Raw genomic sequence first — 144,179 nt, 5'->3', positions numbered from 1 at the left:
GGGGAATTGCAAAGAAGAACACCAAAGTGTGGCACCTAAATTATGGATATCTTTTGAGATTTTGTGTCACCGATGTGAAAGGAACTAGAGAAAAACCCCCACCAGGAGAGATGGATGGACTTATCACACAATACATGAGGTGGGCTTTGGTTCTCTGAGACAAAGCTAAGGAAAGGAAAAAAAAAAAAATTAAGGTGAAGATATTTTCCAAGCTTTTATCTTGTCCCCTTTCATTACTTTTTTTTTCTTTTTTTTTTTGTGAGATCATGCATGCTTTAAACCTCTCTTGGGTCTACAAAAAGAGCTCTTGTTGGTGGGGTTTTGGTTGTTAATTCATGGAACTTGTTATTTGTCCCTTCATTTTTCAACGCCTTTATGCACCACAAGTCCTCCGGGCATGAGAGCAATTTCCAATGTGGGATATGGTGGTTGAGCTCATCTCTTCCTCCAACTTCAGTCACAATGATCCTGCAATTACTCTCATCCTTGGACTCAGCACCCATGTTGTGCACAAATTGGCACAAGGCCCTCACTAGCTTCCCTGAAAATGGCCCTTCATGGTGCACCCCATACATGAAATAGAACCCAAATGGGTTGAAGAAATCAGGTATGGTTGGCAATTTCAAACATGGGAAGATCTTATGAATCAACCACCAACTCTTAGTGCATACCAAGCAAGAAAAAGGTGCTTTCCCTAGCCTTAACTTGAATATCTCCCCACTATTCCATACACTAAGCATAGCCCAACTATTTGGTACTTGTCCATCTGACCCAAAATCACCCCAAGCAATATCTCCTTTGAAATATGCCACCCATGTCCCCAAACTTAGCTTGTTCCTAAGTATATTCCCTATGTCATTAGGGAAGAACTCTGTGGACCCCATGAATCTTCTATAGAGGTACTCAGCTTGGTCAATCTTCAACCTTGCTATCTCAATGTTGGGTGATATTTGAAAGCAATGATGGTTCACAGGGTTGACAAGAATAGCTGGAGTCCTGAACTTGGTGTAGCCAAACTTGTCCATGAAGAGACTCACTGAGGCATGGTTGTCTTTCTCTGTTGCCATGTATGCATAGTCCACATCTTTTGAAGTGAACCATTCTTCTAGTGTTCTCACAAGGCTTGAGCCAATCCCTTTTCTCCTGTGCTGAGGTGATACCCTTAGGCCAAGGACGTACCCCACCTTTGCCAAATCCTTTGGAGGGTGACCATGAACTGTGACCACTTTTATAGACCCTTGAATGACACCAACCAATTCATTGTCCAACTCTGCCACCTACCACCAAATTAGTGGTGGGCATGATGATCAAACAAAAAGAATAAGAAGCATAAGAAGAAGAGAAAGAAAGACATAGAAGATTATGATTAACTTGTGGTGCATGTACTACAAGGTTTTAAATAACGTTTCAAGACCGTGATTTGGGCAACATCAAGATTTTTTTAATTGTCCGGGTTCGCAATTGAGACCGAATTGATCGCATTTGTCCGCGACCAAATACTTAAAACCTTGAAATACATAATGAGAAGAAAAAAACCATGAAGTTAGTGCCTTATAGTGGCATATAGTAATTGTGTGTGAATCACTTACCAGCATCATGTACATGGGACTGTTCCGGATCCTACAAATGGGGTCACCCATAGTGTCTGTGAAGAGAAACACGCTTTCTGATGGCCCTACCTCGCATCTTCTCTCAAGATCTTCCACTTGAGCCCTATCAGATTGCCCCTCATAGCTTCTGATTCTGAACTTGTTGAATTCCATACCCCAAAAGAGAGAGATTTAGTTAGAAGGAATGACACTTATACAAGGAGCTAGTAGTAGTGTTTGATGTGTGAGTGATGATCATGGAGTGAAATAAAAGTAAGAGGGAATTGCTCAAAGCTTAAGAAGGTACACAAGATGATACAAATAGCAAGACATGGTGCAACCAAGGAGAAGTAACACAAGTACTACAACAAGAATGGTTTGGCATAGACTTCATTATGATAATGATTTTATATGCAGGGGATAGAAAGAAAAACAAAAATACAAAAAAAAAAAAAAAAAGGAGGTGGGAAGAGAGAGAAAGAGGTGGTAGAAATAGAAAGAGAGAGATTGGAACTTGGTTGGGAGAATGTTCTTTATCAGAATCATCAAATAACCTAGGCTTCAATAATAATAGTAGACAAAAGTTAGATTAATAATGGAATGTGTTTTTTGTCTCTAGCTTTTTGTGTCCACTCCTCGTATATATATAGGTTAAGGTAATGTTATTCTTATATATATATAGATAGATATATATATAATGAAATTTTTTCACATAACCTTGTTTTTATTATTGACACTTTTTTTCATCCCTCTTCGTTATACTTGTATTTGTAATTATTTACTATCCCTTAAATTGAGTTTGCGTGAGGCTTGAATTATGTCAAACAATCATTTTCCAATTTCCATATAGGTTAGTTAATGAATACTACATTATATGTTCATATCTCTACGTATCTACTAGTATGTTTTTTGTGTGTATCCACGTTAGGTTAACCTCAGGCTCACGCACGCCCCACGGTGCACGCCTATGGATTTGTGATTTCGTACTACGCTGACGCTGATTCGTTAGTCAACATAATTGATTACGAAACTATACAACAAATCTGGTCTATCCTATTAGAAAGATAAACTAATTTTTTGTTTAAGAAATATTTAATTTATCTTACAAAAATTACGTTTTTAAAGATTAATAGAGTTATATTTTAATTTAATGTGTATAAGCCTTTTAATGATTTTTTTGTGATTAATATCTTCAGATTTTAGCTTAAAAACTTTTATACCGATTAGGAATTACAAAAAATAACAAGATATGAAGTTTCAAAATAAGTATAACTAAAATTTTATTTTATGTATGGAAAAAATATTTGTTAAGAAAATTAACTCTACTATATTGTAAATGTTATTGACATGAACAAAATTATCTCATAAAATATACCTCTACCCTAGACAAAAATAAATAGCAGGATGTTTAATATTAGTTATAAAATAAATGACATTAATATAGGAAGGAACATAAATAAAATTATAAAATAATGTAATTTTTCTATTTCTTAAGGAATAAAATATAATTTATTCCCTAAAAAAAATCAATTGAATACGAGCTTGCTGAATATTTTGCAGAGGGCATTGCAACATATGCTAGATAAATAAAAAGACAACGAATCTTCTTCTAGTTATTGAGATTGTAAGTGTTGGTTATTTTAATTCTAATTTTACATAATATATTCTTTAGTCACTATTTTTACAAAAAAAACAATTATTATATTTTTATGTTCTACTTTTATTTTACATAAAAAAAGTTAACATTAATACTTTTTTATATCAAATTAAAGATAAAATATATAACAACCGATCAAATGTTAGAATAAAAGTTTACCATGATCAAAGACTACACAATGATAATGATGTGAAGTTATTTTAGTTTAATCAATAATTTAATTTTTTATATATCAATAATTTTAAGTTTGAGTCTAATTATGTTAAATATGTTAAAAAAAATAGTTTATATTAGTCTTTATGATTCCAACATGATCATTGAGAAAATATATGTAATTTATAAATTAAAAAAAAAAAAGAGACTGTATATAAACTATAAAACGCCTGACAGCAAATCTGGAATTTTAAACTTGATCCGTACAAGTCGGCAGGTCATTAAAATATCTTTCAAAAATGAGAATCTAATCATGAATTAACCACATTTAACAAGACCTATTCATGAATTATTTAATCATTAATCAATCCTATACAAATGAGAAGAACTAGCTGTTCCATCAAAACCTAATTAAACATTTGAGATCGCATATTGGTGCGTTACGTGTTCACCGTACAAAGCGGTGTGTTAGCTAAAGAAACATAATTAAGTGCAAGGGTTCATTAATTTATTCATTACACATGGTGGATTAATTTAAGGGGATGTTGTTAATTTAATTAATTAATTTAATTAGGCTTTAGTTAGCCTTTTGGGATTGGCGAATGTCCTTGTCGGATTAACAATGCAACACTGGAGGCTTTTTTTCCATTTTGCAGTGTATTTTATTTGAGATATGTTTCTGTCTGTGTTGTGTGGCCGTGGGTGGCCCCTTTGTCTTTAGACATTAGATTCGAAAGTGAAAGTTAAACCCCACTAAACCCATGCTTTGCTTTTGGCTAATTATGAATTTTAAAATTATCGAAAAGGTTGCCCTAAATTCCTAATGAAGTGCATGACTGTCACCATGAACCAAGAGTCACTCCGTAGAACATAAAAAAGTAACTTTAGGAAAAACCTCATCTCGGTTGGGGGCATGGCCAATTTTCAAAATAATAGGTCTCGTGAATATAAATCTTTAGAATGTGAAAACTCGACGAGTTATGCTCAAAACGCTAAAATCCACACTTGATTTAAAAACCACTAAACTTACTTAAATACATAAACTTAAAGATTAAAGGTGTGTTTGAATACATGTTAAAACTTTGTAAATCCAACAAGCTAGTTTTTGCAGTCACATTTGATGTCTAGAAACGTGGGTAGCATATGATAAAATGATTATATAAATGTACACTAAATTGATGATATTGAATAGTAGGATTTAAAAGATTATTTATATAATTTTATTATTTTGGGAACTGTTTAAGAGAATAATATTTGAAAGATGAAATTGCGAGTTTATTATTAGAAAGTCTAATACAATTGAAAATTAAATATGTTTCTTAAATAGTTTGATATGTGATCATGTGTTTGAGGAAAATTTGTTGGGAGAAGCAAAATTTAATTCAATGATCACCCCACTTTGAAAGAACTTTAGCCTCTTATTATCGGTAGATAGATATCTTGGTGGAAGAAATAAATTGGTGGTTTATTGAATAAACGAATTTTTCTTATGTCTAGAAAGAAAAAAAAAATTACCGTTTAAATAGGAGGTTCTTTGTCGTGCGTGATATAGTGTAAACACTGTTACACTGTGATGATTAATTGACCAAACCCTGTGCTACTTTTTCTGACATGTTCTTACTGCTTCAGACTAGTGTGCCGTATTTTTGTTTCTCACAATCTTGCTCCTGAATGAATGAGCTGGTTTCTTTTGTTACAACAGTATCTATTAGTATATAAACTTCGGCATAGTAAATTATTGGTATTTGAACATATAATTAACAAAGTTTTAAAGCCCAAATGGCCAAATCTCATATTTAAAAACAAATAAAATTTATTTTAATTCAAATGGACAATCTAATACCAGTTCAACCCATTTGAGGACCTTGCTTTAAACAGTTTCGCTAGCTTGTAGCCTATTTGACAGTTCTCACCAAGGATTGTGATGTTGAAGATTAAAATTATATTTCCTCCATATCTTATGCTTTGCTTTTTCCATCTAAATATTATAATAATCTTCCACCTTATAATAATAATAATAATAATAATAATAATAATAATAATAATAATAATAATAATAATAGAAAACCAGCGCAGTTAAACAATTCAAATTTGCACGTTGAAAGTATATATCAATTGCTGAAAAAAGTGCGTGTAGCTGTTTTCTATTGCAATGATTAGTAAATTTGGAATATTTATGGCCTCTTGTTTGATGAAATAGTGAAGTGTAATTATAACTTACCATTACTTTTTCTTCCATCTTACTTTTATTTTAGTTCTTTCTTTTATCTCTGATTATCATCATATCAATCTATAGCATCTATCGTTTTCTCTCCACCGCTCTCTCTCTATGTCCATCCACTCCAAAAATAAGTGTACATTGATCATTATTGACAACTAAAACATAATATAACTAGGCTTAATTCTAAAATAATTTCTCTATTTATTCTAACTCATTAAATTCATTTTTTTATAATTTAATTTACTATTAGAATCTTTTTTTTAAAATTAACTATTTAAATCCTCATGACTAAAATTAAACATTGAATGTTAGTAAAAAAAATATTAATTATCATTTGTCATTATATAATTAATGGTTAACTATCACGTATCATTAATTAAATAATGACATATGATAATCAATATTTTTGTGTTAATAATTAACGTTTGATTTTAGTTATAAAGACTCAAATAATCAATTTAAAAAAAAGAATTTTAATAGTGAATTATAATATAAAAAAAGCACTTTAGTAAATTAAAAAAATTAAAAAAGCTATTTTTGCAATTATCAAATAGGCAATTTGGCACCTTCATTATTCCTTCTTCCGGTGACCTCTAATATATCTCATCTTTTTGAGATTGGTCAGAACTAAGAAGGTAAGGAATGTTAATAGTTACCGAACCAAGACCAACTTTGCTCAGGAAAGGACAGTATACCAACCAAAAGCTGGACTATAGTACCTCATTTACTTGATGAATCTGTACTTATAATTATGGTTGAAAAACAGAAAGTATACGTTGAACCCAGGTTATAAAATAATTTTTAGTTTTATCAATGTGGATTATATACTTATATTAGGATAAATAACTTTTTTTTTAGACCGTGAGTATCTAGCATTGGAGACAATTTTGTTCAAACCTAATTATAGGCACCAAATTCTCTCTAACTTTCATTTTAATTCTATTAAAGTTATTAAGTTAAAATAAAATTTTGAGTTTTATAAATTTAATTTGCTTTAAATTTAGTTTTTATTTTATATATATATATATATATATATATATATCTAAAATTGTGGTTACTATATATACAAAATGGCGCCTGAATATTTATTTATTTAAAATGTATTTATAATGCTTATTAAAAAAATCAACATTTGGTTAATCCAAAGTAAAATTACACTAGGATCTCTTAAGATCTTAGATTTGATATTTAAATCTTGTTGAATGAAAAATATTTGGTTAAGAGAAGAAATATTTGGTTGAGAAAAAAATATTTGAAAAATGACCAATCAATTTTTTTAATAGAAATATTATTAATTATCAACAAAATTAATAAAAAATTTCTGCAACATATAAATACAAAAAATGGTATGTTTGGACAATATTTATCGATGTCTAACAAACTGCCATCCATCGTCTTGTACACTCTAGGTTTATAATAAACGAAATGTGGAATAAAAAAGGGGGAAGAAAAGAAAATATGTTCTAGATTCTTACTACAACCAATCTACAAATTCTTATAAAAAAATTGCAAATGACATCAATATTTTCACATCAGTTGTTGTATTTTTTGTCTTCCAATTTATCTCCAGTTTCAGATTTGGTCCTCCAGTAATTTAATTCACGAATTTCGTCCTCCTATTTTGTAAAATCATGAAATGTTCATCCCCCATATTACAATTGGACGTTGACCATTAACAAGTGATGTTGACTGTCACGTATCACGTTTTTATTGGATGATGACTGTCACATATCATGTTCTGATTGGTCAATAAAAATACCAATGCATTTCATCTTTCATGGAGTTGACATCCAATCAGAACATGACACATGACAGTCATCATCCCATAAAAACGTGACATGTGACAATCAACATCACTTGCTAATGGTCAACATCCAATTGTGACCTAGGGAATCAACATTGGACGATTTTATAAAATAGGAGGATAAAATTTGTGAATTAAATTATGTGGCCAAATCTAAAACTGAAGATAAAGCTAGGGGACCAAATTTACAATTTTATCATTTTATTAACACGTACTAGTATTAGTGATGAAAATTTTGTCACTAATTCATTATTATTTTTGTGAGTAAACTTATTTTTAATCCTCTTAAGTCTAAACTTAATTATATAAATGTCATTACTTTCATGTTTTAAAGAAATTTTTTATTATGCAGTTCTTCAATAATAGAAAACAATATAAAATTCAGTTTTCTATTTACAAATTATGGCATTAAATGACCTAGTTGATACTGTTTTCAAAAATCAAAGGAGTAGTTGAATACTTATAGAATTTAAATTAATTGATTGAATAATTGAATAATATTTGTGAGTTATTGTGAAATGCGGTATCTGTCTTTGATTTTTACGTGTATAAAAAAATAGTAGTTGAATAGATATCAATCTCCTACTGTTTAGGAAATGAATTATTGTCAAATGATCAAAAACGAAATCTGTCATTTTATTTTATTAAAATGCTAAACGAATGTCAAAATTCTTTAAAGAATCATGGTAATAATATTTGTATCTTTTGAATGATTGAAATAGTTCACTTATATAACATTATACCTGTCCCATTATACATGTTGGCTGAGTGGTGTAATAACAATAGTTCAAATCCTAAAATGATCATTTTATAGACATTTTTTTTTCTAACTACCACTTCGATTTCAATTTGAATAAGAATTGCTTCTATTAACAAAAAAGAGCGCTGGCTGATTGATACCCTCCGACACTTGTCCTATTTATAAGCAATGGGTGATGTAAGTTATGAAGTGGCGTGTAATTAGGGCTGAAAAATAATTAATTCAATTTGAGAAAAATAGTTTAATCCAAAATTTAATTTAAATTAGCAACACAATGTGACATGGTTCATATATAACTTTGTTCCTTAAGTATATGATTATTGGTTATATTCTTGACTCATATGTATAAAAAAACACTTATTAGGAGAAATTAACTCGTTAAACGAATTTCAATAATTTAAGGATTAGTTATTAGTTTTCGACTGATGGATACTTGGTTAAAAATGTTAAAATTGGACTTTGGAATGAATTATTTTGTAATTAAAATTCAATTAGTTTTAAGATCACGATTTTTCAATTCAATCACTAGTATGAACTAGATGAGTTAAATGTTTGATATATAAATTGATTTTAATTTTTTTAGTCACTTTGATGTATCGAATCGAAATTATAGTTTAAAATACAGTTTATTTCAATTTCTTCTGAAATAAAAATAATTTAAAACCATAATTCTTTTATTTGATTTATGTAATGAATTAGAGCACAAAATTATAATTTTAAGTTGAATTTAAGTTTCCTTTCAATAATATTAATTAGGAGTTATTATGAGTGAGTTACAGGAAATTAATGTGAATAAAGAAAAAAATTATCTGTAGGTGACTGCCATAATGGTTGATAAGAAGTGAAGAAGGGTGTCTAAAAATAGGATTGGTAATGAAGGGAAGGAAGTGGTGACAACAATTATAATAGAGATAATGAGAGTAATGGTGATGTCAATATATATTAGTTATTCATGTGTTGGCATGAGTTACAAATTGTGAGTCAAATTATAAACACTATAAATATGAAATAAAAAATTAATTATATTATAATTTCATCTAATTAAATCTTTAATTTTTATTTCTACATGCAAAAAGAAAAGTTTCAAACGTTATTTTTAAAATTTCAAAGTCTAATTTTAATTTCAAATCTCAACATCTCATTTTCATATTTTGCAAAAAAAAAAAATAACATCTTATTTTCATATCATGTTCATTTTATTCTATTCCATTTCTTTTATTAAAAGTGAATAAATATTGAAGAGTCAATGTCCTGTTGCCCGCATGAGGAATGTTGTCAAGAGATATTAATACTCCTCGCAGCATATTTAACTAAATATTTTAGGATCTTCTTTATTTTTGGAAATTTTGATACACACATGCATATGATTTGCTTGTCGAATATATAATTGCTTTGACCCAAGATTCAGAGTGTACTAGACCTCACAATTAATTCGTGAAACATTTTTTTCTAGAAGATAAAAATAAATAAAAAATTAAGTCATGTGGAATTATGGAAGATTATTTTATTTGTGTAAGCAATATTTTCTTTTTACTAATTGTTTATATATACTCACAATGCACAGGGAAAAATGGATGCAGATAATTGAGAAGCTATTTGGTAGTCTCTTTTCTCTACTGTGTTAATTAATTTCAGCAAAACAGTCGCAGAGTTACATTATCACAAAGACAAAATGGTTCCAGGTGTGCATGATGTTCATTTTGCATGCACCTTGTACAAAATAGATTAGAGTGGACCACAAATTAGAATATGTTTCAAATTCAATGCAATAAAACAATTAATTATGAAACATGATTAATATTTTGACAATGAATAAAGAATAAACAAACTAATAATAATAATAATAAGTTTATAAACCTATAAATTCTGTAGTCATACTTCCAAAAATTTGTCATCAAACCTACATTATATTAGAAGTATAATATCATTTTCTATTTTAAATATAATATATTAAATAATATATGTGAGTATGAAACACGATAAATATTAAAAAAATCCTAAACTCACATGCATTTGCATGATCTTTTTATAAATAAATACCAATATTTAAATCAAATATATTTAATAGATAATTTCCAGTCTTCATCTCAAATGTTTTTTTTACTAGTACATTGGATTTAAATCAAATTATAATTAGTCCTAATTAATTATAAAAAAATGTTGATAAGTTCTTATTTTCGTTTTCTTACCAAAGCTGATCTTCTCCATTTTAATAGTTGGTTTCCCTTCTTCAAGCAACTAATAATAAGAGTAGATTTTACCGCCGCAAATTTGCATGAAAGGTGTCAACACTCGTTTATAACATGCATATATGGAACTAGATAATCCAAAAATGGCACCACCAAATGATCGACATGGCTTCCCTATTCGTAAGGATCTTGGTAACTAATGTGCTAAGGATATTTGTTAATAAATTAAAAGAAATTTTTTAATGTATAAATTAAAAGAGAGTGAAAAACAAAATCATTAGGAGAAAGTAATGACACATCTAACCTATGTTATTACAAATTAGCACTTGTTACCATGTACATTGTTTTTCAGATATAAAATATTTTGTAATTTTATGTATTACATATGTTATTTAATCATTAGATTAAATTTTAGATTAATGAAAGCAGTGACGTGCCTAACAAAAGTGTACATGCGATGCGACTAATGTTAATAGGATTACATCACCATTTTTATTAAATTTCAGAAATAGTTATTAAATGAAAAGTGAGATAAAAAAAAATTATGATTTTTAATAAATTTCAAATAATAATATTGAGTATGTTTAAAAGAATATGTTACTCGCATTCTTTTCTATTCATGTTGTCTGTCTCTAGGGATTAAAAATGATTTTTTTTGAAATTGTAAGGATTAACATTTGGTTTTCAATTTGGGGAAAAATGGTTCTATCCCAAATTTTAGAGATTAAAAATATAATTAAAATTTTTTATGTGTGGAAATTGAATACAAGTATCTAAGATTTTTAATAACCACATACTTAGCTCAACCAATTTAATTAGATCTCCTTAGTAAATATAATTAAACCTTTGCTAAATTCAAACTATCTTAAAGAAAAAAATCCGCAAAGTTAATATGTAAGAATTTGTTCAAATTTTTTTTAATAAGTTTAAAAAATCAAATATAAACAATTATGCTTCATTGATTTTGAACCATAATGTATTAATTTGAAGATATGTTTACTTACACGAAAATTATGAATCTGATAACCGCAAAATATGAACTAATTTAATAGTCAATTTTAGCTAATAAATGGATGTAATTTCTTTATTTTATTATTGATTTTAAGGAACTAATGCATAAATTAATATTTTTGCAATTTTTTATTGACATAATTTAAAAGAAGAAGATTTCAAGTGCTTTTAAGGAAAATTAATACAAAAATTAGACAAAAAGGACTTGAAGAAAAGTTGAAGAATTTAACAGCTCGCTTAGCGCGCAATCCAGACCTAGTGCGCACTCATGCTTAGCGGGCAAGTTGAGGCTTAGCGCACAGTCTCGCTTAGCGTGCAACCTAAGCTTAGCGCGAGAAGACCCACGAGAAAGTCCAGATGCGCACTTAGCACGAGGTCAACGTGAAAATAAGCTACCTTAGGCTTGAGGCCTGTAAAAGGAGGAGGAAGCAGAAGGAAAAACATACCGAATCTTAGAGCTCTCCAGTGAAGAAATCCAAAACCCCCCTCCCTTAGGGGAAACCCTCTTTTCTTGGTCATCCAGCTCTTTCTTTCATCTTTAACCCCTGAAGTGTAAAGTCTCTCATGACTATGAGAGGCTAAACCCCTCTTGTTGGGAGTTTGGAGACCAAACTCTTGTAATGTAATTCTTCCTTATTATATATTTAATGCGATTTTGTTTCTATTATTCTTCTTTGTGCTTTTTTGTTATTATGGTCTAATTATCTATATAATGTTTAGAGAGTAATGCATTGAAAATGATTATTTTCTAAAGAACTAAGGAAGGGTATATGAATAAATTCATTGCTAGAAATAGATTGACATTTATTTTACTCAAGAATTTTTGCATCTCTTATCTTAACACGGTTTGTTATTTTATCTCTGCAAAAAAAATTGGAAAAAAGAATGAATAAACTAGGATAATTCAGTAAATGCGGGTGGAAACAGAGATTTCATTAAATAGAGAAATTTTTTTATATTACATCATAAGCAGTTTTGGCATACTAGACCCCAACATCACCACATTCTGATCTATCTTTTTGCATTAAATTGTTGTTTAAATTTCCCGTTATCTTTTTCTTTGCTTTACTCCAAATTTCACACTTACAATTCTTTGTTTCTATCATCTTCTCTTTCTTTTCATTGCTTAATAATAGGGTTTATATCACTTAAGTACAGTCAAAGTCTTCTATGAATTCGACACTTGAAATTTTATTTTAATATTTACTATTTGTGATAAAATTGATACACTTGTTGTTAACAGAATCATAACTAATGTTTGAATCAAAAAGACTATAAACATGATAAAAATCACATGATATATACTTTCACACGCTCAATTAAAAAAAATTGATATTAGATTTTTTAATTTTCTTGTAAGATTCATTTTTCATATGATTTTCATCTTGTTTATGCAATTTTTTATTTGAGCATCAGTTAGGTTATGTAATTTTCATATAGATGAATATGTAATTTTCATATAGATGAATTTAATAAGATAAATTTATGACTTGAATCAATTAAAAAAATCAAAAATCTTGTTCTAAATTTCTCACAAAAAATATGTTTTAAAAGAGGAATATTCATCCAAGACTAAGATGAATCTATTATAAGGTGAGTGTATTTGGTTGTGTGGAAAAGAAAATAATAGAAGAGAATTAAAATATATATTTAAATTAAATTATAGAAAAAGGTGTGGAATTCACACTATTTTTTGAAAATTTCTTCATAAATAGTACTTACTTTTCCATGATTAAACATACTTTAAAATCAATTTTTTTATAAAAAATAATAAGTGTGTTTTAGTGAAATAAAAAATAATTTGAACTCCAAAACCCTAGGAGTTAACATTTGAACTCCAAACCCATCCAAATTAAAATTAATTTGAGCGGGTTTCGAGTTGGGCTGGGTTCCGTTTGAACGGAAACCCATAACCTTAACTGCGGTATCAGATCAAGTGCAAGAGAAAGAGGGAGTTGACGGCTCAATGTGGAAGTTGGTGGCAAGTGGCTACGCTAGTTAGAGAGGGAGATGGAGATGGAGATGTAGACATTGACGCAGTGGCGCCGCCGATGCGAGAGAGACAAGAGGGAGAAAAGGAAGAAGTGAGGGTGAGCCTTGGGCCTTACTCCTTCTAATCTGTATCAGGGATATTCAGCTTCAATTCACACGCGAAAGTTGGTAGCTATTAGTCTTGGTTGGTTTAGGTTCCAACAGCTGCAAATCCTCACACCCGACTCGACCCTAATAATCCTTGTCAACCCATTTTCTACACTTGACTTAATCCCTAACCCATTTGAACTCACCCGTTTTACAAAATAAAACTCAGATTTTTCTGATAAATCTGCACACCTCTGGTGGAAATAATGTGCCAAATTATTAAAAAATAAAAACTTATAATTTCCCCAACACACCAAGTCTCAGTTGATAGTAAAAATCGCTAGCCCACAGGGGATTTAGAAGTCTCCACCTAGATTCGTGACATGCCATGCGAGTGCTAACCTATTTCTTTCTTGTATAAATATATACGTGGCAACCTGCTTTTCTTATATAAACATGGCGGAGATTGTCCTTCAACGTGGCAATTTTTCTGATGATGTGATAAAAATAGCCTCAGTTTGATAAATTGTTTCAAAATGACCCCTTTAATAAATACATTGTAATTTAAACCTTATTTAATTTGATTAATCAACCTATATATACATGTTTATTAGAAAAGTGAAGAAGAAAGATAATAATTATTATTTCATCAATTATATCCTTTATATGAGACAGATATGAAGAATAATAAATAAAAAATTACTTAATAAGATAAATAAAGGGTATAAGAAAAAATAAATAACAATTTTAACAAAAGTGATAGCATTAATTCTATTTTGTTTTTATTTTTATGCCAATTAAACAACACTTAAAAGAAATGAAAGTAATATTGATTTTCTTATGCAGAAACTTTTGTAGAAAGAGAGAAAAAAAAAGGTTGTTTATACATTTAAGATAAGAACACACAAATAATTAATTAATGAAGATTTATATTCTCCGAAGATGTATTTTTCTATAAAATTAATCATCAAACAAAATGTAACTCTATACATGATTATATATCCTCTTTAGTTTCAGCTGATGCTGCTGGTTGTATTTCCCTTAATGGTGATTAGTAAAGTCTGTCTTTTGGGGCTTTAACCCCATTATTTCAACAGAAAAAATACATGATTATATATTATTATTAATCTTTACAACATTATGAAATCATGATAGTACTATATATTCTAATTAAGGGTAGATTAATCCAATATTTACAAATAAGAAAAGACAAAAGAGAAAGTTGCTAATACATTATTTAATATATTCTTTTAAACATGTCTTATGTTATTGATTAAAATTTATTAAAAAATATTTTATCCATTTCTAGATATATAACTCACGTTTTAACAAAAAATAATCATATTCACTGATGTTTTCAGTTTTCAATTAAATATTAAAAAATTTATTCCAAATTTGTTCCAAATAAATTACTTCAATCTAATGATTTTTTTTCCTTGTCTATCAATTTTTCAACTATCAGCATTCATCATCCAATGGTTACAAGTAATATATTTATGGAGGGTAAAGATATTGAGCTAGTTTGTTTAAGATTATTTTTTCAAATTGGTGTTTTTTTAATAAAACAAATAGGTTTTTACTTTTTTAAGAAGCAAATCTGATCAGTTTCTTAAAAAATACTTATTTTAAAGTTTAAACAAACTCACTCATTATAGTAAAAATGTTTCAATCAATAGCTTATTTTTTATTGTTCTTAATTCGTGTAAACAAATTTAAACATCACTCCTAATTTTGATGAAGGAAGTACAAATTTTGATGAGTGTCACTTTTTATTTAATCATTTTCTCTCTCTTAATTTTGTTATTTTTAATAAATTTCAATTAAAAATAAAGAGTGTATTATGGAGTATATATATTGCTTACATTTCTCAAGACAAAAAATGGCTTATTTTATTATATATAAAACATTACTCCCTCCATTTTTTTTAGTTTTTTTTTTATAAACTAGTGTTAGTCACTTGATGGACAAAAGAATCATTAAAAAGAGATAATAAAGAAAAATCAACGAACAAGATGGGGGACTAGACTTGACCAAAACCCATGCACAAAATCAAGAAAACCTATATAGGTAGGGAGTGTGTGCCTATTACGAAGGTATTTTGTCCTAACAAAAAAAGGAACATTATCCCACCAAAAGAAGCTAATACGCGAATGAGTCCTATGATTGACAAGAAGGTTAGCGCAAGAATTACCTTTCCTATAAATGTGAGAGCAAAGAAAAATGATATCTTTTCACAAAAAGAGGCAATTTTTCCAATGACGCCTAAGTCTCCAAGGGACCAAGCTAGGATTTTTAAAAGCTTCCATTACTAATATGGAGTCACATTCAAACCAGACCTTTCGCCAGTTCCTCTCCAAGGAAGATTCCATGGCCAAGATGACAGGGAAGAGCTCAGCATAGATGAGAGATTGGACACCGATATAGGTGGAGAAACACCCAAGCGACACACTCATGTGGCCTTGAAAGATGGCACCGTTGCTAGCATGCCCCGGAGTGCCCCTCCATTTAAAAATGTCTGATATTTAAAAAAATTTACACAGATTAAGAGCAACAATAAATAAGTTACTTGAGACAAAATTAGAATAAAAGTTTTAATATCTCATTAAAAACTGAAAACATCAATTCATATGAATTTATTTTCAATGTTAAAACAAATGTTTTTATCTATATGTACTAATCTTTTATATATGACTAAACAAACAAATTACTTAATCTTTAATTAATTGTAAATAAACAATCAAAATATATATTGCCCTTAAAATAAATGAGTGTTAAACATGATGCTGCTAGCTTTGTTCAAAAGTGCAACAATGCAAAACTCAACCAAAAACCTAGCATTTTCATCCTTTGTCCTTTTCTTCCTTTTTAATTCCGGCTTTTATATAGCCTTTACATACACTTTGCTTTTAACCATCTTTGTTCCTTCCAACTACCTTCCTTTTCCTCACTAATCATCAGATCCCCCATTACTAATGGAAAAGACACGTGGCACCAATATGTGCTCCCTTGAACCAATGGGAAAGTATACACGTGTACATAAATGGGGTTGGGCCCCACCACTGAATGTGAATGAGAAAAAATGTAGTGGGAGGTTCCCTTAGGCTCATGATTGTATCCTCCACAACAAGTGTACCACCTGTCTTGTTGTGGCCTTTCTTTGCATGCATTATGTTGTCCTCCTCTACAGACCCTTGGATGGACACTTATGGAGTTTGCATTCACAATGTGCCCATGAGTACTTAGACGGGGACCCACTTTTTCTTCCTTCAGTGGGAAAGTGGGTCCCACCCAATTCCAAGAAAATGTTGTTTGTTTTTTTTGGAGTCCTTTCTCATCATCATCTTCATTCAGTTTCTTTTTCTCCAAACTCAAAAAAAAAAAAAAAAAGATTCTGCTTCTGATTCTCATTATCCAATATCTCTCCACTTCCTCTTGCCACTCCCTTTCCCCCAATTTCAAGCTTCATTTTCAACCAAGCAAAAAAGGGTACTATTGCTTCTTGTTGGTGTGCTGCTTGCTTCCTAGCTATACAATTATTATGTGTTTTCCAAAAAGACTTTATATTATATCTAAATTCCATGGATCGTGCATGTTTATCCACTTATCTAAGCCCTTGGTGCAGCGATTCAATGATGCCTCTATGGAACAAAGGGTGGTTCAATTCTTTATGTCAAAAATTCAAAAAGCATGCATCTTAACGTGGACCTAATTAAATTGTTATCAGATGGGATTCGCTGCGATTTATTGTGATATTATTATTTAATTTTTCTTGGCGTTTCTCCTTGCTTCTTATTAACAACGGGGGCTATAGTGGAATGTTATGGATTTAGTTAATAAAGTTCAATACATGTTGTCTAGAAATACTGCTTGAAATCTCCGGAAGCAATTTTGTTAATGAATTTCATGTTTAAATATGTGAAAATCTATGTTTACTGATCACAAACATCGTTAACATCCATATAAGTTAATGCTATATAGCTAGAGTTAGCTAGGGTATGTGTGTCGATATTGTGATATACAAATAGTTAACTTTTACATGAGGATACTTACAAGCTGATAAAAAATGATGATATTTACAAAATATATCAAGAATATTGAAAGCTTGTGATATTCAATCATTTTCACAATTTTTCGTATTAATTAATGTAATATTATCTTTTACTTGGGATTTCACTTCTCAGAAGATCATTCTTTTTTATACTAGGAATTGAATGCTAATATTTTATAAATGGTAAAATTTAATAATTCAACTGTTAGATTAAAAGCTCTTATGAAATAAATTCATATAATTTACATTTAATTTTGATGGATACTTCATCCACAGAATTATAATTAATATACAATATATCTTTAGTTTACAATATATATATATATATATATATATATATATATATATATATATATATATATATATATATATATTAAAAATATACTTATACTCATCAACACTTACTTTATACTTAACTGTTCTATCTCAAGTTTTGATAAATACAATACTGAGACATTTTTTGTTTTAGGGAAGCCATGATATATATGAATCTAATACGTATACGCTTGGTGTGAAGGATCATATTTGAACTACTAAAACTTTTAGATAAAATTTCCTTATGAGAGGCTTATTAATTATAAATTTGTGAAAAGAGTATTACAATTTGTTTATGAAAATAACATTACCAAAAATGATTGTATATTCCATACATGCTATTTAACTGAAGATCTATAAGAGATGATAAAGTAAAAGATATGAATGAAGGTTATATCAATTCAGGTATATGGGAACTTAAAGAGGGTGCGGTATTTTGCTGCTTTAATGACTGCGCCTATTTACGTGTCCAAAAATAGGCAATCTTACAAATATTTCAATCACTTTCACACTTATCTAGATCTTTTTCCCATGATTTCTCCTCTTCAATTCCTACATAGTGGCATTGGCCCTCACTTCTACTATCCTTTTTAGCTGGCGATTGTTATATATTCTTCCTTGATGAACAATTGTGGTAGATAAAGGAAAGATGAGCAATATAAAAGAAAAGTTGCCTATGGATCATGCACTATTACTAAAGATGATCTATCTGTTAAGGCCCCTTTCATATACGCCTGATTATACTTCACCTTTAATATTGTCCTACCAATATATTGAGAGCAGCTCAGGCTTAAAGCTCAAGTAGCTCAAACAAGAGTTTTAGGTCCCAAAAAAAAATTCCAATTTTTTTTAATACTAATATACCTCAAAAAAAATTATTATAAAATTATATTTAAACGATAATTTTACATAAAAAAATCTAAAAATTTAATTTTAAATAAAATAATAATAATTTTAATAAACTATTTTATAAGTAAATAAAACATTTCATTCTTAAATTTACTTTAAATCTTTCAAATTCTTAAACCACCCCTAATTAAGTGTGACTATAGATTCAGTGGACAGGGGAACCCTTTGATAACTGTGTATAACTATATAGATTTTTTTCTTCTTTGATAAAGTATTACTATTACTATATAGATATACTTTACGATATGTGACTACAGATGTCAGCGTGTAAGGTGCAACAGTGGATTAATATAAGGAAATATATATAAAGCCAAAGACCATTGAGTAGGTAAAGCAACAAGGAGACATATATATATATATATATATATATATATATATATATATATATATATATATATACACACACACACGACACATTAGAAGTCATGGTATGCAAATGCAAGCAGTTAATTTAGTACGGACTACAAAGATGATGTCTTCAACTTTTTACTCGTACGTATATCAATGGCCCTTTATGCAATAATAATATCTATACCAAACAGGCATGCATTTTTTATTATTTTTTTTTTTAATGTAGGGGTACAATATATAATGGGGATACAATGTAATGTTTGATTGCGTGAATAGGCAATTGTTGGTTCGGTTTGTTGTCGTCGCGGATACATACAAAAGCATCATATTCCCTACCAGAACTTTTTTTTTTTTTTTTAATTTAAAGTTGTTTGAGCCAGTATTTTTGTTGTCTTGTGGTCCTTGAGTTGATAATATATATCATTCAAATTCTCAAATGGGATATTCACGAACCCGAAGAAGCCAAAATAGAGAAGACAATAATCAATGATTGATTGATAGGCTAGCATTTTGAGCTAGCTAGATTTTCTTTCCTCAAGACTCACGTTTTGCCTGAAAAGTTTGGATATATATTAGATACATATAAATATGACCTAAAATGTAAAAATATAATAAATTTTGAAAATTATCAGACGTCACATGTTTATAATTATGCAATATATAGCTTAGTCTAAAATTAATATGAAAAACAAATTAAGATTATATGAGAGAATCAATACTTTAAAAGCAAATATAAATAATTAGAAATGAAGAGATTTTGATTTATCTATAATTATTATGATGTCTTCATTTACGTTAATTAGTACAAAAAAATTAAAATATGATTTGAAAACAAATGTGTGACGACAAAACACAACTATTATCTGCGCATACTTGATATAAACGTTTAGACATAAGAATCTGCAGAACTTAGCAATTCGATGGAATAGATTACCTGATGATGACAATTACCTAAATTTCAGATATTGAAAACTAGAGACAGCTGAATTGATATTTTATGAGGAAACAAAGGCTTTCATTACCGTTTTGGATGCTATATTAAAAGAGAAAGCATTTTGGATGATTTATAATATCAACATGATTTTTTAACCCTTTGCTTGATTGTTATCCATTAATTTGCTAGCAGAACTTGACCTTATTTATTAATGGAAGCGACCCATTTGGTTTTCCCTCTCAGATGTTGTCCTCAACACGAGAATGGCAATTCTTTCACAGGAATAACAAAGCACTTCACAATTTGTTGGTTTACTAAGTGTACATGTTATGATCTTGCCATAATCATAAGTCAAACCACGTGTACGGGTTATCAAACTCTCGAATTAACTCGTTAACTCTTTTGAGTTTATCAGTTTACTTACTTTATATGAATTGACTCATGTGTAAATTTTCTTTTTAGTAAATTCTGAGTAGACTCAATAAACTCTAAGTAAACTTAGTAGACTTTTGAGTTTACTATTGAGTCAACTTATCAGCAAGTTAAAAAAAATTAAACCAAAACATAAGTCATTTTGGGTTATTTTTTATCTGTTTAGTGTTTAACATACATCCATTTTGTATATTGTTCCCGAATAGAAAAATTATCACCTCTAATAACATCAAACTCTTATTCTCTAATAACAATAAACTCTCAATGAGAATGTTCTACCACTACTATGACATCTGCAAGTTATTATCTAGTAGTGATGCATTACTAGACTTTGTTATTTAAGTATTGTGAAATTTATGATTTATTATTTTACTTTATTATATTATTGAAATGTTTAATTGGTATGTTATGTATATATATTTTATTATTTTTTTATATGAAAAGACTCTTACGAGTCTACGAGTTGAATCCACGAGTCGAGTCTATAAAACTCTCACGAGTCTATGTAAACTCTTAAAGTTTAATAACCTTATTTGTATCAAATTCACTTGAACTTGTCAGGCTTTACTTTTGGAACCAAAATTGAGAAACTATATGAACATAATCTAATAAATGTATTAGGTCAGGATCATGTCACTGAAGCAAAATCAAATTTTCTTACATAGTCAAAATAATTAATAACAATGTTATTCACTGACCTTCTTGTTATGGATTAAAATAGAAAGAAAGAGAGAGAGGTGTACGTAGAAAATAAAGTGTAAAACTATACTAACTGAAGAGGATAAAGGGTGAAAAAATATTAAGTGGCTAGGAGTAATTTAACGGTGATGTTTAAAGATTGTAAGGATAACTTCGTACAACGTTATGGTTTTACAGGAAAAGTACTCGGAAAGAGTTCATGGGTTGTATGATTTGCTTTAGTATGGGTTTTATGGTTGCACAAAAATATTAGAGTGAGGTAGTAAATGCAGGGTTCGTCGACGAATTTGAATCCACAGAAAAAATATTTTGAGAATTTATTATAAAAAATTCACAGCAACACTCTCATGTAATGGACACTTTTTTAGTAGTGGTCATGGACCTAATAAAATTTAGGTATTGGTCATGATTAATTGCCCAAATGAAGAGTTTTTCTTTTTCCTTTTATGAATGATCTACCGACCCTTAGTTGTGTATAAAAGTATTATTGTTAGCATGATACTATGTGTATGTGGGTTGAATAACTCTTGTATCCTCTATCTAATATATTTTGCTCATAAAAAAGAACACACACGGATCAATTTGTAAAAAGATAATAGTCTTAAATTAAGTCGCAATATCCCAAGATTAAAAAACAAAATTAAATGTAAAAATAAACAATCCTAGAAGAAAACACTAAAAAGAGAAGCTATACAAAAGGATCTTGTAAACAAAAGCTGAATTATTCAATTGGCTTTTATAGGCTTAGCTTTCATATGAATCGGGTATATATTTAGAAGCTAATAAAATGATTTCAAAATTGATTTACTTATGCTAACCTTTTTGTGTGTGTACTCTAACCTTGAAACTAATGACACACACTGTAGGTGACTTACTAGAAATACAAAAGGCAATTTTTTTATAGTTAAGCCATACACAAATTGTCAACAAATGAAACTTGAAATATATTTAAACGAATTTTGAGTAATTTATTTTTTAAGAAAATTATATTCTACAGTATTCACTAAGTATACAGGAGGAATTTAATATTTTTTCGGTACATAGGAAGAATTTAATTTTAATTCACTATACCATGAAACGAATAAATTACAATAAATATAAATTTTGAAATAATTATTAAAAAAAAATAATCTTAATATACATGATGCTTGAATGATAATATATAATTTTTTTGATATTATTAGTACATTATAATTTAATTCGGATCAGTGTGTGTGTGTGTATATATATATATATATATATATATATATATATATATATATATATATATATATATTCTAAAATGATTTTATTTAATTTAATTATTATAATTTTAATTAATAATGTATTTTAATTTTATATGTCGATTTTTTTACAACATATACAAGATAATGCTTGAATAGAAACAAGTTTTTTAATTAAACAACTAAATTATCAACCATCCATATTCTATCTACCTGGGAAACGATCAAAAATGCTATTCTCAGAAATGGATGCACTGAACTGTGAAGAACAGAGACAAATTTTGAGCTTAACGCTTCGTTTCTATCTTGTACATTTTTATTATCATAACCTAAATTTATCTCATATTGACTGTAATGTATCTCCATCATTAGTTATTAATGCAGAACATTTTATAATGGAGATCATTTATGGCAACACGTCATCTTTCCATCCGTAAAAATTGCAACCAATCCATTGAAGAGTGTCATCTTCACAAGGGATATTCCCCCAAAATTTCAATCAAAGTGGTCACAGTTAACATATATTAATTGCTTGAAATTAAAATGAACTTTTTCATTCTTTAAGAAAGAGTACATGATAATGAGATTAAAAGTGGACATATACATTTGTCGCTACCATTTTTGGTAAAATTGGGTAGTCCAACCATACCTGTTTGGGGTATGATGATATTTTATTTGTCATGCTTGGACAGCTATATACTTCAATTTAATTTCCCTTTTCATTTTCTTTGAACTCCATGATATGGTCTATGACAATTGTTATTTTAAGCCTATGTAATTTAATGTGTTTGATAGTAAGTTGTAGTTAAATTATGAATCGTAGGTTGTATTGGAATGCTATACAAGTTTATTGCTATATGCTAGTAGAATGATATACATAGTTAATTTATGGTGTTAAAGTCACAAGTAACAGAATTTACCATTATAACAGTAGATTATGAATATCAAGAAAATTATAAACTTTTTAAAATTTATAATAGAATCTACTAGAGGGTGTGCATTCCTAAAAAAATATGAGTTCAAAATTAATTAAAAAAATCAAATTATAATTATATAAAGAAATATTTTTTTCTTGACAAAATAAAAATTTAATTTATATAAAAATCATATAAATATTATTTTATATCATTTTAAATTTATCAGCCAATTAAATAATCAAATTTATCAAACACTTGATTTAATAAATCACATTAATAATTTTAACTAAAAATTAACTATTCACTCATCCAACTTGTCAACTTTCAATTTATAAGATATTTTTGCCAAACATAATGATAACAAGTGACAAGCATATTTGAATACAAGTATAGTGCCTTAGCTATAATGGTTCCTATTATAAGTTTTTACATATATCGTTAAATTCATAAATGCTTTATAAATAATCTAATGTTATGCCCAATAATTTTCTCTTTTTCTTCTAAAATCATCTCAACAATTTTTTTTTAATGAGTGCAACATGATTGCATTATATATTCACCAATGTATATTAAATTTTCTATGCTGTCGGGGTAAGTATAGGTAATTAGTTTCTTAAAACCAATTTTAAAAAGTTTTAATTTTCTTGATATTCATAATTTACTGTTATAATGGTAAATTCTGTTACTTGTGACTTTAACACCATAAATTAACTATGTATATTCTATTTGGGGGTATGATGATCTTCAAACCATTATAACATTTTTTTTAAAAATTATACCCCAAACAGGTATGGTTGTGATCTTCAAACCAAAAATAAAAATGCTAAAAAACATTTTTTAAACAAACTCTTAATTATTTATTGAAATTTATTCAAAATAAAAAAAAAAGTCCAACTTCTTATTTAATAAAATAGAATCTACTGGAGGGTGTGCATTATAAACAATGGCTCAAAATTATTATTATTATTATTATTATTATTATTATTATTATTATTATTTATGCATTGACCTTAGTTTTGGTTTTTTTTAAAAATAAGGTTTGGTTAACTAACTCATTAAGGAATAAAAAAATATATATTTACAACACTAGTATAGACATTCCAATAAGAGGTTTTTATTTTTAGTTTCTTAAATAAATAGAGCCTTTAGTAAGGGCACTCGTTAATATTTGTCCAAAAATATCTACAATGCACTTTCTTTTATTCAATTAACATTTGTCTTAATTTTAATGTTTGTTTTATTTTGGTTTAAATACAACTTTGATATCTTTATTTGCTAAATCGGTAATTTTGGTCCTACTAATAAAGACATTTGATTCTTCTATTTAAAAAAATTCATAATTTTAGTTCAATCTTCAATTTTATCTATATTTATTTCTTTTACTTCTTACATTTAATTAATCAAAATATTTTAAAAAATCATTCCATGATGTATCTTAAATGATACATTAAGTTTAGGATTCAATTGTACCAAAATAAATAAAATAAAATGAAGACAAAATTAAGAATTGAACCAAAATTATGAATCTTTTAAAATAGGAGTGCATATATATCTTTATTTTAAAATGGAAGGACTAAAATTAGGAATTGAGCAAAATAAAAAAGATTAAAATTGTATTTAAACTTTGAACTTAATGTTTATGCATTAACGGTATAGAACACACTGTCGTTTAATCACAAGTCATCATTTGAATTACTTTTGATACTTATTTTAATATTTAATAAATTCACTATACATGATTTATTGAGATTAAATAACTGTGTAAAAAAAAAGACTTTGTGATTTTTATATTTCCTTGCCTAAAAGTGAAAAGCCGGATGTGGGTCAATTTCTCACGGGCTTGACAAACTCTATTCTATTTGCATTGGATAATATGTTAGTATTAGACTGGGCTTACGTTTGGGTAGCACATACTGGGCTTAATAATTAGATCCTACTGTTGCCTCCTGCACCTCCATAAATTAGACTGGGCTTACGTTTGGGAACTCACCAAAAACGACACCAGCAAGTAGCACATTGGGGTCGCAGTTGGAAAAGATGATGTCGAAGGAGACACTATAGATGCCACTAACATAGAGGATTTGGGACGAAACTGGCCAATGTTTATAATTACAACTCATGCTTTTGAAAAAATTAAAACAAAACTTTCAACTGCATTTTCTATTCTTTGATGAAAATGAAAATAAAAAAAGTCTAGCAACCTAAATGGTCTCCCATTTTGGATGGTTTAACATGATTGCAGTTTTATTTCTTTTAGATAGAAAATACCTTAACGTGGTAATAATATAATATACTTATCACACTTTAACAGGAATCCGTTGTAGTCTAGTTGGTCAGGATATTCGGCTCTCACCCGAAAGACCCGGGTTCAAGTCCCGGCAACGGAAAATTTTAATTTTTGCCTCAAAACATTGAAAATACTCTTCATAAACTCAACATATTATTCATCTCAACACACTCAACAGTCAACATATGTTACAGTTTAGTAGAATTATAACAATTTTTCCTCATTACTTCCAAAGCTCTGCATATTATTCATCTCAACACTGAAAATCTTCTCATCCATGAATAATACTAGTTCATAGTTGCACACAATATACATATGTTAACCGTTAGTAAAATTATAATAAAATTACAACAGAACTAGGTATAAAACATAATAAAAATTGAAATGGACCTCACTGTAAAAAGCAAAGTTATTTTGTAAAGGTAGACAACAATTCAAGGATGCATGCAACGATAGTTGTTATGTTTTGGTCCAAACTGTTTGAAATATTCACACACAATTAAATTCAGCCGTCTCCCTGTGAAGAAACAAGTTCAAGGTGTGACACAGATCCTGTATTCCAGCCATTTACACATGAACTAGTTCATGACTCGAGTGTCCCATTTGAGTGCTCCTCACCTGCAAAAGTGGAGGTTCCATATGCCAACCGATTCATGCTATTGGTAGAGTAATTTGAATATGGAGAATGTGTAGAACCAGGACTGGGACCGCCTCGTGAATACCGGTTCTGCGTGGCTGTGCTGCTTCTTGTCACTTTCAGACGTGCCTTCCTACCCTGAAATGAAGCATGCAAGCATTTCCATAATAGGAAAATGACACGTAAGTAAAAAACCAAAAAGCTCAAATACATGCATGAATGAAGATTGAGAATATTATTTTCACTTAATTATCAACCAAGTATTTTTTCCCACTAAGTTGACTACATGGATCAAACAAAGCCATAGTATCCTAATAGTAAATTGTGTATCCTAATAGTAAATTGTGTCTATAAATAAATCATTAATCTCTAAATCCTTCTCAGTAGTTTCACTTATAGTTTTTCTTGATCTCCCTTATGAGAGGGCTACCCTTACCCTCTATCTAAAGTTTTTTTCAGTTGTCTCCACAAATGCCATGTGGTAAATGAGAAATGCTAGCAATACACTCTCTAACACACTCTCTAGTCTCTACTATCGGCTGAAATTGATTGAAAATCACCCAGGTCTCACTTCTCATTTAATGAGTTTCACTCATGGTTGTAGTTTTCAATAAATTGAAAACAATAATAGTGTATTAGAAGGAGTGTGTTACAAAATATGTTGCTAGCACTCGTTGTGACTTTATGATAGTGACTAATGTTACGGGCATAATGAGTAAATATTTTATTAACAAATAAACAATTCTAGAAGTTAAAAGAACAACCTTTCCCATGCACTTCTCCAAATGTGGAGCAAACCTTCCAGCCATGATGGATCGACCACAATTCAAACAATCAAATATTTCATTTGCCACAGGAGGATGAGTTTGTCCAAATATGTCAACCACATACTTGCCATTTGCTTCATTACTGTTACTAGGATCAGCCACCCTAACCCTGGCTTGTGCTGACAGCTTCAATTCTTCATCCTCTTCTTCCAAATTTGAATCAAGCCCCAGCCTTGCTACTCTGTGACACTCTGATGCCACGTCGACTATGATGGAATCAAGGAGATCCAAGAAAAAATAAGAAAGCTGCAAAACACCCCAGTGGAAGCAAATAGCCATATAAGTATACAGAAGGAAAACATCTGTATTACTCTGAATGTTTCAATTCACTGAGACATAACCAATTACTTTAGGCACATTCACGTCAGAGTTATTCCACAATACAAAGAAATACAAATATGATAGAAGGTATACTACTGTGACTAGCATCTAACATTTAGTGATTCATTTATTTAAGGTAACAAAATAAGGGTTGAAGAGTGCCATTTAGGATTCCCTCCATCCTTATTATAAAAGAAAGATTTGATAGCAGATAGAAAGGTTGGCTGTTCAAGATAGACTTTCCACTCCATGCATCACTGAACCATCTTTCTCTGAAAAGAAAAACAACAACAACAACAACAGCAACTGAATGATGATACCCATTGATGTTAAAATTCAAATCATAGCATCTTTGCAGGGACGGGGACTTTCATATTTCTTTAGACTCTAGACAAACAGTGAAAGTAGAAACTCTCCTAATCAAGGATCTCAGCAGGAAAAAAGTATTGAGATGCACCAAAAGTGCATATGAAGGATAAGCGCACAAGTCACAACAGTATATAAAATTGATTCTGCTGGTGATGTAAGGCACTAAAGCTTAAACAATTGAATATATTTGATAATTATCATAATATATTCATCATGGTATTATCCTTTATAAATGGAGTATTAAAATATAAATATGCAACCACCGAAATTTTATCATGTTATATCCAAAAGAATAATCCGCTCCAACACCTTGCAGGAAAAGCCATATTCTGCAGTACAATCAAACAAATGAGAAACAATCTGATGAATTCATAATTCTTCTTGCTTTATTAAATTATAGTTCCCTTCATTATTGACCTTAATCTTCCTCTTCACTGTCGATCATAACCACAACGGAAAAAGTACTATTTCTAGGTATGTTATGTTTCAACGGCATCTTTTCAGCGTTAATTTTAAGGGGGGGCAGGGGGATAAAAAAAAACAGGAAAAGAACAATGATCACAAAGTCGTAGATATATTAATGAAAGACCAATGAAGTTCAACCAATACTCATTTTTCCAAAGGACAATTCTAGATTAAAACCACTAATGCAATCACAAAACTTATCCCTGGATCAAGTCTTATGAGAATGTAAAATTGAAAGATGAAATGCACCCAGGCATGGTTAGCAACAAAAGTTAAATGGACTTTTAAATGTAAATGTGCTAGGAATTTGCATCAAAATCTATTATTTAATTATTTTTGCACTCATAAAAGCATGTCTTTGCAGAATTGAAGAGCACACCTGGGAATATGACAAGTTTTCCTCATTAGGAACAGACATGAATGAGTCTTGACCAAGGCTTTTGGATCCTAATTTACACCAATTACTGGCGAAAGTCAGAAATGTCCACAAAAGCTTTATGGAAGTATAAATTAAAGACAACAACAAAAGAACCAAAAGAAAATAACAAAAGGAAACAATGTAGAGATCTACATGACCTGATCTATTGTTAAGAATTAATTTTATTTTGAACTTTCAAAATATGCTAAGACATCATTAAAGAAACTCTAAAGATAGTAAGACATTGAATATGCTTAAGAAGGCAAGGGATGGTCACACAATACAGATGTAAATTTCATCATGTAAAGTTCAACCAGCAGGCTCTAAGAGAATAAGAATCATGACGGAATGAAGAAAACACAATAGCTTAAAACAAAAAGATGCGGCTTCAGGAATCATATTGAATTGTATTCGTGTATATATAATCAGTGAGGAAAAAAAAAAAAAGAAAAAAGGAGCACTCCGAGTAATTTGGGTCAAGCAGTTGACAATAACCTAAAGTAGTAGTAAGAAGAATGCCTTAAAATATTATCAACATCATCATTGTTAAGTGCCTATATAAACACGATGGTGCAGCAACATTTAACTCAACATTGACAACAAAATATAGTATAAACCATAACCCAACCCAAGAACATATTCATCACACGCATATCCTTCATCTCAGTCTTCAGACAAGTTCTCTACATTATCTTCCCCCTTTCTAGAGGGGGGCAAGCACAGGTTTTACTCTTTAGTGCCCCCCCCCCCCCCAACCCCAAGTACTTTTTTTTATTAGAAAATGTTAATTGTTAGTTTTTTGTTAGCAGACAGGATCGAAGCTGCGACCTTTTCCTCCTTTTCTTCTTTTTTAACCACCCAACCAACCTTATATCTCCCCCTAGCACTTCATATACTATATGATATAACAATTTATTATTCTGTTCAATGTGCTTACTACAAGTTGCATCCGTTGTTTCTCATACTCTGCACTCTGCAGTATCACCAGTTGAGAATAACTACTTACCAATCCTAATAAGAAGAAAAAAAATTATGAAATGATAGAAGAGAGGGTGGTAAAGCCTATCCTCAAAACAACAGACCTGTCAATTTCAACCCTATTATGGAACAAAGTACTGACTTAAGGATGCCTTCTAAGAATCCATGCCCCTCCAAATATGATTGGTACAAAAAAAGTTATTTTTTCCCTCTTTCATACTCTTCAGTTTCATAAAGTAACAAAATTTAGGTAATGCAAATTAAAGAAAGAAAGAAATGCAAATTAGTGAAATAAAACACAAATTAGGGGAATAAAAATCGAAACCTAAACCGCAGAGATGAGAGACGAACCTGCTCTGAAGTCTGAACCACAGCAAGAGAAGACTGAGAGATCACAGGGAATCGTCGAGACGAGAGTGCTAACGGGGATTCTGTGATTCACAGTGCGAACCCCTCAACTGGCCAATGGGGTACAATTTCAATAAAGCCCAAACGTTCGGACTAGAATAGAAAATTTTACAAGTATACTATTGGCACCTCCCATGAGTGTTGTGTTATTTGAACCCCCCAAATAAAATAAAAAGGCCCATATAATTCTCAACCATTCTCCTATCCCTCCCCCTCCTTCAGAACACTCCCCAGGCTCATTTATCCCTTTCTCTCACTCTCCCTAAGGGTGTATTTGGTTATGTGGATGAGAAAAGAATGAAAAAAAAATTGAGAAGTAATATTCCAATTAAGGAAGAGAGAAAGACGTGTGGGAATCACCCATAATTTTAAAAATTTCTCTCATATTTCTTCACAACCAAACACACACTAAAGCTTTCTTCCATCATCCATGTCTCATGCATGTACATAGCAAAAACTTGTTTGAATGAACTTAGAGTGTGTTTGAAAGGAAAGATGGAAATAATATTTTAGAGAAATCATGTATTTTTTTTAGTGGGATCCACACTTTTTACATTCTACTTTAATTCAAAAATTTCTCTTCTATTTTCATCATCTCTAAACCAAACACACCATTAATAAATGTATTTTTTTGGATATGTTTATATTCATTTGCATTGTATTTTGTCATGTACACAGTATATTAGGCACATAGAATGAGTGGATTCTAAGGAGAATGAGTAAGGTCCATTCTGACTTGAGCAAGTACCACCCACAACTTTACCTACCCTTTTAAGGGTTCATGCAAGACCTTTTCCTTACTAGAATACTTGCTTATCTAAGAAAATGAGAACTAATAAATTAAAAATAATAAACCATTTAGGGATATTTTTTTACCTACTCATTAATGGGTAGGGTGCATGTATCACAATATCCGTATTGTGGATACCTACTACCCATGACATTATAAAAATATCCTTATATATAGATATATCAAGGAAAGAACCTTAAATCTAATATTCATATTATCTCACATCCTCATTCTCTCAATTTATTTAGACTTATGTTTTTCTTTGAACTTATGCTTATGAGATATTGTAATTTTATTTGTACTTGTACTTTGGATTTATGTTTACTTATGCTTGAGAGATATTTTTCATGTTTAATTTTTTTGTGTTGTTTCTTTTTTGCACTTGGCATTTAATTCATTAGTTTTGCTTGATGTTGAAAATCACCTTTTTATACATTTTTTAAAATTTAAAGTATCCATGGATATCAACACCATAAAAAAATCGGGTATTTTTCAAAAAAATACCCAACGGATAAATAAGTGGGTAACAAACATGTGTTTTCTTCAACGGGTGGGTAGCCCCTACCCGTACTCGACCCTACTTATTATCATTCCTAGGACCATTAAGCTTAAAATACTTAAAAATTCAAATGAAAATTTCATGTAATTATCAAATTTTAAAAGATTTATAAAATCAAACTTATAAAGTATCTAAATTATCACATTCTAAGATGTTTTTTATCTCATCTTTCTTCTTCAAGATTATCATTAACCTAACACCATCACCACCATTACCACAATCACTGTCATTATTGTCATCACTGTCATAACAGTGATCATCATCATATTCACTACAATGATCAATTATGTCATAACATGTCATTGTTGTCACCATTATGATCACCATTGTCTCCATCACCATGATCATTATCATTATCATTGTCGGTGACAACAATCTTAAAAAAAATAACATGATAATTGAGATATTTTAGGATACAATAATTGAGATCCTTTTTTAAATTTGATTTTTATTTGATGAATCTATTAAAAATTTGATTACTACATGATATTTTAATTTTAATTTTTAAATACTTTATTGTCATCTGTCTATATCTTTTTAAATCTTGATGTGATGGTTATTATTAATTTTTCTTACATATGCAAGTGTTCTCAGTAAAATCTTTTTCTATACACACACCTACTAGTATTTTATCATGTATATTTCATAGAATAAATATTTGTTTTATACAACTAAGATTTATAGTAAACGAATGCTTCTAAATGTGTAAATTATGTGATAATTAAAATATGTAATAAATAAATATTTTAACATAAAAATTATATTTTAGATTTATAATGAATAATTTATAATTAGATTTATTGAAAATAATAAGAGAGATATTCAGATTACTCAACTATCTAATAGATCTGTCTTAAGAGGTTATTATATTGCTCGATAATTTTTTTAACAAATATATATCACATTTCCTTACTCTTTTTAATATATATATATATATATATATATATATATATATATATATATATATATATACTTGACATTCCATCCTTTATCGGATTTTTTCGGTTATAGATCGAATTTTTATTATGTTTTTCTTAGTTTTATAATTTTATCGTTTGAAATAAAAAGAAAAGAAAATTTTTATGATGCTCCCAATAATTTTAGGGATTTTAATATTATTAATTTTATAACTAATCAAATTACATGTGATATTTTAATCTTACTGTTAGCTAAAAGTGATTCTCATATCCATATTTAAGATACTAAACAATCTAAGCATGATGAGTTTGGTTTTCCAAAAAAAAATATTATTTTAACTCTTCTCAACCCAATTTTAATTATAAAGAAAACATTTAAAGATGTAAGTGTACTCAGTAGATTTTATAAGATTCTAGAGTTTTTAAAAGTGATTTTTTTTATATTTATATCAATTCAATCCAAAATCTTAAACAAGTTTATCAGTCTTTCTCATTTATATACTATTCAACTTATTCATTTTACTCAATATTAAAGTTTACCTTCATACTTGAACCAATAGAGGGATTTGGAATGGAAGGAAAGAAATTCAAGACAATTTAAGTGAATTGATTAAAGTATCTTTATTTATGTTATGAAATATAAAATTATAAGAATATAAAAGAAACCAATTTTTAGAAGGAGAATACTAGCAATGTTTTTTCTCACTCTCTTTCTAACACTTTATTTTCTTTATGATTAATTAAAATTTGTTAAATATCATGAATTTTGATAAGACTCAATTCTAGAAGAGAATCGTTAAATAAGAAGTAGGACACATCAAAATTAATAATTTCAATCAAAAAGAGAATTAGAGAGAATATCATTAGCATTTATTGTGAAGAAAAACAAAAAGAATTATTTCTCGTATCTCTCTATCTATCAAACAATGTGTAATCAAAATCCTTTTTCTTTCTTTCCTTCTCCTCGACTAAAATCCCTCCCCCCATCCCACAAACACAATTTTTTTAAAAAAATCTAATAGGTGTGTAATATTTTTTTTTATACTGCACACACACACACTTTTTTTTCTTGTGTAATAATTTTTTATATTATTTTTATTAATAGATTAAAATTATTACTTTATTTTATGTTTTCTTTTTTTATTTAAATTAAATGTAATATGTGATTAAAAAGTATCACTTTGAGGGCTGTTAGTCTTTTCTAACATCTTACTTTTATAACTTCATAATAAATTTTTAACTCTATCTAACATATCAACATATAATAGTTCCATGATATAGTATATTTAAAGTGTTATTTCTAACAAAATCAGAAATGCAAACAAAAACTAAAATTACATAAAAAATAAAACTAAAAGTTAGTTACTAATCAAGAACAAAAATTGTATGTATGTAAGATTTAATATAAAATAATATTTTGTTATTGGTAGGCGACAGTGATGATGGATTAGAGATTTTTTTTTCGAGAGAACAAATATAAAAATTAAATTAAAGAATAAATACAAATTTATATTTATATTTTAAAAATATATAAGTATATTAAAATTGTAAAAAATGTGTCAATTTCATATAAGTTTATCCAAGCTCAATAATACCTCAGGAATGTGGATATGAATTTTTAAAAAAAATATAAACTTATCTATTTTAAACATGAACTTGTCTCGTCTTATGTGGGATTGAAGAGAGTTAAACTACTCTCTCACCATGTCTTATTGTTATACCTATCTTATGTATATGTATAAATATTTATGTATTGTGATATTTTTTGAAAATACAAATTGAATAATGAATAATAATATAAGAATAAATTAAAAAAGTACTATAATATATTTTCTCATATTTATTAAAACTATTTTATTCGTCTACATTTATAAATTCTATCATTTTTACTAAAACTACGTGATTTTTTTTTTGTAATATATTTATACTTTTTTAATACTTAGATATATGTTGATCTTATTTATTATTTAATCTCGAGCTCATAAAATTCAGGAACGACCTGACACACGCTAGCTGAATCATTCTTACACCACTTTATTTTATAAACAAGAAAATACAACTCTAGCTACATTATATATTATTCTTTCTTTCATAAGTAATATTATTTACCATAAAAAATCTTACACTATTTTTACACTTCACTTATTTTAAAACATGATAAAAAAGAGAATATGTTACAATATATATTTTATTTCCTAGAAAAAAAATTAAAGTAAACAAAAATAATATAAATACTTTTTTCTTCTTCAAATATCATTTAGTGCTTTAATTTTATTTTTCTCCTCTAAACAATTTAACGAAATTGTAAAACAATAAAGTTTTTTTACTGCTGTAAAATAATAAAGTAGGGTACATTGCAAAAGTGATTTCCAAAAGAAAAATCAACACTCCAGAACATACAACAAGACAAGTATATTCATAAAAAAGACAGGTTCAAACCACGTTCAGTAGTCTTGAAGGAACACAATAGACAAGAGCATTGAATTGAAGGAACATAATATATATAGATAACTGATTAACGGAGTTAACGACCCAGCTACACTATGTAGGTTAATTTCTCCAACATCACAAGGACTAAAAGGTAAATACACCAAAAGGATGTTGATATGTGTAGCTATACCATAAGGAGTTATGACACTGACAAGACCACAAAAATTTAATAATTACCAACATAACCTAAACCAACAAACAACAAGTTTCTGCACACAGAATCAGATATCTAAATCTAGCTGCATCATATTCACATGGAAATTCAAGAACTTATCTCTTGCTCCAAAATAAGCAAAATATTAATTCCTAACATAATAAAAGGAGACAATTAATTTTTCTACTGTTGTTGCATGGTGTTGGCATCTTCTTTCCTTCTTCCTCTGAACCAGTTGTATGAAGGGGTACTGTTATTCTGGACCCCAATGGAATCTTCATCTGTTCCTGAATCGTGAGAACCCCTTGCACGTCTCTTCAGCCATGGAATCATGAGGACGAACACAAAGAGAAGAAAGAAGGCAGTGAGAAAAACTAGCAGCAAGATCTTTCCATGTAGGGCAAAGTGTTTGTCATCAGAGAATTGAACCGCATCTACTTCTTGTTGCTGTTGAGGACTGGAAGAAGTGTAAGGGTAAGGGGTCATGGCAATAGACGCTATAAGCAAAGTGTGATGATGATATATATAATAATTAAGGCTTATAATATTCTTTTGATATATATCTTGTGTGATAAGTTTTTGGAAAAGAGGTATGAAACATTTGACTTATCTTTCAAAATGCACCAAATGGTCACACTCATTGGCTTTGCACCAAACCTTCTCATTCACTCTTTTTTCTTTCCTCTGGCTATTCCTTAATTTGTTGGTTTGTATGGCATGCCTATGAACAATATTTGCTTTCCTAGATTTTTGTATTTTTCTTCTTTCCTTGATGTTGGGGAATATTTTAGGGTACAACTGCAGTGGTGGTAGCTTAGTAGCGGCAGAAACAAGTGGCCCATGTGGTTAATTACTTGGTTGTTTTTACTTCTATTTTCGTGTCCTCTGATCTTACCAGCGGTTTTTTTTCGTGTAGAGATAAAACAAGGATATATATATATATATATATATATATATATATATATATATATATATATATATATATATATATATATATATATATATATATATAAACACCTAAATTTTAATTGACACAGAGAGAGTAAAAAAAAACTATATATATATATATTATGTAATATGATGTAATAATAAGAAGAGAAAAAAAATAAAAGATATAAATGAGAAGTTTAAAATAATAAATATTCAGATATCATCAATTCATCATGCATAAAAATAATCCTTTGGTTTATTTTTATTATGTGTCAAGGGTATTGTTCCTAAGCTTGGTCGATATTTAGAAACTAATATTTCCAAATACATAAATTTATTTAAAGGTATATGACCTCTTAATTTTAATATATATATATATATATATATATATATATATATATGAAAATTGAATCCTATAAACACATATTTAAATAATTGTTTGTCAAATATATCACATCTTGTTTTATTAAACTTTTGTTTAATTTAATTTATAACACATGGTACAACAACTAAATTTATACTGCTAAGTAAAATGTAAGTTTTCAAATGTAAGAACACACTCATATGAATAATTGCTTAATCAGTTTTAGAACTCACCAAGAAAATTTCAGTACAAAAAAAAAAAAAAAAAGACTCACCAAGGATAGAGTAAATTCTACATGAAACGGACAATCTCTACATTGTGATATAAGTAATGTATGTTATCGTCATTTACTCTGCATATAAGTAATGTTATCCTCTCTACATGAAACGGACAATCTCTGCATGAAACGGACGCATAAAAAGACAAACCCAGTCTAAATTATCGTCATTTTCTTAATTTTTATATAAGTAATGTTATCCTAAAAAAGAGGAACAATATTTTCAATTTTATCAGTAAAATTTGATATTTCTAATACTTTCATCTTCTATTAATGATTGAAATCAGCTAGTTTTACCGTAAAACAAGAAATACTTTCACCCCCGGCCGAATTAAGTCAAGCTCAGGTATTATTCATTTTGATGATTTGAACAAATAGACTAAAATATTATAAATTTAAAATTTAAATATGAAATTGATAAAAAAAAATAATATAAAAAACAAATTAATGCTCTTTATGCTTTTAAAAAACTATAATTAAGTTTACTCTTTTAAAAAATAAAAGTAAAAAGGAAGAAATAGCTTATCAGTTAACTGCCATGTGCCAACCGTTGCATATATAAATGAGATAAGGAAGGACCACCAAAGATTCTTATGGTTCATACATTTAGAATCACAAGTTTTTTCGTATTAAATTGTTTTTTAAAGAGATGTCAGGTTGGAAATTTAATTTGCATTTTTCTAGTCACCGACACACAGAATATATATATATATATATATATATTCAACATACCAAAAGATAAAAACCACACGTTTGATCAAAGCATAACAGAGATGACAAGCAAGAAAGAAACAGAGTAATATATTTTCAATATATGTGCATGTGAGGGGATTGTCATTTAAAAAAATGACGTGGAAAAAGTAAAACATAGGGCATAATATTAAGAAAGAAATTAGCAAGAAAAAAAAATCTTTAATTGATTCATTTGGAAATATAAGTGACATGCACGAAATATTATGAAAAAGATCAAGTAAATTGTTATAAAGACGTATCATATTTTAAGAATAATTAAACAATAATTTGGATCTTGAATGTGATGAGATAAATGTTAGAGAATAATACGGGGTAATTTACTTTTAAAGAAAAAACAAAGTTTAAGATACTATCAACTTATCTGTATAACTCAGTTGGCAATAATGGACCGAGAATTACAGGGAGTTTGTTTAAGTTTAATTTTCAAAATAAGTATTTTTTTAAATAAAATAAACAATTTTCTGATCTTTTGATGTGTTTGTGTAAGTTTCTTTTACTTTAAATAAATGTTTTTTTAAAAAATAAATCATATCCACTTCTTAAAAAATACTTATATAAAAATATTTATTTTAAAATTGTTTTTTTAAGTTTAAAGAAACTCATATTTAGTCTCATAATCAACTTAAAAGATCAAAACTTATAAAAATATATTGGGATCTCATTGGAAAGCTAAAGGTCCTAATTACAATAATTACTATCTAAGTTTATTTTTTTACTATTTTCTTCTCTTATGCAAAATTTTATTAAAAATATTCATAAATCAATCCAATCCAATAAGAATAAAAAAACACCAATAAAAAATAAAAAAATGGCACAGATAAAAAATTTCAAAAATTAATATTTTATTGAATTATATTAGATTTAATTTTATAAATTGACCCAATCTAATTCCAACTGAACTTGTATATGTATATACTTTCATTCATAAGTTAATTAATATTATCATTCATGTTAATATATTTATTATTTTATATATTTGTAAAATTATCACATAACCTATATTTATTTATAAAAGTATTTAACTAAAGATAATTTTTCACTAAGTTAAGATGCATAAATATAATTATAAAGTTATATAAAATTATTTTGATATAGTATATATTTAAAAGATTATACTATTATTAGTTATATTTTTTTTGCTGAATTCTATTATTAGTTATACAGTGGCATATAAATTAAATATTTTATATTATTTTTATTATATATCTTATCATTTATTTAATATTTTTAGAAGAAAAATAAAAATAAGGTTAAAATTAAAAATTAATTCAATTCAAACCGCTTTAAATTAGATCGGATCGAATTAACATATGTTTTGAGCCAAATCGTGATAAATTAAGAAAATTAATGTGATTTTGGCAGATAATTTTTTCTTCTGATCAAATTCAATTTGTAAACACCCCAAAATTTTACTCTCCTTCACTTCATATATATTTCTTTTGTTAAAAAGAAACTTTTTAAGAAGTTTAAGTAGAGCTTTTTGGATAAGAAGAAAGAGAGAGTGGTTCCTCAATACGGGATATTGCAATAGAATCGTCAGAGAATCCAACATTGATAAATAAATATGTTGGTGAAAATGTCTCTAGGGTTTTATTCCTTTAGTTTTCCAACAATTGGTGAAAATCAAAACAAAGTTTAATTATTGATAATTATTTTTAAAAAATATTAAAATTCAAGTTATAAATAAATATGTTGAAAATGATAAATGGAAAGAGATAAGAGGTTAAGAGAGATCCTTAAAAACGTTTTTTTATTAAGAAAAACCGTTAAAAATATTTTCATTAAAGACTAACCGTTTAAAATAACTATTCTAATTCATATACACGGAGAATTAGATTAACTATTCTTGATACAGGTACCCAAATGATAAAGGACTATATTATTTGTACAATAATTGTGCTTGATCTCACTTCATAGGACTTGCCCCACGTTAAAGGAAAAAGACAATGCTTTGATTTAATATCACTTATTTCAATATAGGTTCATAAGACCTAACATATTAAAGGGATAAAAAATCTTTGGCTTTACATAGAATCTCGTGAAGTATGGAAGAGATTAAACACCTAATATGTTACCAATGTTTAATCATGAGTTTACATAGAATCTCGTGCAATACGCACTGTCATAATTTACGAGAGAAAAATATAAATTTGTCATATTGACCTTATTTATTATCTTAATCTCTACTTATAAATATTAACTTAAGTGTTCGAGTCTTTATATGTACCCTTATCTTAAAGAATTATTCCTTGACTCTTGTTCAGGATATTCCAAGTTTACTAAAAATAAAAGTATACTATCAAACTTCCGCTCACATAAATGACAGTATATATATTCTCCTTGATTATTCCTCACTATAGTATTTTTTATTATTATTAATATTTTATTATTTTTGCTTCATAAAAACAATTAATCATTTTCACATACTTTTTTTTTTGTTCTTTTCTTATGCTGTACAAATTTTTGTGTAATGAGATTGTATAAATACAATATCTCAATAATATATGCACGTTTTCAGTTCTTTTTTCTCAGCAATATCTCTTGTTGCATGTCTCTGTCTTTTTTCCTTAGTCCCATCTTTTAGTGTGTTAGTTCTCTTACCCAATCGTGTTGTATAGTATGCAATGAAGTAGAGTGGAGGAAGATGCTAAATGAAATACGCCATGTGTGTACTTGAGGGAAAATGGGCAAATAATCTAGTGACGGGAAAGGGCCAAAACAAAAATGGGAGACAATGAACCTCGTGATTGTAATAAAAGAGATTTGACTCATTTATAAAGTCAGAGTGATGGTCTGTTCACCCTTAGATTAATTTGAAGTACCATCTTATAAAGTTAAATCACTTCAAATTAAGGACTATATTACTTTCTTACTTGATATCTTTCTCATTTTAAATTTAAAGAAGTTAAATATCAAACTATGAACTATAAAGTAATGGAATGGAGGAGGTCAGGTGTGAGAGACGTTCACAGATGGCGTCAAACTTATTAGCCAAATCGGAATGTTTCTCAGTGAGGGCGGTTATGGCTTCCTCAAGACGGTCGGTGGTGGTTCGACGGGTTCCATGCTCAGCCATGGACGAGGCAGGTCGGATCAGTGTTGTGCGTATGAGAGAGAGTGAGAGAACTGCCTTGTTTCGAGGTCAAGGCCCCTCCTGAGGGTAAGTCTGAACTTCAATGTTTTTCTGCTTTCTTCATTCATGGAAGGTCCCTTTTTATACATCGTGTACATGCATATCGTAACTACTGTACAAGTGGTTATAACGGTCCTAACGGTCTTCTAACTAACTAACGGTCATGCAGTACATTTACACGTCATCACCTAAGTAACTAGGTCTCGTAACGTTCCTTCGTGGTCGTCCTGTGGTGGCTTCCTTGTTCACGGTAGCCTCGTTCCTATCATTATCCCGCCCTGCAAAACTCACCTTGTCCTCAAGGTGATGAGTTTGCCGAATATCATCCCATATTTCCCATGTAGAATCCTCAGGTGCTAAGCCATCCCACTGGATCAATACGAGGCGAGTTGGGGGACTGGTGGAGGAATCCGTGCGTGAGTCGAGGATCGTCAAAGGCTTCACTAAGGGCTGATTTTGAACCGCGTCTAGTGGAAGGGAAGAAACTGGAAGATCTAAGGGACCGTGGTGAGGTCGTAACATGGAGCAATGGAAAACGGGGTGGATCTTCGAAGTTTCGGGGAGCTGCAACCTGTATGCGACCGTTCCAATGCGTTCGAGGATGGGAAATGGTCCATAATAGCGTTTGGCGAGCTTATTGGTGGCCTGACTGCGTAAGGAATTCTGACGGTGTGGGCGTAAGCGAACGTAGACTAGTTGTCCTACTTCATATTGAACGTCACGGCGCTGTCTGTCTGCAAGAAGCTTCATAGTCTCTTGAGCTTTTACAAGCTTATTTCGAAGTGTAGCATAGATGGTGCCCCGCGTTGCTAACAGAGTGTCAACTGCTTCATTTTTCGATGAGCCCTTGAGATAATCGGAGATAGGAGGAGGAGGCTTTCCGTAAGTGACCTCGTAAGGGGTGAACTCAGTGCCGGAGTGCTGGGACGTGTTATACGACCATTCAGCTAGGGCTAGGAACTTATACCAATCAGAGGGGTTGTGATGAACGAAAGAACGAAGGTACTGTTCAAGCGTTCGGTTCATTACTTCGGTTTGGCCATCCGTTTGAGGATGGTATGTCGTACTCATGCGCAACGACGTGCTGCTTAGCCGGAAAAGCTCTCGCCAAAAGGAGCTAATGAAGACTGGATCTCGGTCAGAAATAATGCTCCGGGGAAACCCGTGTAGCTTGCATACAATGTTAAGGAAGAGGTTGGCCACTTTAAAGGCTGTGAAGTGGGAAGGTAATGCTCCAAGGTGAACCCCCTTGGAAAACCGATCCACGACGACGATAATGATCGTAAGTCCATTGGAGCTTGGAAGGTGAGTCACAAAATCCATGGAGAGGTCCTCCCAGATGTTAGAAGGTATAGGAATGGGTTGCAGTAGACCAGCATTCTTACGTGTAACGGGTTTCACTTGTTGACAGGTCTGGCAATTGCGGACAAACGCCTTGATGTCTCTGAGCATATTGGGCCATTGAAAGTTGGGTCGAAGACGATGGAATGTTTTCTTAACACCGAAGTGGCCCGCAAGTGGGGTGGCGTGATACTCATGTAACAATGCAGGAATGAAAGGATTCTTTTCGTTGATCCAAATGGCCCCCTTGGATAAAATAAAGTCACCTGAGATAGCAAAATCGGGGTGGTCCGTCGGTGTGGCTTGGACAGCTTCGCGGTGTCGCAGGAACTCTGGGTTTGTGAGTAAGGATTGCTTTAGTTGGTGTAGGAACTCTGGGTGAGGGATGGAGAGGACGAGGCATTGCCCTTGGGTGGGTTCACTTATTCGAGAGAGAGTCAGCCACAATGTTGGAGTTACCAACTTTGTATTGGATATCGTAATCGAATCCAAGTAACTTGGCGAGATAAAACTGCTGCTCCGGGGTTTGGATTGTTTGAGACATGAGTTCACGAATGCTATGGTGATCGGTATAAATGGTGAACTTGTGCCCTAATAGATACTGTCTCCATTTGCGAACTGCGGCAACGATGGCATGTAACTCGCGGATGTAAGCAGAAGCTAGTTGGAGACGCGGGCCCAATGGTTTGCTGAAGAATGATATGGGGTGGCCACGTTGGTGAAGAACGACACCCATAGCATAACTTAACGCATCCGTTTCTAGTGAGAAAGGCAGGGAGAAATCAGGAAGGGCGAGCACTGGTGCAGCCGTCATAGCTTGCTTCAGAGCTTTGAAAGCTGTTTGGGACTCATCATTCCAATGGAACGCATCCTTGCAGAGAAGTTATGTTAATGGGGCCGCAATGGAAGCATAACCCTTTATAAATTTCCGGTAGAACCCGGTGAGACCAAGGAATGCACGAAGATCACGCTGGGAGCCAGGTTGGGGCCAGTCAAGCATGGTTTGAATCTTCGAAGGGTCTGGTTGCACACCTACGCCGGAGATTACGTGACCTAGATAATCAAGTTTTCGTTGTCCAAACAAGCACTTAGAGTGTTTGAGGAAGTACCGGGCTTGGGAGAGGGAACTGAAGACACATTCTAGGTGATGGAGGTGGTCCTGAAGGGAGGCACTGTAGACGAGTATGTCGTCAAAGAATACCGCCGTGAACTTGCATAAGTATGGCCGGACTAAAGTATTCATGGCAGCCTGAAAAGTTGACGGGGCGTTGCACAACCCGAAGGGCATGACCCGATAATCGTAGTGTCCTTGGTGCGTCCTGAAGGCTGTTTTGGGTACATCATTTTCTACCATTAAAATTTGGTGAAAACCTTGCCTTAAATCGAGACGAGAAAACCACGAAGCATGGCCTAACTCGTCCAAGAGTTCCTCTATGGTGGGTAATGGAAATCTGTCACGAACCGTAATGGAGTTTAAAGCCTTGTAATCTACGCACATACGCCAAGTCCCATCTTTCTTCTTTACCAGTAACACTAGGGAAGAAAATGGGCTTCTGCTGGGTTGGATTAAACCAGAGTCAAGAAGCGCTGATACTTGTTTTTCTATTTCAGTCTTTTGGAAGTAAGGATACCTATAAGGCCTTACGTTAATGGGATGGGCTGAAGGGATGAGGTTTATCTGGTGATCATGTGGACGAGGTGGGGGAAGGCTTGTGGGTTGTTCGAATATAGACTGGTATTTGAGCAGAAGCTCGTTAATGGCGGGGACGGGGTATGGGGTGGTGTTTAGTAATTCAGAAGAGGGAGTGGGTTGTAATGATAAGTGGAAAAGGCCCGAAGTGGAATTAGTAGTGATAAGGCGCTTTACCTGGTGGGCCGAAACTGGACTGGTATCAGTTTGTACATCTGCGCGAAGATGAATGGGCCGTCCAAAAAGGGTGAACTTCATAGTAAAATCGGTGTAATCAGTAATAACCGGGCCCAACGTTCTCAACCATTCTACCCCCAAAACGACGTCGGCTCCGCTTAATGGTAAGACGCGTAATGTGACCACGAAGCTGTGATCTTGGATGAGTATCATGACGTCCGGTATCATCTGCTGGCAATCTAATACTGAGCCATTACCAACCATGACCCTAAGAGGCAGTGTATCACGTAAAGGCAGATTGAGGAACTTCGCAACTCGCGGTTGAACGAAGTTATGAGTACTCCCGCTGTCAACTAGTATTGTAACGCGAGTGTTGTTGATGAGGCCATACAATCTGAAGGTGTCTGTAGCAGGAACACCGGCCATAGCGTGGAGGCTGATATGGGGGTGTAGGGAAGTGGGGTCAAAAGGTTGGGTAGTTTCGAGCGATGCTTGATCATAGTCATGTTTGGATGGGGACAAAGGTTCTGAAGGGTTGGATTCTGGTGAGGAAGGTTCATCGGAGTTAGCAATGAAAAAGAGGACTCTTCCCTTACAACGATGGGAGGAGCCCCATTTTTCATCACAATTATAACATAGCCCCTTCTCTCGTCTATAGGCCATGTCTTCTTGGGTATGTTGGACGAAGGGAACCTTGGGCCGTGGTGGATGGGATAAGTGAGTGTTAGAGGGTGTAGAGGTTGATGGTGAGTGAGGAAAGGGGGTACGTGAGTGCTTACGCCGGTCACTGATCTTATCTTCTTGTAACCGAGCAAGGGCTGTGGCTTTGGGAAGGGTGGCTGGTTGGAAGGCCTGCACTTCTCTGTGTATCTCCAGGCTGAGGCCGGAGATGAAGCAGCTAAGAAGGACTGATGGAGATAGGCCCGTGATACGGTTTGCAAGCTTCTCAAATTCCGTTAGGTACTCCGTGACGGTGCCGCGCTGCGTAAGCTTAAATAAGGCGCCGCGGGGGTCGTCGTAAATTGACGGGGCAAAACGTGATTCAATGGCTTGGAGGAGAGCTGGCCAGGAAGTGATGAATCTGTTTCGGAACATCCACTGAAACCAACTTAACGCCGCGTCGTCGAGGTAAAACGAAGCTACCATGATACGATCCTCTTCGGGTGTACCCTGGTAATCAAAAAACTGTGAGATTTTGAAGATCCAGCCAAGTGGATTGTGGCCGTCAAATCGCGGGACATCGAGTTTAACCGGTGGCCGCGGCGCGGGCGGGGCCGGTGGAGCTGAGGAGGTCAGGTGTGAGAGACGTTCACAGATGGCGTCAAACTTATTAGCCAAATCGGAATGTTTCTTGGTGAGGGCGGTTATGGCTTCCTCAAGACGGTCGGTGGTGGTTCGACGGGTTCCATGCTCAGCCATGGACGAGGCAGGTCGGACCAGTGTTGTGCGTATGAGAGAGAGAGTGAGAGAACTGCCTTGTTTCGAGGTCAAGGCGCCTCCTGAGGGTAAGTCTGAACTTCAATGTTTTTCTGCTTTCTTCATTCATGGAAGGTCCCTTTTTATACATCGTGTACATGCATATCGTAACTACTGTACAAGTGGTTATAACGGTCCTAACGGTCTTCTAACTAACTAACGGTCATGCAGTACGTTTACACGTAATCACCTAAGTAACTAGGTCTCGTAACGTTCCTTCGTGGTCGTCCTGTGGTGGCTTCCTTGTTCACGGTAGCCTCGTTCCTATCAAAGTACCATCTTATAAAGTTAAACCACTTCAAATTAAGGACTATATTACTTTCTTACTTGATATCTTTCTCATTTTAAATTTAAAGAAGTTAAATATCAAACTATGAACTATAAAGTAATGGAATGGGAAGTAGCTTAGCCTTTTATTTGTGCCTGAAAGGTGCTCCCTTTGCAAGATTATAGTATAGTGTCGGGAGCAATAATAAAGATAAAAGTAAAAAGTCATTTTAGTTATGAAACATGCATGGGGAATTGACCATGAAGTCTGTTAATCTTCCATCCATGGATAATTTTCACTGTGTTTGGTAAAAGTGAAAAAAAGTGAGAAATTGAGAGGAGAGTGAAAATAGAGATAAATTAAAGCAATTTTCGTTGGAAACACATGTTAAAATTCCAACTACCTAAAAACTAACCTCCTTTTCATGGTTGAAAATCAATTGTATGAAAAATCGATTGTTTTGGTTGTGTGAATGTCTGGTCTTTTTTTTTTGTCAATAATTAGTTATTAATTTATCAGTTTTTATCAACGAGAGAGATTGAAACCCTCGATTTTTCTTTCTTTTTACTTTCTTTATCCATGAAGTCAATCTTATAACTCATGCTTGACACACTCTATGTAATATAATCAATTCTTCTAGCCTAATAATTGATTGTTGTCATTTTAATATGAGACGTGTTGTTTGTTATAATGAGGTAAAATTGTATTTTTATTAAGAACAGCTAGGTCTCTAAAAGATGAAAAATTAAAATTTTATCATTAAATATACAAAAAGCGCAACAAACTACTCTTATTATTAGTTTATTTCGTCAACTCAAATGGTCATGTCTATGTGACATTATTGATGATGACATGTCAACTGATGGTTGTCACATGTCAAATAGTTAAATTTTTAATTTGGTCTCTAAAGTTAATAATTTTACTCTTTTAGTCCCTGAACTCAACTACTTATTAATATTTTGGTCCATAAACTTAACTAATTAGTGACATTTTGATCCTTGAACTTAAGTTTGTAATGTCATTTGGATCCTTGAAAGTACTTTTAAATTTTTAATTAAGTTTCACTTTACATATAAATTATTAGCATGACGATAATAAATGACATTTGTTAACATTGATAATAATTATTTATGATGATGAAAATAATTATTAAATATAGTAAAAAATTATATTTTATATTTGAAATCATTATTAATTAATTTATTATATTTTATTAAGTTTAAATTCTAACGAATAACCTTATAACAATAACAAATAACAGTATAACTGAAATGAATATAAATAAAAATATGAAAATTAAATTAGTTTTTTTAACACTTGTCCCAATCGAAAGAATACATTAGAAAATGATTTTAAGACTTTTATTTTTCTTCTTTTTGTCATTAATATTATTGTATAAATAGATTAATTAATAAATTAATTTAACATTCTATAGATATTAATAACATATAAGATAATAACTTGATTTGGGTAAAAGATAGAGACCAAAATGACACTACATATTAAGTTCATTAACTAAAATGACATCAATTATAGTTAAGTTCAGACATTAAGTTGAAAAGTTAACTTTTTGACATGAGACAAACATCAATTATTATATCATTATCAAAGATTTCACAAAGACACAACGGTTAAAGTTAATAAAGAAGACTTAACAATAAAATAAATTTATCACACTTTTGTATATTCTTGAACAAAATTTTAATTTGTTAATCTTTAAAAAACATAACTTCCAACGTCTAACCAATTTAAAGATGAATTTGAATATTTATCTTTCTATTTATAATCTCATTTCTCTTCTTTCCATTTTCAACTAAACATTCTCATAATTTTTTTTTTCAATTTCACTTTTATTTCATTCAAACTAATCAACACAAATTTTACTTTATTTATTATCTATTTCTCTCATCATCTGATTTCTCTTCTTTTCATCTTCAACTATACATTCTTATAATATTTTTTTTCCAATTTCTCTTTTAATTCATTCAAACTAAACAATACAAATTTTACTTTATTTATTATCTATTTCTCTTTTAATCATTTTCGTGTATTTTTTTTCTTGTTCTTGTGTTTGTTCCTTTTTTTGTATAATAATGATAAGGTTAAAACTTTATATAGATTACTGGAACAATACCACTAGGTCAATCATAATGAATTGCGTCTGTTCATTATGTAAAGTAAGTAGTGGAAATGCATTTTTTTATAACTAAAATGATTCTCGCTCACATTGAATAGAGGGATCAATTTATTGTACATGAAGACCATTTTAATGCAATGATGGAGGTAGGTGAGTCCAACAGATAGTAGTTATGACAGCATGGGATATCTGCAAATGATGTGACTGGTTTGATGGGGATGGAGGTTAACGGGGGTTGGTTGTTTCTAGGTCAGCCTTAGACCTATACTACTGTCCGTTAAGTCTCATGGTTGGGGTAGTTGGATCAGGTTTGGCTTGGTGTGATTTTTGTGGATAGGGGATTGCCTAGTATGTAGGTTATATATAGAAATTTTGGGAGCTTTTCTTCCTGTACCCATTATAATAAGATCAAAATTAAAAATCGATTTAATGTAATAATTATAAAAAATTATAATTAAATTTACTAAAAAATCACTAAAAATATTTTTTTAAATTTTTTTAAAAAAATTAAGAAATACTGATTTGTAATTCATATGATTCATACAAATTTTTATATGATTCATACAGATTCATAATCCGTAAGAATCATACGGATTGTCAATCCGTATCATTCATATGGATTGTAGATTTGTATAAATCATATGAATTACAGATCCGTATATTTATTAGTAAGGGTAATTTTGAAAAATTTGAAAAAGTGTTGGATATAGAAGAAAATGCCACAATGCAGGAAGAAAAACCCGATTTTGGGAGAGGGTGGGTTTGTGCTAGTTTGCTTGGTGTGGGTTTGTGTTTATTGTAGAGGAATTGATGAAGAGATGTTAAGGTTTTTAAAAATTAATTGAGATTTCTATACATCACACTTGTTATTTTTAATGGTTTGAAAAATATTATTACTCACATAAAAGTAATAGTTGTAAATATTAAAAACAAGAAAATTATCTATAAAAAAACTTCAAAAAATGTAAGTGTAATTTGTTCTAAAATTTGTGGTGACATTTCATGAGATGAGGTGGATGTGTGTGCCTTAAAAAAAAGGTAAAATTGTATTTTTGGTCTCCTAGTTTATTTCCAATTTCGGATTTGGCCCCCCTGTTTTATAAATCACTGCAAAATTGGTCCTGAAAGCCTGATTTAGACGTTGACTGTCATGTGTCAATACCACGTGTCAACGTCTGACTGGTTCGGTTCCCTGTAAAGGCTTCATTTTGTGTAGGTAAAATTACACTTTTAGTCCCCCAGTTTTACTCCAATTTCGATTTTGGTCCCCTTATAATTTAATTTACACATTTGGTCCCCCAGTTTTATAAATCCCTTTATAAATTCAGCCAAATTTTATTACCGGAGAAGTTGTATTTCAAATTTCAAACAAAAATATCATTGTCATATATAGGTCACTTAAGCAGTCGTATACACATAATATCGCATGGGGGAACAAAAAAAGAAAAAAAAAAGAAGGGGTTATTATAGAACCTGTTAAAATAAGAGATCTTAAAATTTCAGACCTAGGTTGGGATTCGTGCGCCACATTCTCAAGTTGAACAACCCCGAAAGTGGGAGAGAGACAAAGAGTGATTTTTCTCTGGGTTCCAAGTGAGTGAAAAACTTGCGATGAAAAAGAAGTGCGAGATTTATCAAGACCTATCATGTTTCTAGTACCAGTGACTAAACCATTCAAAAGACCAATTTTGCAGGAACAATTTATAAATGGATTTATAAAACTGAGGGACCAAATGTGTGAATTAAATTATAGGGGGACCAAAATCGAAATTGGAGTAAAACTGGGGGACCAAAAGTATAATTTTAGCTACAAAAAAATGAAGCTTTTACATGGAACCATTCAGACATTGACACGTGACAGTCAACGTCCGAGGTTAATGGTCATTCGGTCAACGTACAAATCGGACTTCCAAGACCAATTTTGCAAAAATTTATAAAATTGAAGGACCAAATTTGTGAATTAAATTATATGGGGACCAAATTTATAATTGAAAATAAAGTGGGGAACCAATTTTACAATTTTACCAAAAAAAGAAAAAGGTGGATGTGTGTGTTTTGTGTCCTGGAGTGTTATTGTTCATCTGGAATGGAGTTTTTAGTGATTTTCTTAATGGCTGTTGTAGTAATAATTAATTAATTTTAAAGAGCTAATTAATGGCCAAGTTTTTAACGGAAATAAGAACGTGGGGGAAAAGCTTTTTAATTTTTAGTATTGGCTTAGGTGAAGTGAAGTTGTTGATTAGTAGGAGTTGTATTTTTATTTTTTTTTAATTTTGTCAATGGCTTATTTGGCGATGATTATTTAAAAAAATCATAATAATTTGTAATTTAATTATAAATTATCATTAATTTAAATTATATTATGCTATATTAAAATAAATAAAAATATAATAACAATAAAACTAAAAACTCATAATATATAAATAAATAAATAATTGCTAGCAATCTGTCTCTTTATCATAATCCTTATCAAAAGGATTATGGTCTGATAGAGGTGACTGCTGTTATGACTACTGCAATTCATGTTATGTTATTTGTTTGGTCTGTCACATGTTGCACTGTCTATAAGACTATAACATCTACAACAGTTATTTCTCTATTTGCTTATTAAATTTGATCCATATTGAATTACGACTAGTTATTAGAGGTGGGTAAACGGACTTAGGTCCATGGACTGATCCGTGGAGTTCGTGGTCTGCGCGGGTTACGAATCAATTTTTTTAAACGATTTATGATTATGTTATATTTTTGGAACCGCCCTGCTTAATCCACGGACTATGCGGGTTTGGCCCGCGGGATCCGCGGGTTGCCCGCAGTCCGCATTATAAGTATATCAGGTTTACTTTTTTCTTTTTCACTTTAAACTTTTTTTTAAGATAACAGATAAAGAAATGTATTAGATAAGATAAAGATATAAAGATAAAAATAAAAGATTTAAATTAAAAGATGATAAAAAAAAGATAAGATAACAAAAATAAAAGATAACAAAAATAAAAGATTAAGATAAAAAGATAAGTGATAACATGTTAAAAATCTTCTTTTTTGATATTTTTCTCAATCTTTTTCTCTTTTAATCTATCATTTTCATATCTGAAAGTCATAAATAATAAAAATATCAATTCTTATCATTTAAGCCAAAAATAATTGTTAAATAAATATTTTTAAAGATATTTTAATATATTTTTATTATAAAAAATAACTCATATCATATTTAGTAGTTGTAACAGGCTAAAAACATTTTTTCTCCTTAAGTGTGCTTAACAAATATCGAACTAGGCTTCTTGTTGACAATATATACTAGAAATTGGTTACTAGTATTTGATATGCAATGTAAATAATATGTAATAATTATTGTCTTTTAATCACTTAACTTGATTTTATTCAAATATTTATTATTATTTCGAATTTTAGGAAAAGAAGATGAAGATATGGAGATAGAGAAGACTTAAGCTACTTCAAATATGAAATCATTTGTTGTTGGAGATGTTTAAATTTCATATTTTAGATTTATTGTTTGGATTTTCTTTTGTTAAGACATTATTTATTTTATTGATGTAATTGACTAATTATTGAGATTTTATTTGCATTTGTATTGAACTTAATTTGATTGTATTATATTTTTATTAAAATTAAAATTATTTTAAAATTAGGTCCGCGGACCCGCCCGTTTGACCCGCGGGACGGGGACAGACCAATTTATTTGATCCGTGTAAGAAGCGAGACGGATTGGACCGGTCCGCTACCAATGCGGGCTTATGCGAATGAGCCTTATACGGGGCGGGCCGACCCGCTTACCCACTGCTACTAGTTACCTCAATATTTAATAAGTCACTCAATGGAAACAAAATCATTTAGTAATAAAAAAATTTAATTCAGGTGATTAGATAAAATACATAAATTATTATAAACCCTCTAATACTACTTTTGATTCCCAATCATTCAGTATAAAAAAATAAAAATCCAAATCCAATTAAAAGATTCTAAAAACTAAAAATAAATTTTGAAATATTTACAGGAATTAAAAATATATTACTTGCACTTGCACACTATTTTGAAGAAATTTTCACTTTTGTTTCAATCACTATCCAGATACCAAACTGTCAGTTAGGGGAAATAATTGGCCTAGATTATTTAGATTCTAACTTTTGCTAACCATATTAAGTTTACATTTTCAATTGATAGGTTTTTGCTGATAATTACAAAATAATCATCTGTAAACATATCAACTGGCAATGGAAACATAAAAATAAGAATTTCATATCTATACAGTATCAATGTAAAAGATTTATGATACATTAATAAGAAATTATGATAAATATGACTATTACGATAATAATATTAAAAGTCAACAAAATTACCATACATAATAAATTTATGATAATAATATGACTTTGTAAAGTATTAGTACATGTACTGTTCACAAAGCATTGACATTTGTTATTTTCTAAGTATAGGTTAAGATGCATTGCTATTTCACAACTTAACATCTTCAAGTTCCAGTAAGTAACAATCCTCTAACACATCCATATTAAAATTTCACATTTTTCAGAAAGGAAACATCAAAACAATAATCATGTAACAGTTATAATCAGACATATTCAAAGCTGGATTGTGAACAAAAATTGTGAGCATTCATCCAATAGAAAGAACACAAGACTGCAAATTGTTCTGTTTCCATATTGATCGAGAGCATACACTACAAACATCAGTCAATTTTTCTGCCAACAAAACAGACTACTTTAACTAGATGCATAATAAACATTTTCTAACTAGATTGAAAGATGTAGAGAACTGATTCCTAGTGTCTGATTTGTTTTACTGCAATATGCTTCATATCAAAGAATGATACTGCCCACCAATATGGAAGTGAGGGGAACTGTGAGGTTGTCATCAAGCTCTGTGCTGATAGGCAGGGACTCGACAAATGCTGTCACAATAGACACTAACAGAAAACCTAGAACCAATTTCCAGCTTCCCTCAATAAATCCAAATGAGGAAAAATACCACATATACCTGTCAAAACACTAACTGTTAATAGGAGCATAGATTAAATAGGTTATCAATTTGAGGGCAAAAAAAGGCTTAAATACATTTTTAATCCTTGCAATTTAGCATTTTTTTCCTTTTCGTCTTTGTAAAATTATTTTTTAGTCCTTGCAAATTATGTTTGTTTTGTTTTTCGTCCTAATAGCGCTTTAGATAACGTTTTTTCACTATCCAAAACACTAAAGTGTTTTAAGAATGAAAAACAAAACAAACATAATTTGCAAGGATTAAAATAATTTTTTTTGTAAGGATGAAAAACAAAAAAGCACAAAATTGTAAGGACTAAGAGATATTTAAACCCAAAATAAAATAAAGCAACAGAAGTCAACTGAAAATTACCCAATGGAAGTTAAGAATCCAGCAGTTGCCATTGCAATTGAACCAGCGAAGGACTTGTTTTTGTTGTAAGGTATCTTTTCACCGCCAAGTCGCCTTCCAACAATGTCAGCCATGCCTGAAACAACAAATTAAGAATAAGAATCTGAAACAATCATTCTAGGGAGTAACACCATAAGGTTTCCTTCTTGTAACAGTGATGTAGAGATGGGCTTTTTTCTTTCTAATTTTAATATTTTTAAAAGAATTCCTAGTGCAGCTAAAACATTGCCTAATTCCAGGGAAATTGGCTGTGGCAACATTACCATCTCCTGCACACAGATTACATATTGCAGCAATGGAAATAGGTGAAGTTCTCCAGTATATTATGGCTGCCAAAGTAATAGTTGCGGCATAATACAGTGGTCCTTTAAGAAGTTCCCTGGTGCAGAAGAAGAACTGAAGAAATGAAGAAATAATGCAATGACACATAATCAATTACTAATCAATGGAAATTCAAATAAAATGTTACTTTTATTCTAGAGACAAGAAGGAAATCTTACAGCCCAAACATATTTAGCCTGGCAGGTAATTTATACCATTACTCAAACCTTCTTTTTTATACACCATAAGAAACAGTCAAATATATCCATTTTGTTTGGTCTAGATTGATCAGCATCTGCTTAATCATTTGAGAGAATAATATATACTTTTCTACACAAAATTAACTATAGAATGAGCAAACTTTTCATTGTTTCACAGATTCAAGTATTTCTCTCTGGAATTCAAGTGTACAATATTGCAACCTGTAATCTCCAAATCTGCTCATTGATTTCACTGTGGCCTCATCTTTCAATATTCCAAGTCCAATAACAAGCATCCGAAATATATTGATTCCCGGAATGAGAGCAGCAAAGAAAGATGCCCAAGTTTCAGTACTGTAATGATTGAATAAAGGTAATCAACAAGGGAAATTGCAACAGAACTTTGAACAGGCTCATAATTCATACACTATACAATTACCTGAATAGCGGCCAGCAGAGCATGAATATCAGCCCAATACTTATATGTACAAGTTTCCTATTTAATTTCTAAACAGAGAAAATAGTTTATGAGAATTCTGCCGATGCAAACAAGATACACATTTAGAAACACAGCAATTCAGCATCTATTAAACGACAAACAACATACAAAAACTCATGACCCTCTTTGAAAGATAGCGACTAACATGATGACATGTGCCAAGATTGGGGACAAAAATGCGGTTTTATAGGAGTAGCCATTTCCACAATATAAGAGGAAATTCATAATTTTCTCACCTCTAATCTTCTTTGTGGTCTCTAAATTTCTAATACTCCAAAGGGAAAAAAAATCCCACTTTTCATCTACTTCATAGTGCCATTCCTTAACTTAAACAACAAATTTAAGTTCTGGCAATCCAAAAACATGAAAAACACTCCACTAATGCTTGTCTGTAATCAATCCAACACGTGTACAATAAATTGAATGCAAAAACTGTCAATTCCACCAAGCTTCTAAATTGCAACAAAATTCAACACCCCAATATCATTTTCCTTCAACTTAACCCTACCCTAGAACAAAAAAAACTCAATCTTTCACACATTAAGACCCACCTGGTCGAAGAGGTCTCGTTTTGCAGTTTCTTGGAACAATCTGAGGAAGGACAGGGCAACGACGCCGGAAATGGCGGTGGCGTAGACGTCAGAGACAAGAGGGTCGTGGTGCAGCATGGTGGATCGCGGTGGCGTGGTGGAAGAGAAAAAGGAAGAAGAAGAAGAAGAAGAAGAAGAAGAAGAAGAAGAAAAAGAAGTGAAGAGGTAAGTGGGTTTGGGTTTGGAGAGAAAAGGGGAAGGAAAATGGAAAGTAGGTCGTGTGGTGGGTGCGAGGAGAAGAGGGACAGAAGAAACGCAAGCGACAGGGTCAAACCTTTGGAGTGTGTTGCCGCCGCTAATCATGTTGAAACTCAGGAACATCATGCGAGGGAGGCGAGGATTTCCTGTCGACCTCGCATTGATTTTTTCAACCTCTAGAGATCACATGGAAATGCCTGATTTGAACTGTGTGAAAGAGTCAGCATCGTGGTAGATCTCAATTTCGAATGTTAGTCATTTTTTGATGGAGGTTACTCTAGGAATGAAGATATCTTTAAGATGTGTCTTACTCTTTCCTAGTGATAGATCCCTTAGATAAAAATTTTAGATTTTATATGATTTCACTTTTAAATATTTTATTTAATTAATTATTAAATTAAATATAAATAATTAAATAATTAATTTTAATGAAATATTAAAGAAAAAAATTAATAAATATTAAAAAATAGGAAAATCAGTATAAATGTAATTTTTATTTATGATTAAATGTTAAAAGAAATAAAAAAATACATAAATTAGATAATAAAAAAATTATAAAACATTAATGTTTTAAGAAAAATTAAATTTCATTACGGTCGACTTGAAGTTGTTGATGAATTCTTCTTCTTGTATGCATAACATGTCTTCTTTGTAAGTATGAAGTAAAGTCAAGAGAAGTACCATGAGATATTTCAACATTTGAAATGTCAATTTCTACATGATCATAATCAGTATCGACATTATCATTGAACGTATCTCGTTCATCTTTGACAATCATGTTATGTAATATAATGCATGCTAACATTATATCCTTCATTGTATCTATGTTCCAGACACACGATGGAACACATATAATTGCAAATCGAGATTTGAGCACATCAAATGCTCGTTCCACATCCTTTCTAGCTGCTTCTTGACATTTTGCAAATAATTTTCTTCTATGACCTTGTGGCATTGGTATGGTTTTCATAAATGTGGGCCAATCTGGATAAATATCATATGCAAGATAGTACCACATATTATATGGAGTTCCATTAATTATAAATTGTATTAGAGGAGCTCGACCTTGCAAAAAGTGATTGGTTTAACACATTAATATCATTATTTGAACCTACAACTCCAAAAAATGCATACCAAATCCACAAGTCTTGTGAAGTGACAACTTCAAGTATTATTGTGAGTTTGTGATGATCACACCTCTATGATATTGTCCTTGCCATGCAACTGGACAATTTTTCCACTCCCAATGCATTAATCAATAGAATAGCTGCAACGGTGTAGGTGTGCGGAATTGAATTCCGAACAACATATCAAAATAATTTCCCAACGATGTAGGTGTGCGGAGTTGATTCACGAATATTATCTCACAAATTCCAACGGTGTAGGTGTGTGGAATTGAATTCTGAACAACATATCAAAATAATTTCCCAAAGCCTAATGGAGGTATGTTTATCTTTTATTTATTTATTAGTTTAACGTAATGATTGTTATAGTCTAGAGCATACATTCTTATTGAATATATGAATTGTTCTTGTTGTCGATCAATTCTATTTGGTCGACTCTGGATTTCCTAACATCCCAGACTATCTCGCTCCTTTCAGGAGGAACATATATTGTTTGCGCGATTTTCGCGAAGGATGTGGACGTCCACGTGGAAAAGAAGAATTATTCAATTACAGACACTATTCATTAAGGAATGCCATTGAAAGATGCTTTGGAGTTTTGAAAACAAGATTTCCAATTTTGAAATTGATGCCAAGTTATCCCATTAGAAGACAAAGATTAATTTCCATTGCTTGTTGCACTATACATAATTTTATAAGAATGCAAAATGGTGTGAATACACTCTTTGACCAATATGCTGAACAACTCGTGGATATGGATGAGCAATGGTTAAGTGTAGAGCAACAAGGTGTCAATGAAAATCAAACAACTGAAATGGCATAAGTTCGACAAACCATAACAAATGAAATGTGAGAAGATTACCGTAGATCTTAAAAGAATTTATATTAAATGCTAAGCTGTTGTTAGCATTCAAACTTAAGAACTTTCATTTATATTTAATGGCATGTATTATCTTATTTATTATTTAGAGTTAAATTGCAACATGATTTTTATTTCAAGTTAAATTACAAGTTCATTTTATTACTCTCATACTCTCTCTATTGGGTGGTCTTTAAGGTAAAAAAGATTACTAAGATAAGTAAACAATGCTCTAAATTTTAAAAAGATAAATATTCTTTCTACAACAAATATACTTAAGAGAGTAAAGCATGATACTTCCGAGAGGAAATAAACTATTTATTATAGTTTAAATTGTTCATGTAATAGAAATTTAATATATCACATTTAAAAATTTAAAATACATTTTCCTATAATTAACTTCAATTTTTTGTTTTAAAATAATTGCTTCATTTTATAAAAAAATTCAGATTTTCACCACCATTATGTTGTACTGCACAATGTGCTTTATTTAGAAAATTAACTAAAAATTATATTTTTCCTTGTGATCAGAAGTAGAACTTAGTCACTTGGAGATCCAAAGTTTCAAATTTCTCGTAGTTGTATTTGAAGATTTGAGTGTTTGCTCCTTTATTTTGGACCTCGTACGATTTTTTTTTTGTCAATGTATTAAAAAGTGAAGCTGAGGACATGCAGTAGAGTAATGACATGTATTCTCTTATTTATTATTTAGAGTTAAATTGCAACATGATTTTTATTTCAAATTAGATTGCAAGTTCATTTTTATTAATTCTCCACTTGTTTATTTTTTGGTATTTATATAGAATAATATACATTAGTTGTGAAAATAGTTCAAACCAAACACATTTTCAGTGCTTTCATTTCCTGAAAACAAAAAATAAGAAGTTAAACCAAACATGTTTTCAGAATTCTAATATCTTGAAAATAAAAACTGATTTCAAAAAATGAAAACAGGAAATGGAAATACAAACCAAACACCCTTAATATATATAAAAGTGAGAAACAAGTAACCATGTTATCCTAATCTTTTTTTATATTAAAATTACACTAATAATAAAAAATAGGATAATTAATCTCTCACTTATACTAATTATTTTTAGTTAAATCTAATTAAGAAGATTAATAGATGAATTAACTACTGTAAGATCAACTTAGAAGTTAGAGCTCAATTAATGAATTAAATAAAAGTTTAAGCCATTAAGAGTGGTTAGATGCATTGTACAAATCTTTTTGTGTGTGTCAAGTATGGCAATAGCCCAACATATTGTAGTATTATACATTTATACTACTATTCTACCTAAAGGTGCCCGTCTTCCAAATGAGTTATATCAATAGACTATAATTCTTTTGGTCAATAATTCTACACTATCAACTAAGTTATAACTAATATAATCACACGTTATAATTACATTATAATATATAATAATAGTGCAAACCAAAATAACATATTAGTAATCAGTAACCACGTTATCCTAATCCTCTTTTATTAAAATTACACTATAATATGTCAGTGACTGTTCTGTTTTGTTTAGTTTCTTAGACTGAACGGTGGTGAGAACTGTGTCGTAGCGGTTGGTACACGTATTCTAACCCTTATAAACCTTAGCAAGCAAATTGCAACTTCTGCTGTCTCTGTCCTTTGTTTCGATGCCAAAACAGACCCTTGACAACCCCATTTTTTCTTCTTATTTTTTTTATCTATTTGTTTTTCAGTTAATCTCATTCTTTGAATTTTTATGGCAATAATATTGCCTTTCAGTTTTCTCTCTTGCCCCCGAAGTCACTGAAAATTCTTGGGAAAATCTCAAAATCAGGTTTTTCTCTCTTTTTTTTCTTCCCTTTTCTGTTTCTGGGGCTTAAATTTCACTTGAGAATTCATTGAACCCAGATACAGAAATTCAATCTTTTCCCTCTTCCCATTATTTTTCTGTGTACATAGACACTTATCTGTACCACTGAATTGAATTTCTAGAACGAGAGAGAGAGAGAGGGAAAATGGCCAGTGCACACGGTCTTGCTCCAATTTTCAAATTGGGTTTTGTGTTTTCTTCTGTTTCACCATCACAAAGGAAGAGGCACCCTTTAATGTTTCCTGCATCACACTGTGGATTTTCCCTCAAATTCTATGGTGGGCTATCTGCCAGATCCTGCAAGTTCAAAAACCCTTCCTTTGTCAGTGCAAAACACGGTTCATTAAGGGGTTTTAGGGCTCTGAAATCCGTTGAAATGGACCAATATGTGACCAGTAACGATGAAATGAGTGATGGATTCTTTGAGGCAATTGAGGAGCTTGAGAGGATGACAAGGGAGCCCTCTGATGTTCTTGAGGAGATGAATGACCGTTTGTCTGCAAGGGAACTGCAGCTTGTGTTGGTGTATTTCTCCCAGGATGGAAGGGACTCATGGTGTGCTTTGGAGGTGTTTGATTGGCTGAGGAAGGAGAATAGGGTTGACAAGGAGACCATGGAGCTCATGGTTGCCATCATGTGTGGTTGGGTGAAGAAGTTGATTCAGCAGCAGCATGGCGTGGGTGATGTGGTTGACTTGCTCGTGGACATGGATTGCGTGGGGTTGAGACCGGGTTTTAGCATGATTGAGAAGGTGATTTCCTTGTACTGGGAAATGGGGGAGAAGGAAGGGGCTGTCTTGTTTGTGGAAGAGGTTTTGAGGCGCGGAATCCCTTATGTTGAGGAGGACGAAGAAGGGCATAAAGGAGGGCCAACTGGGTATCTTGCTTGGAAGATGATGGTATGTAAGCATTTGATGTCTGATGTCTAGCTTTTTTTTACTTGGTTGGATAGTTAGCTCTCGTTTGAAACTTAAGAATTGATGGATGACTTAGTTGAATGAGGCATTGTGGGGGTTATTTGTCCTTTGGTTCCCTTAGATGTTTTGTTAATTGGAGCTTGGAATTTACATTTTTCTGGTTTGCATAACTTGGTTTGTGTTGGTGGTCTTGTCTGATATTGCTCCGGTTTTAGTCAATTGATGACATTGTTGCTGGTGGTTTGATTTATATAATTAGGTTGTTCTTTCAAGGAGGGGAAATGTGTCTCCTCCCACTTGTGTTTTTTATTTTTAATATCTAACTATGAGTGGAATGGAATGGAATGCGATGGAAAGGAAACCAAATAATCTTGGGTTACCATTCCCTCTCTTCCCCGTTCAAATGTAGAATGGAGCTCCTAAGTTATTATGAAAAGACCTTTTGGAAACTAGAAAAGCTTGTTTTTTATTGTTTGTTCAACTTCATTTTCAAATTTACTACCTTGTTCAACGTGTAAGTCGTATTTGTAGCAAGAGCACTCTGTGACTTGTTGCTGACTTTGTTTTTAGTATCTTAAGCCTATAATGTCCCATATGCATTTTTACCAGTTTTTCTTTCCTAGGGTCAAAGAAGGTTAGGGATTTATTTTTTCCTGATTACCTGTTCAATTATTTAGCCTGGTTTGTGGAACGATATGAAGATGACAAAATTGTATTGCCCCATTGTTATAACTCTTCTTGGATACTTGTTGCAGTTTCATTTCAGGACTATATCCAGAAGTGTTAATTTGAATGTTTTCTTTTGCAGGCTGAGGGTGACTATAGGAATGCAGTTAGATTAGTAATTCGTTTTAGAGAATCTGGCTTGAAGCCAGAGATCTACAGTTACCTTGTTGCAATGACTGCTGTGGTTAAGGAACTGAATGAATTTGCCAAAGCTCTACGCAAGTTGAAAGGCTTTACAAGGGCTGGTTTGGTAGCTGAGTTAGATCTAGAAGATGTTGAACTTACTGAGAAGTATCAATCTGATACACTAGCCGACGGGGTGCGCTTGTCCAATTGGGTGATTCAAGATGGCAGCCCATCACTTCATGGAATCGTTCACGAGAGGCTCCTTGCTATGTATATTTGTGCCGGTCATGGAATTGAGGCTGAGAGGCAGTTGTGGGAGATGAAGCTTGTGGGTAAGGAGGCTGATGGAGATCTCTATGACATTGTCCTTGCCATTTGTGCATCACAAAAGGAGTCCAATGCCACGGCAAGGCTGCTGACCCGGTTGGAGGTAGTGAGCTCACCACAGAAGAAGAAAAGTTTGTCGTGGTTGTTAAGAGGCTACATCAAAGGCGGCCATTTTAACGAGGCGGCAGAGACTATCATGAAAATGCTTGAATTGGGATTCTATCCAGAGTACTTGGACAGGGCAGCTGTATTACAAGGTTTGAGGAAAAGAATCCAGCAATATGGCAATCTAGATACTTATGTCAGGCTCTGTAAGTCCCTCTCTGATGCAAATTTGATTGGACCTTGTCTTGTACATTTGTATATAAGGAAATATAAGCTTTGGGTTGTGAAAATGCTCTAAGGCCTATGTATGGATTGATAGAAAGGAACAAAATAGTATGAAATGAAAGGGGATGATACATGGTTCCATTGTTTGGATTGCTTAAAATAGGATGAAATGGAATGGAACATTAAGGAATATACATTCCATTCCATTAAACACCCCTTTTTCTTCCCTTCAATTTGGTGAGTATAGGATGGAACCATCTATTCATTTCACTCTATTATGTTCCATCGCATTCCACAATCCAATACCATTAGATAGAAAACGAACCGGTACTGTGCCACGTTTACAACCTTTGGTTTTGGAGGCATATGTGTATATCGAGCACTGATTTTCTTGGTGCTTGCTTACGTATATAATTTTGTATAGTTTTAATGTTAAATGGACCAATACTAGTAGAAGAGCAATGTTGTAATGAATATGATGATTAGTATCTTCTCCCGAATGAGTTACTCGTGCATCAGGTGGATGGTGTCATGATATTTGAGAAGAGTGCTAGTAATACACTCTGTAATATAATTTTGTAAGTTTCAACAAATTTTCATTAATACTGTAATTGAAAATATGTTAGCAAGAGTGTTTTAGAAAATATTTTGCTAGCATTTCTCTATTTTTCATGCTTCAACTTGATGTTATGAAATAAGCATATACGTGTGTACTTTGATGTTATGAAATAGGTCTCTAGGTGCTATATATTTGAATGGCCGACCCTTCTATGAGCGAGACATGGTTTTATCTTGAGAAATGCTTAATGATGTTAAGAAATGATTATTTTTTAATAATAAACATTGGCCGATGATGAATCTGTGGTGTATTGTCTAAAACAAGTTTGCTTTTACTGGAGAGTGAGGAGACACATATGTACGTGTAATTCATTAAAAAATAAAAATTTATTTAAAATGTTATTTTCATTTCAAAGTTTGTTATTGATACCAGTGTCTTTTGTCTTTTGTTTTTTTTTTCTCCGAATATGCTTTGGGCTTTGTATGTATGTGCAAGGACTTTGCTATTCTCACAACGTTTGTTTCTAAGTTGACTTCCAACTTTTAATTTTTTTTTGACAAATATCTTTGACAAAAATATACTTTTGTTTTGTATCTTCATAAAATCTTATTAAGATAGACTGAAAATATAATTCTATTGTGCATCTTAGGAATGTCAAAACAAAATGAACTCAACTCATTTATCCATTTAAATGGGTTGAGTTGGGTTTCATGATTGAATCCATCAAGTCTCATAACTCAATCGAATGCAACCCACTAACTCGACAAGTCAATGACAGGCTGGATTGGATTGGGTAGGCAAATTGACCAAAGCAGGTTCCTTTTACAAACTTATTTCCAAAAGGGGTTTGTTTCGAAACTTTTTTCGGAGGGGATAAGTTTTTGGAGGGATTTCGCCAGTGGAGTTGTCGAGTTGGACACGTGGCAGCAGCTGGGAGAATTCGCCAGTGGAGATGGCGAGACACGGTCCACGTGGCAGGTTCCGCCATTCGTAATGGGGAAATGCTTTTTTTACGGAATTTTTTTTAACTTGAAACGGGTATAACTTTTGATAGGAATGTCCGTTTGAGACCCATAATATGTCAAAATTCCAGGGGATTCCTCATTCAATTTCGAGCATTTTAACATATTATGGGTCTCAAACGGACATTCCTATCAAAAGTTATACCCGTTTCAAGTTAAAAAAAAATTCCGTAAAAAAAGCATTTCCCCATTACGAATGGCGGAACCCGCCACGTGAACCGTTTCTCGCCATCTCCACTGGCGAGTTTCCTCAGCTGTTGCCACGTGTCCAACTCGCCAACTCCACTGACGAAATCCCTCCAAAAACTTATCCCTTCGGAAAAAGTTTTGAAACAGTCCCCTTTTAAAAATAAGTTTGTAAAAGGAACCTGCTTTGGTCAATTTGCCGAATTGGGTACTTGAGTTGACTCACCAGTTGGATTTTTTTATATACTTTTTGTAATTTTAAAATCATTTATCTAGCAGGTTAACTCATGAGCTATCATTTGCAACATATTTCTTTTAATCTTTCTATAAATTTTGACGAATCAATTCAACTTAATCTACATTTGAGCACAAATTAAGTTGGGTTGAAATCTTAAACTCAATGAAAAATAATCGACTTAAACATAACTCAATCCAACCCATTTTTAGTGAGTTAAGAGCAAATTGAATTGAGTTAACATGTTTGAGACCACTAGTGTGTATGGACAATATTTGTTGAATTGCACAATAAAAAAAATATTTTTAATGTGTATTTCCACCAAATTTTGTTAAGATGCACAATTTAAATACATTTCTGTTGTATATCTTGACAAGATTTTGTTGAAATATGCAAGGAAAATATAAATTTCTCATTTTTTTTATTTTTTACTTAAAAAAATTGAGCGTGAACTTAGATAAAAAAGGATGAGATTACCAAAGCCTTATAAGTAGTAGGCTCCTATTGTTTCCTGGTGCACCTCTTTTTTAGCTTTCAGAATGATCAAAATTATGTTCCAAAATGATTACAAATATTGACTTCCGAAATGGTCAATCTAAAAGGTAAAATAAATATTTCGAAAAAGATGCTAGAAGCAAGGAGATACATGAAGCAACAATCCAGGAGGACAATTGCATGTTCATGTTGTCTTTTGTCTTATCTTCTCTTTTGTTTTTTCCCAATGGCCTTTGGGGCTATTAGGCACCTGCTTGTCCAAGCAAGATGAGGATTTGTATTCTTAGTTTAATTTAATTTCAAGAACGTTGTAATTTTAATTCATTAAAAAATCAATAAAAATATTTTTAAAAACTTTTTTCATTTCAAAGTTTTTTTTTATCATTTTATTGATATAGAGTAGTCATCAATTTTATTAATAATTAATTTTTATCAAAAAATCTGACTAATAATTTTTTATGAGATTTTTTTTCTTCTTTTAATCACATTTTTTCTATCCACAATACTCACACATGATACATTAAGAAATCAAGTTAAGGATTACTCCAACCAATGACTTATTTTCCATTTCAAAGTTTGTTAGTCATATTCTGAACGGACTTCGAGGGTTTGATACATCATTTTCTCCAATTCTCCAATTAAACTTGTGGTAGCCTTATACATATTTAAGTGAATTACTTTTATAGTCATCTTAATTGAATCCCGATTACATTTGATCAGATATAGTATTTATTATTTTTTTTAACGATAAAATGTATGACTATCACATTGATTACTGTTTCCCAACTGAACAAGGAAAGGAGATTGTTTTGAGGAAAAAGAAACTCTTCTTGACCTTCTTGAAATTGAAGCATTCCTTTGGAAAGAAAGTCATGGTTTGATCTTCTTCATCACGGTGGTGCTACTACAACAATTAATTTTATAAAATATTTGTATGTGACACGTGACCTTTTTTATTTCATGCTCCTATCATTGTTTGTCTAGTTATGCTTTAAAAAATATGTGTTGCTCCATCAGTTGTGTTTATATTTTATGAAGAAAAAAGAAATAAAGCTAACTTGTTGCAACTTTCTAATAAAGCAATTTTTTAACTAGGCAATTTTAAGTTGCTTCAAAGTCCTGTTAACTCAGTTGTATCCTACTATTTGATTCCACACCTGACTTGCATTTAGTTTGACATTGATTTCTACCTTAACACTCCAGTTTCATTATTTCAATGACACCTCTTTCATTAATTAGCTGTTTACCTTATCCCACATACAATAGGCTAAAAAAAGAAGCGGCATATTTTTTAAGAAAAAAAAGAAAGGGACGAAAATAAATAGGAGACAAAACTTAAGATACAGTTCCTTAAATGTTTTAAGTGTTCTTCAATTAAAGTTAAAGTCAGTGTTGATTTTCAAGGTGTAATTTCAACATTCAAGAGTTTGCAACTTTCATGCTTCTCCCGCAAAGATATCCACCTTTTATTACCAATTATAAAAATATTATTTTCTCATCTTTCATAACTATATATAATATAAATCTAACGGTGAATATCTTTGTTGTAAAACTTCTGATTGAATAACTACAGATAAGTATTTAAAAATTTGAGTGATGATAAATAAGACTTCTATATATCAAATATTTTATTAATATTTATTATTTTTCTTTATTCCATTCTTCGAATCACATTAAATCACTTTTCATACTTATATTTTTTTAAAATTTTTTTCCTCTCTATTTCCGTGTCCAAAATTTATTTCCTTATATAATACAAGAGTACGATTTCTATCAAACTTTCTCACAAAAAATTAAAGATATGTTTGATTTAAATGAGAGAAATATTTTAAAAAAAAATTAAAATAGAATATAAAAAATGTAAATCTAACAAAACCAAATATAATTTTTTTTAGTATATTAATGTTTTTCCTTCAGGCCATTAGTACTCAGAGGCAAACATGACCACATGAGAGGTGTGATGAAATTAATGAATTGAAAGTTCATGTTCATACCAAGAAATATATTACGTGAGGATGCATCCACTTGTGTATCATCACGTGATCATGTACTACGGTGTTGATTTTCTTGGCAAGACAAGACATATATTACCGTTGGATACTCTTACAAAAGAAAAATAGTGATAATTTGGTAGTTATTACTCTTTAAAATTGGCAACCCTGTTCCTGTCCACTGCAGAGTTTGTCAGTTGCTGCCAAATAGCCATATGCTGCTAGCTTCAGCAACATTTACTTCATGCTACCACTATACATTTTTAGAAAATGTTAAACGTATACTTCATACACCTATAGTGAAAAAGAAAGAGATAAAAAAATAAAAGAAGAATTTTTATTTTTATAAATACAATAAATGATGTAATGAAAAATAAGATGGAAATAAAATATAAGAAAAAGCTCAATGATTGATAATATATAATAAGAGAAAGAAAAGGTTATATTAGGACATTCAATCATAATTTATCATGTATGATAAATTTATTAATTTTTAAAATATTTATCTTAAAGTCATTCTAACGATGATTTGTGATTAAATGATATTGTTTTATACCGTTACTCCATAGACATTAATTAAACTCATAATAATTCTATTTTTTATGCATTCCTTTCTATAATCTCTCCGTTTAGAATAAAATGAAACCATAAAAATAAAAATCCTTCTTGACTCAAGTATCGGTCTTCGATTAAAACGAGATTAGTTGCATAATAAAAAATAATTAATAAAATGAAAAGGATGGATCAAACTCACTCCAAATTTACTTTAGATAAAAAAATAATTTAAATACATAATCAGCCAAAAATATCCCTAGATGCATGCCTATAGCCTCTTTAATTCTGCTTTTATCTTCGTAATCTTAACAGATGATCTTAAATTTTACAAGCTGTGTCAAAAGCTAAGATACTCTCACTGGGAGCATTGACCAAGAGATGCTGCAAACAAAAAGACTTGAGTTCTGTGCCACAAAAAAATGTTGTGCCATACAGGAATTAGCAACTATCCAGATTTGCATAGATTCGAGGAACCATTTTCTTAAAGCCATTTGGGTCATTTTCAACAATTTGCTTTTAAGTTTTCCTTGTGGGACAGTACTAGAGAAGAACATGCTTCAGTTGTGTCACATGGTGTTTGTAGTGATGTGTGATCATTTTTATTGTCATTTTGTTCTCTTGAGATGAGTATATTTATTCCCCTTTTGCTTTTGTTCCTTACATGAACTCCAACTTGTGTTGACGTGCAGATATTATTCTTTTGTACATGCATCATATGCATGCATCCAATTATTGCTGGAATCTCTATGCGGAAGAGCCATCATACATAATTGTTTGAAGTTATAAAATAAATAAATAAATTTTGCAAAGAGGTGTTGCTAAATCTACCATCTTCCTGACCCATCAAGAATTAGAAGCCCGAAGACTAGCATCATTGGTTTATATGTTCAGATTTGATGTTTTTTGCCACTTTATGTAGGCGTGACCAATCATATCCTCGCAAATTCATGTGCCGTGGAGATGTAGTGGATCATTTTTAATTATTTCATACATGATATTATATGTTATACATCGTAATTAGATCACATGTTGTACAAAGAATATATAATAGAATATTGAGGCCCCAAAAGGAAATGTTGTTCCTTAATCACCTTATGCCTTTTACTCCTCTAGAAAAAACAAATAAAGAGCCACACATGAATTGGACATTCAACCAATATAATCAAAATAATCTATAGTACTGTTGATCGTCATTAGATTAGAAAATACATAGTAATTAGTAAATCGACTTTGTTGGAGAAAAGAGTAAACATAAGATAAGTTTCAAATTCTTATAATAACTTATTATTAATAGAGGAAAGATGAAATGATATTGGTATAACTTTAATAATTATTATATTATTTTATAATTTTTAATTGAATAATATTTTTTTAAAATTTATTATTGGATTAGAAGTTACTTTGATAATTATTATTATATTGTTATTATTGTCTTTTGGAGAGGAGAATATTTTAAAATGTGAATATACAATATGTTTGGTGTTGATAAGACCACCTAACATAAAAATAATAATTGGATTGGTTACACAACTCACTCCACCTTATGCACTTTGCTTGACATGCAATTCCATCTCAATCCGAATATTTGAATAATAATTAAATTAAGCCAAAGGTTCTTAGCTAATAAAGAAGAATTCGTTCATTATTAAGGTACGTTTAACTTAGGTGGTGGAACAATTAAATAATCTGTGACTCTGTGTCCTACTTTTTTAATACAACAAAAAGAAAATGATCATGGAACCAGTTGACCAGACTGGCATGCTTGTGTCCCAAATTGGAGTGGTTCTTCTGAAGGATCTGTAATTGTATGCTCCTCTTTCTCTTTTTCGATCCCTTGTGAGGTCACAAGTGGAGTCAGTTAATGGCACAGGTTGAGCATAGCATAGCAGCTTCACCTGATCACACCAAGAAATTTAACTGCTAGTTGCTAACTTTGGTTTATTTACGCCACAAACACACCAACCCTTTTCATTCATTCAGTTTGTGTTGATGTGTAGAGTCCTATTCTTTGATTCTAAAATCACGCATTATCCGAAGCTTGAATTTTCCACTCAGTTTTAGCAAAAAAAGAAGATGCCAATAGTCAGTTTAGGCCATTGGCGGACCTATATATATAATTCAGAGTGTGCAAATTTTTGTGTTTTGCCCCCTCTAGTTTATTATATTTGAACCCACTATTCTCCATTTTCTCACTTTCCCATAACACTAGCAACAAGTAAGCTTTTTTGCCTCCACTAATTCAGGATCCTGCATCTGCCACTGGTCTTCATCATCATCCATCCACCATCAACAAGAACAATTCCTTTTTTTTCTTCAATCCTAAAACTGTATACCCCACCCCAACCTATAAGGCTACACACTCACCTCTCTCTCTCTCTCTCTCTCTCTATATATATATATATATGTTGCAGCAAGTACAAAATAACAAAATGAAGTTCCTTCACTCAAAGGTTCACACCCCATGTTTATGTTTATTCAAAGTTCAGCACTTACGCAGAAGGGGTTGAAATCAAAGTACGCATAAGTGATCAGAGATGCGTGGTTTGAAGCTAACTGAACGTTTCAAGAGCACTCAAGTTCATGCTCTCAGTTCTTCTTCATCAGAAACAAATGGTGGCAATAGCAGCAAAGCCTCAGTGGCTGCTGCCACCAAACCTCACAACTACCTTAAGAGAAACAAAACCATGTTACCATCATGGTCAAAAACCAAATCCAGAACTACCAACAACAACTCAACCTCATCACTAGCAAACCTTGCCCTTCTTCGCCTACCTTCGACCGACACCATTGAACCATCCATAGAACCTCACCTTAAGCCCATCAACCTTGTAGAGACCTTATCAGAACTCTATCATCGCATGGAGTGTTGTACACAGTCCAACAAAGCCTTAATGTGTGCGGAACAGTACTCTCTCTTGCGTGGCCTTGGTGATCAGAAAATACTCAGAAGATGTCTCAGGACAGCATGTCAAAATGCTGAGGATGTGCTCTCCAAGGTTGTGTTGTCTGCGTGGTTGAGGTTTGAGAGGAGGGATGATGAGCTAGTTGGTGTGTGTTCAATGGATTGTGCTGGTTATGTTGTTGAGTGTCCAAAGAAGAATTTGGAACATGGGTTTAGTCCTTGTTCAGTTAATGATCACTGCCAGTGTCAGAAAGAGCCAAATCAGGAAACCTGCACTGATAGTGTGTGTTTGCCAGACGAGGAAAGTGATGTTTTGTTCTGTGTTGGAAGTGAAGAAATCAGTTGTGTTAGGTGCAGGATAGCTGCACTTTCAGACCCTTTTAATGCTATGCTCTATGGTGGCTTTGCTGAGTCCAAAACGAACAAGATCGATTTCTCAGGAAACGGGATATGTCCAAAGGGGATGAGGGCAGTGGAGTTTTACAGCAGGACTAAGAGATTGGACCTCTTCTGTCCAATGACTGTTTTGGAGCTGCTGTCCTTTGCCAATAGGTTTTGTTGTGTGGAGATGAGGTCTGCCTGTGATGCACATTTGGCTTCAATTGTTGTGAATGTTGAAGATGCATTGGTGCTTATTGAGTATGGATTGGAAGAGAGAGCCACCCTTCTTGTAGGGGCTTGCTTACAAGTGTTGCTTAGGGAGCTTCCAAATTCTCTATATAATCCAAAGGTGGCAAAAATATTCTGTAGTTTTGAGGCAAAGGAAAGGTTGGCCAATGTGGGGTGTGCTTCTTTCTTATTGTACTACTTCCTGAGTCAGGTGGCAATGGAGGAAAGCATGGTATCTAAAACCACAATGATGTTGCTGGAGAGAATGGGGGAGTGTGCTGCAGAAAGATGGCAGAAGGCACTAGCATTCCACCAATTGGGGTGTGTGCTTCTTGAAAGGAATGAATACAAAGAAGCTCAACATTGTTTTGAGGCAGCAGTTGAGGAGGGTCATGTTTATTCTTTGGCTGGTGTGGCCAGAACTAAGTACAAGCAGGGTCAACCATATTCAGCCTATAAGTTAATTAGTTCTCTCATATTTGAGTATAAACCAGCAGGGTGGATGTATCAGGAGCGTGCACTGTATAACATGGGAAAGGAAAAGAGTTTTGATTTAGATGTTGCAACTGAATTGGATCCCTCTCTTTCATTTCCATATAAGTATAGAGCACTAGCAAAGGTGGAAGAGAAGAAGATAAAGGAAGGAATTATAGAGTTAGATAGGTTTATTGGATTCAAACTCTCCCCTGATTGCCTAGAATTGAGAGCTTGGTTGTATGTTGCACTTGAGGACTATGACAGTGCAATGAGAGATATTCGGGCGCTGCTGACCATAGAACCGAATTACATAACTTCACATGGGAAGATCAAAGGGGAATACTTGCTCCAACTTCTAAACCGTGGAGTTCAGCAGAAGTGTCAGGCTGATTGCTGGATGCAGTTGTACCAACAATGGTCTTGTGTAGATGATATTGGTTCTTTGGCTATTATACATCAAATGCTAGAGAATGAGCCTGGAAAGAGTGTGCTAGAGTTTCGTCAGTCTCTCCTCCTATTGAGGTTAGTATATGTGTAACTGAACTACAAATATCTCCTCTTTAACTTTCAATTCTCACTGTGTTTATTGTCACATTGTCAAGGATCCTTAGGACTTGAGCCTGAATGTTTGACAATGACTAGCTTATTACATTTACAATGTAGCAATTTTCTGTATTCAAATTTAGTTCTGTTTTACAATGTCAAGAAACTCACATTTGTGAAATTTACAGATTAAACTGTCAAAAGGCTGCAATGCGCAGTTTACGATTGGCCAGAAACCATTCTAGCTCAATGCAAGAGAGGCTAGTTTATGAAGGATGGATCCTATATGACACTGGATATCGCAAAGAAGCATTGGCAAGGGCTGACATATCCATTGCAAAGCATAGATCATTTGAAGCTTTTTTTCTAAAAGCATATGTGTTGGCAGATACAACTCTGGATCCTGAATCTTCTTCCTACGTTATTCAGCTTCTAAAAGAAGCACTTAAATGTCCTTCAGATGGTCTTCGCAAAGGACAAGTCTGTGTGATCTCTGATACTATAACTATTGCTAGTGAATTAAGTGTTTTGCAGTTATTTGAATGTCTTATACTCGTGCAATATTTTGCAGGCATTGAATAACTTAGGGAGTATTTATGTGGATTGTGGTAAGCTTGAGCTTGCAAAAGAATGCTACAAGAATGCTCTTGCAATTAGGCACACAAGAGCTCATCAAGGTGTGGCACGCATTTATCATCAGAAAAATCAAAGAAAAGCTGCATATGATGAGATGACCAAGCTAATTGAGAAGGCAGAGAGCAATGCCTCAGCATATGAGAAAAGATCAGAATACTGTGACCGTGAGATGGCAAAGGCTGATCTTGATGTTGTAACTCAACTTGATCCTTTAAGGACCTACCCATATAGATACAGGGCAGCAGGTACTTTCCCTTGTTGCTCACTCTCCTATCTGCCATTTGAGTTTATTAATTAACCATGTTCAATTTAACCATCTGTAGTTAGATTACTACTTAACAAGTTTGGCATCAGCATTGAAATTAATTAAATAGTATGCGGGATCTGAATTCCTAAAGGACAGCTATTTATTTTATCTATTGTCCTTTCTTTGGTGTTTCAAAATCTATTACAAAGTTTCAATTAGTAATTTTAAGCGTCTTTGTATTTACCAACTAGTAAATATAGTAGGTAGAAATTTCAGTTTCTTCCATTTCTACCATTTTCCAACCTCATTTTTCAAACCTTAAATGTATGACCAGTGATGATGGATGAGCAAAAAGAAACTGAAGCAGTAGAAGAACTCACTAAGGCCATAAAGTTCAAGCCTGACCTGCAAATGCTTCATCTACGAGCAGCATTTTATGAATCAATGGGGGACCTATCATCTGCTCTTCAAGATTGTCAGGCGGCTCTTTGCTTAGACCCAAACCATGCAGGCACACTTGATGTATATCGAAGGATACAAAGATTGAACTTTTAATCTTAAAGTATATCTGCATTAGAAAGATAAAATGTGGAGATCTTGGTTGGACAATGGGGAGTTCCCAAATGACTTTTTTTACCTCAGAAATTTCATGACGATCATCTAAGAACAAAGGTAGAATGGGATGATTCAGGTGTAAAGCATAAGAATTTCAGACTTGTAGCTCTCCATCGGTTTGATATGTATTCTCGTGAGCCATATTTATAGAATTTGTCTCACATTATTTAAACATCCTCTTGTACAGTTAGTGTTATAAAGAGATTCATACAACTTGTTTCCTACAATATAGAAATCATTTTCCTGCTTTTATTTGACAAATAAGGAAGAAAGCATAAACAATCACTTTTTCCTTCTTTGAAAGTAGTAGACCTTGCAACTAGAAATTCACATGTCCGTTTTAGAAAGAATATGACATACCAAATGGGTGAGTGTAGACTAAAGATTCCACTGAAACCATCTTCTCGGTTTGTTGCTGTTCTTGGTCCGTAGTATTTAGACCTTAGTACATCTAGTACATTAAAAAATACCCTATGGAAAAGATGAGAGGATATTTTAGAGAAAAAGAACTCCTTGATGTCTTCTATTTGTCTTCATATAAAAAAAAAGTGTGACTTGTTTCTTTCTCATCACAAAACTAACATAAAAGAACCATTTCTCATTCCCCTTGCCTTTTCCACACTCAAAAAAAGTAATATTCATTTATAAAAGCACAAAAACAAATTCATTCCTCAACTATTTACAAAATTAAATTGCTCTACTAAGACAAAAGCTGTTTCTTCCATCCACCCACTTCAGTTAGCTTCAAAACAAGAAGAATCTAAAACATAACTAAGAAAACAAAATTAAAAAAATGGCATCAAACTCCAAATTCAGAGTAGCTGCTCAGATTATTATCCCAAAAGATATATTTTTCATTTGGAGTCATGGTTTAACGTCTAAACTTAAGTCACTGGACATAATTTCTATTTCTGCCCACCAAAGAGGAGATGCTTTCGGAGTTGCTCCGTCCGGCCCCATGGCGGTGATTTCCTTCAACTTAGCAGTAACCTCTCTCATAGTTGGCCTTTTTTCTGGATCTGGATGCACACAGCTTTTGATCACTTCTTCCCATTTTTCAATTTCATTTGCTTGCAAAGAGTTCAGGCTTGTGTCCACCAAGTCTCTCAATGGTTGCCCCTTCATATATTCCTCCGCCCAATCTTCAAATAAGCCATTCTCCACGGCAAAGGGAATTCTTCCAGTAATTAATTCGAACAATAGTACTCCAAAGCTGTAAACATTGGCCTTTATATATGCTGAAGGAGTTTCCAACAGCTGTGGGGCTTCAGAACCCTTCTTTGTGGAGACTATATCAGTCCAGAAACTAAGGTCTGATAATTTAGCTGCGTAATCTTCAGTCAGGTATATAGAGGAAGATAGTATGTTTCTGTAGGCAATGGGTGGTGTCAGCTGATGCAAGTGCTCCAGACAGTAGGCTATTCCCATAGCTATCCTCATTCTCATTCCCCAGTCTAGTTGTTCTGCTTCTCTAACTGCAAGACGTACATGAATGTTGTCAACACAAAACACTAATTGCCAAGAAAGATTTTCAATTATGTTTCTACAACACTCTCTTGTGATGAAATTTCTCCTCTTTGCTTATTCAAGCAATGGTTGTTATCATATTTTGAAACTGCTAGAACCATTCATTTAAAGGTGTAGTAAAACGAAGGCACGATAATAGTTTTGAATATGAGAATTGAGAAGTATAAACAATGCTTGATATCATATTTTGAAACTGCTAAAACCATTCATTTAGAGATGTAAAATGAAGGCACAATAATAGTTTTGAATATTAGAATTGAGAAGTATACACAAAAAAGTAATGAGAATTCAGAAGTATACACCAAAAAGGCTGCATGTTAGGTTGCAATGATTCTTAAAACACATTCTTGTAATGTAATCATGCAAGTTTTGAATGTAACAGTACTCACTGTGTAGATGCTCAAATAGGGTTCCATTTGGAGCATACTCAAAAACCATCATCCTTGTGAATGGCTTATTCTCTTCACAATATCCAATAAGATTTACAAAATTCTTGTGGTTCACTCTTGACAACATCTCTATCTGGAATCATGAAAAGGAAAAAGCTCAGAACTAAAATAAAAAAACTGTGGTGCATTTTCTACATTCGTTGTCTGCATACCTTCTTCCGAAACTGAGTTTCCATGTTTTTGGACCAGTTTTGGGATGAAGTCACTGCAGAGGATGCTACACCGATCTCAACTCCGCTGGAGAGAGTCCCCTTATAAATAGTCCCCTCAGGAAGTGAGCCAATAATGTTGCTGAAATCTTCACAAGCTACTTCAAGTTCTGTTCGTTTCAGACTCGGAACACCTAAATCATACATGTTCGATGAGTATGCCAATTTCAAACAAAGAACCACTTGTTAAAGATGGAAAGACTTGAACATAAACATTATTCTAGTTAGTTAATAATTAATATGCATTTTGCAGTTTGAAATCTATAGCTGAGCATGCCAATGATGTAAACAAAGTAAATATGAGCACCAATTACCTGATACAAATGCCTTCTGCAGCTGGCCACTCAGCCCTGTGGTCCAAGGTTTTACAGTTACAACCTTGTTACTTCTGAAGCAAACAAAAGCAATGGCTGAAACCAAAATCAAGAAGGAGAATCCCCCAACTGTGGACCAAATAATCGCGGTATGTTGCTTTGGATTTGAACTGTTTGCATTCCCTTGGTTTGAAGATGAAGCAGGAGAAGGCATTGAAACCCAATTGGACTGTGGTGGTGTGGACACAACCATAGGTGGATTTGCTGGAGGTGACAAGTCTGGAGTTGGTGCTACCTCAGGTGAAGGTGAGGGTGAGAGAGTGAAAAAGAAATTGGAGAGAGATGGGGATGGTGAAGGGGAAACTTCAGGAGATGATATTGGTGAATCTGAGGGACTCTCTGATGGTGAGAAAGGCTCAGAAAATGGTGATAGTGTAGAGGGAAAAGGTGATGGTGAAAGAGTTTCTGTGTCATCATCACCCCTCTTTTCACCATTTGCTTCTTGGAGAAGTGCCCTTCTGGATGCTATATCCCCATGTGTGCCAATGTGCCTGTCACAAGCAGGCAAATTTAAACATAATCTGATGTATCATGCACCCCATAGTTAATAAAGACACTTGAGCATCACTATTCTGGACTTACAAGAAAAGAAAAAAATCATATATAAAATTATTGCTGTGGATAGAAGCTATGTAAAGCAAAAGAAAAATTTAATTCAATCACTGACATAGGACATCTCAAACGTAAAGTTTGCAGAATTAGATATTGCATGCGGTTCAATAATAACCCAATAACCGGTAGACTAATAGACCTAACAAGGATCATTATGATAAACTCTGATACTATATTAGAATTTCAATTTGAGTCTTTTTTAACCCCAAAAGTTATATTATATATTGAAAGTTGTCTTCTACTTATATAATACTATTTTAGTCATAATCGTTAGTAGACCTGGAATCTCCATTATCTTTTGATAGCTGAATGATTGTTTGCTTACCAGTTATTAGTTATCCTAACACATGCTTCTCTAGTGGTGGCACCAGTTAGTTGTTCTTCAGCTACATGCAATTCAGAAAATGTCTTGAGCTCATACACTTCTGGAGTTAAGCTGGCAAGATGGTCATTGTTGTCCAATAAACTGCAATACAAATTTGACAATTAATCAACAAAAGTTCAGAAAACAAATAAATATAAAATATATTTTTTGCATGAAAGTTTGAACTTACAGGGTAGTCAGGGATGGATAGGTTGCAAGGTCATGAAATGGAAATTGTCCACTAAAGTTGTTATATCCTAAGTCAAGAACTTCCAGGTCCTCTAATTGTAGTATTTCCTTAGGGATGTCTCCGTAGAAATAATTGTTGCGCAAAATGCTGCAGAATGATTACAAAGATTGTTGAAAATTTCCTAATAATTTGTCATGGCTCATAATCAATGATGGCATGTACAAGTTCTTACATTGATTTAATGTGAACCAGCTTCCCAATTTCAAGTGCTAGTGTTCCGTGAAGACATAGATCTTTCAAGTTCCTGCGAGAAGAACAACTCTTAATTCATGTGCATGTTTGTATATTGACTAAACAATTTTCATTGAAAACTTCTGGCAATTAATTAACAACGTAGTCCGTTGACATTTTTAACAAACTATCATTTGCCAATAAAAAAAAAGTACTCCATTGGCAAGATATTATGTTAGCATAGTTCATTCAATTTTCCAAAAGTAGACTTACAGATATTAGAAGCAAAACAAGTACAGTTTTGAAACATGGAACAAATTTATAATTACAAACAAAAATGAAATAAATAAATCTTTGAAGGATCTATAATAGTTGGATAAATATTCAAATTCGTCCATGAAATTCTATTTTGCTAACATATGAGTTCTTAAAAGATGAAAAATTATTTTTTTGTCCCTAAATATTTAAAAATGTCTACACCCACCGTTACTTTGGTCCGTGAAGTCTAATATGTTGCAAAAATGACATTTTGTAAATTGTCACACTAGAGTTGCATTGTCGCTAGAGTCATAGATCCAAATTCCACACACGTTTTCTCACCAATCTCAAATCTATGAAAAAAAATTCAGATCTAGAATCACGGAAGCATCAACGAACCCAAAACCCAACAAAGGCTGACACCAGAAGCAACATGTTGAAGTCTACATCGACAATGCCCCTAACCTCAAGATCTCACATTCAGGGACAAAAAAATAGTTTTTCATTTTTCAAGAACTTATATGTTAGCAAATTACACAATTTGGGTATTTATCCATGATTATTTTTTGAACTTTGGTGGGCAATTTTTTCATGCACCTCTGGACTTGCTTCTTGCACCCTAATCTAGAATGTAAAAATTTACACTCTGGATTAGCCATTTCAGAATCTAAAAATTTACATTCCGAATTACATTTCAGAAAGGATAATCCATATTATAAAATTACATTTCAGTTTAGGCTTTTCAGAAGATTAAAAAGGTGCAGAAAGTAAAATCTGGAGGTGCATGAAGCAATTGCCACTCTGGCGTATGTACCCTGCAAAAACATGGGCTATATATTTCTGGGCCTTTGGCCCCATTCTTCTTTTAAAATTAAAAGATAAAATCGTAGGCTATATATTTCAGTTGTGAACTGAATATTACTTAAATTGCATTGCCAACACCACCATGCAACATGTTATACGGGGTAATTCGGCTTTGCATGCAAGTCTTGTCAATAAAAATTTCAAATATAATTAATCAGAGCCGAATTTGACTGGTTAGCCCAGCTAATAATTCGAATTTTTTTAAGTTTAATATGTTTCTTTTTTCTATCCTATTCTCTATTTTTAATCCAATTGTCTAACGAGTTTTTATATTATTATAATTTTTTTAATTTTTATTTTACCCTTTATTTATCTTACCCAAATAAATGCAATGGTCTTGTCATGAATATGCACCCTGTATCCCGAAAAATGTAACAAATCAAATATTTTTGACTTTTTTTTTTTTTGAGCGGGGATGTTGTATATATTTGAAAATAAAAGCAACACTAAATTTTAGATTAACATAACCAATAATATCCTTGACTGGAACACCAACAAAGAAAATATTCCATGAACATTTAAAAGAGGATTATAAAAAATTGTCTCCTCGATCTAATTATAGAATATATTTTTAAGAGGTGTATTTAAGAAAAAAGAAAATAGAAGTAGAAGATAGAGATAATTATATACCATCTTTTCATATTTTATTATATTCAAACAATAAATTTTTGCCAATAAAAAAATGCTACCAAATATACATATATAAAACTTTGTCAGTCATACACATATAGTGTAACTTTTTTTTGGTACATATCATCTTTATATATTTTATTATATTCGAATAATATAGAGAATTTTTCCAATAACAAAATGCTACCAAATATACATATATACAATTTATGTCAGTCATACACAGTGTAATTTGCAAAGATAAAGACACATACAATATTAAAACCCGGCCAAAACAAAAGTTCTTTCAAACCCATTATTGGACCCACAGAATTGGAGGATTTGCACTGCATCAGTATCCACAAAACCAAAGTTATGTGTGAGAGCTCATGCTTCTAGCTTGTTTAAAAGTCCTTAAAATAAGTTGATACTTTTTTGTTTTCTTTTTGTGTAAAATAAGTTGATATATAAACACTAAGAATAATGCTAAATTAACCATGGTGAGACATGAGCCTTTTGAAATACTCTAAACTTTAAAACACATGGCATGGAAAAACAAAAGTAGACAATTGTAGGTTGGTTGTCATAAAAGATTTAAATCAACTTCATCTTTTTGTCATGATTTTTCTATAAAAAAATTTGAATAAATAGAGTATATGTATCTATAATGTTATTCAACCTCAAATTATGATAATTTATTACTTTTTATTATAGTTGCTTTAAAAGTCATATATATAAATTATGATTTCTTATTAGTTGCCGGTATAATTTTTTTATATAGACATCTCATAAAAATTAAACTCAAAATTCTATCTCGTTGAATTTAAAAACTTGATAGCTGAAATATACATTTTTTTTTCATCAGTAGGAATACAGAAGACAAACAGATTTCATGTCGTAAGAGATACTAAGAGCATCAGCCAAGATACACAGAATTTAAAATAAGTTCATGATCTTAACAAAAAAAATTAAAAAACAAACAATTACAGCACTTCTCTAAACCTTAAGTTGAACTAAGGACAATAATTAAAACCCTTAAATGTTTTTAATTTTATTTTCCAATTAACATTAGAGTTTTATTAAGTTATCAAAATAAAACTTTAATTTGAATAGAGACAGATAACAAAAGCACCTAAAAAAAAGTGTGACTAAGATCTGTCCTTGAATCTTGTAGATGAATAAAGAGTTTGGAAGCGGTGAAAAGCAAAATGATATGAAGAGAATTAATAAGGTGAAAAAAGAAGAAGAAAAGTAAGAGGTTGCTTACAAGGATACAACATTGCCGTGGGAGCACTCTACTCCAAACCAGGAACAGGGATCAATCTCTCCTTTGCTATTCCAACTTGATAAAGCACCCAATGGATCTCTCACCACCCTCTCCCTCATCTTTTGTAGAGCCAACCCTGTAATTCCCAAACCACAACCACACTTTAATTATGAATTTACTTTTCCTCAATTTCATCAATAGCAGAAAACTTAAAAGCCGTTTACGTAGTTGCTATCTAACCCAAATTTAAAGTTTATAGTTATGTACTACCAATGTTTTTATTAATAAATATTAGTTGTTAGTATTGTTAATTTTTTTATTAGTGGGAATTTGAATCAGTAACTTTTCTCATGTTTATTTTTCTCTTCATCACTAATATTACATCTTATATGTATTATGTAATATGTAATGTAATTAAACTAATTAAAAATCATATCACATATAATTTTTAAGATAATTATGATAAAAGTTAATAAATTTTTCTATAAATAATATATCTCATTTCTTTAACCCTCTATCTAACACTTCTAATTTATCTCTACTATTTTCTTATCACATTATATTGTCCATTATTCATATAATTTTCTTTCTTACTAGATGTTAAATAATGTTAAGGGTGTACAAAAATCATTTTTGTTTTCTAATTGATTAATAATGTAAAAAGTTATGTATAGATTATTTACTTTTAACTTACACTGATCTTTAATATAAATCTTTATGATTTAAATTATCAAAATAAATTTTACTTTTAACAAAAAAAGATATAATAAACTGCTTATCTAATTTCTATCATCATCTAAAACCAATTTCATGAATGTAGGAAAGAATTTCAAAAAAACCAAACACTTGTAACAACCAACAACATTAATTATCAGAATTAATTAAACTTTTGGTCCTTAAATATTTTTAAAATTTAATTTTTGATCTTTAAACTTTTGTAGACTGATCAATTTTTTATTCTTAAATTTTTGTTTGACTAATTAAGGTCCTTAAATTTAAAAAAAATTTAATTTTTAGTTTCTAAATAAAAGTTTTAATATATTATTTTTATTTATTTAATAAAATTTCAAGGATAAAAATTAAATTTTTAAAAAATTTAGGAACTAAAAATATTAATGAAAAAAAATTGAGTGACATTGATCAATTAAACAGAAGAATAGGAACTAAAAATCTTAATGATAAAAAATTAAGAAATCTTAATACAACAAACAAAAATTTAGGAACTAAATTAAAATCAAATTTTAAAAAAGTTCAAGAGTAAAAATTTTGTTAACCCTTAATATTAATGATCATTCAGATTCAGATTTAGGGTCACCTTCGTTGTTGAGAGTCGAACACCAAATAGGTTCCAAGATGAACAGGAATAGAGACACAACAGCCACAAACACGCGGAAGAGCTTCAACCAGGTGATGAATCTCCACCGTTCTTCCATGGTGAGACGATATAACAAGAACTTCTGAAACAACATATATGATCTTTTAAGTCTACTTATATATATAAAAGGATATATATAGGGAGAGAAAGAGAGTGGTGGAGAACAAAATGATTGAAGAAGATGAAACTCACCGTCACCGACACAAAATGCGTTTTGATGATGAAAAATGGAGGAAATGGGGAGTGTTTGAGGGAAAAGAGACAAAGTCCGATAAAAAGGCTTCTTCCCTTTTTTTCTTTTGAGTTAATTAGCGTTTTGCTTTTCGCGGCGAACAAGTAGTGTGTGACGGCACGGTGGATTTGTTCACCGTTTCAGAGTTGGATTATGTCATGTATGGAGGAGTTGGAGTTGGACAAGTCCTAAACGCATCTATTCTATTTATACAAGTAATAATAGGCTAATAGCCACCTTTGTCCTCACCTCGTATACACACTAACGTGTTACTAGCATATTTAATGTTTTTAACCAGTCCAATGTGCCTTGACATACATTAAAATTATTTAATAGAAAAAATTATGTTTAATTTTTATCGTAAACAAAATATTTATGGAACAACAACAGTTACATATTACTTGTAAGATTAGTCTCTAACACTGAACCTTAAGATAAAGCAAGAAAAGTAATAAATACAATAAGTAATACTCCATATAATATATATAAAAAAAATAACAAATGCTAAGAAAGCTAGATTGCTCACTTTATTGCTGGAAGAGTCAACCTAATTGAAATCAAAAGATTTTAAGCGACTTAGTTTATTAACTACAAAACAGGTACAAGTTTGATTTCCAGCCATGCATTTTACTTCTTTTTTTTCATTTTTTCTTTCTTTTGTTATTTATAATACGAGTCTCCCCTAAAAAAAAAATTTATATATATATATATATATATATATATATATATATATATTCAAACTTATACTACATAAGGCATCTTATAATTGCATTTTAAATGAGTATTTTTGTTATAATTTATGACACTTTTACCAAAATTTTCTTAAGAAAATATTCTATTTCAAATAATTTATTATATATAATTTGTTCTCAATTGATAATTAAGTTTTGTAAAATTATTTATTAAATAAAATTATTATTTAAAATATAAAATTAGAAAACCTCATACAAGGAAAAAATTATGAAAAAGTCAATGAATTTTTTAATGACAAATTATTAGTATACTAGTATTTATTTTATAATTTAAAAAGTTAAGAATTATTTATATGTTAAGGTTTGGTTATAATTAAAAAATTATAATTTATCTCTTATATTACACTAATATAAATATTAATTTTTATATTAAAATGAAACAAATTATATTCTTAAACTAAGTTTTTTAACACCAGGATTCACCTTTTCTTTTATCATCAGTAAATATTAGTTTATTAATTTTATTAAAAATATTCAAAAGAGATATTTAAATTCATGATCTATCTTTTCCTTCTTCACCCTTAAGCTCACATTCTCATCATACGCCAGCATTATATATGGGTGAATTTGTTTAAATTTTAAAAAAATAATTTTATAATAAGCATTTTTTATATAAGTATTTTTATTTTTAAGAAGTAGATAGAATTTACTACTTAAAATAAACAAAAAAAATTATTATTTTTTAAGTAGAAATCATTTAAATAAACATTAAAATATAGAAAATTAATTATTTTATTAAAATAAATTATTTTTTCAAATAAGTGTAAACAAAATCATGATATATCTCCTTATTCATCAATATCATGTCATATTAAACAATTGGTGCAAATATAAAAAAGATGTCAAAGTTATTAAAAACATGGAGACAATATTGGAAAACTCACCCGTCAGCTATTGAAACAAGAATTGCTTCTTTTTTTTTTAATGTATATTGAAACAGGATTTAATTAATCACCTGTAACTCAATTGACACAGAAACACAACTAAATTTTTAAGATTTGCGATGTAACGTTGACGTTTGAGATTCAATATTCTATATTATGTTTAGTTTTATCTTACCTAAATAGTTGAACTTTTAATGCATAACATATGAAACTGAATATGCTTTCACCTTTGTAGAGTTAAACTAATAATAGACTGCGAAAAAAAATAATCCCGTATAAGATTATTTATCATGTAAATTAGTTTATCTGATTACTCGATTGCTATAGTTCCTTATTAACCTTTGGAGCAATTCGCTAGATAGATTCAACATATATAACTTCTTGATTGACCTTATTTTTTATACAAATGAAAAAATATAAAATTAATTTTATTTTATATTTTTATACAATATATTTACTTTTATTTTTTCTAATAATTTCTACTTTTGTTTTCTTAATACAAAAACCGAAAATAATACTTCATATACGTGTATGCCATTAAGTTTTTCACTAATTAAGTTCTAAGAGATTAATTAATCTATAATTTATTAAACCCCATCTCTGTCTTCTCCTGGTACATTACTTACAGTTGATAAGAGATCTTCTTCACATAAAATTAGAAAATTAGCTAGGGACAAATATACTTCATATCTATTATGAACTAATCTGCATGTATCTTTTCAAAAGAAGAAACAGCACACACGGTAATATAGATTAAGGATTCAGACTGATACAAAAATATTCAGTTTGAATTATTAATTGTTTATTTAATGTTTTAAAAGCTGCCCAAGCGAAAGATAAACAACATACTACAAAGCATTTGACTTTTGCACAATTTCTCATCTCACCGCGTCTTTTTGTTTTCCTTTGCCTAGTTTCGTTGCACCAAGTCTTACTTTTCTTATAATTATAGTTATAGGTATTATATTATTCAGCAAACCATATATACAGACTACGAAAATTTGTACGTGTGCTTTGGCGTACAAATATTGACTGCTTATACGTCACTCATACATGGGCCAATAATCAACATTTTTCATCAAGCATACCAAATATGTTAAGCCAAACTTTTACGGTGATGGCTAACGTGATATCTAATTTTTCAACTATGAGTGGGAGATATTTGAAGAGGTCCACACCTCCACAAATGAATCATTTGATTGGAGTATCAAGAGCCTTCTTCTATATGCTTTCTTGAACTACCTAAAAGCTCTCCAAGAGGAAGAACCTTTCAACTTATAATGTTTTAGAATATTGCCTAAATTCACATTAATGGGTGTGGTTTTGGTCCTCGATAACTAACGTTATTTATACCATGGAAATTAATTATTGAACTTGCACTTGTATGGGTGTCGTGCATGATAGAAAAATCTGTGGATTAAATTTGAGGATGATTTTTTTTAATAATAAAAAAGGAATAGATAGGTAGTTAATTTTATGTCTAAACGGAAAATGTTGTTGTCTCTATCATCCACGAGTGGAACATGGCGAATTAGGGGCAACTAAAAGTCATGGCGTGAAAGACAAGTACGAACAAGATGTTGGGGTTGGGTGCTTGAGTGTAACATTCCATTAAAGAAAAAGAATAAGAATAGGGAGAACGAAATCCAATCTTCTCTGAATGTGACACCAGAAAATGGTGATTTATCATATTCATCACTCCTCTTGGCCTCTTTCAACATTTTTTTGTCCAAATATAAGAAGACATAGTTGTAGGCAAAAGAAGAAATTAGCCGAGAATTTTTTTGGTTCGTTGGATAGAAAATAAGGAAATAGAGAAAATTTTACAATTTGAATTGAAGGAAAAGTGAAAATAAATAATTATAGAAGTCAATTTTTCTCTCTTTTCTTCTTTATTTTCTTTCCAACCAAAGAGAAAAAAGTACATCATTTTTTATATCTTAAAGGGATTTAATTCAATTTGTTGAACATAATGTTTAAATTATTATAATTTTTTTTTTACACTGATTTTGATTTATACATTTGTACAGATAAAAAAAACATCATTTTTTGTACTTTTTTATGCTCCTTTATTTTTATTTTCATCCAACTAAACATACCATAGGTGAATTAATTATAAAAAGAGAACAACATGCATTTGGGATCACACTCATACTAACAACCCAGAACTGAATGAATAAATAAATAAATAAATAAAACAACACCCCAGAAAATAAAATAAAACTTCCCTCAATAAACTCAGGTGTATATTGAAGTTTGATCTTAATATTTTCATTTTAGGTTTACACTTCGTGTCCAAATTTGCAAATGGTCGAGTTTTATGAAGTTGTTTAATTCAATACAAAAGATAAAATCACCTTAAGTATAAGAGCTTTTAATTATAATGAGTACAGTTCTTTCAAAAAAGAAAAGAAATGACTAGTTTACTAATTTAAAAAAGTACCTCCAGTACTTTTTATAAGAAACTAATTTTTATGCATTTTACATTAAAATTTGTTTCTTACAAGTGGAATCGGATGATCGAAGTATTAACTAATTTGTCATTTTCTCTTAAGAATATATTAATTTCTTTTAAAAAATAAAATTCATTTTAATAGAATTAAGGATAAAATATGTTTGTAATCCTTATAAAATTTGAAAAGTATTAATTTTGTTCTAATAAAAAATTTATATTAATTTAAGCATTGTAAAAGTAAAACATATTTTGTGTTGGTCCTTAGTGATAACTTAAAACATATTTTGTGTTGGTCCTTAGTGATAACTTTGTTGGATGATTTCATGATGTGGTTAATCAACCTAATTATTTTTCTTCTCTACCTTCTCAAGCATACTCAGAGGACATTAGAATTTATTGTTGTTTGATCTTTTCTCATAATTTCATCAAAAAGTAGGAGAAAATCACCCATGACAAAAAAATCAATTTTTTGGAAGTTTTTAACTGTCAGAAATTATGTAATTTGTTTTTTAGAATTTTAATTACCACAAATTATTTAATTTATTTGTAATCAAATTATACATGTAAACTTATTTGCCACGTCAGATTAATTATCAGCTAACGAAGTTATCGGACCAACAAAAATCTGTTTTAATTTTTATAGAAATCAAATTAATAGAAAAATATTTATGAGAACAAAATTAATACTTTTCAAATTTTATAGGAACCAAGACATATTTTATCCTAAAATTAATTTAAAACTATTGAATGTGTGTCTAAATTAATTTCATTATGAATTTAATATTAAAAAAATGTGTACAGTGATAGTTAGTTAGATTCAAATAGTATAAAACAAGTAGGCTCTAAATGGTTTATATATATATATATATATATATTAATTTGCTTCTTCCGTTTTTTAGAAGGTTTTGAATAAGTTACTATATGGTTTATTTTTTAAAATAAAAATAATCATTAAAATAAAGGAACTGAATTTATGTTTTAATATTAATCATCCCTATCTTTTATTCCGAGTTTTCAGAAGGTTTTTAAATGAATAAAACAGTAGCTAGTTGTTACACTATAGTTATTCTGTAAACTATATGACAATATATATGCAATATTATATGTAAAAGGTGAACATGACACCAATCGATTAACACAATTCAACTTTCTTTATTGCCGAAGAACCAGCTTCACAATGACATGAGAATTACCAAGAAATCGATGCTCCACCGTATACATTAACTTTGAGTAATTAAGCACTATCACTGGAATCTGTTAAGATGTTGATGTCAAATTTTTAAAACAAAAAATTAAGTCTGTTATGTTGTACATGCTGTCCCCAGGAAAGTTTAAATGTGCCGTATTTCATACATGTTTCTAGATATACAACTTGTTTTTGTATTTATAAATTTTCTTTTCACTTATGTATAATGTTTAATTTTTTTATTTTTATCTGATGCAGAACTTGTTGGTCATGGGTTTCGAATCCGGAAACAGTCTCTTTGCATATGCAAGGGTAAGGCTGCGTACAACATCCCTCCCCCATACCTTCACATAGCGAAGAGCCTCCGGACAATGGGGTACGAAGTTTTTTTATCTGATGCAGAACTTTATCACCCCACACTTTATTCTAACACAACTTAATTATGCGTAACATATATAGGCATATTTATTAAAGTGAGAGCTACAAAATACAATAACTTACTCATCCGATGAATCTTTGTAGGTGAAGGATGGTTTAATTAATTAATTAATTAATAGGAGTCATGTTCATGACCTAAAGTGGGCCTAGGTTCGTATCCTTGATCAGCAAATAGACAAGACAACCTCTTTGTTTTTAGCAGAAAACGGTATGCAACCTGTTCTGAATGCGACACGATGCTTTATCTCCACACCATACCCAACTTCAAGTGCTTCTGTTTCATCTTCAGTGAGCTTTGGGAGAATGCGCGATTAGTCAATTCTACATATATATTCCGTGGTTGGGGATTTATGCTTCCATCACATCAAATTGTCATCTCAATTGAGTTTAATTTAGATTTATTGCTAACTAGAGGAATAATATGTAAGCTTAACAAACCTTAATTTCCTAACTAACACATAGTTCAAAGCTATGCTTTAAGATTACTACAGTTTTATGGGTAACACATTAATGCAACTATGCAAGATTGACATCTTCATTTATTAAGTTGTTTCAAGGGATTAAAAGTGAATTCCTTAATGATTATATTGTAATCACCAAATCACAGAGAATTAGCTACTTTTATATAATAAAAGAATAAAAAACACATATACGAGCATTGAAAAAGAGACAAATTCATTATGATAAACTCATGTGTGTTCTCAACTCTCTTAGAACCCTAATTCATAATAATCTCCGGTCTCTAACCAAAAACGAGTAATTTTGTTTTCTTTTAGATGTGAAAAATTGACTATTATTCATGTTGAATTGAGTTGCGAGTATTGAGAAAGAGATGAATTTTATTATGACAAGATAATGAATCCACATGTTATGGTTCCTCAAACTCTCAATTCTCTTAGAACCTTAATTCATAACAATCTTCAATATCTAACAAAAAATGAGTAATTTTATCTTCTTTTGGGTGTGAAATTGGCTATTATTCTATCACACACGCTGAACAGGTGAGTTATTTTGCATACCCTCTCAACTAACTTCAATGAGAGAAATATAAGTAGACATGACAAGAAAACTCGTACCCGTGGCTACCCGTCCGAATCCGCCCCGACTTTGACGGGTAATACCCGAGTTGACCGGGTATGAGTTCGGGTTCGGGTTCGAGTTTTCCCCGATAACCAAAAGTCAGGTACGGGTATGAGTATGGGATTATTAGACCCGTCCCGACCCCAAACCCGAACCCGCCCCGTCACTTAAAATCTTTAGAATTTTTTCATAATTTAATCAAAAGACATATAATTTTTATTATTAGTTAATTTTATTTTAGAATTTTTACATAATTTAATATTATTTTCTTAACTATTCATGTAGACACACACGTTATAATAAATTTATTGATATATAAGTAGTTAAAAATAAATGTTTAACAATCAATTTATTTTTTTCTAAAATCAAATTTTTAATACTTTTTTTACGAAAAAAATATTTTTCTAAATGGTGTGTGGAATGGGGTTGGGGATACCCGATACCCGACGGGTACGGGGATGGGACAATAAACTCAAATCCGTCAGGTATCGGGTACGGGGATATGTTGAGGAGTCGGAGTAAGGGATTGGGGAGACAATACCCGTACCCGACACGCCCCATTGTCATGTCTAAATATAAGGTTGACTTAGTAATTGAGAAAGAAAACTTAAGGGTGAAAGAGAGGGAAGGAAAGAAAGATGATAAGTTTAAATTTTTTCATTGACATTTTTAACAAAATTAATATTGGGTTCAAAGAATAATTATTGATTCTGATCCAGAGCGTGCAATTTCCTTTCCTTGAAAATGGATGTTCAGTTACACATTAATCTGTTTAGCCTCTTGTCCCTGACATCTAGCAGCTACTAATTGTGCTGGATCTAGAAGTGCAATGGCATGGAGGAAAGATGTTACATTAGCTGACAGATACACAACAATTTAGTTTTGAAAATATAACCAATCAGCATCATTCGTATGTCTTCTACGAAAATATTTCCATACCAATTATCATTTCCCAGTTTCAAAATGGGCTCGAGGCTCAATCTGTATAAGGAGCCACCTTAGCTCGAAAAATTGGAACAATCATCACTTAATAATAAGATTTTCATATGGCATCATGACATAAGAATATTATTCTTGTGAGGCCTTAGGTCCAATAATGAGAAATCAAGACATCCAACTCATTTTAAACTCATAAATACAACTAACGTCATTGTATATTTCGGATACAATTACTAAAGTGACATTTTTTTTTTACAAAATAAAAAATAAAATAAACTACCAATCCGAAAGCCAACATGGCTCACGGTGAATTCAATTCCAATGAGCCACAAGTTAAGTGAGTTAGGTTAGAATTGGCCCATAATCATAATGAGTTGGGTTTTTACAAACCATAATTATTAATATTGCCATATTATCATAAAAAAACTATTACTAATATAATTATATTATCATAAAAAATATTTTAAAAAATCATATGTTTCCTTTGTCACATGTGGTGTGTTGTAAAACAAAGATAACAACTGTATATTTTTTGTAGGAAAAAGTGTTAGGGAACATATTCTTTTAAGCAGCAAATTCATTCAAACACATCTTTTTTAATTGGTTAAAATTATTGAAAATTATACGAATTGAAAATTCATATGAACTAATCCGTATGATTGTACGGATTGACAATTCGTATGAACCGTTAATTCGTATGTTTTAATTTTTAAAAAATTATTTTTATAGAAATTTTTTATTCATTTAATTTATTTACAAAATTTGATAATTAAAAAAAATTGATATTTAATTGAATGATGTATTTATATATTTTTTATAACAATTGATAATTAAATAAATTTGATATTTTTTTTACATATATAAATACTTATTAAACCTGCGATTTTTATTTATAATTTATATATGTAAACAAATTAATTATTAGATAAAAAATAATTATTATAAAATTTATTATATAAATTTACATGCACATTAAATATAAATTAGAAATTTTAATGTTATATATAACGATACTATTTATTTATAACATAATGTGTCTATTAGCCCAATTGGTTTGAGTCACTAACAAGTAGTTTATTGAGAGCTCTACAAATTATCCATTCTATCATTAAATTATTATTATTGTAGAAAATTTACTATTTAAGTTTTTTCCATCAATTTTATGGCTTAACTTTTCACTACAAGTTTGTTTTCAATTTTTAATTTTAACTTATTTGGTTTCTAATTTTAAAAAAAAATGTTATCAATTTTATAATAATTTTCAACACAAGCGCTGCACCAGTGAGGCAGTGAATCGCTGATGCCCAACTCAAATCGTTGCCTCACATTGCTAACACCCATTGAACCTACTCATGAATCTTTTCTAACACCAACTCAAAGCGCCACTAAGGGTACTTGATTGAACCAAGATCAGAATAGACTTAGAGTCACATCAAGGTCATTGAAGATTGAACCATTTTCTTTCAATTTAAACGAATTATCCGGCGAGAGCATTATTGTATGGCGGAGAGCACCGTGAGAGAGAGCGACGGCGAGCAGTGACCACCGTACGAGAGGGAGAGAGAGAGGCTTGAAGGGAGAGCAGCGTACGAGAGGTAGGGAGAGCAACCTCAGGCAAAATTCCCCATCTGGGGTACTTTTAAAAAGTATTTCCCCAGATGGGGTTCTTTTGGTTTTATTTCCGGCAGGGGGTACTTTTGTACGTGAATAGTGTGCCATGCAGGACCCAAACCGCCATTGCCAATGGCGAGTTTGGTGTCACTGAGCAAGTTGCAAATGACACTGGCGATACGTGCCTAAACCGCCATTAGAGCTGGCGATATGCACAAGCCATAGGGAACCGCCAGTCAAACTGGCGAGTTCCAATAGCTGAGGACAGCAGGCCTAGTTCCTGCCATGGCAGTGCAGTAGTGCAGCAGAGAGGAAATCGCCATTGGTGCAGGCGATTTGCAGAGAGGAAATCGCCATTGGTGCAGGCGATTTGCAGGTGCAGGGATTCAAAATTTTTTTTATAAAACGCGAGATATGCATGCTTCGTATGCATGCTTTCTTCTTCTTCGTATGCATGCTTTCTTCTTCTTCTTCTTCTGCTTATCTTCCTCATTAGTTATCTTCTTCTGCTTATCTTCCTCACACGAGATATTGAGCTTCCATTGCATTGTTTCTTCTTCTGTTGGTATTAGGTGTTTTTGTAAGTATTATGTTAACTGAAAATTTTAAAATTTTTTGTGTTATATATATTAAGTTAAGTTTAATTTATATTTCAGTTTTAATTGAGAATTTTTTTTATCTATTGTAGGTGAAGTTTTGAATCTTAGTTCCACTGTCCTAACACTACACTGTGTATTCTCCATACGTGCTTTGGATTGCTATTCTTAATACGCGCTTCCGGTAAGTTAATTTTTTTTTAATGTTGTTTGCCCTATATTTTTCTGTTATATATACATGTGTTAAAATAATTTCAGTTCACATATTAATATTGTTTAGGTTAGGTTTATGTTAGGTTAGTTTTAGTTCATTTATAAATATAATTTTAAGAATATTAGTTAGGTTAGTTTTAGTTGATTTATAAATATAATTTTGATAATATTAGTTTGGTTAGTTTTAGTTGATTTATAAATATAATTTTAAGAATATTAGTTAGGTTAGTTTTAGTTGATTTATAAATATAATTTTGATAATATTAGTTAGGTTAGTTTTAGTTAATTTGATAATATAATTTATTTATAATTATGTAAATTAATTATAGATATGGTAAGTTAGGTTAGGTTACTTTTATTAATTGTTAGGTTAGGTTAGTTTTATTAATTGTTTTAGATATGCTAAGTTTGTTGATGTATGGTAAAACTTTTAAATTTTAAGTAGTATGTTTAAATATGATTTAGTTGGTATATTATTATTTGTACGTTAGTGATTTATTAATATAATTTTGTTAAGATTTTTAAAATTTGTATGTTATTATTTGTGATAAAATTATTTGTACGTTAATTTTAGTTAGAATGTGAATATTATTTAGTTTATTGAATTATAGTTTTTATTGAAATATATGATACTTTATTAATTTTATATATATGTTCTTTAAATTTTTTATTCCATGAAATTTTTTTGATTTAATACCATTTTTTTATGTATAATATTTGTTATTTAATTTAAATTTTAATAATTGTAAAAAAAATATGGTCATTTAATTAAATTTATTTATGTACGTATTTTAATATTTAAATTTGTTATGTATAGAGTATTTTAGTTAGTAAATAAAGTTTTTTTTGTGTAAAATTTATGTACGTGTAACAATTTATAATTTTATTATGTATTTTAATATGGTAATTTATTTAAATTTTTGTAGCTATTTAATTTTTAATTTTGTTATTTGTAGATTATTTTAGGTAGTATTTTAAGTTTATTTGTGTACAATTTATGTACGTGTTTAAATTTTTAATTTTATTATGTATTTTAATTTGGTCATTTATTTAAATTTTTGTAGCTATTTAATTTTTAATTTTGTTATTTCTAGATTATTTTAGATAGTATTTTAAGTTTATTTGTGTACAATTTATGTACGTGTTTAAATTTTTAATTTTCTTATGTATTTTAATTTGGTCATTTATTTAAATTTTTGTAGTTATTTAATTTGTAATTTTGTTATTTGTAGACTATTTTAGGTAGTATTTTAACTTTATTTGTGTTCAATTTATGTATGTGTTTAAGTTTTTAATTTTGTTATGTATTTAAATTTGGTAATTTATTTAAATTTGTGTAGGTATGTAATTTTTAATATTTTTATTTGTAGACTATTTTAGGTAGTATTTTATGTTTTTTTGTGTTAAATTTTTGTATGTGTAACAAATCTATGTACTTAAATAAATTTACTTCAAAGTTGAAATCTAGTTTTAATTAAAAATTACTTAAAAAATTTATAATACAAATTATTTTACTGCAAACTAACAAATAAAAAAATTACTTAAAAAAATTTACTTCTTGAAATCTAGTTTTAATTAAAAATTACTTAAAAAACTTATAATACAAATTATTTTACTGCAAACTAACAAATAAAAAAAATTACTTGAAAGCTCAAATGTAGTTTTAATTAAAAATTACTTAAAAAAATTATGATACAAATTATTTTACTGCAAACTAAGAAATAAAAAAAAATCTTCAAAAAATTTACTTTAAAGCTGAAATCTACTTTTATTTAAAAATTTACTTCAAACAAATTATCATACAAATTATTTTACTGGAAACTAAGAAATAAAAAAATTACTTGAAAGCTTAAATTCACTTTTAATTAAAAATTACTTTAAAAAAATTATCATACAAATTATTTTACTGGAAACTAACAAATAAAAAAAATTACTTACAAAAAATAACTTGAAAGCTGAAATCTAGTTTTAATTAAAAATTACTTTAAAAAATTATAATACAAATACAAATTATTTTACTGGAAACTAAGAAATAAAAAAAAATTACTTACAAAAAATTTCTTAAAGCTTAAATCTAGTTTTAATTAAAAATAACTACAAGAAAATTATGATACAAATTATTTTACTGCAAACTAATAAATAATAAAATTACTTAAAAAAATTACTTTAAAGCAAAAATCTACTTCTAATTAAAGATTACTTAAAAAAATTATCATATAAATTATTTTACGGGAAATTACAAAATAAACTATAAATCTAATTTAATTATAAAATTAATAAAAACTATATATTCAAACTGCTATAAATAATTACTTACATAAAATTATAACACAAATTATTAATTTCGAAAAAGGAACGTATTATTTTGACTTCCAGAAAAGTAACGTATTATCAATTACAATTTTTTTTAATATATATAAGAACATGTTATTTTTACCAAACTATCAACACCAACCTAATCTAATTAAAAATATACTAAAAATTTCATATTTACAAAATTTTTTCATGACTCAAAAATTTTCTTTAAATAAATATCATGACATATTTCTTTTATTTGATACACATAAAAAAGGATATAAAATATAAAACTAATTTAATTAAAAAATTATTAACAACTATAAATTCAAACTAGTCTAAAAAATTTAGGAACCTCATTCACAAATTTAACCCTCAAGAACCAAATTTCAAACCAATTAAAAATATGATGACAAAATTTTTTCTATTTTTTACACACAAAAAATCATATAAAATATAAAACTAATTTAATTAAAAATTTCATAAAAACTATACATTGAAACTGCTACAAAAAATTACTTTAAAAACATAATAATACAAATTATTTTACAGGACATTACGAAATAAAAATATAAAACTAATTTAATTAAAGAATTACTAAAAACTATACCTTCTAAAACTCAAAACTCAAAGTCTGCACTGACAGAAATTTAAGCACTCAGAAAACTCAAAAACTATACCCTAAACACTCAAAAAACTCAAAACTCCTTTGTGCATTCAGAAAACTCAAAGCCTTTCTTCGTCTAAGCTATTTCTGCTACTCCTTATGCATTCAGAAAACATACAGCTGAAACGTATATATAAGCATAAAATCGCCACTGGTGATGGCTATTTTGTGCCCTAAATCGCCAATGGGAGTTGCAACTTCCAGGCAACTCGCCAATGGCAGTTGCAACTCCCCTTTAAAGCTCCTGCAACCTGTCACCTCCTGCAACCTAGCAACTAGCTGCCGTCAGACCATGGAACTCGCCAGTTTGACTGGCGGTTCCCTATGGATTGTACAAATCGTCAGCTGTAATGGCGGTTTAGGCACGTATCGCCAGTGCCATTTGCAACTTGCTCAGTGACACCAAACTCGTCATTGGCAATGGCGGTTTGGGTCCTGCATGGCACACTATTCACGTACAAAAGTACCCCCTGTTGGAAATAAAACCAAAAGAACCCCATCTGGGGAAATACTTTTTAAAAGTACCCCAGATGGGGAAATTTGCCAGCAACCTCAAGGGTAAGTGTTAGGGTAAAAACTAAACCAAGAAACTACAAACCTAAGGCCGACTGGCAGTGAGTTTTTGATTTCTTTTTTTTCCAAATGTAACTTTTAAAATAAAAATTATTTTTGAAATATTTTTACACCTATTTTCAAAATAAAAAAATTATGAATTTGGTTTAGTTTAAAAAACATATATTTTTTACCTTTGACAATGATATTTTTTGTTATTGTTACTACCATTATTATTATTATCATCGTCATATTATTCATCCCTCATCACCATAAATACTACCTTCGTCATTGTCATTACCATCATCACTGCTATAACTAGTAGTTAGTACCATGACCACAATACTGTTGCTACTATTATTATGATTGTTATCACTACCACCACCATCAATGCAACCACCATTAACATTGTCATTTGTCATCACCACTACTTTGGTCAATGCGACTCCCAACTTCATCTCAACTATCACAATTACTTGTTGTCATGATCAACTATCACCACCATCTTATCATTGCAATTGTCGTTGTTACTGTCATCGTCAAACACCATTGACATTGTTATTATTGTTGTCGTCACTTCCATCGCTACCACTAATACCACCTTTGTTATCGTTACCATTGACAGTCACCACCAACGCTTTCATCACTACCAACACCATCTGCATTATCACCACCACTAATGTTATCTCTATTGTCAGTGTGTAATAACTACTGGTATCTCTAGCGACTAACATCACTATCATCATCATTATCATTACCACCACACAAAAATACTCTTAAACTAATTTTAATGTGATATGAAGCTTTTAAAATGAGTTTATTTGAAACTAATCATATTTTAAAAATTAGTTTTAATTTTTTTTTCAAACTAAAATTAAAAATTGATTGTTATTTTCTTTAAAAAATTCTAAAAACACCCCATACATGACTAGTTTTATTGTTTATCAAATTATGTGAAAAAAGTTTTAAGAGAAAAAAATTAACTTTTTGAAATACGAGTAACTCAATGAAATACCGTATTTGGTGTTACTTAATGTTCATGATTGAGACAGAGATCCTTTTAGCAAATTAAAAAACTTATTTTAATTATGTTTATTTTATTATAAAAGTCCGGTCATTTAACCTACTATTGGTAAAAAAATAAAAAGTGATTCTTCGGTGCATCAATTTTCTACTATTTCACCGAAGTCGAACCCCTTATTTTATACATATAATCATTGTAAAAGTTAAAAAAATTAGCAAGCTTTTTAACTTTTACAAATGATTGTTTTATACACTATAAAAGTCTAACCGAGAAGGAAATACAAACATTAGTAACCAGAGATGGAAAGGATTATGTATTTCAGAGGTCACATTTGGAGACGAAACATTTCTTTGATTTATACTGACTCAAGTTCGGTCTCTGAATTGTATCAGAGACGGATATTAGAGACATATATTTCTGTCGCAAAAATATCCCTATTTGTACTAGATATTCGTTTTGACTATCTACTAGACTTTAATATTTAAAGATAATTCCGTCTGAGTCTCTGTTTTATTTGTAATAGAATTTATTATTATTATTATTATTATTATTATTATTATTATTAGTATTATTATTATTATTATTATTATTATTATTTCATGTTTAACCATTTAATTAAAGTAAAATTTTCTTAAGATTGATTTGTAATATATTTTGCTTAAGAAATTAAAAATATCATCAATAATTAGGAATATATTATATAGGAAATATAAGAGTTTATGGACATTACTTAAATTTTTAATTCATTTTAAAATATATAAATTTTAAATTCTAATAAATTAATAATGTATACATCCATTAATTTTTTTAGGAATAGTAATTACATATTATATATTTTAAATATATTTCTTACTTACTATTTATAGAAATTAATTAAATAGTTTATATATATATATATATATATATATATATATATATATATATATATATATATATATATATATATATATATATATATATATTCAAAGCATAGTTATAAAAAACAGGTCGAACAAGTTAGTCGGACCTAGAATAATTGGAGCAATGACAAATTTAGAGGGGGCAGGCAAGGGCCCTGACCCTCGTTCGTATTTTTCATGAATATAATATCTATTTTTAGGTTGATAGTGTAAAATGATGTAAAATTAATTTTAATTTATATGATATTAAATAATGATGATTAAGGTTAGATGGTGAAAAATTAGTTGGGTATGTTCTTATTGCGATAATGATTTAAGGTAAAAGTTAGCATAAAATTAATTGTGTATTTGTTGTTATTATGATAATGATTAAAATTATTATTATTTAAAATAAAAATCAGTTTCAATTTTACTTGTAAAATAGTAAATATATTTTTTTTAAAAATTATTTATTGGAAGTTAAATATTTAAAAAGTTAGAAAAGAAAAAAATTAAATCCCCTTTTAGTAGACTTTTGGATCGTTCCCTGACGGTTCAAGCGGGTAGAGCGAGACATCAGTCATACCATTGAATCGTTATGAATCGCTGCAACCCGATTGGTGCATTACAATTTACAATATATAACATGGAAATATCATTTTTCCTTATCTTAAAAAATATTTGGTTACATTTTTTAATATTTATGGGAATAATTTTTATAATTTAAATAAAAAGAAGAAATTTCATGTGTATTTAAAAAGGATAATAATAAAAATGATAAATATATTAAGAATAAAAAATAAAAAGAAACTAATATTTAAAAAACACTCAAAACTAATTAAAAAAAACTTGCTAATAAAACACTCGAATAAACTTTTTAATTGATAAAAAAATAAAAAATTAATTAAAATATCTTATCAAATATAACTTAGACAATAAATTCTCACATTTCTTCGAGAAAATCACTTTCTCACCCTAAAAAATTGAAATATTATCATTCTCGGATATAATTTCTCGTGCATGTCTGCCATGTGTCCCATAGGGTGAGTTGTTATGTGTGCAGGTTTTTTGATAGAATTAAAGATGTTGGACTGTCATGAGAGAGAGACAGGGTGAATGCATGCAGTAGTGGGACTTAGATTCTCTACAGCTTTAATTTACACCTCCCTATTATTCCTACAGCAGCGTATTAACTTTTCATAATCAAACATATAAATATATTTTTTACATTTCTATTTTTAATAACCATTAGATTTTTAAAAATCTAATGACCAAAATGACTGCTGCAGAGGCAGCATACTGCAGCAGCATATATATAGCTGCAGACAATCCATAAGTGTTTGTGCAATTAGAAGGTGGCCTGAGAAACAATAAATATAGTGTCGTTTGTGTCTTCGAGATTGAGAGAGAGTCAGTGATTTTTTTTTTCTTTTATGTGAAGTGAATCATTGAAGATCCTAAGAAAGCTACGAAACATATAGAAATACAATACAGCCTCACTCATAAAAAAAAATACAATTAAGACAGCCTCATGCACAAAAATGAAAACCATTGTGGCTTCTTATAACATCACTCCAAATCAACCAACTCCAAAGGAGCCTTTATGGCTATCCGATAGTGATCAAATCGGGGTCCTAGGTCATGTATCCCTTCTCTACATTTACAAATCAGCAAAAAAACACAACACTGTTGAGAGAATGAACAACTCTCTTAGCAAGCTTTTATCTTACTACTATCCAGTAGCTGGCAGGTTGAGCTTGTCAAAAAGTGGTCGAATGCAATTGGATTGCAACGCAAAGGGAGTGACATTGCTTGAAGCCCAAACCACAAACACTTTTGCTGATTATGGACAAGACTTGATGATACTAAACCCATAAAGGAGATTCCTCTATTGCTGGTGCAATTAACAAGGTTCCATGGTGGTGATCAAGGACTTGTCATTGGAGTTCTTCTATCTCATCCTTTGACCGATGCCACCGGCATCGTGGACTTCATGAACAGATGGGCAAAGTTGGCTCGAGGAGAAGAACTAGACCCTAATGAAATCCCATTTCTTGACCGAACACTACTCAAATTCCCACACATTCCATCATCAAAACTGCCAGATCGGTGGAAGCCTGTGCCACAATCACAAGTACCAGGAAATGATGATGGAATAGATAAGCAAAAGAAGAGAAGTGACAGACTCGACTCAAGGGTAAAATAACTAAAACCAAAAAAATTACTTGCTATCACTTTTACAAAAAAGACCTATTATATAATTATATCGTTTAAAGTAATTAAAATAGTTTTCTTAAAATTTATTTTAGGTGTTATTTACCATTGGAGCTACCAAATATCCTGTTAACTTTATTTTTATTTTATTTTTTTTGTTTTTGGGTATGCCAAAGTCTGTTTCCTTCTTTTTATTATTTAAGAGTTGATCATGTTCAGGCTTTTTTTTTTCATTTTTAAGTATGTTTGATCGTGGCCTGACCAAAGGAGATGATCATAGTTAGTTATATTGGGGTCAGGGAAATGGTTGTTGTTACGTATTCGTATATTTGCGAAAACTATGTAATAGTACTTTTGCATTTCTTAGTTTTTATGTACAAACCTTAAAAGACGATAAAAGGAACCGAAGGAAGTATCACTTAAAATCAAGCAACTAAAGAGCAGAGCTAAAAAAAGCTTTTAATCATGTTCAAACCAGTACGTAAAAGCCAATTTTGTAAAAATAAAAAAATCTTGTAATCTTTCAAGAACAATGTCATCTGAACTTGTAACTTTGGTCTCTCCTAGGATAAAACTCGCTATATACAACCATGTTATTTTGAACATGACTTAGAATCGAGAGATACAGACACACAAGTAGTTCACAAGAAACAAAAGTGTGCGTGATTTTCAGTTTTTACTTCCCTTACATGATGTTTACATCAGCCATTATATAGGCTTTCTACTGATCACAGAAATTAGTTAAACTTGGTTAGCCCAATTATAAACTCTATAAATTGGAGTATTGTAATTCATTTTAGTATTTTTTTTTCAATTAATTTAGTATGTTACCACATGAGTATCAATATGTTTTTTTTATCCCTCTTATCAATTTGATCTTCATTCTTTTGATCCATAGATTCGTAACAATGTTCAAATGACAAGAAGATATATCCGACAAAGATTATGCCTCACAAAATGTCGATACGCTGTCTAAGTATTGAAATGCACATTTAAGTACAAGCATGTTCAAAAGTTTCAGTTAAAGCAGCTTCCAAATTCAATATCCAATCCACTAACACTTACAAATTATGAACTATATCTACAAGAGATGTATAAGTACCCACTACAGCAATAGTGACCCCCATTATTATTATTGAATAGTTGATGATCATTTCAGACCCAAATCTCTTGTAAGCTCCTGAGATCTTCAAGTAGCACACTGATGGCACTAAAATTGAAGCTGAGACACTTAGCAATGCCCCAATGAGTGACATGAGATATCCAAACAAGGGAATGGCCACGGCTACAATAAGAGTGCTAATGAGCATGGAAGTACTAACAAACATATGTGTAGACCTTTTGTTGTAATGCCATGAAACCTTGTTTTTTACAGCATAAATGACTGGGGTAAGCATCAATGCATATTTGGTTATAGGATTGACCAAGGTAGTGAATATTGCTACATGTGAACTGAACTTGCCTGTTGGGAGGTTCAAAGTCACTTGTGATTCAACCTCTTGTCCAAACATTAAGTAGCCCAAAACACCTGCTGCTGCATAACCAAGGGTGCATACTGAAAAGCATATAGACAGAACCTGCCAAAACAGAGGAATTTAAACCATTGTTAACTATATACAAGCCAAATCATGAAAATGAAGAAGCATTACTCCATGTTTCTTTAAGAATACAATTAGGGTAAGTAACTTAATTCGACACTGGTTCAATACAAAACTAATCACATCAGAGTTTATGTCACAAGCACTTAATATAGCAAGTAGAATTGTTGCTATTGACAAGGGTACAATAATAAGCTTATTGAAATAAACTACTGTAAGCTTGTTGCAAAATTGATTCCGGATGAAATTGATTTTGATTAAAATTGGTTGTAATTGAAAACCCATTGAGAAGTAAGAAATTATGTTTAAAATGTGGAAGTCATAATTAGCTTCTTAAATCACATTTAGGATGTAGAACCAAAAACACTATTTGATGTGAAATGATTTATATTTAATGTTTTTATTCTAAAATCAAGTTAGTAATAAAGCTCCATATTAAATTTTTTATTTGATGCAAAAGCTACACAAAATTCATATCAAAATGCACACAAAAGAAATAATTAGTTGTTTTGGTGAGGCATGTCCAAGCAACATGGACGGGTATCCTGTAAGTCAATAAACTTATAACTTTGCAGAAACTCTTTCAAACATTCCTAAATCATGTAATAGTAATAGAGGGTCTAGCTCAATTGGTTGAGCATGATGCATAAATTGTTGTAAATCCCCTCATACCTGTCTTTGATGGTTACGAATAAATAAATAAAAAATCATGTAATAGTACCAAAATTGTTATGTACTTACCCTAGAGAACTGACTTTTGTCTCTCATAGAATTGTAGAGAGTGGGAAGGATAGGATGAGCACTATAGCAGAAGGCATATAAGCTGACAGCAGAAGGTATTCCACTCAATCTGAAAATTGTTCCCTTTGCATGAAATCCAGTGCCATCAATGGTTCCATTCCAAAATATAGAGAGGAGGAAGATTGAAGAAGCCAAAGCCCCACTAGCAGAGACATAAGACAGCATGCTCAAATCCTCTAACAAAACACTAGGCAAAATAACAAGGGCAGCAATCATGGTAAAAATTGTTGTACCACCAATTGTTAACCCTGCAAGTTCAAGTTGCATGTTTGGTACTAGTTTGTTGAGATTATCACCCTCTAAAATCAGAAAACCTGTTACAACTAGGAAGAGCTCAGAATTCATGGCAATTGATACTATTATCCTCCCCTTGTCTCCAAATGCACGTTGACCTATGTCAGGAAAATTCTTGATGTCAGGGTCCATATCCATGCATCTTTTGACCAACATACCAGTATAACAGCAAGCAATGGCAATCACAAATAGTAGTGATATGCTTAACCATCCCCCAGATGCCAGTGCATAAGGCATGGAAATAATACCAACTCCTGAAACCATAGCAGCATAAATGTTAGTAATATAAGTTTTAATACTCAACTATAGGCATAGATAGCTTAGTGTCTTTTCTTTTTTTCATATGTTTTCAACTAAATTCAGAAAAGAAATACTGATCCACTTTCTGTTATATCTAGTTAAAGGTTTGTATCTAGTTGAAGAAGTGAACATGAAAGACAAGCCTCTTTCTGTTTTCCATTATCCTCTAAAAAATAATTAAACTTTGTGAAACAAATAATTAATTAAGAATTTAATTTATATACACGCACGTACATGCATTCGATAGGAATTTGTCTTACTGACATGTCATCCTATTAAGTAATTTGATGTGGTAAAAGGGTGGAATCTTATTGGATGCCTATGTAAAAGTTTTACACTACAGTATGTATATATAAATTAAGTGTTTAATTTTCATGAATTGTTAAAATAAATGTTTTTACACGGTTAATCAATAAAAAAATACGTTAAGTATAATTTTTAAAATAATATTATAAAATTTAATAAATTTATCATATAATTTTGAGTCGAGAAATATATTTATTTTTCATTTAATTCCTTTTATGACATATTAAGATAATTATTTGATGAATTCTTTTAAATTATTTTAAAAGTCATATTTAAAATCATTATTAATTTCTAACTGACTGACATTGAAAATAATATTAACAGTGTATTAAAATAAACTCTTTAATTAATTTTTATAAACATTTTTTATTCGATCGTTTAATTATGTGTTTTTCTGGTTGATTACATTCAATGGAATGTCGCTAATAACATTTTTTTTAATATAAGACTCAGATCCAAAATTTTAAGTTAAATTCAGATTTTAATGACAGGTATGAATTTGACAATGATAATAACTACTAAAAGAAAATACCTTTTTTCACGTTTAAACAAGATCTATAAAAATACGATAGTTGATAAAATTATTATAAAATATGATAATTGATAAATAAAAAAAATCAAGCTGCTAGAACGTTAAGTCGTTCACTAATCCTGAGCCTTTGAGGAAGGGAAATGTCGTTACCATTTTTTAAGAGCATGCATTTTGTGTAGCAACGAGATCTTTAATCCTCAAAGACAGAACCAAATAGTGAAGCTAAAGAAGAGTAAAGTTGAACAAAAAAAACAAGATACCAAAAAGGAGCAAAACTCAGGAAAAAGAAAGCAAGAAAAGGTACTTCATATATGGTAATTAACAATGATAGTGAAAGAAAGAGAAAAGAGGACACGCAAAACAAACCTGAGAGGGCATTAATTAGATGGAAGCAGGTCTTGAAAAAGGAGGTGTTACCCACATGAGCTGTGTGTAGATCACAAGTTTTGGCCACCAAAGCCTCTTCTGAACCATTCACTTGGTGCACTTTTTCATCATCCAAAAGGGGTATGGTGATGGAGGAACATCTATCACCTTGCTCACCAGCCATAGACATAAAGAAGAAGTGTGTGTGTGTGTGTGTTTGAGTTTTGTAACTACAAGAAAATTGTACTTTCAGTGTGTTTGTGGTGTGAGACACGCGACCGCAGAGAAAGTACAAAGGTTCCTTCTTTCTCTAATGAGTTTGTAACTGAAATAAACAAATTGGCCTTAAAAAAAAACATTCTTTGTATCTATCCAAGAGTCTTCTTTGCTGGCTGGCTTGTTGCCTTGTCACAGTGACTCGACTTACTAGATTCATTTGTATAATCAATTCAATTTTATAACCTTTTTTATTTGATTCAAAATTTAATGAACTTGAAATATATTAAAATATTAATAATTAATTAAACTATTTTTCCAAAAAAATTAAAATTAAAGCTTCAAATATAGTTGTAGTAATTATATTTTTATTACCATTAAATAATATTTTATTGATTAAATAAATATTCCCTTAATGTTATGGATAATTATGAATAGAGATGTGCATCTCCAAATCCCAAAACTTCACTAATCTCCTAAATGATTATAACTCATTTTCTATTCATCTTTTTACCCTTAATAAGATGAATTTCTTGAGTTTTAGATTTATGTCTATAAATAAGACATCTCGATTGTATTGATCGTAGATGGAATGAGAAATTGAAGTTTTATGTTTGGTTTCTAATCTCTATTCTTTCTATTCTCTTGTTTCCCAAGCTCCATTGCTTTTAAGTTCTTAACTTTTACTTTAATTTCACAACTACATGTTTTTTTACTGCAACTTACAACATGTTTATCAACACAATTGTTTTTCTTTTGTTTTTTCATATATGCATTTTATTTTACCTAATTTTAACTATTTTAAATAATAAAATTTTAGTTTTAAATAATAAGCGTTAGGTGCTACGTTATAACGGGTATAAAAACTAATCATCACGAGTAGGTGGGACTTTAAATATTGCAATAAATTTATTGTAAAATTGTTATTGTTTTTTAATGTTCTTTAATTAAATATCTGATATCTGATCCTGGAACTTTTTTATTTTCAAATATTCGTGCATCAATGTTTAAGTGAAAGGGAATTAAGACGAATAAAAGTGCAATTGATCTATCTGCTCGTGAAATTTTTTATATCACGTTAACATTAGCATTGCTATAAAATTAAAATATAAATTTTCAAAGACTAAAATTTCTTTTGTTTAGGAAAAATCACAGAAGGTGGTGATCCAACTGGAAGCAAATCATACAGAAGGTCGTGTCACTTGTATCTGAACCTATATTATTTTAGATTACCTCCACACACGTGGAAAGCATGGAGAGACATGAACGAAACATCTAGAAATTAAAAATTGATTTAAACCTAGTCTTTATTTTCCCTCTTTGAAATAAATTTTATTTATATACGCGTGTGTAAAAAAGTAGTATATGCAATTAAAGTAATTTTTAATTAATTAACTTATAAAAAAATTATACTATAATAATGTATCAAAATTATTTATTTATTTAATTATTAAAAAATAGTAATTTATTTAGTTTTGAAGGATTTGTCATGTCTCCTACATGAAACCATGAATATGGTATTGCAATAAGCAAAACATAGGCATTATTCCATATTGAAGATAGACAACTATCAAAGTCAAACTCATAAATTATTTGTAAATATACTTTAAGTCTTAACAATGTTTTTTTATCACATTAAATTTAGGAGGGGATTATATCATGATATTATTTAAAACTGCATTTTCTATAAAATTAATTTTATAAAAATTAAAAAAATGACATGTATGAAGAAATAATTTAAAAAAAATCAAATTTCATAAGAATATACATAAAGTTATTTTGTAATTACTCAATATTTTTATAATGATTTTTTCTATTTATTTCATCGTCACATCGTTTATTTTATTTTATATTTTTTCTTATTTTTATCTCATTTTTAAGTATAAAAACTTATAAAAAAAAGTGTGAATAATGTAACATTATGTTTTTTCGTAATACATGATTAAGTGTTTTAATTAAATTGTAAGAGTAATTAAATTTTATTTAAGTGTTGTAATTAATTAATTAATTAATTATGAGATGATAGGTTGTTATATTTACATCTTTGTTAGGTATATGTGTCATGTTGTATGTGTGTTTTGATAAATTTTAGAGTGTTTAGACCTAAGTGGATGGACCTTGAGTCATGAGAAAGGGATGCATGAGTTTAGTGAAGTGTGGGGTGTGAAGAGAAAAAAGTGAGAAAGTCATAAGCTCCTCACACAATTCTTGTAAATCTAAAACCTAAATCAAAATATCATTTTTTTACTATTTTTCTCTTCTCCAAGAGAACCCTTCTCTTGAGAGCTTGAGTTTTGGTCCTCCTTATGCAAAAGAAACTTTTTTCTCCTTTCCTTGTTGTTCTTTGGGTTGTCCCTAATGTGGTAAGGGCCTCTCTTCTTCCTCCCTTTATTCCATTTTCATTTTCTCATAGAGCATCCATGGAAATTCATGAAAAAACTTGGATTTTGGGATTTTGACTTTGTTTGTAGTTGTTTTTGGGTTTAGGGCTATGTTGCTGGGCTATGTTGCTGAGATGGAATTGTTGTTGGAGTGGAGGAAAGCTCCTCCCTTGAACCCAAAGTTCATCATTTTCTCCTCTATCTTCACAAAGCTCTTTTTTACTTCTATAGAAGTAAGGGAAGTTTTATCCTTTTCTATGCTAATGTTGCTTTGGATTGATTTAAATATTGCTTGAGAATGAATCATGTTGTTTAAAAATGAAAGTTTGAGCAGGTGAGTTTTGAGTTTGAAATTGGGATTCTTGATTATTTGATGAATAATGATGAAAAGTTCCTATTTGTAAAGAGTTTTAATGCTTTTTATGTATTTTGAATTGATACAAAATAGTTTGGGTTTGTTTTGGGATGATTTGGAAGCTATAAGAGAAAATTCTATAGAAATTTTGAAATTCTACAAAATTTGTATTCACTGATCAGTTTCGCGTCCAATAACCATTTTGAGTCCAATGATCAGTTTTGAGTCCAGTGACCATTTTGAGTCTGGTGACCATTTTGAGTCCAATAACCAGTTTTGAGTCTAGTGATTATTTGGAGTCCAATGGCCAATTTTGCATCACTGATCATTTTGAGTCCAGTGATCAATTTTGAGTTCAATGACCATTTTGGATATGAATGTGATTAATGTTTGTTTTCCTTGTGTAAATTAATTATTTTGATATCTTAATAAATTTATGATGATATAAGGTGTAGTTGAGATGTTGTTTTATTATTAGAGTTGATTTTGTGTTGAGATCATGATATTCACATTCATGAGTTTTTTTTAGTTGTTTGCAAGAATTCAAGGTGTTTAAATGTCTTTCTATGCTTATTGAACTATATGTGGGTTCATGAGTGTGATGAACGTATGAATGGTGAATATATGATATTATAACCTCTTATAGTATTGAGATTGATAAATGAATTTGTAATTACATATGATATTGATTTGAATGATCACTGCATGCATGCATTGATAAATGACATTGCATGTGAGTAGACACGTAAGTTGGGGGTGCTAAGAAAACCCTCAACCTAGAATTGGAGGTTGTCATCGTGGCTAACACTGAATGGGCATATAAAATGGATAAGTGGGCGAATCCATAGATAGGTTAAGATCTTTACAAGCCTTACTAAGGTAAACCACCACCCATGCTCAACCATTTGTGATAAAACCACATTTCTTCCATAGGCTTAATTCAAGTTTCCCCGAATGGTTAAATCATAGAGTACAACTATGTTAAGAGATGTTCTTGGGTTAACCGCTCGAGAGGTGAAATCTTCCAAGAGTAAAGAGTCAACATGACATAACAAGATGGATAAACATATGCATTGATAACTATGACTTAAGAATGATATGTTACTTGATAAGTAATGGAAATATTGTTTTATTTGATGATTGATGGACTAATGATGATGATGATGTATGATGGTTGAACCTTTATGTAATGATTGACGATCTTATGATTATTATGAGATGTTCTGTCATGAGAATTTAAGACTTATGCTATATGTATGATTTCTCCAAGTTATGTTATATATGTGATGATTATGGATCATACTTTAATTGTTAAGTTTTATCCCTTGTTAGTGTGTTTATTTTGGTAAGCTTATCCTTGCATTGTTATATGTGTGGTTTGTTCCTATGATGATCTTGTATCTGATGTACATGGGAAGCATATGGATAGAAGGTAGTCCCATGCCATTTGGAGACTCCATGGATATGTGTATCTGGACGTGAAGATGCTTAAAATTTATGTAGTTTATCCTTATAGTGTGGTTTATCCATACATGCATTTCCTGAGGGGATTCAAGTTATTATGATGTTTATATATATCATATGATGTTTCTTTTGGTGTTGTGTGTTTTAGCCTTTTGCTTGAGACGTGAAAAGTTTACAAATACTTTCATAAACAAATTAATTGAAGAGTTTTAAATGGATTAAAATAAAATCTTCCACTTGAGATAGTTTATAGTTTCATGTAACGGCACTAGGTCATTACAAATGATAATATAAATTTTCTTCTCTTCCTTATTACTTAAGCTTAAATGCAATTATGGTCCTCATAATTTTATAATTTTGTAATTTTGGTTCCTCTATTTTTAAATTGAAACATTTAGTATCCTAATTTTTAAAAACTTGCAATTTTCATCCTTATGTTCATTTTCCAAATGTTGCCTGTCATCTAAAAACGTTGACCGACTTCAATTAGCCACATGTAAAAATAAAGCAATTGAAAAATAAGAATTTTCTTTTTCAAAAGAACTAATCTCCAGAGCTTTTCCGAGCTTTAATTCATCAGCTTTCCTCATAAGGCTAGGATAATTCTCTTCTCAGTTCTCGCGGATATTCAACACAAGATCATGCAACTCAAAAAATTTGCAACCCACGCCGCACCACTCAACCATCATACCTTTGCGGATGGGTTCCACGTTGTTCACTTTCTCCTTGTTTGCAGAGATAGATTGAGGGCCCAATTGGTGGTCAAAGGTCGTCACCACCAGCTCTGAATTTGCATTGCCCAAAAAACAAACCAAAGCATATGAAGTGATAAAGAAAGGGGACAAGAAGTGGAATGAAAATTCTAACATTGTGAAGAATTTGAGGGTTTGGGTTCCATGGTTTCACATGAGGGTTCACGAGAGAATTTTTCTAACTCTTGTTAGAAGTTGTTTGAATTAGTAGCGTTGATAGATATATCCATCATTATTATGATGGTTAGTGATTCCCAGCTCCTAGTGTACATATTTCCTATACATTCTAGGTTAGGGATTACTTGTGTACCAATTGTTAAACACTTCAAGAAAAATAGTTGATTTGTTTTTGGTAGCAACTTCTTCGCATTGCTTCAATTGCCGTATCACTTTTTGTCTCACATTGAATCCATTTCTTATAACGTGTTTGTGTGCTTGCGAAAATTAGAAGCTAAATTTGGTTGGAGATGGTTTAGTTCCATTTTAGGGATGGCATTCTAAACAAATGAAACATGCACAATTAGAATTAGAGTATTCAACAATGGATTAAAAGGGGGACAAACAACAATGTAGATTCTAGTGACCGTGATCCACACAATTTTTTAACAAGTTTGCTTCAGTAGAAATAGATAAAGGTTTACGTAGCAACTAATGATCACTTGCCACCTAAATGGCGTTGATGCGTAAAAAGTGCAACTAGACAAGTGCTTTGCTTTTCTTTTTCAGAACTTCAAATCTAATCATTTTCTAAACTGTATTAGTATTAGTCGATGATTTTAGATGACAGACAAATGGTCATAAGGACAAAATTGTAAATTTTAAAAAGAATGGACTAAATATTTCAATTTAAAAATAAAGGGATTAAAATAAAAAAGTTATGAAAATAAGGAAATTAAATCTGCATTTAAGCCTATTAGTTACTAGCTTAGTGTGGTGTGTCTTTTGTCTTGCAGAGTATTAAATTAACTTTTTATAATTTATGAGTATTTTTTATATTATTTTTAGTTTTTAATATATTATTAGTTATTAATTATTTAGTATATATGTAAATAAATATTAAAATGTATTTTTATATACACGCGCTTCATAAAATATACTTTTATACACGCATGGCATCACAACAATAACCTCCATAACATATGACAAAAAAATGAATATATATAAAAGGATGTCAATTGCATGATCATAATCATTATATATCGAAAAACTAATTTTATAGGGGAGAAACACTAATCAAAAGGAAATAAAGAAAGTCACGAGACTATGAAATAAGAAAATTTGTGATTAAATAAGAAAACAGGAGAAAAGTAAGTGTGTTAAGCGCACATATAATGGGGATTGCTAATGCACATATATTTCATTTTTAGCCATTATTTTACATACTTTAATTAATTTCTATAAGGATATTTACATTACTTTAATGTTTAATTAAAAAACAATGGTTTAATTAAGTTTTTTATTTATGTAATATAGGTTATTTTTATATTATTATCTAATATTTATTTTTTAAATTAAATACTTAAAAAAATCAATTTTATTTTATTATCTATTTTTAGTTACTTTTTATTAAGTGATCTATTATTAATATACATATTTTTTTTTATTTTCTAAATTCAAAATATATCGATATTTAATGTTGTTGAGTTCTTTTTTAGTTTTGTTTAGATGTAAAAAACTTAATTAAGTGGAAAACAACAAAAAAAATCTTATTTCTCTCTCTTCTTGATCTCACCCATTTCCCTTGGGTTTTCTCAAAAAACCGCGCCTCCATGGAGCAGCAGCAACATCAACCCCAACCTAGTGATTTACGTGCCAAGGAAACGATGGAAAAAAATTCTTCCTACTTGGCTTCTTGGATCGCTTGCGATGTTTTGCGGTATCCATGGTGATGTTTTGCAGCTTTTTCAACGCTTGCAAAGTGAGAGCAATGCAGTTGATAGCTTCAACTTGGTGTTTAATTGCTATTAAAGCGAGTTAATGGTTTTTGCATTTGGACAACACAATTAATGGACAATTGCTTCATTGCCTGCACTTATGGAGAAGGGAAAGTGTAACTGAAAGAAGAGATAAGAAAGAGAAACGTGTGATAGAGGAGAGAAAAATTAGATTTTTTAATTTTTTGAAAATTTTTAAAAGAAACAAAAAAGTGATTGAATTTTTGTTCTTAAATATTTTGGTGTTCATTACTAATGTAATCCAACCGAAAATAAATGAGGTATGTGCACACTAGCAATCTCCATATGTAATACATATAAATATAAACATTATTTAATAAAAAAAATATTGAATAAATTTTATAGAATGAAATCTTTATATATATATATATATATATATATATATATATAAAATATCCCGGGTGATGTAGGCGTTTATATGTTTTTATTAAGAAAATATAAAATAATTTTATTTAGATTTTTATATTACATTTTTAAATTATAAACAAATCACTAATATTTTTAAGAGCACTACAATCTGTCCCAAAAAATTGCATCCTATTAGACACTTTTTTTTTTTAATTATGTCCAACTTAATGTCAGTCAGGTTCACCAACATAGGCATCAATCCAGTTAGACACAACTGTTTTTCTGAGAAGTAGCTCCAAGTTGATTTTAAAAAAAAAAGTAATTTTTTTTTATTATTTTCTACTTCTTATTATTAAAAAAATTCCCAAACATGTATAAAATTTAAAAAAAAATGTTTTTTATTCTAAAAAACGTGTTTTTGTTTTTTTTTTAAAATTAAACAAGCGTCCTCAATGTGTTAGACATAATGAATCCATAATGAAAACACACAATGAATCCATTCATAAGTTAATTTACAAAGTACAATATAAACTTTTGATTTGAGAACACATGTTTTGTCTACGAGAGACAATGTTATTTGAGATAAGTAACATCATTATAAAAAATAAAAAAAATTCTTTCAATATTTAACACATTTAATACAGTTATATATGTAACATACAATTTAAAAATTTATTTAAGCAAACATTTATCCTTTTTAATGAAAAAATAGACAATATAAAAATATTTATTTTATGGTTAGTAATAATAATAATAATAATAATAATAATAATAATAATTTAAATTAAGTCAATGAAGGTTTATTGAGTACATTTTATTAATGTGTTGTTAAAAGTATATGTTACTCGACAGACATATTTAACTTTCTAACTTTTTTATTTAAATTTTTATTTTAAAATAACCACACAAACATATTTTAAAAAGTTAAAGAAAATTTAATTATATCAATACAGAATTGATAAAAAAATTTATTTATTTAATATATATCTCCATAATGTAAAAATGTATTCTCAAACATTTTTAATTTTTTGCATGGACAAAAAATGGGAAATTTTAATTAACAAAATAGTAGGTTTTTAAATTAACAAATTGGAAGATTTTTATTTTAAATTAAAAAAGAGTAGTTTTAAAATTTTGTAAATGAAAACAATAAGTAAAAATAAAATTAGTTATCTTTGTTACTCTTTTATTTTTTTAAAAATGTAGAAAAATAATTAAAACTAAACTTCCTTTATTTTTTTTAAGGCAGACAAATAATTAAAAAAAAGTTGTTAAAAACTGGAAAAAAGATAAATGAGTTGAAAACAATTATTTATAAAGTAATGAAGTTTAATAAAACAAAATTAAAAAAAAAAATTAGAAGTCTTTCAATTTTAAAATGTGTGCGTTCACTTGAAGCATATTCTATGGCCTTTTGAAAAGAACAATGATCGATTATAGCAAATAACACTACAACCCAACAACTACATCTGTATGCAGCAACTCCCTGCAAAATCATCTTTATACTTCATTGTCTGTCTTTATATTTCATCTTTAAAATCATCCACAAACAGCAAAATCATCTTTATTAATTTATTTTCATGTTTATTAAATTACTTTATGATAATATTTGGGGAAATATCTTGCACCAAGTATTTTTTTTTTAAATTATTTGTTTCCTTTTAATTAAATCATTAATTTGCATGTGATTCCAACAATCTTTTAAATTTTAATTACTTTTAATTTATAAGTTAAATCAAATATAAAGATTAAAAAATTTATAATCAAAACTAAAATTTCTAATCATAATAATAATAATAATAATAAATTAAATAATTAAATGTAATTTAAAAATTAAAAAAAAACTGTGTTTGGTTTGATTATCGTGAATGTACATTTAATTTTTGTTACAATTTTTATTTACATAAATGATATATATCAATATAATTAATATTCTCTTTCCTTTTCTATCACAATTTTAAACTTTAAAAAAATGTAACTCGTCATTTTACTATAAATACAGTCAACAAATATATTTTATATAATGACAAAATTATAAATTTGGTCCCTTTAGTTGTCTCTAATTTTGATTTTAATTTCTCTTTAAATTTATTCATAAATTTAGTCCCTCGTTTATGTCTAATCCCATAAATTTGGTTTCCAAGTCTAGATTTGGACGTTGACTATTATAAATAAACGTTAGTTGTCACGTATCACATTCTGATTAGATCATAAATAGATGTGTCATTTTAACCGAGTGTGGAATGCTTGAGCTGAGAAACTTGTTGCTCAGCTCTTTGTTGATGCTGAGAAGCTCCCTCTTGCTCCTGAGCACCATGGCCAATGTCCCGGTGTTGTTCTTCACCTTGGTTAAGGTCTTCACCTTCTCCTTCTTCTCAGAAGCGCCCTTTCCGAACAGCTTATTCTGCAGCATGGAGAACCTCGCCACTTTCTTCGCGTCCTTCTTCAAATCCTTCGCGAGCAAATCAAAGGGAACAATCAACCTGGTGGCGATGGCGGCGATCGAGGAGGAGGATTTGGGTTTCCTGTCCATGAACTTCTTGACCATGGTGGTGAAGGTGGGGTCCCCCTTGGCTGTGTTTGAGGGTTTGACCTCGATGAAAGCTCGAGAAGAAGAACAAGAAGAAGAGGTTTTGATTTTGAGGCTGTTGAATTCATGGGAGGAAGAAGGGTTGGAGAAATGAGAGGAACGGTAATAGGAAGGAGTTGAAATGGTTAGGGATTTTGCTCGAAACTTTTAGGAATTTCGCGATAGTATAGGATTAGGGATTTTTAGAAGACGAAACTCAACGTTTAGGGATTTTCTGATAAGCTTTTAGGGTTGGGGTAAAAAAAAATTACCACACTTGATTAAAATGACATACTTATTTATAGTTCAATCAGAATATAACATGTGATAGTTAACATTCATTTATAACAATCAACATTTAAATTTGGGTTTGGAGATCAAATTTATCGAATTGAACGTAAATGAGAAATTAAATTCGTGAATAAATTTAAGGGAGAATTAAAATCGAAATTAGAAACAACTAGGAGTCAAATGTATAATTTTGCCTTTATATAATATTAATATTAATATAGATTGATATAGAGTAAGTTATATACACACCACAAGTTGCAGCACCTTTTCCCATTTGTATTTTATTGTGATCGTGCAGAGTGCAAAGCCAATCTTAAGATGACCACGTGATTTCTGGTTTATTTTATTTTAAATTACTACGTGGGATTCGCTTTTCTTAAATTTTTATAGGTATATTTGTTTATTTTATTCCCACTTTCCTATTCAATATTCATGTTTAATGAAACGCTTCGGATCCCAACATTTTATATGTGTGCGGCGACACTCGCAAATGATGATCGTTTTCGCGTCTATAGAGGGTCAATGCAAGTTTCTTAAAGAAGCTCGATAAGAAAATGAGTGTTGATTAATTAAGAGTTGTTTGGATACTTGTTGTATTCAAGTTCAACGGGAAAAACACACTTTTCTAGGCTCCCAACACTGATGCAATGGATTGTTTTTATGAATAAAGTGGTAGAATGGATAATTAATACGATTCATGTCAATGATATGCTGTGGTTGTTAGTAAAGGTCTATTCGTTACTCAATCACATTCACATTTAGTTAACTGATATTTTAACCTTTGTATTGCATTGATGAATTGTAATATCTAAATTTTATAATTATAATTAATAATCATGAAAATATAAAAAATTATTCGTATCATATAATTAAAATGAATAAATATTTATACTTGTAAAGACAAATATTTATATCATAAAGAAATACAAATTATACATGAATTTGAAAAAAAAAAGATAAAGATTAAGAGAGTTTAAAGAAGATAAATCAACATGACAATAAAATCTTTAGGGAAAAAAAGATAGTATTTAAATTTGTAAGATAATATATATATATATATATATATATATATATATATATATATATATATATATAAAATTAATTTTTGATATTTAATTACAGTTTGATAGATTGTTTAAAAACACAAAAAGATATACTATATTTATGTTAAGAGTGGATATTTTGTTCCAACCTCAAATTCCTAAGTATTGTTAGGATTATCTTATTTGAGGCATTGTTCCCTTTAATGTTCAACGATTTGTCACGATTTTATCCTTATTAAAAGGCATCTCAATGATTTGAGGAAAGAAAGTATTGATAAACTAAAGGCATATTAAAACAAGTCCTCCAGTTGAGACCAAATGATGGCTGACTTGTTGGCTGTTGGGGGTGACTTTTGGTTGCCACAATTTCAGTTACACTCAGTCATTAAGTTTTTTTTTTCCCTAGATTAATGGCATTAAGTTATTTTAATTCTAGGTTAGTGGGTCATTACTAAAATCTGTTGTAAAGCTTCTATATAAGCTAAACCATTTTATCAATAAAGACAAGTTGAGTTTTATTCAGAAAATTAGAGTTTATCTTAGTGAGAGTGATTCTCCTAAATTCTTGAGTGATTCAAGAACACCCTGGCTGTATCAAAGGACTTTCACAACCTTTGTGTGTTGCCCTCGCTGGAAAGAGTGATTCTTTCCTTCCTTTCATCTTCACCCTTGTTCTTTCAAACCACAATTCCAGAAAATCCACCTCTGCCCAAAATTATTTCGTGGCCATAACTCTCATTTTACGCACTCAAATTAAGTGATTCTTGAGCCTAAATTGAATTTCAAAACGAGACCTTTCACCTCGTTTTGGAATCACCTCATTTGGAGCCCTGTAGCTTCAGTTATTTCCATTTCTATATTTCTGTCCAGCCACCACTTAACCTACGTTTTACCATCCCATTCATCCATTTTATGCCAAGAACCACCTTATTAAGACCCACGAAATTAACCACCTTATTTTCCATCCTTTCCTTAATCAATTTCCGCATTTTCCATCAAGGTTTAATCCTAGACGATCCTAAGTCAACCCTTGTGCCATGAGGGTTCATATCATTTGGTATTAGAGCTCCGGTTCTAGGATCAACACTTCCTTTGCTGGAAAATATTGGGTAACATCCTTCTTTATTCTCTTTGCCATTTATATTACCTTCTTATTCATATATTTTTTTTAGGCTGAACCATTGCAAAAGTTAAGCCTTTTGATCTCTTTGTTATAAAAAAAAAAAAAGAAGCAGAATTTCGTATAAGAAAAATTAAAAAAAAATAAAAATTGGGCTGAATGGTTCATGCTTGAAGAACTTTAAAAAAAATCTCTTTAAGGTAATATATTGGTTGCATGAAGGATTGTTACTTGAATTCCTAAATTCTGAATTTTATTTCCTTCATTTGTGCCTAAAAACATTGTTAGCCTTTTTCTTGGTTAACCTTTTCCTTGTCTCTCTAGCCTTACCTTACACATATTGGTGAATTGTTCTTTGTTGTGGCCATAATCTCTTGAATTGCCTAAGAACTCAAGGGGAATTAGAGTGGTAAAAGGCAAGAGTGTTTCATTAGAGAAAAGCCATAATTGTGTGATACACTTGAGTGGGTGAGGTATTCAAACAACAACTATAATTGTCTTGTTACGTTTGATTTGTTTGTTTGAGATGTCAGGTACTAATCCTAATGATGGAGTGGGGCTTTCGCAATTCCAAATGCAAGCTTTGATGCAACATTTGGAGAGGTTAATGAAACAACGAGATGATGCGCTCCATGAGAGGTTGGATCAAATGGAGAATAGAGATCATAATGAAGAAGAAAGGAGGAGAAGAGGGAATGATGGTGTTTCTAGACAAAACCGAATTGATGGTATTAAACTCAGCATTCCTCCATTTAAAGGAAAGAATGATCCGGAGGCCTACTTGGAGTGGGAGATGAAAATAGAGCATGTTTTCTCATGCAACAACTATGAGGAGGACCAAAAGGTGAAGCTTGCCGCCACGGAGTTTTCCGACTATGCTCTTGTGTGGTGGAACAAGCTACAAAAGGAGAGAGCAAGAAATGAAGAGCCAATGGTTGATACATGGACGGAGATGAAAAAGATCATGAGGAAGCGGTATGTGCCGGCTAGTTACTCAAGGGACTTGAAATTCAAGCTCCAAAAACTAACCCAAGGCAACAAGGGGGTTGAGGAGTATTTCAAGGAAATGGATGTGCTCATGATTCAAGCAAATATTAAAGAAGATGAGGAGGTAACTATGGCTCGATTTCTTAATGGTTTGACTAATGATATTCGTGATATTGTTGAGCTGCAGGAGTTTGTTGAAATGGATGATTTGCTTCACAAAGCAATCCAAGTGGAGCAACAATTAAAAAGGAAGGGAGTGGCTAAGAGGAGTTTTACCAACTTTGGTTCTTCTAGTTGGAAAGACAAAGGTAAGAAAGATGGGGCTGCTACTTCTAGTAGTTCCACACCTATCCCATCAAAAACTCGCTCAAAGTCCCAAGAGGAACCCTCTAAAAGGAGTAGAGATGTGAAGTGTTTCAAGTGCCAAGGCCTAGGACACTATGCTTATGAGTGCCCTAACAAAAGGTCCATGGTTCTTAGAGATGGAGAATATATAAGTGAATCTGATGTTGAAGAGGAAGAGGAGAGTGAGTACGTAGAGGAAGAGGAGACTCCGGAGGGAGATTTGTTGATGATTAGGCGGTTACTTGGTGGTCAATTGAAGCATGAGGAGGAGAGCCAAAGAGAAAACATATTTCACACTAGATGTTTAATCAATGGCAAGGTGTGCATGGTGATCATTGATGGAGGTAGTTGCACCAATGTGGCTAGTGCTAGATTAGTGTCAAAGCTAAATTTAGCTACTAAACCACATCCTAGGCCATACAAACTTCAATGGCTTAGTAAGGATGGGGAGGTGCAAGTGAGGCAGCAAGTTGAAGTGGACGTTTCCATTGGGAAATACAATGATAAGGTACTTTGTGATGTTGTTCCTATGGAGGCCAGTCACTTACTTTTGGGGAGATCATGGAAATTTGATAAAAGAGCCAATCATGACGGTTACACCAACAAGATCTCTTTCATGCACCAAGACAAAAAGATTGTGCTCAAGCCATTGAGTCCACAAGAGGTGTGTGAGGATCAAAAGAAAATGAGAGAAAAACTTCTTCAAGAGAAAAAAGAAAAAGAAAAAGTAAGCAAAACACTTGAGAGTGAGAAAAAGAGGGAAACACTTGAGAGGAAAAAGAGTGAACAAAAGAAGAGTGAAACACTTGAAGTGAGGGAGAGCTATTTAGCCACAAAAAGTGAGGTCAAGAGGTTGTATCATGCTAAACAGTCACTATATATCTTGTTTTGCAAAAATCAGATTTTGACCACTAACACTTTTGATGATTTTGAAGTTGTTTATGGTTTTAACCCACTAAATCCTCTTGATCTTTTGCCTATGCCTAATGTTTCTGTTTTTAAGCATAAAGAAGGTCAAGCAAAGGCGGACTATGTGAATAAGCTTCATGAGAGAGTCAAATATCAAATTGAGAGGAAAAATAAAAGTTATGCTAAACAAGCCAACAAAGGGAGAAAGAAGGTTGTCTTCGAACCCGGAGATTGGGTTTGGGTGCACATGAGAAAAGAAAGGTTTCCGCAACAAAGGAAATCAAAGCTTCAACCAAGGGGAGATGGTCCATTTCAAGTGCTTCAAAGAATCAATGACAATGCTTACAAAGTTGAGCTGCCCGGTGAGTATAATGCTAGTTCCACCTTCAATGTCTCTGATTTATCTCTTTTTGATGCAGATGGAGAATCCGATTTGAGGACAAATCCTTCTCAAGAGGGAGAGAATGATGAGGACATGACCAAGAGCAAGGGCAAGGATCCACTTGAAGGACTTGGAGGGCCTAGGACAAGGGCTAGAGCAAGGAAAGTCAAGGAAGCTCTTCAACAAGTGATGTCCATACTATTTGAATACAAGCCCAAGTTTCAAGGAGAAAAGTCCAAGGTTGTGTGAGTTGTATCATGGCCCAAATGGAGGAGGACTAAATGGCACCACTTTTTCTCAATTTTAGAGTGTTTAGTTTGTCTAAATAATGGCCCAATCCTTGTAAAGTTGGCTGACCAAAAATATGTTTTGGGTTAATCAACTAAAAGGGCTGTAGTAGGTTTAGTTCAAGTTGTAATAAGGGCCCAATTTGGCAACCTAGGCATCAGCCTTTTGGGAGACCAAATGGTGGCTGACTTGTTGGCTGTTGGGGGTGACTTTTGGTTGCCACAATTTCAGTTACACTCAGCCATTAAGTTTTTTTTTTCCCTAGATTAATGGCATTAAGTTATTTTAATTCTAGGTTAGTGGGTCATTACTAAAATCTGCTGTAAAGCTTCTATATAAGCTAAACCATTTTATCAATAAAGACAAGTTGAGTTTTATTCAGAAAATTAGAGTTTATCTCTTTTATCTTAGTGAGAGTGATTCTCCTAAATTCTTGAGTGATTCAAGAACACTCTGGCTGTATCAAAGGACTTTCACAACCTTTGTGTGTTGCCCTCGCTGGAAAGAGTGATTCTTTCCTTCCTTTCATCTTCACCCTTGCTCTTTCAAACCACAATTCCAGAAAATCCACCTCTGCCCAGAATTATCTCGTGGCCATAACTCTCATTTTACGCACTCAAATTAAGTGATTCTTGAGCCTAAATTGAATTTCAAAACGAGACCTTTCACCTCGTTTTGGAATCACCTCATTTGGAGCCCTGTAGCTTCAGTTATTTCCATTTCTATATTTCTGTCCAGCCACCACTTAACCTACGTTTTACCATCCCATTCATCCATTTTATGCCAAGAACCACCTTATTAAGACCCACGAAATTAACCACCTTATTTTCTATCCTTTCCTTAATCAATTTCCGCATTTTCCATCAAGGTTTAATCCTAGACGATCCTAAGTCAGCCCTTGTGCCATGAGGGTTCATATCATAAGGGCATATTGGAACTAGCGTCAATGTTTCAACCTCAAATCATCAGACATCATCAAAATCACCTCATCTGAAGTGTTGTCCACTTTGGTGTTCAATGACCCATCAGAGTTTTGTCCTCGTTAAAATGGTGTCTTGGTGGGTTAAGCAAAAATGATGTTTATAAATTACTATTGACCTCGACTCCTATTTAGTGTGAAACTTTTGACATACCAAAATAAGTCCCTTGAATTGAGGCTAAGGGGCAAAAGTGACCTAAGCCTTCCTTCTAATGCCAATGTTTCAACCTTAAATCCTCAAGCATCACAAAGGTCACCTATTGCCTACTTTGGTGTTCAATAATTTGTCACAATTTTTTCATATTAAAAGATGTCTCCAGCGACTCCAACATTGAATGTGATACTACTAAAAGATGTTACAATTTTCTCGTCATGTGAGACATACCCCTTTGATGCCGATTTGTCCAAGGATGGGAGAAAATGTAGAAAGAGTTAGATAAAGATGTAACATCCAAAAAATAATCCAATAATTATTTAGATAAAGATATATAAATATATATTTTAGTAAAGGAAAAGATATATTAAATTGTTTTAAAATATTATATTGTTATTTTCTTATTTTGAAAAGATGTTAATATAATAATATATTAGATTGGTTTAAGATAATAGGAAAAATAGATAAAGGAAGATCAATTAAATAAATTTAAAATTACTTGCAAGTCTTATACAAGGGTAAACGGTTCATTCTCTTAGAATCACAAACATAACCGATCTCTCTTGATATTAGTGAGTTGTTCAAGGACTAAGAAAAATAAATAAAGTGGTGAAATTCTTTCAACACAATTGGTAGAGGAAAAAAAGAATAATAAAGAGCATGATTTTCTTACTCTAGAGGTGAGTAAAACAACTTTTTTCTAAACGTTCATGATATGAATTCTCGAGAATGTATTTTCTTTATATATATATATTGACATGATCTAAAGGACTTTATAATTGAATTAATGAATATATAATTTAACCTTTAGGATCATGACCAATTGGTATGTATGTGTGTTATGTTCTAGTCATTGTAAATATTATATGTCTTAATTATCATATTACATATATAACTGTTGTTATATATATGATTTCATATTATTAGTTGATTCTATTATTATTGTGGTGTGATATTTTGAGAATTATTATTAGATGCACGAAATTAGGAAATTTGTTGGTAGTTTTTTTAGAATGATATTATTGTAATTTGGTGAATTGATCATCACCTCCTAGAAATGGATGATGATGTACATTTCATTATGAGATTATAATGTTAGATATCTCTATTTAGGATGAGAATGACATTTATTTATATATATCCCATTTGGGATGAGAGAAAGATTTTGAATATCTCCATTTCATTTACGATGGCAAGACAATGAGATTTGATTGCATGAAATATAAATTAATAGACACTTTGAAGAAGTTGAGATCTATATTGGTTTCGGGAACAAAAGAACTAAGTCTTGTGATTATGAGAATCACTAAATTGTGTTTGTTACATTTATTTGAATGCGATGAGGTGTTGTAGTTTATTTAAATATTTTATTTATTTAAAATGTCATGAATTGTGATTGTTTTAATATGATTGTTTTATTTTTTTTAGTTTTATTTTAATATTTTCATTTAAATTTAAGTCTTTTGTATTATTTTTTAATTTACAAAACAAATAATAATCCTTAACATTACTAAAAAAATATAGAAAATATATTAACTAAAACAATATAAAAATATAGATGATATTGAAAAAAATTAAATATAGAAAATATATTAAATAAAGTAATATACCAAAAATTAAGAAAATATTAAATAAAACCATAGAAAAAGTATATACAAAATATTAAATAAAAATAAAAACTAAAAATACATTTATTTATTAAATAATTAAATTAAAAAATTATTGACAATTTTTTAAAAAAATATATGAAAAAATAGAAGTCGTAATTAAAAAAAACTTTAACAAATTTAGTCGTAAAAACAAAAAAAATTAATCTTACAACTTTAAATTCGTAAATTAAAAAAAATAACTAATCGTAAAATATTTTACAACTTTAACTAAAAAATAAAAATCGTAACATCGATTACATCTTTAAGTTCACAAGTTCTAACAAATAGTATGACTTATAAAGAAAATAAAGACCATCAAATGATCGTTTTGCCGCAAAAAAAAAGGTTCTACCAATAAGAAAATTAGTTAATTTGTTTATCTTTTTACTATTCTATTTCCAATAGTTCTTTTGAATTTTAAATTTAAATGTCTTTAATTTTTTATGGGATTATTGTTTTTCTTGTAATATTCACCTTGTATAAGTATATATGGGGGATGGGTATCGATGTGTTAGGATATTCCTTAACAAAGTTTAATATTGTCTGAATGAATGCATGTACAGTCCAGGCAAAGATGAATTGAGTAATGGGTTTCAGGTTTCTTTACAAATGTCATTATATAATGAGAAAAAATGTCCTTATCCTGCATAAAATGCAATTCCAATTCCATTCATCTCTTTCTCTGCATGATTCCACATACACCGCAATAATCTATTGAGATAATCTTCCACTACAACTTGGCTATGATTGGATTGATGCCTCAAAGAGCATGCTCCCAAACACATAATATTATAATCTTCCACTACAACTTTAGCTTTCAACTTAAAATATTATTACAGAATTATTTCTTTGAACAATGATTAAAATATAAATTAAAATAATCATGCATCATTTGACTATGATTCAGTCCTCTTTATTTGGATAGGCTGCGTGCCCAAATTGGCAAATTAGTTTCGAGGGCGGAGTTAGGAATTAAGTGAAGGAAGTCTGATCAAATATATACAACCAAAAGAATTTTTTTCCCTTTTATTTTAAAAAATTCCTCAAATTTATATAGGTAAATCTTTGTATGACAATGAATATTATATTATATTTTCTTAAATAACTATCTGCTTAGTTGGTTCCAAGTGCGATTTGCCAAACAATATGATTCCTTCACGCAGCGCTGCATAATGCATTACACCATTCTGCTAGCAATTAAAAAAAAAAATCCAAAAGTCAATTATTAGATTATTTTACATCAAATTTATTTATTTTTAAATTTGTGACAAACTTGCCTATTGTCTCATGCATATGTTTTTTTTTATTGATGTTCTTGTAAGAGTATATTATCATTTATTTGATACTGTCTAGAATCTTTGCTCAAGATATGCCTTATCTTACTAGATGGATTTTAGAAGGGAGTACCCTTCAGCCTTCATTAATATTAGGATAAACTAAAAAAATTCGGTTTTCATTCAAATCAGTTCTAATTGAATCAAATAATATTTTTATTATTTGTTTTTTCTTCTTCTTCATAATATATATATTACACAAAGTCCACTAGCTTTTTTTTTTTGGGGTCCTAAGGTTCATTGGCACTACCTTCCATACACAAGGTTTTGGGGCAAATTTACCCTAAGGGACCAATTTTAAAAACTATTTACGGATTGGGGTCTGTTTTAAAAGAATTAATGAAGGGGGTCTGTTATTTGGTTGGAACCCGCCATAGCCACTGACGGGAAGGGTGAACCCGCCATAGCCACTGGCGACATAGGTGAACCCGCCACTGGCATTGGCATCACAGGCGGAGAGAGAGGAGAGTGTCGCCTGCAGCATTGGCGACACAGGCCACATAGGAGAAAGAGGAGAGTGTCGCCACTTTGATTGGCGACACAGGCCACGTGGGACTCGCCCACAGTGTTGGCAAGACAGCCTGATCCAAGGCCGCCAGCAAGAATGACGATACACCCCCTCCCCCATTTTCGTTTTGGGCACTGATTAGCCCACGTTCTTGCTTCAGAGGACACTAGGCCACTATTATTTTATCAGCTTTAAGGCACTGTTAGGGCACGTTCTTGCTTCAAAGCATGCACAACAGCAGTTTATCAGGTCTAGGGCACGTTCTTGCTTCAGAAGCATGCAGCAGCAGGTTTAGGCAGGTAGGAGGTGACATGCATACAGATTTACTTTAATGGCGTGTAACTTGCACATAGCTTCAGCTTTTGTGTAAATTTTCTTTAAATGGAGCAAACTTTCAACTCAACACTTGCAAAAATTTAACACTCAAGAGAGTATCAAATAGTGTGAAAGAAGAAGAAAGAGTTTCATTTGAAGAGAGTATTTTGAAGTTTGTTGTTGATTCTATAGTAAGGATGCTTTGTATTTATTTAAATAAAGTCTTCTTTCCTTTTGTTTATTTATCATGTACAAATTTTTTATTTTGAAGTAACAAATATTATGGTTAGAATCAAATTTGAAGCTCAAATTTAAGTGTATTAATTTTGTAAATTAGATTTTATATTTAAAAATTATTAGTGGTAATTATTCGTAAGCCTTTTTGTTAATGGTTTTTGCGTCTGAAGTATTATTTGACATATAATTCAATTTAAGACAAAAACTAATTAGATGTTATTTCTTAAGTATTTTGTGGTTTATTCTGAGTACGAAGTTTCATTTTACTTGTAATAAAATTGAGTATAAGTTAACAAAAAGAAATTGTAATTTTAATTATAAAAACAATAAGAAAAATATTACCAATTTTAAAAGTCCCGTCATTTAAATTTATTAACATAAAAACTAGCATGGGAATAACAATTTTTTGGTTACTATATTTATTAGAAATTTATTGATTTTTAATAATCTTAAAAGAACTTTACTTGGATTTATAGATTATTTTATACTATATGGTAAATAAGAAAAATATTGAGACAACAAACTAGCACTAGATCAGGTCTAATATTTCTTCACTTTTCGAAAAATAATAGGTGAATATTCTATCTGTCTAAGCAATCACTAGTGCACAAAATTAAAAAAATATAGTTGAATTAATTCTTTAACACTCACTAATTTTCTATCTCTTTGTTTTTATCACTAATATTTATTCGTCATGTTTCCCTTTTAATGTTATGCCATGAATGTTTAAGGGTTGTGAAGGAGACTCTGGAATTGGTTGTTGCATCCCAAATTGTCTCAATACTTTGTCCGGTTGGTGCCACTCAATAACTTGGAAACAAATTAGTGGCACCACCGCGTACCACACGAGACTTCCGACTAAACAAACGGGAGACAACAGTGATATTAACACATAATTTTTTATTTTACAAATACAATAGCATGTTCTTACCTCATGACGTTTCATAATATTCAACTTGCGACGAAAAACTCTCACATCATCATTGTCAATATGTTGGTTTCCACGTCGCAGCCACCTACAAAGATTAAAATTTAATATATGTTAAAACCATTTATTCTATTGAAATGAAAAATGCTGTTAAAAATGACTAACCTGTACCCCAGTGGTGTATTTTCTACTTGGGAAGGAGTCCTCTTTGGAGCCAAGGTTGGACATCGTTCCCATGCCCACATTTGTAGTAAGATGCACATACCTCCGATTGATTTAGTTTTATAATCGGTGGCATTGCACATCTCTCTGTATAAAAAATCAAGTACGGCAGTTCCCCATGCATATCTGCCACATTCTTCAAAGTCACGTAAAAATTGAAGGTACCTTAGCGAAACTTTATTACTGCTTTTGTCAACGAACAAGACACCTCCAATGAATCTTAGTATCAATGCACGGGCAAACCTTCGTACTTGTTCTTTGTCGTCGTCGTTATTTATTTGTGCAAAATGGTGAGCCAGCCAACTTAATTTAACCACACTACCTTTAATTTCATCTTCTTGTGGTCTGACTCCCAATAATTCCTCACATAAATCAGCCCAATCAAGATTTATTTGACCGATTAATGGTAAACCATCCACACTTATACCTAACAATACAGAGAATAGTACATTCTCCGCATCTGATGTGAAACGTATGTGTTCCCGGCCTCCATCTTTCTATCAGAGCACTAATTAATGAGACATTTATTTTTAAGTACCCCATCTTGATAATCCAGGCAAAACCAGATTGTAGAAGAAAAGGAAAAATTTGCTCAGGAATTTGTTCTTCCCCTTGATACGTGGGGACAACTCGTCTGATATGTAATTTCCTATCTTCTTCCCCATTCCAAACATGTTTTGAAACATGCTTAGGTTGCATCCATAATACATCAGCATCGATGAGGCCAAACTTAATGTTAATATGTGATGAAGATGATGATGAAGATGTCATTGCTACTACAAAATAAAATATAATACAATAAATTCACAAATCAATTTATACATTATTTGTAGATAATATAAATTAAATTAAACTACGCACATTTATAAAAACATTATTAAATATATAACAATAAATTTGAAAAAAATCAAACTGACCAATTTTTAATATATTCTATACATAAATTAAAATACATGTGAACAAAACTTTAAATAAATAATTTTTTTCTACAATTAACAAAAAAATAATTAAATAAAATATGGACTAACAAATTATTTATAATACAAACAAATATTGAAATGCAAAAAATTATTTAAACAATATATATACAAAAATAATAATAATGTACAATGCATCATATATTTAATAACGTAAATTTCCTAAAATAATTAATAAGGCAAATTTACGCGTCTCTAATATTACAATTATTTATTTACGTGTGAAATGCTTAATATTACAAAAACTACAAATTTATGTCTACCTAAAATTTACAAATATGTACCTAAAACTAATATTAATTTGTGCCTAATATTTCTAAGGCTAATATTAAGTGTGTCTAATATTTTTAAACCTCATGGAACCTTTGGTTGTAGTTTACTAAAGTATCATATATATATATATATATATATATATATATATATATATATATATCACATATATAATATCTAAAAATATATACTACTGAGTCAAATAATATTTTCATACTAACTAACCTAACCTTCAAATATCTATTAATACATAAAAATTAATAACAACATACCTATTAATAATAGTAACTAACCTAACCTTCCAATACCTATTAATCCTAATTAACCTAAACTTACAATACCTATTAATACTAGCTAACCTATTATTTTTATAACATTAACAACAGAATATATAAATCATAATATATAAATATTATTTAAGAAAATTACTTACCAGGAATTATGGAATTATGGAAGAGAAAAACTGAGCAAAAGCAAAGGAACCAGTACCAGCAGGGCAGACACTCAATGAAACTAGCAAAAGCAAAGGAATTATGGAATTACGGAATTAAGTTTGAAATGCTTAAATTTCTACGGCTAGCAAATATTACAAAAATACAAAATTTACGTCTGTCCTAAAATTTACAAATATATAATTAAACCTTAAATTAACTTGTGCCTAATATTTCCTACAACTAGCTAATATTACGTGTATATTATGTGTGCCTAATATTTCTAAAGCTAATAATAAGTGTGGCTGAATAAAAATATTTCTACAACTACCTAATATTATGTGTGCCTGCCTAATATTAGGTATATTACCTGTGCCTAATATTTCTAAAACTAATAATATTATATCACATATATAATATCTAAAAATATATACAACAAACCAAACTAACTAACCTAACCTTCAAATATCTATTAAGAATAACCTAACCTTCAAATATCTATTAATACATAAAAATTAAAAGCAGCATAGTAACTAACCTAACCTTACAATATATATTAATCCTAATTAACCTAAATTTACAATACCTATTAATACTAACTAACCTATTATTTTTATAATATTAACAACAGAAATTATAAATCAGAATATATAAATCTTATTTTAAAAAAACACTTACCAGGAATGAATTATGGAAGACACACAGCAAAGCAAAACAATGGAAGTGCAGCACACACGTACTCACTCTCACTCACTCACATAAACTCAATAAAGGAGAAAGAAGAAAGCTTGGAGAAGAGAAGAGAAGTTTGCGTAAAAATTTAAGATGCTGGAGGTTAATTTTATAGAAGAAAACGTAAAGAAGCAACGGTCAAAAACCTAAGCCTACTCTACTCTGCGTTTTCAGTCCATGCATGCAACCCTATAAAGCTGTAACCCTAAACTGGCATCTGCAACCTGCAACACTGCAATGCATCACGAGATGCACCTGTATCGCCAGAAGAGAAAGCGGATCCAACGTGGAGGTGTCTTGTCAACCTCACGGGCGGCACCTTCCATGTAAGCTGCTGTCTCGCTAGCAGCACTGACGGTACCAAGCTGTCTCGCCAGCAGCACAAGCGGCACCTGCTATGTCGTCAGCACGGGCGGTACCAAGCTTGTCGCCATTTTCAATGGCAGTACCCCTCTAAAAACAGACCCTCAATGCAAATTCTTTTAAAAGAGACTCCATTTAGTAATTAGTTTTTAAAACTAACCCAGTTTGGTAAATTTGACAGGTTTTGGTCTGTCCTATGTTTAGGTCCACACTACCTTATAAAAATAAACAGATTAATCCAAATGACAGAAAAGCCCTCACAATCCACGCTCATCACTAGGGGCCAGTGCACATAATGGGAAGAATATTCGTATCGGGGGATGGTTAATAATGCATTCATTATTTAACATACTTCTTTTAACATAAATAAAGAGTGATCGCAATATTTTTTGTAAATCAAAAATAGGTATCAAAGATTTATTACATCTTACATAAATTAGACTCTGTCGGTGAGTGATTGCAATATACAACAAAGGTCCAAGTTTATATATATATATATATATATATATATATATATATATATATATATATATATATATATATATCTTTCTCTAGATTTCATTAAATATACAGGTGCATGTAGTATTATACATATTTAATGAAAGTTATTTTTTTATTGAAAATAATATTCATGTGTATAGCTTCATCAAAACAATACAATTCAAACACTTGATCTAAGTTGTATCCGTAAAGAATGTGTATAGCTCATTTTGAACTTATATATATAATTCAAAATATATAAAATAAAATAATATTAACTAAAATATAAATGTTTAAACTTATTATTCTTTACAAAAACTTAAAAATAATTAAATTAATGAAATTTTATTTAATAGTGATTTATAAAAAATTTATTACATTTAGTATTATTTAAAGAATGCAGATCACGTGTCTTTCCATTCCCATTGCCGTTCCAAATAAAGAAGGAAAAAATTTCAATATGTGAAAGACAAAAGTGGGAACACGTTTTCTCTAGCGTACCCTACCGTTCTTCACTAGTCTATGTCCAGATTACCAGGTTCTAACATGTTTGGAACAAAGCAAAGAAAAAATACGAATAATAATGTTTTTTTATATATTTTATGAAAGAGAAAAGGCTGAAAAATAAAAGAGAGACATTCACTTCTAAAACAAAAATTCAAATTTTCAATTTTTTTTCCTTTAATTCAAATTTTAAATCTTTTTGTCCTCATTTTTCATTCGTTGTTCCAAATACAACTTAAGTTTCACAAAAGCTTTATCATGATACGAGGAATAAAAATAAGAGTACGATTTAAAGAATTTATTTATAATTTATTAACATGATAAAAAATTATACTATCATTAATTATATATTATCGTATATGATAAATTTTTTACTTTTATAATAATTACTATAAAAACCATTTTTGAGATTATTTCTATATAAATTCAACTAAATTTAAAATTAATTTATCTTTTAGAAACTTATAGGTTTATCTTTCCTAATAATTAATTTTAAAAAAAATAGTTGTTACCACTTATTGATGCATAGGAGTGGGAATAAGGCAGGCCGGCCTACAGAGGCCTACGACCTGACCTACATAAAATCTGGCCTGAACTGACCTATTTAATTAAAAGGTTAGGCTCAGGCTTTTTTAAAAACTTATTAAATTAAATAGATCAGGCTTAGACTTATTAAAAAGTCTTATAAGTGATAGCCGACCTATATATATATATTATATTATTTTTTGGGTACAATTAATTTTATTTTTTAAACTAGCAGACTTTGATTACTCATTACTGCTCCGTAACTACAAGTAAGACTTTAATTACAATTTTAATGTGAGTCATGTGTCCCTTTATATTTTTCATTATTTTATTGACTTTCCTATTCTTGTTAATGTTTCCTTTTTCTTTAACTTTTCTTTTCTTTGACATTCCTATTATGTTCCCCCTACTCCATAATATTAACGACCAATGGGAATAAGGCTTTTAAAAAGGCTACCAGGCCAAACTAGGCTTTTAAAAAGGTTAGGCTGAACCAAAATAAAATGATAGGCTATAGGCTAAACTCAGGCATCAAAAATCCATCGTAAGCTAGACTTAGGCTTTTCAAAGCCTGGCCTAATCCCACTCTGTTGATGCATAACATGCATTTGTTATGCATTTAAACATATTACATCATGTGTCATTTTATCATGCATATATTTCGCATCACTACTAAATAACAATAAAGAGAATTTTTAAAATTTATCAGAAATAATTTAAGAGAAAAAAATTAAAGGACAATTTATATGTATTTATAGGAATTAAAAACTTAAGTCTAAAAATAAAAATTAATAGCCTACCTTTTGTCTTTGAAAACTAATTTTTAAGATAAAAAATTAATTTCTCAAAACTAATTTTAAAATAATATATATATATATATATTTTATAATAGAATGGAAAAAGGATGCGTGATTCAAATGTAATACAGTTCAGTTTTACTATATATAAAAAAAGGTGAAACGGGAAACAAAACACATTTCTTGTCATGTTGTCTATGGACCAAATTATTATGCCCATATTTTTGTCGATAACTATTTTTTTCGTAAAAATTAAAGATAATAATTATGTATCCAAGAACTATTAATTGGCTCTTATCTATGACACTGTAAGTATTTTAAGCCTTATTGACAACAAATTCACAATAATCTTGTATAGACATCCCATAAAAAAAATAGGCCTATACTCCCCAATTCCTTGAGGGTTTTCTTTCTTCCATATCAAAACAATAAATGATGGGTTTGCACCCCTAGGCAAAATACCATTTTGATGAAACTCATTGATTGCCTTTACAATATCATCCTCTTGAGTGCATTCCAACATGCCTTGACTATTAAATTAAAATTATAACCATAAACAACTCACATCTTATTCACTAAACTAAGTTAAGCCCTTGATCAATAACTAATTTGTTTAATAACTTCCCAAGAATATTTAAACACATGCGCTAGTGGACGGATTCCTTGAACCTAAATTATCTATTAAGTCCTATAATGGAATTTGTTAAGTCCTATATTGAAACACTAATTTCTTAAAATTGAGGTCAGACACTAAAGTAAAAAATCTTTTTTTTTTATTTACACAAAAATCTCGACGAACATTTAGCGCAATTCTTTGATTTCCCTCATAATAAATTGATTTTCTAATTTAGGTTAATGGTTATAAAATTATGAAATAAAAAGTTTCATAACAAAAGTAATAAATTTTTTTGGCTAAAATTTATTTTTAATCCCTCTATAATGTTGAATTCACAATTTTATTCCCCCATTTCAAAATCTAGACATATTGTTCAACCCTCACTTGACCATCCATGGTTAAATGTTGAATATGATGTGGACCATGGTGTTGTGATTTCTTGGATAATGTCATTCACAACTTCTGCACGTAATGGACGTTTTGAAGAGGTTATGGTTGTGTTAATCAAATGGGATGATATTAATAAAGTTCATAATAATACAATAAGAATATTTAGATTAAAGATAATACTGGATTAGAACATTTAATAACTTGAAACTTTTTTAATTACATCAATTTTTTTTTATAAAAAAAACTGCAAGATAAACACGGAGAACACCATTAAGCTCCAAAACATTGAAGCTACCAAGGATTATAAAGGCTTTTCCAACTTCAGCAATATCTGTAAATAACATCAAGAATGCTGATAGGTTGAGTGTGAACAAACCCTGTTAACTAAAGCATATTGAATAATTAAGTGTACTTCCTTATTGTTAAAAACAAAATTTTGTAGAATATTAATTGAGGGGGGGAATACAAGAATTAAGAAAATAATAATAATAATAATGGTTCAAGAAAGCTGGGTTGCGATAGTGATTCAATAAATAAATAAATAATAGCAAATGATGTTATACAATGTTGTTTAACTTGTGTTTGACCTTTTTTTTATTCTAAGCAAAACAACTCGTGACTTTGCTCATTTTGATATTGGTGTAGGTATAGTAGAAAGATAATAAAGAGGGGGTAAATTAGTTACAAACATTGATGGGTTGAAAAAAAAAACAGAATAAAAAGAAAGGTGTCAAGAGGAATATTGCAAAACATATCCTAAAAATGTTGCTTGAGGTTGAAAATTAATTTCAACATGCAAATAAAACCGTAAGAAATCTTGTTTAATGATTGCAACTACAAAAAGGCTAAATTATGAATGCATGTATACAAGACTTGGAGAAGAGTTATACATGACGCATATTACCTTTTCATGAGAAAAAAGATCCCTACACAAATTCTGGTAAGAACTAAACCTATGCACTTATTCATTGACAAGAAGGAAGGAGTGCAGCTGAATTGATTAAGTCTGATGCAATGAGTTATTATAAATTTTTTAGTACCTATTTTCAATTTCTACGAATAAAAAAAAATTCACTCACGACACATTTCACCCATGTATGTCATTTGTTGTTATAATAAGTGTACAAAAGGTATTATATATATGTCAGTTCGTTGTGCTTTCATAAACTTTCTTCACTATGTTTTCCACCCTTCTTATGCACCCAATATCAAGATCTTCCTAAACAAAAAACGTCGTCTTGATGATCCTTTTTCACAAGTCATTTTCTTTTCTCCATTCAAATCTACAAAGAATCATGGCACATATTAAACCTTGATCAATTGACATTTTTTTACCATGACTTTAGTAGAATCATGTTTTTAAATACATATAGGAAAGGGGAGAGAACAAATGATTCAAGTAAGCCATCAATATGTTTATGGACCCATGTTATGTCTAACAATTGATCCATAGCATAGGTTTCGGCCATAAGTTATCATCTTATGATAGTATTGGTATAATGTTGAAGGCCTAAACTAAATTGCACACTTTTTCCTTTTCCTCAAGGAGAGGTCACAGTTTCATTCCAAGATGTTTCCTTAGAACTTGGATTTTCCATTAATGTCTTAGGGTCAATTGGCTAGCTCAATCATTGCTCGCTAAGATCTAATTTGTGTATTAGGAGTAGTGTTACCAAAAGAACGTATGAAAAAAATTATTATTAATTTAAATATACGCTTTGAGAACTTTCTATGTATGAAGCAGTATTATTGCATGTGCTGAAACTCACACTGTGAGAATGATTTGGGCCTTTTATTGTTAGATATGTCAAATTCTTGAGTTCCCTCGGTATATTTACTCAGTTAGAATATTAATATGACTAATTCATTTTTACCAATTACGCACATATAAATGAGTTTCATAATGCTTGTTTAAATTAAGTGGCATGGTTTTTTTACATTTCAATTGATAATTATAAATTAATAACTACCAAGTTTTGTTACCAAAAAAAAAAAAACCTACCTAGTTTATATACGTGCATTACGACAAAGCTGAAATAAAGTAATCAAATGCTCAGTACAAAAAAGTAATAAAATGTTCTTAATGTCCTTATTGATAAAGTGATATAATAATTAAGAATGTAAAAATATATTCCATTAATCTATTCTATAAGCATTATTAAGTTTTGATAGACATTGTCAATGGATTCACATGTTCTTGTAAACAAAAAAGTTCACATGTTAAATGATCGACAAAAGTTAGAAGTAAAACAGTAAATTATTTAACAATTTGTTACATGATAACTCATCGTATATGCAAATATGCGATGGTACATATCATGAACACAAGATATATGCACAACTATTCTAGTGAAGCAATAAAATTATTTTGTTTTGGGCACAATTATAATTGATTTAATGCTTTTTTTTTTTTACTTTAATGCATTGGTAACATGATAATGAATTTTTTAAAATTTTCTTTTATACTCTAAAATCTCAATTCATGGCTATACCACATCTTCTACTAAGGTTAATAACCATAGGAAAAAAAAGTCTACATATTAATTAGACATATAAAAATATATCAAATGGCTAGAGAAAGATATACACATGAATCTGACAAGACCAGTTAATAATATCATCTGTATACCCATCTTTAACCCTTGTTTGTTTTTGTTGAAATAGAATGAAAGGAAATAAAAAACAGAAAAATAGAATAAAAATACTAATTTTTATTATTTGTATGAGAGTAAAAAACTAGACATATTAGAAAACATTTCTCCCCTCCGAAGGCAGACTTGTATGTAATTGAGGGTGAACAAATACACTGCCTCATTTTAATAAAGTTACATATTTGTGTGTCAAAACTTTATGTTATGCACGCTTTAATCTTATGTGTTGGTATCCCTCAATTATTTTTACGTGAAAATAAATAAATGCATTCTTTGTTTTAATATTTTTACATCTTATTTTTATATGTTTAAACTTTTTTTTCACTTTTTTATATATTTATTATTAATATATTTACATATTGATTTATTAAATTTATTTTTCTAAATAAATTTCATTAGCCCCGAGTCCTAGATCGCACTGCTCCCGTCCCCCCTAAAATTGGAATAATATAAAAAAATTATAAATAATTTTTGTTAAGAAAAAATATTAGATAAAAAATAACATTTTTTAATTATCATAAAAATATTTTTGTGTAATTTTTTTCTTTTCACTCTCTTCTCCATTTACATTTATCCAAATAAGCATTGAAAATATTCATAAAATTTATCATTAAACTAATTGATAAAAAAATGTGACATAAAAAGACACGTTTATATAACCTTTTTCTTTCATGGAAAAAATATTAGTTTTTATCTAAATATCAGTTTAATTAAAATTAAAACAAATAATATAATAATTAAAGTAAATAATGTAATATTAAATAAGCCAATAAATGAGAACTTTATTCTTTAAAAACAAGTGATAACTTTATTAAAATATTTAGGTCAAAGATAAAAAATTAAATGCTAAAAAATATTATAAATAGTAAAATAAATTTGTTTATGGAAATCAATCCACTAGGGTCAGTCTAATGGTAGGGGTTGTATACTTTGTTTGTATAATTTGTTTACAGAATACCGGTATTTTAGTTAAATACATTTACAAACTAATTAAATACTTCATAAGTTAACTGAAATAACATACTAAGTACACACATCATAACCCACTAAGGTCTGACGCAATAGTGAAGAGTTTGGATAATAGGTATAGAATCTGTCATCATTATACATAAAAAGATACACATCATGTCAAATGATAAATCTAGTATAACTTATAGTAAACCAATTAGTCTACATATTTTATTTTTTGGTGCACTCTTTTTTAGTCTTTACTGTTTTTGTTGTACTAATTAATGTACATATAATGCTGAAGTACCTATTCTTAGTTTCTAAGCCCACCTCATTACACTCGTTGATTTCAAATACACACTTTATCTAAACCCAAACTTAGGTTAGAACTTCGAAATCATTTCTCATTTGATTATCAATTGTTTACTTTTGACCAATAAAGATGACAATCCAAAAACATACTAAAGCCAAGACCACAATTTTTCTTTTGAGGAAAAACATAGCATATCTTGTAAAAATGTACATAACCAAATAATATATACATAAGGAAAAAGACAGAATGTAATTAACTTAGAATTGACAAGTTAACCAACCAACATGGCCTTTAAGTGAGCTAAAAAAATCCCAATTCAGAGGCAGAAAACTCACATTCCATTGATCTAGACCTCTTGGGCCTACACATTTCTGACAAGCCCATAAAACTATAAAACTTAATAACCCAAAAAATCTACATATAAATGTTTTTAAAAAAAATTGTTATTATTATTTTTTAGGGTCCCCACTCACTCACACTTGGACGAGAAAAGGATAATCATGAATCACGAGAGAGAGAAAGAGAAAAGAAGGTACAGGTGCACATGGTCAACAAGTACAAGAGATGCACCTGATCAGGCCACTCTCGTTGCAAGCCGCACACGTCTTGAACCCACCTTTCTCCGCGTACACCTTGCGAGCACCGGAACACTCCCCGCATAGCACGAACCTATGATCGTCGCACACGTGGCACACGCGGAGGTGGGAATCCACTGCGGGCAAGCCCTCGAGAAGCTTCTTGAGCTCGCCACTCTCGTGCAGCCACCTCAACTCCTCGGCCCCACCAATGTACCTTCCGTCAATGAAGACACGTGGCAGGGTCAACCCGGATTTGCGACCCGTGACCCGACGGAGCTCCGAGAGAAAACCCGAGTCCATGGACAGGTCGCGCTCGTCCAGCGCGACGCGGAACCCGCGCAGGATGGAACGCACCTTTTTGCAGTCCTCGAACGTGGCGCGGACCACGCGCAGGCTCGTGAAGTAGAGCACCACGCGTTGCTCCGAGCGGGGAATGGACGGCGGAGGGTGCGGTTGGGAGGCGCGTGGGGGGTCCTCATGGGCGCGTGAGGCAAGTTTGGGGTGAGTTGACCGGGCGCGGAGGAGCGAGTTGGCGAGTGTGACTCGGTGGAAGATGGAGGGTTTGGGTTTGGTGGTGGTGGTGGAGGGTTCATCTAAGAAGAGGGTTTGAATGTCTTTGAAAGAAGAACATGAGAATGGGGAAGAACGAGGTTTGTTCCAAGGTTGCAACATTGAAAATGGGAACTAAAATAGAACAAAAGGTTGTTTCTTTTTATTTTTGGGTTTTTTCTTTAAAAAAAGTTTGAAGGGGAAAGGTGGGGTTTTTGGAGGAAGAAAGAACTAGAAGTGGGGGGTGTTGGATTTTGTTTTGTTAGTTAGTTTGGGATAAAGGGTAAGATTTAGTTGTTCAAAGTTTGGATTTTGGTGATTGACGAAGGAGATGGAGAAGTGGGGGATGTTGCATTTTGAGAGAAGTGAAGGGGGTAAGGAGTGAGTGAAAGAGGAAATAGTGTGCAAAGGGGGGAAGAGTGGAGAGGGAGATTGTGGTGGTGGTGGTTAAGGTAGTTGAGGGGTTGGTTTATTTTGCTTTTAGAGGAGGTTTACGAGGGAAAAGGGATGGATTGGGAGAGATTGAGATGGCCTTATTAAATGAGGTAATTATGGTGGCAATTCTCGTTCTGTGAGTTTTGAAAAACAAAAGTATATAAAGAAGTCTTAAGTTTGAGTGGCATTAGATCTTTTAAGTAAGATTTTATATTTGAGACTTTTTAAAAAATAAAAGTATATAATAAATCCTAATTACTAATTGCAGTCGGCACATGTTACAGAAGCAGTTATGTCTTTGTCACCTTATTATTAAGTACACATATTAGTTTGGCATAGTGAAGGAGCTTCCATTTATTGCACATGTCTCTATCACCATATGAGAAGCGGTTTATATTAGGATAAAACTTGGATAAGAGTAATTTTTCTATGTCCAAATACCATCATCGACTATGAAGAATTCGTATGATCGAGTATCGACTATGTGATATACTATCATGGATTTTCTATGAACAATTCATACAATTAAGTATGGACTATGTGGTATACCATCATTGACAGTTTTTAACTAGTTAGGTGTCTGATTTGCAAATCTCTATGCAACAACGAAGACTGGATTAGCCATTGAATTTGGTTATAATGTAACTAAAAGAATAATATAAATGCAAGCAGAATTAGAGAATGAGATAAAATATAACTGGTGGGCATTAAAATAAAAACAAAATGCAAATAAAAAACTACGAATTGCGGCAGAGTGAAGTGAAATTGGCCATAAAGGATAGTTCATCAATACTCGAGAATGACTTTGGGAGGGTGATGTTTTGAAGCTACAAAGCCCATTTGCTCATTAATTGCACAGATCAACACTTGCTTGCACCATCCTCTCTACCAGCAGACACTGGCAGCCCAACCAACACCAATTAGGACAGCATTGATGCTTCCTTTTGTTATTATAATCATATTTTACTATTGTAAGTTTGAATAAGAGAAAATAAATAAAAATAAATGAGTGGGTACTAAGTATTACTAGTGTAGTACTACATAATATCACCAATGAATCTAGCTTTGTTGTTATAAATCACATGATAGTTAAGTTGAATTCCTATAGATTAAAAAAAATACAACATCCTTTAATTGGTACAAAATTATTTTAATTTAATTAATAATTTTTATATTGAGAATTAAATATACAACAATATTAAATACTCAAAAAAAGTATGGTAGATGACAATCTTAGGTCAAGCATAATTAGTTATACTTATTCCCTGATAACAAGAATAATAATACTATATAGGACTTGTAAAAGGGCAAGAGAATTCTTCATGTGATCACTTGGGCCATACGCAATTATAACTAGATCAAGGAACGAGGCATGCTTGAAAGTACATCATCAATGGCTTCCAAAAGCTAAAGGTTTTGATCCACAAACACCAAGTGGGTGGATACTGAAAAGTTTCACATGGTAAGAAAAGCGAAAGAGAGGGAGGGAAGGATCCAAGATGGTTAACACTCTAAGAGCTAAGTCCAAACCACATGCAATGTTGTGACTTATCTAACATTTGAACAATCTAGATGCCACTCTTTTCTTTTCTTTTTCACTCATGTGAACCAATATTGGGTTTTTCTTGATTGGGGTGCAGCATTTCTTTCCATCACACATTGCTAGCCTTGACTCAGTGACTTGTTACTCTGACCACTCAGGCACCCTTATGTTTTGACATTTAAATAAACATTTCACACTCACTACCACATTAGTACTCAGAACCGTGAGAAAATCTGTCTCGCACTATTGACTACACCCTGATTTGGTGTTTAGTATCACAGGCTGGCTGCAAGTGGAGTTTATAGGATTCCATCGCATCATTTTTTTAATCACTAACAAAGATGTGCCCTGGCTAAAAAAAACCCTGCTAGAGACCTACCCATTAAAAAGAATAGCTTAAGGACTTACTAGAAAATTTCTAAATAATTTAAGGACCAATTTCTTGTGTTGTTTTTTTTTTCTATGTGGGCAACAACAGAAGATACCAATTCCTTATAAATAAATTTATAATACATGTGTTCCACTCCAGCCCCATGTTCCTGTATCAGTCATCCACTTCAAAAGCTTACTGTAAAGTAGGCTAATTCTAGTATCCGTTATATCCTTGGCTAACTTAATACAAAATTCTTTTTAAAGTAGCACATTTTATTTGCCAAAAAACCATAGTATGACCACAACATTGACATCATGGCTGTGTTCTCTGAATCAGACTTTTGGCACTTAACACAACACACAATGTTTTCCATAAGGACCATATTACCTACCCGACACCCAGCAAAAAAACACCCTTACTACTTGCAGTCCACCGCAGCACCAATCAATTTTGTGGCAAACTTATACGACACTAATACTTATATTTACGGCAGCAAACTTATTACTAATTTAATTTTAAAATTACAATTCAAACATAAATAACATGAGTTGTAACAAAAATACATTGTGTTTGTTACCACAAAAACTAGGAGAGGTGAAAGTTGGTTGGGATGAAAAAACTTATATTGCATTATACTTATATTTACAGCAACAAAGTATTTTTTTTATATATTGAGTTGTATTACTAGCTTAATTTTAAAATAATTATTCAAATATAAATTATATCACTTTAAAATCAATTATAACAAAAAAATAATAATTTTACATCATAGACATTAATGTTGTGTTTGTTACCGTTGAAATTAGGAGAGGTGAAAATTGATTGAGATGAAAAACATTGAAAGTGAAAAGGTGCATGCCTTTATTATGTTGAAATTTTAGGAGATTCTTATAAAATATCAATAACTAAGAGGAACACATTATTTTATATTATCAAGAAGGTTTTTAAAAATTTATGGATTCATAATGATTAATCAAATAAACGCAGCATACTCTGAATCCGTAGGTAATCGGTGACTTCATAATTCTTATCTCAGCCGGAACCTTTTTATTCTTTAATAGGACCTTCGTTCAGATGGGAGAAGAGGAAATTATATGTGATAGCTCGGTATACTGGGGATCATAGTCATCTTATATTGTGTTAACCTGATAGAGTTTTCATTATTTTCTAATGGACCAACATGAGATCTGTCCATTTAAGTTCATATCATTTTATTTAATTGTTTAACAAGTTTACTTAATTTAATCACATAAAATAAAATTCACTAATCATAAATAATTAATATAATTATCTTATAATATTAGTCCACATTAATTATTGAAATAAAAAATTCCATCATGTTACACTTAAAGTAGGTTGAAAGAGGTGAATTGGTAGTGAATCCTACGTTAACAAACCTTCATCTCAAATTGAGATGAAACAAGGTAAAAGTGTGGAAGGAAGAAGCTTTTTTTGTGTGGTCAAAATTGTCCCCATGATGTTTGTTTGTAAATTTTTACTTTATTTTAGCTCTGTTGCATTTTGTTTTTTAAAAACATAACATATTATGCTTGCATGCATAATCAATTATGTTACATTGTGATAAATAATTGATTATGAATGCAAGCATAATTGATTATACTAGGCATAATCAGTTATACTCGCTAGCATAATCAATTATGATATGTTTTTTAAAATAAAATAGTAGCATGATGTTGTGATGATTTTGTACGAACTCTGTTAAATTTGATAATTCATTATAAATTGGAGCTACTGTCAATGGTAAAACAGGTATGAGCTTTTTTACAATTTTTCTTTTAAAAAAAATTTAGTTATCCATTTAATTCTTTTTTTATTCTTACTTAATTGACTACTTTAATTTAAATCTTTTATCCTTATTACACTTTTTTTTTATCTCAATCAAACAATCTTATTTTCCATTTTCTTTCAACCCTCTTTGATCCCTTTTCATTCTTTTTCATTTCTCACACTTACAAAACTTGAACATAAATCAAATTATATTGAAAATATTCGAACCTAGAAAATTAATTAACCAAATAGAAAAAGAGAGAGAAAAAGAGAAAGAAAAAGATACATGCAATATTATCCAATCATAAACCACATGCAGATTGTTGACTTGATAATAACCACCCTACAAGTCAACACCAAAACTTGTTTCTAACTGGTTCTTAGTGTAAAATCTTTGACATTCACATATCAAACCTTGAAAGCAAATACTATCCTTTTCAGAAAAAAAGTGATATTTGCACCATAATGACATGTCCACATATAAGACAGATCAGTACTGCTGCTGCACGGCGGCATTGTGGAGGCTCGAAGTAGCTAAGGATTCTTGCAGGGCATGTCAGCAGGAAGGCAATGATGGACATGCCAAAGAGTAGGCAATTAACCTGAAAGAAGATTTTGACCATGTTGTCAAGGGCGGAAATGGATCCTCTCCATTTCTTTTTAACTCCATTTCATAAGCTTTTAAGATAATGAATAAAATATAGATGATATGCACCTTAAGAGGTAACATTTATTATCTCAAAAGTTTAGTAACGAAAGAAATGGAGAAAAAAGGAAATGGAGAGAATCCAAACTCGTCATGGACTTTAGAATCAGTGATAACTTGAACCTTGTCAAGGGATGTAGATTCAAACATAACTTTAACCTTGTCAAGGGACTTGGAATCACTCAGACATCACTGTATATAACAAGAACAGAATGAGTGAATGACCCAGGAAATCTCAAAAAGGTAAATTCTAATAATAAAAAAAAACAAAGGCAACAAATATATCATTTATAGGCAGCGAGTGATTATTTTTACTTTTTTCAGATTACTAGGAAGTTGTAAATGGTATAGTGGTGCTATGATGTGGTCTCATTGTCCGTTTCCTATCTTGAAGCTTCTTCAACTGGATGCTGATAAAATAAAATTAAAACTCACTAGAATAAACCTCTACTGCAGTCATTAATTAATGCCAGTTATAAAATGTAGTGAGAAGGGGCTAAAGTGAATGGTATACATTTTGTAACATTTTTCAAAATTGGAAAGTAAAGTGAAAGTTTTATAAAATTAAGAACTGAAGATACCAAACACTTGCAAACTCAATGAGCAAAATGCAGTACTCTGTCATTCTTTGGAGAAAATCATGCATTGTGTGAAAAATCAGAAAACACATTCCAGGAAGGTATTCTTACAACACCTACACTATTAATTAACCTAAAACAATCTATAGCAAAAGCTCTCACTTACCAGTTACCATGCATTATATTTTCTTAAATTTCATGTAACAAATTAGGCATACTTTCCTTTAAATGTTGCAGACGAATTTCATTAACACACAGGACATCTTTAATTGGATTTTCATGCTAAACTCTAAGACAGTAACTGTGATTTACATTTGGGCAAAAAGAGAGGATATTGAAAACATAACAGAACCAACAATTATTCATGGTAGCGAAGTAGAAACCCAGAGAGACTGATCAAGCTATTATTATGGAAACAAAAGAACTGAAATTAATGTACCACATTTTTATTAATTGATGATATAGAAACAAACATAAAAGGAAAGAATCGGAAAAAGAAGCAAAAAGAAAGAAAGAAGCATATATATTTATAAAAGAAATTAACGATGGAGATTAAAATAGCACATGCATGTTAACAGTAATTAATTGATAATAGAGGAAGAATGATGGATGGGATGGAGAAGGAGAAGAATACCGTTTGATTTGCACAGAGATAGCAAGAGCTGTAAGAATTAATGTCTCATGTGAGAGACATGTGACTTATGTAGGGACTAATAAGTAAATAATTAACGATTAAGAGCTAAATTGTAATTAGGCTTAATAGGAGAAATTTCTAGGGTTAACTGCTACTTAATGGGAGTAGTGGTTATAAAAGGGGCTTAATATCCACTAACGTGAAATAAGGTCCCCTTCCTGATCAGAAAGTGTTCTCTCTCACCCATAGTCATCACGAACGGAAAGAGGCAGAAAAGAAAGGCTTAAGGAAGTGAAATTTTATTTCTCTCATCTTTCAAGGAAATCAAAGTGCACTGGAGAGAAGTTCCTATGGAGAAAGGTACAAGTCTTCCTATGAAGAAAGATACACATCATTATCTATTGTTGTTTATTGGTTGTTTGTGAGAACCATAAGTTTCAAGATCCTGTTGTTTCCTATCATTGATAGTCTAGGAAACCCCTTAAGAATTTTTACATGTGGTATCAGAGCATGTGTTATGAAATTTATGATTCTCCAAGAATGATTTAATTTCTCTCAATTATACATGAACCCTAATTATGAAATTTAGGGATAATTTATCTTCTTTCAATTATGTATGAACCCTAATTATGAAATTTAGGGATAATTCAATTTCTCTCAATTATGCATAAATCCTAATTATGAAATTTAGGAATTTTATTTTCCGCTGCATGTATTGTTTTATTGGAAATATTTTTATTATTATTGAATACCAATTTTTGGAGAAAGATTATTTGAAAACTTATAATTATGGGAGAGAAAGCTGCACGACATGTATATATTAAATTTTGAGAAAGTTTTTACTTCTAATGGTGAAAGAAAGGAAGCGTGCCTAAACTTAAAGATTCAATTTCAATTTTGAAGAGCTGCGCAGGTACGTTTGTTGCAGGAAGAATATGAAATTTTGGAAATTGCTATTTGCAACCTTATGTTTGTTATTTCCAATCCCACTTGATCTTTTTTTTTCCCGAAAAATTATTGTTGAACGTGATTAAAGGATTGAAAATTTATGTTCTGTAATTAAATTAATGTGAATGTTTTGCAATTATTGGTAGCAGTAAATATATGTATATGATACATATTTGCTTGAACGTGTTTGAATGCAAAAATACAAATAAATGCAAATATTATTTGATGGTCTGGAATGAAATTAATAGAATGGTTATGAATTGTTAATAGCAATAAGTATATGCAGGTCATACATATTTGGTTGGAATTAAATGTATGTTGAATTTGTTAGTCACCAAAGTGGTCAAATTTGTAAGGTTATTTAATTCCAAATTAATGATTATTTCAATTATACTTGGTTGGAATTAAATGTATGTTGAATTTGTTAGTCACCAAAGTGGCCAAATTTGTAAGGTTACTCATAGAATAATGGATGCTAAATTATATGGTTATTGGTTTATGGGTAATTGAAATTCATTGTTATAAGGCATTTATGGATCGCCCAAAGGTTGATTAGTTGTTCTTATAATTAATGAATATAATTGTAGGCGATTTGTATGTATCATTAGTTTTATTTATATGCCCAAAGGAAATAGATACTACTAATTGGTGCATATTTAATTGCCAAATAATGTTAAAATTTTATTAGCATCATTATGTTTGTATGTTGTGTGTTGATGTATCACCCAAAGGAGAACATCAATATACATTGACTGTTATCTGAATGAATCATATGTGTGACATGTATTTTATGTCTCAAAACACTTATGTGAATTTTATTATGTAATACATGTTTTGAATTCATTGGATTCTTATGTATCATCCGAGCCAATTTTAATGGGCTTAACTTCTCTGACTGAAATGAGCAAGTCCAATTTCACCTCGGTGTTTTGGATCATGATCTTGATATGTTGGAAGAGAAGTTTGTTACTATTATTGATGTTAGTAGCAATGAAGAGAAAGTTCATTATTAAACTTGGGAAAGATCTAACAGACTCATCCTAATGTTAATGAGAATGACTATTGCAGACAGTATTAAGACAACTCTCCCTAAAATTGAAAGTGCTAAAAAGTTTATGTGATTAGTGGGAGAGTGCTCTCAAACAGCTGATAAGTCTGTTGCTGGGACATTAATGAGTACATTGACCACCATGAAGTTTGATGGTTCACGTACTATGTATGAACATGTCATTGAAATGACAAACATTGCAGCAAGACTTAAGACCTTGGGAATATAATGGTTGTGAATGAGAACTTTCTTGTTTAGTTTATTCTAAACTCATTATCGTCTGAGTTTGGCCTATTCTAAATGAACTATAATACCATGAAAGATAAATGGAATATGCATGAATTGCACAGTATGTTAGTTCAGGAAGAAACGAGGCTTAAGAATCAAGGAAGTCACTTAGTCCATTATGTTAGCCACCAAGGGAATCAAGGAGCTTGAAAAGAAATTTATGAAGAAGCATGATAAAGGCAAATGGTCATTAAAGAACAATGACGACTCTTTGCAAATCCAGAAGAAAGGTATTAAAGGACAATAATTGTCAATTTTGTGAAATTAAGATATTTCCAAAAAAAAAAAAAAGGATTGCCTAAAGTGTAAGTCTTGGTTCGAAAAGAATGGTGAGCTTAATGCTCATGTATGTTTTGAATCAAACTTAACTGTAGTTTTCCATGATACATGATGGATTAATTCTGGATGTATGACTCATGTTT

General features: G+C 30.7%; 9 protein-coding genes, 1 non-coding gene and 1 pseudogene across 12 annotated transcripts in view; 4 read left to right on the top strand and 7 right to left on the bottom strand.

Annotated features, from left to right (window-relative positions):
* Window positions 1-2,201, bottom strand: part of LOC114395169 (probable N-acetyltransferase HLS1-like) — a 2,911-nt gene extending 710 nt beyond the window's left edge. Inside the window, exons 1-2 of the mRNA XM_028356879.1 lie at window positions 1,590-2,201; window positions 1-1,277 (exon numbers count right to left, since the gene is read on the bottom strand). The exon at window positions 1-1,277 is cut by the window's left edge and continues 710 nt beyond it. Coding sequence (XP_028212680.1) covers window positions 276-1,277; window positions 1,590-1,763 — 1,176 coding nt within the window. The 5' untranslated portion in view covers window positions 1,764-2,201 and the 3' untranslated portion in view covers window positions 1-275. The remainder of the gene's footprint in view (window positions 1,278-1,589) is intronic.
* Window positions 2,202-25,605: 23,404 nt separating this feature from the next.
* On the top strand, window positions 25,606-25,678 carry TRNAE-CUC. The gene has a single exon. It is a non-coding gene; the product is annotated as a tRNA-Glu (tRNA).
* A 123-nt stretch (window positions 25,679-25,801) lies between these two features.
* On the bottom strand, window positions 25,802-30,207 carry LOC114397749 (SAGA-associated factor 11 homolog). 2 transcript variants are annotated; one of them, XM_028359938.1, is made up of 4 exons: window positions 29,945-30,207; window positions 28,577-28,644; window positions 26,980-27,288; window positions 25,802-26,353 (listed from the first exon to the last, which is right to left on the bottom strand). In XM_028359938.1, exons 2-4 carry the CDS (start codon window positions 28,613-28,615, stop codon window positions 26,162-26,164), a joined length of 540 nt encoding a protein of 179 aa, XP_028215739.1. In that variant the 5' UTR covers window positions 28,616-28,644; window positions 29,945-30,207; the 3' UTR covers window positions 25,802-26,161. The 2 variants fall into 2 exon arrangements, with proteins under 2 accessions (XP_028215739.1, XP_028215740.1); XM_028359939.1 differs by lacking the exons at window positions 28,577-28,644; window positions 29,945-30,207 and adding an exon at window positions 27,391-27,471.
* A 4,457-nt stretch (window positions 30,208-34,664) lies between these two features.
* Window positions 34,665-35,601, bottom strand: LOC114395704. The gene has a single exon (XM_028357540.1). It carries the CDS (start codon window positions 35,395-35,397, stop codon window positions 35,095-35,097), a length of 303 nt encoding a protein of 100 aa, XP_028213341.1. The 5' UTR covers window positions 35,398-35,601; the 3' UTR covers window positions 34,665-35,094.
* Window positions 35,602-52,042: 16,441 nt separating this feature from the next.
* On the bottom strand, window positions 52,043-55,010 carry LOC114397687 (probable phytol kinase 3, chloroplastic). Its single transcript, XM_028359861.1, has 6 exons — window positions 54,453-55,010; window positions 53,842-53,909; window positions 53,625-53,756; window positions 53,145-53,260; window positions 52,843-52,957; window positions 52,043-52,470 (listed from the first exon to the last, which is right to left on the bottom strand). Exons 1-6 carry the CDS (start codon window positions 54,813-54,815, stop codon window positions 52,293-52,295), a joined length of 972 nt encoding a protein of 323 aa, XP_028215662.1. The 5' UTR covers window positions 54,816-55,010; the 3' UTR covers window positions 52,043-52,292.
* Window positions 55,011-58,234: 3,224 nt separating this feature from the next.
* Window positions 58,235-61,540, top strand: LOC114396539 (pentatricopeptide repeat-containing protein At2g30100, chloroplastic-like). The gene is made up of 2 exons (XM_028358570.1): window positions 58,235-59,420; window positions 60,247-61,540. The coding sequence occupies exons 1-2, from the start codon at window positions 58,668-58,670 to the stop codon at window positions 61,018-61,020; spliced, it is 1,527 nt and encodes a 508-aa protein (XP_028214371.1). The 5' UTR covers window positions 58,235-58,667; the 3' UTR covers window positions 61,021-61,540.
* Window positions 61,541-67,652: 6,112 nt separating this feature from the next.
* Window positions 67,653-72,271, top strand: LOC114395635 (ethylene-overproduction protein 1). Its single transcript, XM_028357464.1, has 4 exons — window positions 67,653-70,500; window positions 70,710-71,001; window positions 71,093-71,402; window positions 71,739-72,271. Exons 1-4 carry the CDS (start codon window positions 68,525-68,527, stop codon window positions 71,957-71,959), a joined length of 2,799 nt encoding a protein of 932 aa, XP_028213265.1. The 5' UTR covers window positions 67,653-68,524; the 3' UTR covers window positions 71,960-72,271.
* Window positions 72,272-72,557: 286 nt separating this feature from the next.
* Window positions 72,558-80,769, bottom strand: LOC114395636 (inactive receptor-like serine/threonine-protein kinase At2g40270). Its single transcript, XM_028357465.1, has 10 exons — window positions 80,541-80,769; window positions 80,289-80,430; window positions 78,974-79,109; window positions 75,977-76,048; window positions 75,745-75,891; window positions 75,516-75,656; window positions 74,519-75,069; window positions 74,148-74,338; window positions 73,936-74,068; window positions 72,558-73,494 (listed from the first exon to the last, which is right to left on the bottom strand). The coding sequence occupies exons 2-10, from the start codon at window positions 80,404-80,406 to the stop codon at window positions 72,884-72,886; spliced, it is 2,100 nt and encodes a 699-aa protein (XP_028213266.1). The 5' UTR covers window positions 80,407-80,430; window positions 80,541-80,769; the 3' UTR covers window positions 72,558-72,883.
* A 16,791-nt stretch (window positions 80,770-97,560) lies between these two features.
* On the top strand, window positions 97,561-98,481 carry LOC114394900 (annotated as a pseudogene).
* Window positions 98,482-99,294: 813 nt separating this feature from the next.
* LOC114394877 (amino acid transporter AVT1I-like) lies at window positions 99,295-102,934 on the bottom strand. Its single transcript, XM_028356552.1, has 3 exons — window positions 102,562-102,934; window positions 100,704-101,311; window positions 99,295-99,941 (listed from the first exon to the last, which is right to left on the bottom strand). Exons 1-3 carry the CDS (start codon window positions 102,749-102,751, stop codon window positions 99,426-99,428), a joined length of 1,314 nt encoding a protein of 437 aa, XP_028212353.1. The 5' UTR covers window positions 102,752-102,934; the 3' UTR covers window positions 99,295-99,425.
* A 27,548-nt stretch (window positions 102,935-130,482) lies between these two features.
* On the bottom strand, window positions 130,483-136,002 carry LOC114395354 (uncharacterized protein At5g39865). 2 transcript variants are annotated; one of them, XM_028357111.1, is made up of 2 exons: window positions 134,860-136,002; window positions 130,483-130,708 (listed from the first exon to the last, which is right to left on the bottom strand). In XM_028357111.1, exons 1-2 carry the CDS (start codon window positions 135,537-135,539, stop codon window positions 130,699-130,701), a joined length of 690 nt encoding a protein of 229 aa, XP_028212912.1. In that variant the 5' UTR covers window positions 135,540-136,002; the 3' UTR covers window positions 130,483-130,698. The 2 variants fall into 2 exon arrangements, with proteins under 2 accessions (XP_028212912.1, XP_028212911.1); XM_028357110.1 differs by lacking the exon at window positions 130,483-130,708 and adding an exon at window positions 131,346-131,660.
* Between the last annotated feature and the right edge of the window lie 8,177 nt (window positions 136,003-144,179).

The sequence above is a fragment of the Glycine soja genome, chromosome 18, assembly GCF_004193775.1.
Source record: "Glycine soja cultivar W05 chromosome 18, ASM419377v2, whole genome shotgun sequence".
Classification (NCBI taxonomy): Eukaryota; Viridiplantae; Streptophyta; class Magnoliopsida; order Fabales; family Fabaceae; genus Glycine; species Glycine soja.
This window is presented reverse-complemented; position numbering and strand designations above follow the sequence as displayed.

What these genes read in the sequence shown, in the direction of transcription:
- LOC114397749 (XM_028359939.1), bottom strand. Translation starts at nt 27,471, where the DNA reads ATGCTAGTCACAGTAGTATACCTTCTATCATATTTGTATTTCTTTGTA. An exon ending in CTGACGTGAATGTGCCTAAA is followed by an intron (nt 27,289 to 27,390) that starts GTAATTGGTTAT and finishes GGTGTTTTGCAG; the next exon opens with CTTTCTTATTTTTTCTTGGA. An exon ending in TGGAGAAGTGCATGGGAAAG is followed by an intron (nt 26,354 to 26,979) that starts GTTGTTCTTTTA and finishes GCTTCATTTCAG; the next exon opens with GGTAGGAAGGCACGTCTGAA.
- LOC114395704 (XM_028357540.1), bottom strand. Translation starts at nt 35,397, where the DNA reads ATGACCCCTTACCCTTACACTTCTTCCAGTCCTCAACAGCAACAAGAA.
- LOC114397687 (XM_028359861.1), bottom strand. Translation starts at nt 54,815, where the DNA reads ATGATGTTCCTGAGTTTCAACATGATTAGCGGCGGCAACACACTCCAA. An exon ending in AGCAGATTTGGAGATTACAG is followed by an intron (nt 53,261 to 53,624) that starts GTTGCAATATTG and finishes CTTCTGCACCAG; the next exon opens with GGAACTTCTTAAAGGACCAC. An exon ending in GGATTCTTAACTTCCATTGG is followed by an intron (nt 52,471 to 52,842) that starts GTAATTTTCAGT and finishes GTGTTTTGACAG; the next exon opens with GTATATGTGGTATTTTTCCT.
- LOC114396539 (XM_028358570.1), top strand. Translation starts at nt 58,668, where the DNA reads ATGGCCAGTGCACACGGTCTTGCTCCAATTTTCAAATTGGGTTTTGTG. An exon ending in ATCTTGCTTGGAAGATGATG is followed by an intron (nt 59,421 to 60,246) that starts GTATGTAAGCAT and finishes TTTCTTTTGCAG; the next exon opens with GCTGAGGGTGACTATAGGAA.
- LOC114395635 (XM_028357464.1), top strand. Translation starts at nt 68,525, where the DNA reads ATGCGTGGTTTGAAGCTAACTGAACGTTTCAAGAGCACTCAAGTTCAT. An exon ending in CAGTCTCTCCTCCTATTGAG is followed by an intron (nt 70,501 to 70,709) that starts GTTAGTATATGT and finishes TGAAATTTACAG; the next exon opens with ATTAAACTGTCAAAAGGCTG. An exon ending in ATGGTCTTCGCAAAGGACAA is followed by an intron (nt 71,002 to 71,092) that starts GTCTGTGTGATC and finishes AATATTTTGCAG; the next exon opens with GCATTGAATAACTTAGGGAG.
- LOC114395636 (XM_028357465.1), bottom strand. Translation starts at nt 80,406, where the DNA reads ATGGAAGAACGGTGGAGATTCATCACCTGGTTGAAGCTCTTCCGCGTG. An exon ending in TTCGACTCTCAACAACGAAG is followed by an intron (nt 79,110 to 80,288) that starts GTGACCCTAAAT and finishes TGGGAATTACAG; the next exon opens with GGTTGGCTCTACAAAAGATG. An exon ending in AAACTCAGTTTCGGAAGAAG is followed by an intron (nt 74,069 to 74,147) that starts GTATGCAGACAA and finishes TCATGATTCCAG; the next exon opens with ATAGAGATGTTGTCAAGAGT.
- LOC114394877 (XM_028356552.1), bottom strand. Translation starts at nt 102,751, where the DNA reads ATGTCTATGGCTGGTGAGCAAGGTGATAGATGTTCCTCCATCACCATA. An exon ending in TCTAATTAATGCCCTCTCAG is followed by an intron (nt 101,312 to 102,561) that starts GTTTGTTTTGCG and finishes CTATGGTTTCAG; the next exon opens with GAGTTGGTATTATTTCCATG. An exon ending in ACAAAAGTCAGTTCTCTAGG is followed by an intron (nt 99,942 to 100,703) that starts GTAAGTACATAA and finishes CTGTTTTGGCAG; the next exon opens with GTTCTGTCTATATGCTTTTC.
- LOC114395354 (XM_028357110.1), bottom strand. Translation starts at nt 135,539, where the DNA reads ATGTTGCAACCTTGGAACAAACCTCGTTCTTCCCCATTCTCATGTTCT. An exon ending in AACGAGAGTGGCCTGATCAG is followed by an intron (nt 131,661 to 134,859) that starts GTGCATCTCTTG and finishes GATTCTTTGTAG; the next exon opens with ATTTGAATGGAGAAAAGAAA.